At 39.8% G+C, this 122,527-nt stretch overlaps 2 protein-coding genes across 3 annotated transcripts; one reads left to right on the top strand and one right to left on the bottom strand.

Moving 5' to 3' along the window:
• Window positions 1-5,055: 5,055 nt before the first annotated feature.
• Window positions 5,056-46,381, top strand: st14 (ST14 transmembrane serine protease matriptase). The gene is made up of 20 exons (XM_057833698.1): window positions 5,056-5,280; window positions 13,485-13,632; window positions 14,208-14,365; window positions 16,964-17,034; window positions 20,919-21,091; window positions 23,892-23,927; window positions 27,996-28,224; window positions 32,271-32,410; window positions 32,494-32,597; window positions 32,921-33,030; window positions 36,521-36,651; window positions 36,971-37,075; window positions 41,096-41,203; window positions 41,286-41,399; window positions 41,847-41,966; window positions 43,903-44,083; window positions 44,709-44,977; window positions 45,526-45,662; window positions 45,741-45,906; window positions 45,989-46,381. The coding sequence occupies exons 1-19, from the start codon at window positions 5,260-5,262 to the stop codon at window positions 45,900-45,902; spliced, it is 2,517 nt and encodes an 838-aa protein (XP_057689681.1). The 5' UTR covers window positions 5,056-5,259; the 3' UTR covers window positions 45,903-45,906; window positions 45,989-46,381.
• A 4,618-nt stretch (window positions 46,382-50,999) lies between these two features.
• kirrel3l (kirre like nephrin family adhesion molecule 3, like) lies at window positions 51,000-109,964 on the bottom strand. Of its 2 annotated transcripts, none has more exons than XM_057834435.1 (15): window positions 109,498-109,964; window positions 75,771-75,926; window positions 73,492-73,641; window positions 65,808-65,965; window positions 64,487-64,637; window positions 64,292-64,397; window positions 63,893-64,041; window positions 63,656-63,783; window positions 58,452-58,578; window positions 58,248-58,348; window positions 57,391-57,589; window positions 53,503-53,622; window positions 53,264-53,373; window positions 53,074-53,163; window positions 51,000-52,979 (listed from the first exon to the last, which is right to left on the bottom strand). In XM_057834435.1, the coding sequence occupies exons 1-15, from the start codon at window positions 109,535-109,537 to the stop codon at window positions 52,485-52,487; spliced, it is 2,280 nt and encodes a 759-aa protein (XP_057690418.1). In that variant the 5' UTR covers window positions 109,538-109,964; the 3' UTR covers window positions 51,000-52,484. The 2 variants fall into 2 exon arrangements, with proteins under 2 accessions (XP_057690418.1, XP_057690419.1); XM_057834436.1 differs by having other exon boundaries at window positions 53,515-53,622.
• Window positions 109,965-122,527: the final 12,563 nt, after the last annotated feature.

Raw genomic sequence — 122,527 nt, 5'->3', positions numbered from 1 at the left:
AAAGTAAATAGTAAATTAATACCTTTATAGTACTTGGCTTGATTGCCTCTCTCCCGCCCACAACAACTTTTGCGCTCCATTAGCGCAATTTTGAACGTGTCAAAGCGGAGACAATGTGCCTCATTAATTTTTGCTTGGAGATCTAGACACTCATGAAAACCTATGAAAACTGCATGCTGGTTTGTGCACCGTGAAACTATTAGGTGTAACTACTACTAGTATTTTTGTGCGCTTTGTAAAAAGGCATAACACAATACCAGAGGTGGGTAGTAATGCATTACATGTACTCCGTTACATTTACTTGAGTATATATAAATATATATACTAGGGCTGTCAAAATTATTGCGTTAACGGGCGGTAATTAATTTTTTAAATTAATCACGTTAAAATATTTGACGCAATTAACGCACTTGCCCAGCTCAGACAGATTTAAATGACAGTAGAGTGAAAGGCCCACTTGTTAATTGTGTTTTGCGGAGTTTTGCTGCCCTCTGCTGGCGCTTGGGTACGACTGATTTTATAGGCTTCAGCACCCAGGAGCATTGTGTAAGTAATTATTGACATCAACAATGGCGGGCGACAAGTTTATTTTTTGATTGAAAATTTTACAAATTTTATAAAAAGGAAAACATTAAGAGGGGTTTTACTTTTAATATAAAATTTCTATACCTTGTACTAACATTTATCTTTTAAGAACTACAAGTCTTTCTATCCATGGATCGCTTTAACAGAATGTTAATAATGTTAATGCCATCTTGTTGATTTATTGTGATAATAAACAAATACAGTCCTTATGTGCCGCATGTTGAATATATATAACCATCTTGTGTCTTATCCTTCCATTCCAACAATAATTTACAGAAAAATATGGCACATTATATAGATGGTTTGAACTGCGATTAATTACAATTAATTTTGATTAATTAATTTTTAAGCTGTAATTAACTCGATTAAAAATTTTAATCGTTTGACAGCCCTAATATATACTTTTTACTTTCACTTGAGTAGATTTGTGAAGAAAAAACGCGACTCTTACTCCGCTACTGTGGGCTACACAAGAGTTGTTACATTCTTCCTCTTTATTCTACATATCAGATTTATTTATTTTTTTGGCCGGCGATGCCAAGAGCAGAGACGTGCCTGGTGTATTACTGGGGTAGCTCTACCGATTTCACCTGAGATGTCGCAACAATAATTACATGACTCCATCATACCAGTCAGGCGCAAGCTTGCCGTTCTATGTTCAAGCCAGCCTGTTCAATCATGTGGTGTGTTTGAAGCACTGCAAAAAAATGAAGTATTTAATATAAAGCGCTGCCCTCAACATGACTCAAAAGTGCAGATTTTAACCTCTCTCTCTGTTTTTATTTGACTTTGATTGACCACAGAAAACCGGAGATATGATGCTTTTAATTTCAAAATAGTAATTGTGAAGGAACTCTTCACTATTCAAACTCGGAACTATTTTCTCCACCAGAGGGCAGTCATGCTCTTTGGACGAATAATGCTTCTTTTATTGAATTTTTTTTCTCTTGTCGGAATAGCGTACCAAACTAATGCTATTTTTAGACTGTGACGTCGCCATCGTAACGCGTAAGTGGGACATTATAGACAGCCCTTGCTTACAAACCATCTTATTTCTGCTGGTTTTCTCCGGTAAGCTTTCAAAAAAAGAGCATGCTGATCAAACACTGCTGCTATGGAACTTGTAGAAATGACTCTAGACATTACGACATATGAAGAATGTTTTCTTCATACGTTTCCCGAAACCAAAAACTCAGAGGAAAAAATGTGAAGAATGGATCAACCTGCGCAGATGTCCAAAAGACCAGTTTAATGCCAGCAAGGTGAAGCCATTCACATTTCATATGCAGTAAACATTTTGTTGGGGGTCATGGTCCTTTGAAGGACAAAGAGGTAAGCCATTTTGATATTTTTACTTATTTTTTTAGCGTGGCGTTTTGCCGTGCTACTTCTGTCTGACAATGAATGACCTGAAAAAAATTCAAATGGTATCTGACTGTCACTGTTACCTTTTCTGGTGTAAAAAAAACAACTTTAGTAAGGGAAAGTGTAAATAAAATATAGAATTAAGATTTGTTATTAATAAAAAAAATTAAAAGTGCTCCTTGGCTGTCACTTTGTGACATCGTTGGCATTTGCGATCACTACACAAAAATAGCAATTTAAATAGCCCCCAAGAACGGTCAGTGACGTAAGACAATCAGAGGATTTAATATATAAGAAAGACAGGGCATATGGTGGTAAAGGATAAATTGTTGAAACAGGAGAATGTCAATTGTCAGTGGCGTAAAGCAATGCACACAAGAAAAACTCTGGATCAGGTCGGCTCGGCTCTTTTTCCCACCTTTTTCAGCCCTCGACACTCAAGCCATCTCTTTAACTGAACATTTGGATGTTCTTTATCAGTGAATTTGGCACCAGGGACATCATTTTTGGACAGAATTGGTGGATTTAGCTCAGTAAACATTTCGTTTGTACACTATTTCCATTCATTTTCATTGGGGACAAACAGGAGGTTGACCGGCCTAGCCATAATTACTAATGTCATGAATATTAATTAATTAATTAACGGCTGCACGGTGGCTGAGTGGTTACCACGTCCGCCTCACAGTTCTTAGATCAAGGGTTCAATCCCGGGCTTCGGCCTTCCTGTGTGGAGTTTGCATGTTCTCGTGCTTCCGTGGGTTTTTTCCGGGAACTCTGGTTTCCTCCCACATCCCAAAAACATGCATGGTAGGCTGAATGAACACTCTAAATTGTCCGTAGGTATGAGTGTGTGCGTGAATGGTTGTATGTCTCCTTATGCCCTGCGATTGGTTGGCAACCCAGTTCAGGGTGTACCCTGCCTACAGCCCGTAGTTAGCTGGTATAGGCTCCAGCACCTCCACGACCCTCATGAGGAAAAGTGGCATGGAAAATGAATGAATGAATATTAATGAGCAAAACTGATATGTTGCTTGCGGTACGCCATTCAATGATTTTTTTAAGAAAATCAAATCAAAACAATAAAGTGCTTTACAACAAAGACAAACGTGGCTCATTGTGAATAAAAGGCAGGAAAGTATTATATAATGACATTAAGAAAAAAAATAAACAAAACAATGCATCATGATAAAAGTCAGTCGGGCAAATAAAACAATAAAACAGATCAAATCCGAAAACATTAAAAACCCTCAAGAAATAAAACCAGCCTACACTAATCTGGGGGAAAGGCAAGTCTAAAAAGGTGTGTCTTTAACCGAGACTTAAAAAGGCCTATATTCGTAGTGGTGCGGATTTCAGGGGGAAGACTATTCCTCAACCTGGGGGCAGCAACCGCAAAAGATCGGTCTCCCGACTGTTTTAGTTTGGACCTCGGAACGTGCAAATGAAGTTGGCCGGTAGATCGAAGAGCCCTGCCAAAATTACGGATGGTTAAAATTTCGGATAAGTAAGAAGGAGCCTGGCTATTAATAGAATTAAAAACAAACAGTAAAAGTTTGAAATCAATTCTAAAATGGACTGGAAGCCAGTGGAGCGATGATAGCACGGGGTAATATGTTCATGTCTAGGTGTATCTGTTAAAAATCGAGCAGCAGCATTTTGAACAAGTTGGAGAGGAGAAATTGAGGACTTGGGAAGACCAACATAAAGTGCGTTACAGTAGTCCAGCCTTGAGCTTATAAAAGCGTGAACTGCTTTTTCAAGGTCGTGGCGACTAAGAAAAGGCTTCACTTTGGCCATGAGACGGAGCTGGAAAAAACTTGCTCTTACAATAGAACTAATCTGTTTTTCAAAGTTGAGCCTGCTATCAAATATCACTCTGAGATTGAGTCTTAAAAAAGGGAGCCAGAGCGCCAGAATTGGGCTCAAGGGCATTCAACAGAGAAGGTGTGCCAAAAGTAATATATTCAGCTTTGCTTTTGTTAAGATGTAAAAAGTTTTGTGCTAGCCACTGCTTCACATCGGATATGCAGTCCATTAATTTAGTGAGAGCAGTTTGTTCCTTGGGTCTCAGGGGCAGGTACAGAGGGCATCAGCATAAAAATGAAAAGAAATATTATGTTGTTGTTTTTTTTTATAATTGATCCTAAAGGTAGGAGATAAAATGCAAGAAAACAGGCCCTAAAATAGAGCCTTGTGGCACCCTGCAAGACAGAGAAGTTTGTGAGGAGGAAAATTCCTCAATCATTGAAGGTGCTATGTTCCAGGTATGATTTAAACCAATGGAGAGCATTACCACGGATACCTATAAAGTGTTCTAAACGAGATACAAAGACTGTGTGGTCGACTGTATCAAATGCTGCTGTGAGATCTAGTAAAACAAGGATAGCTGGGTTTCCATTGTTCACAGAAAGGGCATTGTCGTTGTGCACTTTAACAGTGCTGACTCAGTGCTATGTCTGGACCTGAAGCCTGATTGAAACTTGAGTTTCTCTCTAGAAATGTTTGCAATTGAATAAAAACAACTTTCTCTAAAACTTTGGAAAGGAAAGACAAGTGGGAGACGGGTCTAAAATTGGACAGGACAGAGGAGTAGATATGGGTTTTTTTTAAGAAGGGGTCTGACTACAGCCTGTTTGAAGGCAGCTGGGACAGCTGGAACCGGAACAAAACAAACATTTCATATGTCTTTGGCTTAACGTGGTTATGTAGTGGGTTAATCTACAGTATTTTATAACAACAGTCGATATAGAAAATTCTGTGCTCAGAAAAAATAGCATTGTTAAAAAAAAAAAAAATCCAACATAAATATAAGCAATTACTCACAATGTTACTCATTACTTGAGCATTCCATTCACCATATGTTTCACTTGTACTTGAGTACATTTTTTGGAAGACTACTTTTACTTTTAATTGAGTAATATTATTTTGAAGTAACGCTACTCTTACTTGATTTTTTTTTTTTTTTTGTCTAGTCTACCCACCTCTGCAAAATACTTACAGCAGCTGTGCCACATTCAACATGGCAACCACGCTGAGGCCTCGCAACAAGTGACTACGTATGTCTATCAGTGAACGGTTGCAGGTATTTGGAGGCGTGGACTGATAAAGGTGTGTAAGGAAGTCATTTTAAAGCGTTTTCAGCCCACCTCCACGAAGGAAGTTTCATTTGAAAGAGATTTTGCTGCTTTATTTTTAACGCTATAGACGTAGATTTGTTGATTTTATAACTTTGAAATTTATATTACAACCAAAGAGGGTGCCAGAGGATCACCTGGGTTTGTATTTTGCTGGTTTGGGTCGACGCAGAGGATGAATGCCGCCAGATATGAAGTGAGTGACTACATTGAAATTGATGTTTTTTTCTTATTACAGAAGAAAAGGGGTGCACAGTCACACTCGATGTCGCAAAGTTAAGGCGCCCCCCATCAAACGTACACCCATACTCGCGCAGGCCCCAAATCAGTTTGCGTTGAAAGGCTTGTTGTCTTGTGTTGTAATTCCAATGGGAGTAACTAAGGGGTAGTTTTACCTAAAATAGTTAGGAGTAGTTTAACCCAGAGATGAAAAAGTCTTAAATCTGGCAAATTATTAATCTGAAAGCAGGACATGACTGCTACTTTTAGACATTTTGCCAGGCACTAAACTTTACCCTCTGATTCTTATTCTATTGTTGATGAACTATATATGGTTAACTTTGCATATCACTTCTATATTTTTTGTTTTCTCAGTAGCATTGCTGTTTTTCACGCTCATTTTAAAGTCGTCGAGAACCCGCCTGATGCACCAATTTGATAAGATTACTAAATCAAATGCATGCATATAATGAATTTGCAATGCAATAATATTAAGCATGCATCTATGTTATTAGTTCATAACTTTATACTCTGACATTGTTTGCCCATATTTAATATTACCTGCAGATTTTTAATGCACTTTAATTCAGAAGAGGTAACATTAGGTAAATCAGAAGAGGTAACATTAGGCCAAAGGGGCAATTCTGTTTCCAAAGGCTCATTAATGCAGTTACTTACTAATCACTACGATTTATAGCTGCAACTAACGATTATTATGATTATTCGTCAACTAATTATCCAGTTAATCGATAGTATATTAGTATATTAGTTTTGCATATTAGTTTTGCCAATATTTCTCCCTAAGCGAGTTTTAAATAAAGGGCTTCCATCATGCATTTTGACTTTTGAGGTATTATCAATATCATCTTATATTCCTATCAAAAACATATCTGGTCTGGATTTGGTGTTTTGTTTTGGGGTGGCTAAAAATAAAAGCCTGACTAAAGCAGAGTACACGATCTTTGACAACATATCTCAATGAAGGAAAAAAAAAAGGCAGCGGGGTTGGTGGTTACCACAATTTATTTTTTTCTTCATGTCATTTTCCTCTGTAAACACAAGTCCTACCCGAGTGAACTCCTATAAGAGTTCACTCAGGCATGAGTGAAAATATATTAAAAACACTCTGCCCTACCAAAAACTTGTTCACCACAAATAGCCTGCTAAATGAAAAAGTGCAGTAAGCATTTAATTCTAAGTACAAATAAGCAATAACGTCTATCCACATCGCCAGTGCTGCACATCTTCTGAGTAATTTATGTTGGTTTTCAAGGTACTTTATGGATTTTGGTTGTGGTGAAACTTTTTAGCAGTCCAATAAAAAACCAAGACTGATGGAAAAAATATTTTATTTACAGTAACTGAAACCTAAAAGCATACCATTTAAAAAAAAAAAAAAAAAAAAAAAAAAAAAAAAAAAAAAAAACTTTTATGGAAATGAATACATTTTGAAATCTGCTGTTGACCACTGTTGAAAAAATAGGCATTTTTGAAGTGTGGACATTCCAATAATTCCAACTATAATAATTACAATTGTTATGAATATTTTTCTTCCATCACTCTTGGTTTTACTGGATTGTTAAAAAGTTCCCATTTTTCTCCACCAATGCCCTGATGAGTTCACAGAGCCCTGACATTTTAACAGTGACCGGCCCTTTTTCTGCTCTTCAATACAGTGTTCGGACTGAACACTCTGGGAGAACACACGTGTGTCCCCGCAGCAGTATAATGCTGTTTCACCGAGCATCCGCCTAGGTTCCACTTGTCAAAAACAATTTTCTAACCCTTTTATCATACCCACTTAAGACTTGCTACTAACAGTAAAAAAAAAAAATCACGTTTGCTGTTTTTATGTTTCTGGTGCTGATTTGATTGGCCAAACACTCACTGCTTTATGTTCGTGCTCGTACAAGCATGCGCGCCATGCATGAGTCTAACAAAGGCTGCAGTTACTCTTTAGGCCGAAGATGGTGATTGCGAGTAAAAAACTGACAAACTCCATTTAGCACCTTTTAAGCATTTGCTGGAACCCTGCTCCTACCACCATCGAGAGTGGTCTAATGTCAAACCAATCAAAATAATGTCCGTCAACATTACATTCCTGGGGCATAAGCATTTTCTTACTGGACTTGAATTAATCAATCCTAAAATAGACAAAAAATAAATAAAAGACTGAATAATCACATATTTAAAACCAAAGTAAATCAATGTGGTCATTTAGTAAGAAAACGGCACCCATACATTTTAATACCAATTACATTACATCAACAAAAAAAATAATCAATTGGTATTTTACATGTAGTAAAGTCACTGCGACAACTCTGGGTCATTTCCTTCGACACAGATATTTTATTTTGATGTTTTCTTCCAGGGACGTTGTGCTTCCACACAAATCGTATTTCATCAAAATCATTTGTCGTTTTTTCAGTTTAAAATTAAATTAACCCACACTTTGTACGACTTTGTTCCTGTAACTTTCTCTTCAGTTGTTAAACGTCATGGTAAAACAAGATGCATATGAACTGTATATCTTTATTCCTATGTTTTGGGTCCTAGCATTATCCCAGAAATGTAATGTATTTTTAACATGTGAACGTTGTTATGCATTTTGATTGGCTAGTGGATTCCTATCGCAACTGCAATTTCAAATGTGAATAGCGGCAAAAAAACAACAGCGGCCGAGCAATCGGTCACATAACAGCTTGTACAGATTTGGGTTTGTAACAGGCCTACTGAAATGTATTTAAATCAATTACTGTAATTTCCGGAATATGGAGTACATCTGACGATAAGGCGCGCCACCCAAGTTTCACAAAATTTAAGACAAAATACCTGTCCGTATATTCATATTCCTTATCCATATAATTGTACTCATGCCCCATGAATGTGCACTAATACGCCATACCTGCCAACAAGCCGCAGGTGTTCATGTTTTAATATGGGTAATTTACATAGAGATTAGATTAGGCATGTGCCGGTATGATATTCTGACGGTATGATATCCCCCAAGTCAAAATATCACGGTTTTACGGTATCACGTTATTGCAATTACAGCTCTAAAATGTGTTACTTTGAGATATCTGGGTTTTAAAAAAGAAATCCAACATTGAACAGTACTTTTATTTTTCAAATCATAAAGCCAATTGGAACATTAGTATAATTTTAAGTTAAAACAAATAAATTAAAAAAATTCTAAATAAAATAAATAAATGCAGTCCTTTAGGTGAGCCTAAACCCACAGCCACAGCTCAATATTACAAGCAAAACAAAAATAATTGTATTTTCCATAAAAAGCACTCCTATCATGTTTACATTATACACACACTCTCTTTCTCAACACAGACAGTTGCCAGAGAAAAAAACAACAACAACCAAATGTTGTACCACCGCTAGACGCACTAAACACACTGGAGTTAACTCTCGTACCTGGTGGGAAACTGTTAGGATTCGCTGAATGGAGGGGATCCCTGAGCAGACACAGGCACGGTGTAGCGATGAACAAAAGACTTTATTTGTTTCCAAAACAAACACAGTAGTAGAGCTTTCTCAATTGGGTAATCAAGTGGGCATGAGGCGATGAAGCTCGGTAAGGTGGCAGGCGTAGAATCCGACAAGGGGCGCGCAAAAACAGGACGTAGAAAACACACGTTGATTGGGCGACGAGGTGGCGGAGTCCTCTGCTTTTAAAAAGGGCTGATTGTCACTACTATCACCTGTGGCCGCTCCCCCCGTCTGACATCCAATCTGTAATCAGAATAAAAACACGCACACCTGCCCAAGGTGGGCCAGGGGCCAGGAGGGAGGGGCAGAGGGTCTAACAGGAAACATTCTTGACAGTGTTTACTAAGGTTGTAACGGTACATATATTTGTATTGAACCGTTTCAATACGTGGTGCACAGTTCGGAACGGAGGTGTACCGAATGAGTTTCTGACGTAATGTAACCCTTACTTTTCGAGGCTGTGAGTTGATCGGGTTACAGTTTCTTTGTATAGATTATATTTACTCCGTCTTCTCTACTATAATGAGGACCAACACGGTAGAACACTATAACCCAGAAACGTTAACGGCGCGACAACGTGGCCGCTGCGAGGACGCAGTGAAACGCGGGCGTTAAAGTCAATCAGCCAATGCACACCAGTTGCAGTGCGGCCGCGTGTTAGACGTGTCCCAGAAGCGTCCCAGAAGCGGCTCAACACGACGCACGCGAAAAGAATGGCAGAATTTATTATTTGATGCGAGACGCGACCCTCCTGCGTCAATACTACTACCGGTTGCTAGGATCGGGCACACCGGAAGTCACTCGTGTAAAAATACGGTGGATCCCGTCGATTTTCAAACTAATATGCAATCGTAACCCACTTTTTGAGTCCATCAGATCTCTTGAGTGGTAGATCGGGGCACAGTTGACTTGTCTTTGTTGATTTACTGCCGTCTTCTCTGCCATCATAATAACCAACACAGCCCCGTGTTCAATACAAAACCCTCCTACCACAACAAAACAAGTAGGAACTAATATTCACATTGGAACTAGTTATACAACATGAAATATACAATATAAATGAATACTGCATCACATTTGTAAAATATAAACTAGGGCTGCAGCTATCGAATATTTTAGTAATCGAGTAATCAACAGAAAATTCTATCGATTAATCGAGTAATCGGATAAACATTTTTTTTAGGTAAAGAGCAATTATAAATATACATGAAAAAAAAGACATTTAATCCAATATTGAACCATTTTTAGTCAATCAATGTCTTTATTTTCGATCTACATTGTTGAAAACAGCCAACAATTGCATCTAAGATGTGACTAGAAAAAAAAATCACTGCTTTCACTCAAAAAACTTCTAGATCTTATTAAAAAAAAAACCAACATATTTCTTACCTAAAAATGTAATTACGCTTGATAACACACATCACTTGAAAGCTATGCGTTTTTCCCCACGTGTTTCAATATAATTTCCATTTGTGTCAAGCTATTTTTAAGTTTTCGTTAAGTTTTAAGTTAGTCTAAACTGTAAGTACTGGTAGGATTTTGAGTTTTTGCAGTGTTCAAAATAAATGTATGATACCTGCTGTATTGGAGCACATTTATTCAGTAATGACTACTGAGGTAAAACTGACAGTTAGCTTTATTGTTTTAATTTTACACCCTCATCACTCTACAGCGCTGTGTTTTTACAGATTAAATAAAGCCTGTATGTAAGACACGTTAGCCACGCATCGACAGTGGTCATAATCAATAGAAACCTAGCCCTCCGAAGGGCTAACGTTACGTGAGCGAGTGACAGTAATGTTATATTTATTAGCAATGAGAAGTCTACTGCTTAAAGATGGCGGCTTTTTACTAACGCTGCCCAGACGCGCCCGAGTCTGTCATTTCACATCTAATCTTAAATGCATGCGATATCTATGAGACGCATCGGACACTACCTGCTACCAAACTAGCATCATGCGGGCGTATTTTTTAGCAACGTCGGCGTAGTTTGTAGCGGCTGTCGGCTGCGGTAATTTGTTTTTTTTTTTATTCTTCCTCTACGCACTTGACGTCAACGTGTTGTCCCGCATTAAAAGCAAAACATGATGCTTAGAGCTGGCAAAATTAAACGATTCCTCGAGGTGAATAAAATTACTTGGATCAGTTTTTAAACTCGAGTTACTCGAGTTGCTCGAGTATTCGTTTCAGCTCTAATATAAACACATAATAAAATAAATAATAGCCCATTTGAATAAAATAAATTGAAATGAGGTAAAACACCTGTAATTAAATAAAAAGAATAATGCACAGATCCTGCTTACACAATTAAATTTATTAATTTCTGTGTGGCGCTTTAACTTGAGAATATTCACCAATAAAGCTTTTGAAAACCGTTCATAAGAAAAAAAAAATGATTCATTGAGGCATTTCATTTGTAAAATACATGTTAAAATCTTTGTCATTGGATTTGCTTTTCTCTTTAGCACGCTTTCTTTCACAAAGAAAGCTGACCAATACGCGGGATCTGAAAGGCAAATTGTTGTTGGATTATCTTTAAATACCCGCTACTTTTTGAGCAGAATTCTAGCTTTGTATAGGCTAATGTTCCTATTGTTGAAAGCACAAAGGTGGGTACTAAACAACTAGCACATTTACATTTTGCATTTTGTTTTCTTACTGTACCGAAAATGAACCAAACCGTGACCTCAAAACCGAGGTACGTACCGAACCGAGATTTTTGTGTACCGTTACACCTCTAGTGTTTACTAACCTTTAATTTTGTATAAATGTGAAATCATATTGGAGGTATTGCCTCTTCGCAGACACCTTCCGCAAGCATGTTTTACATGTCGGTTGGCCCTTTTCCTTTAAGCCGCAGCCGTCTTTCATTTTTCTGTAACCGAATTTTTCCCGTACCAGCGGTTTCGTTTTCTACGATGGGGTTTTGATAAAGTTCAGGAGTTTCACCTCCTCCAGCCATCGTGTAGCACAGCTGACTCACTGACACTGAGCAACAACCGGAGGGGGAGGGTTGAGCCTTACAGCTGCAAGCGAGGGATTTCTCCATGCATTTTTGGGGACGTAAAAAATAGCTAATACCTGAGGGGCGGTATGACGGAAAATTTTTGCAGTTTTGAAACCTTGACGTTTTCATACCACGATATATCTTGAAAGCGGTGATCGGCACGTGTCTAATAGAGATGTGACACAGATACATTTGATTGATCAAAAATCTTTATTACACAAATAAAGTCATCAAGACACAAAGTTGCATCTTCATCATTTGTATGCAGAGACCTGTCTCTCAGGGGAGCCAGACACTACAAGTCGCACTCGTGTTCTCCCAGTCAAAACTTAAGCAAACACATAACTTTGAAAAAAGAGGCCACAACGTTTACAATGAGGAAAAAATACAATCCATTCACCTGGCCTTCTAAGCTTAAAGCAAACAAATTCCTCTCAAAGATCCCTGCAATAGCGCCTGATATAATTAGGACTAACGGCTAATGGCGCTAGCATTGCAGCTATGTTGTAGCACACTGTGGCTTTTTAAATCAAAAGAAAGTCCAAACACCACAGGTTAGCCTTAAACTGTGGGCACATTAATGTTACTTTCTAAAGAAATGACTGAAACGATTCTGCTCTATTTGCAGTATTTGGCAAAAGAAGAATGCTTCACATTGTGGGAAAAAAAGGGGACAATATCTTATCATCGGAGTGAAGAATGGGCCATGATGGAGTTTGCTTAATGGTTTTTATAAGCCATGATTAATTGACAGAAGGGAGGGCCAAAAGAGGGAAAGACCCTAGAGCACTAGCTGACCCCATCTCTAAGATTTCTCTCATTCTGGCCCATGATTGCTGTTTGAGATTCCACTTAGACAGCGTGTGTGGAAGGCAGCGCTGAGTAAGAATGGGGCTTAATTGCAGTGAGTTATCATCCAGACTCATGTAATTGAGCCCCCATCGTAAGGGGCAGCCCGTCTGACAAATTGATTTAATACCAATGCGCTTCTCCATCCTTAATGGCACTCAGGCTTCTTCGCTCATCTGCTTCAGGCACTGAATTCATTGTGTGTTGATTACACCGCCCACTTGAATGAGCACCCGATTGGGCAAACATCTAGTATCTGCACACACAGAATCAGTTTGTCATGCAGTGTCTGTAAGCATGTCCACGCCCGAGTGAATCTGCCCATCTTAAACAGGTTGGACTGGTCTAGCAAACCTATGCATGCTGCTTGTTACTGCAAGCTGCTTTTGCAAACGTATGCGGCACATTTTTAAACCGCATGTTGTTGCACTAAATTAAATAAGATTAAGTCTTTTATAAATAATTTGGGCCTGACTGTCCATCACCATCAATGGTAGATAACAAGTATAAAAAAGAAGTACTTTTATATATTTAATGAGATGGAAGCTAAGACATCATTTTAGCATGTTGACAAATTTCCACAGTAATCGTAAGGACTTTACTGTTGAGGGTTGTGTCGTTTATATTGATGCTCCGTTCAGTTCGTATTTTCGAACCACTTATACCTGTAATATTTCTTTGCATTGACTGAATATTCAAATATAAGTTTACCATTAATAGATGTAATTCTTCCATTCTCAAACAACAACAAAAAATACCTGTCCTAAAATTTTTTATTTTATTATTATTTTTAAACATGCTTAAATTTTGTTTCTGTTCCTTAGGGCCACAATGACCGCCATGAGCGGATCGAATTCTTAGGCAGCAAGGAGAAACCCCAATCCAAGCGGAAGCTCGGCGCTGTGATCGGCGTTCTATTGGCAGTCGTCATCCTTGCTGCTGTCGTCGCTTTCCTAATTTGGCTATTTGTCTGTGAGTGCTGTTGAAAGCTTCCCTCATTATATTCTCTGTTATAGATTTTTGAAGGACCCGGCTATGCTTTTATGAACATCATGAGGACTTTCATTTTGCATAAATCAAAGTTATATTCTGTAAGATTTAATAAGATGTTTGAAGTGTATACTTCACTGATGTCAGCTCCTGCAAAGACAAAACTAACATCACAATCAGTGTTTATACTTGCTGTGAAAGCTCTTTGACAGGAGACTGCAACAGTGGCTTGTTTGGATGTTTTTGATTTCCCATTAGCTTTAGCTCAAGCAACAGAACTGTCTTCCTTCTTTTGTACATTTCTAAGAGGGAAAAAAAGTCAGTCAATGACAAGAGTTTCCCTGTCATTTCCACACATGGGTGTTGACAAAAAGTCCTCTGAAGTCTTGATTAGCAGCCCCTCGACATATGGTAGGAGGCAGTTCATCTGTCCTTCAGACTTCAGATTAATCTGCTTGAAAATAGTGTGTGGGTTTAAAAAGCCTTCTGTCATCAAGGGCAACAAACCTGAAGTTATGTGCAGGTTGTAAAAACTCCTTTGTTTTCTTGCCTTAAAGTTAAAGATGCCGGAGAAGCCTCCATCAGTCAGCAGCGTAAACCTTCAGTTCTCGTCTTTAGCGGGCATATGGAGATGCCCGATCTCAAATACCAAGAGAAGCTGGAGGACACCAGCAGCCCAGAATTTCAAGAACTGGCAGAAAAACTGGAGTCAGTTGTGAGTTCGATGAAAATTTTAACATCCTGACATACAGTTTTTGGTCTGTTGTTGAAACACCGTTTTTAGGCACACTTACAAGGGAGTACAATAGTTCTCGATTTAAGATCAAGTTCAACTAGAGTGGCAACTTTATATGAAATTATGTAAAAACTAGGGCTGTCAAACGACTAAAATTTTTAATCGAGTTAATCACAGCTTAAAAATTAATTAATCGTAATTAATCGCAATTCAAACCATCTATAAAATATGCCATATTTTTATGTAAATTATTGTTGGAATGGAAAGATAACACACACGACTGATATATACATTCAACATACTGTACATAAGTACTGTATTTGTTTATTATAACCATAAATCAACAAGATGGCATTAACATTATGTTAAAGTGATCCATGGATAGAAAGACTTGTAGTTCTTAAAAGATAAATGTTAGTACAAGTTATTGTAATTTTATGTTAAAACCCCTCCTTATGTTTTCGTTTTAATAAAATTTGTAAAATTTTTAATCAAAAAAACTAGTAGCTCGCCATTGTTGATGTCAATAATTACACAATGCTCATGGTGCTTAAACCCATAAAATCAATCGCACCCAAACGCCAGCAGAGGGTGACAAAACTCCAAAAAACACGAGTAACAAGTGGCCATGACACTGTGCTGTCATTTTAATCTGTTTGTGCGGGGCATGTGCGTTAATTGCCTCAAATATTTTAACGTGATTAATTAAAAAAATTAATTACCGCCCGTTGGCGTTAATGCAATAATTTTGACAGCCCTAGTAAAAACATAATAGTCCTTTAGTAACTTATGCTACAGTGTATCACAAAAGTGAGTACACCCCTCGCATTTCTGCAGATATTTAAGTATATCTTTTCATGGGACAACACTGACAAAATGACACTTTGACACAATGAAAAGCAGTCTGTGTGCAGCTTATATAATAGTTAATTTATTTTCCCCTCAAAATAACTCAAAATGTAGCCATTAATATCTAAACCCCTGGCAACAAAAGTGAGGACAACCCTTTGAAAAAAATGTACATCCCTAAATGTCCAAATTGAGTACTGCTTGTCATTTTCCCTCCAAAATGTCACGTGACTTGTTAACAGAGTGCTGTCAGCATTGCTGCAGAGATTGAAGAGGTGGGGGGGTCGGCCCGTTAGTGCTCAGACCATACGCCGCACTCTACATCAATTTGGTGTGCATGGCTGTACCCCCAGGAGGAAGCCTCTTCTGAAGTCGGTACACAAGAAAGCCCGCAAACAGTTTGCTGAAGACATGTCAACAGAGCACATGGATTACTGGAACCATGTCCTATAGTCTGATGAAACCGTTTGCTGAAGACATGTCAACAAAGCACATGGATTACTGGAACCATGTCCTATGGTCTGATGAGACAGGCGGGCTTTCTTGTCTACAGTCTTTAGAAGAGGCTTCCTCCTGGGGTGACAGCCATGCACACCAATTTGATGTAGAGTGCGGCGTATGGTCTAAGCCAGGGGTCCCCAAAATTTTACCTGTGAGGGCCACATAACTTTACCCTTCTCTGATGAGGGGCCGGGGGTCAGTTTGTAACAGAAAAGGTGTGACGATTGCAGGAGTGCCTAAATGTAAAAATTTATTGTTTTTTTAGAAAGCCACAATCAAATAACCCTTTCTGGATTCTTCACGGAACAAAAGTAAATAAAATAAAAATAATAATAATATAATATAAGATAATAATACCACTATTAATTAAATCGATAATAACGAAATAACACTATCTGGGTTCTTCACAAAAAAAAAGCCAGGAAATAAATAACACTATTGGCGAAAAAAGTCGGGCCGTAGTTTGGGGACCCCTGGTCTAAGCACTAACAGGCTTACCCCTCACCTCTTCAATCTCTGCAGCAATGCTGACAGCACTCCTGTAACAAGTCACATGACATTTTGGAGAGAAAATGACAAGCAGTACTCAATTTGGACATTTAGGGATGTATTTTTTTTCAAAGGGGTGTACTCACTTTTGTTGCCAGGGGTTTAGATATTAATGGCTATATTTTGAGTTATTTTGAGGGGAAAATAAATTATTTCTTTTATATAAGCTGCACACAGAATACTTTTCATTGTGTCATTTTGTCAGTGTTGTCCCATGAAAAGATTTACTTAAATATCTGCACAAATGCGAGGGGTGTACTTACTTTTGTGATACACTGTATAACTAGTTGTTTCACAACTACACCCTTGGTCAAAGGTTTTGAGACTCATTCATTTGAATGGTGAAAAGTCTCAAAACGTATGACCGCAGGTGTATATACGTATACCATATCGCCGAGCCTGTGTATCCTTAACAGTATTCCCTCTGTCATTAATAGAGTTGTGCAGAGTTTATTATTTTCCAGCCCTTTCCATACAGTGTAATCTCCTTGAGGCTAGCTAACAGTAGAGATGACATGCCTTTAATATTCTAGAGATTGACATAGGCTGAAGGCAAGACATTTTAATTGAGTTTCACAATTGTTTTCATTCTTTGTGTTTTAATGTACTTCCATTCGAATGTAGGCACAAAACATTGTACATTATTTTCTTCGTAATAGACATACTTTCTTTACACAGCTAGAGGAAAATTTGAAGAAGGATCCATTGCTTGCTACTTACTACACCAAGTCTGTGGTCACAGCCTTCAGGTACGTTTTGTGATCGGATGGTAGCTTTTATCACGGAAAGAGTAAATACAAACGCATTCACACTGAAGCCGAGGAATTTCAAATGTTCTTCAACTTTTATTTCACATCTAATTTTTTCAATTGCATGTGCCAAACTTGATCTTGCCCTGTTGAGACGCATTCAAATCCAATAAACATATTAAAAAAAAAGAAAAAAAAAAAGTAAAATAAAATGAAATGAAAGACAACAGTGATTCATTATTCATACTTTTAGTGATATAAGTAAACATTGGAAACTAGTTAATCATCAATCAAGGCTGACTGATAATTTTGGATAATATTACTGGGCTTGTAATTCAGCTCAAAATTTCTAATATAATGACAAATATGATGACATTTTGAGCTGTATTCATTAGATGCCTTGGATTACCAACTAATTAGTAGCAATCACAATGAGAAAAGCTGTAAAAATGGATTCTCTTCGATGTGGGCTAGCATAGCTACCAAAAGATTCTGAGCCATTTGATTCTTTCAGTGCACAGTTGTGGCAGAAGAACATGTAGCTGCTTCACCTTGACAACACACTTGCTCACAGTGCACAGAGCATTTGAGAGTTCTACGTAAACGATATGGAGCAACCTCCCTACTCACCGAAGCAGGGCCATTTTTCTAATACACCATGTATGTCATAGCACACCTCTTATCCTCTTGCCATTTCCTGTGAGTCAGAGATGTTGCAGTGGTTTAATTGCCACTCAGTGATGGTGTGAACGTGTGTAAAAGATCGTCCTTAAATGTCAAGTGAATGATTAGGTCTAGACTTTGGTCTGCCTTCACCTGAAGAAATCTGGGACTCCAGCTCCTCAAAATCCTGAACAGAATGAATTGTGCAGAAAATGGTTAGATGTATATTAACCAGTCTTATGGTCCAAGATGAATTTATTCCCTCTTTCAAAGTCTCCTAGTTGTATGGCCTTGTTTTTTTGAGGGATTCATACTTTTTTCCCTATTATTAAAAGGACAGTAAAACTTTTTTGAAAATATTTCATCAAGATATTGGCGTGTTCGCTTTCACTCTATGTATTTGCCATAAGCGGATTTTAAGGGGGGGCAGGGGGGCCAGCCCCCCGGTGGCCGAAAAGTGTCATTGCATGAAATTGACTTCCCTATAGACCCTACCCACGTGACGTCACAGCTCCGCTCTCCTGAATGGTACCGCCCACTTGTCCGTCAAAACATAGTGTTAACCTGTTACGGCTACGTACATTTCTCCTATTTACGGCGTGTTTTTCTGCTCCTTAACATTAATAATCAAAATGGTGAAGGCGTGTGTGGCTGTTGGTTGCACTAACAGAGAAGATGGAAGGAGAGACTTGAAGTTTTACCGTATTCCGAGGGATCCAAAGAGGAGAGCGAAATGGACGGCTGCAATTCGACGTGAAAACTGGGCACCAAAAAATCACCACAGACTATGTAGTAGTCATTTTATATCCGGTACGATGCATTTAAGATGTACTTAGAGGGTTTTGGGCTGACAAATAACCACAATTAAGATCATTGCGAGGCTAATCGCCGACAACATACGACGTAGTACGACATAGTTTCAAATTCAAGATGTTTGTGACTTCCCTTTCTTCCACCATCGTTATTTTTTACCAAGTGAAAGAAACTGGCCTCGTCTACGGGGATGACAAATAACCACAATTAAGATCATTGCTAGGCTAATCGCCGACAACATACACGTATGTATGTAGTGAGAGTGCTATCGCTAAACCATATAAACATTAAAAGCCTTAACTCCATTGACAAACGACATGAAATACATTAGACTTGACAGTGGATGTTAGCAATAACAAAAGATTTTGAATTGAAAATCACCTTTCCAAGCACAAGATAGATTCCTGCCGAACGAGGACCTGTTTCACCCAACCAGCAACGAAGTATTTATAAGCCTCCAAGCTCTTGAAGTTTTTCAAATTTTCGTGGGAATAGGCTGATTTTGTGTGGACAAGATAATTGTAAATATCAGCGTAGCAGATGTCAGGCAGACAGGGCGAAGACAGTGGGTCGAAAAACATCGATTTGGGCATCAAATATGGATCTGGCGACTGTATAGAACGAAGCTTTTCTACATAACGCCTTTTATGCAACACATCCAGTGAGTTTACGGCATCAGAAAACACCGGGTCTTCCATGAAATGCATTTTAAATTCCTCGATCAATTGAAAACAATGCTAATACAGAGACAAAATGACGGACAAGTGGGCGGAACCACACAGCGAGCACGTGGTTTTGTGACGTCGGTGGGTAGGGTCTATATATATATATAAAAGTTGTAAAGCAATAAAACTGCAGCAAAACTGAATGAAATGAACGAAAAAATATATTTTTATAATGGGTCAAAATTATTTTTCGTACAGATCATGAGACTAGCACCTTAGATGGTCATTTGCTTTGCATATAATTTAAAAAAAAAAAAAAAAAAAAAAAAAAAAAAAAAAAATTAGGGGAGGACAATTTTATTTTTCCAAAGGATGTTTTTCTTTGATTGAAAATATTTTTTTGATTGACGTAACTTTTTTGGGGGGATTGAATGATTTAGAAATAGATGTCCTACCGATAATATGGCCCAAACACAAAAAGGATTGCTTCAATCAAACTTTTTCAATTAAAAGTTAAGTGTTCAAATGCAAATTTTTCAATCTCAAATATTTTTTCGCTTTCAAAAACATTTTCTATGATTGAAATTGTTCTTTTTTTGATTGAGGTGATTTTTCTTTTTGAAAATATATTTTTTTGAAGCAACTTACTTTTTGATTGAATAATACAGACAAAAACGTCCTAACCAAAATTGGGCCCAAACACATATCAGCATTACTTCAATCAAAAAAAAAAAAAAATCCCCCCCAAAATTCAAAGAAAAATCACATGCATTTTTTTGAGTTTCAAATTTATTTTTGCATTCATTTTTTTAATTGAAGCGACTTTTTTTTTATTTATTTATTTTTTTAAAATTGAAAATATATATTTTGATTGATGCAAAGACACAAATCTTCCTCCATATGGTTCCACCCAGGGGATACAGTTTTTGACTGGGGTAACCACATTGGCACGACACCGGCGGGCGTTCCATATTCAGTGGATGACGATCTTGCGAAAAGTATTGCCTCAGCAGCCTGATTTAGAATTTCCGTCAAGAATGATGGGAAACAATAAATGCTCATTATCAACTTATTATTATGAATATTCTTGTAAGTTAATTTTATTGCTGACACTGCGTTTCGGGGTCATCACGTGTTGTGCCCCCCCCTGCCCCTAAAGTCAAACTCCGCCTATGGTATTTGCTGGAATCTACAGGCAGCAGAGTAGATGATTTCATGAATGTGTGTTGTCATCTAATGATTTCCACAGAGCCTCATATTCTGGATGTGCACCGCCTTCCCTTCATCTCGTCACCCTCACTTCATGACAGCCTATTGTATTTTATGTTCATTCTTTTCTTTTGCTAAGATAGCTTTGATTGCAAACTCCGGTGGATTAGCGGTCTACACAAACAAATCAAAGTGAAATGGTTTGTGTTGTTGGTGTTGGTGTTACACTTATATAGCGCTTTTTCACCTTTCAAGGCGCTCAAAGCGCTTTGCACTATCTCGTTAGTACTAGAAAAATAATATCAATTCTGTAAAACTTCTGTTTTAGTTTTTTCGGTAGCATTACAAAACGTTAAGTGTTTAGCACTTATAGTCACTGCTACATGGCGGCATCAGCATAAGACCACATTTTCTTGATTTTCTTTGTTTTTTGTAATCAATTTTGCATTGGTTAATCCTCCGATTGTTAAGTGCTTTTTCTCAAAATTTTAAGGTTGATACTGACTGGCTTCACCTTTTCTGTCTTCGCCCCAGTGAGGGTGTGATAGGTTACTATTGGTCTCGGTTTGATGTCCCAGTGGCTGACCGGGAGGTTGTGCCTGAGCTCTCTGAAGAGCTAGTGTCCGAGACCTTGGAGAGTGGAATAATGGAGCAGCAAAGAACAAGGAGCGGAAGTAAAATCAAGATCAGTGAAATCACGGCGACATGTAAGCATGACTTGTTTTCTGATTGACATAATGCTTTTGAATAAGTCGGACGGCTATCATTCAATAGCACTATCACTGTGATAAAAGTTAGACACTCTGCATTACATTCTTACCTGGTTATCCTTAAATGGGGATCCTCCATCTGCGGTCCCTACTCTTAATTTTAAAATTTTCTTCCAGGTTTGAGTTTCCTTTTCCTTTTGGGAATTTGGCTTTGGGAATGTCATCATTTTGGTCAACTGTGGGCCTGTGGGGAGCTTTGAGGCGTTGTGATTAACGGCAAATAAATAAATTGTACTTGACTTAACAGATGGCACTGGCATGCTAGAGCATTAGTTTTTCTAAAATATCTCAACATTGTACAACTTTGTTGTTGGGCGGCATAGAACTTCAATTAATCAGACTGCATACATTTCTACTCTTTTTCAATCTGGGCCATTGTTGGTATAGTGGTTCATATCAACTAATGAGCAGATTGTGGTCCAGGAAGGAATTCTAAGTCACAGTCAAATAAACCCTTTTCAATAAATTACCATATTTCTTACCAGCATCTAATGTGGCTTATGAATGGGATATTTAAGGTGTAAAACGCTACAGTATATTCACTGCATCAATAAAGGTTAAAGAGAAAGACAACACCTTTATCATATCAATCCGAGTGGATTGATTTTTTTTATTTTTATTGAAAAGACACAAAAATTATTTTTCTTTAGTACTGTAGGTCAGGGGTGGGCAAACCATTCCCCAAAGGGCCGCAGTGGGTGCGGGTTTTTGTTCATACTCATCATGAGGACAACCTTTCACCAATCTGGTTTCTTACAAGTGCAATCAGTTGATTGCAGTCCGGTGCTTCTTGTTTCCACGGAAACCTCATTGGTTAAACTGTCTGTGCTGAATCAGTTGGAACAAAGACCAGGACCCACTGCGGCCCTCGAGGACCGGTTTGCCCACCCCTGCTGTAGGTTATAGTGGAGAACAGTATCATTTTTGGCAGCCCTTTTAATTTTCGTCTTAGTCTTTTGGACAATAATTCTTATTAGTCTTGGTCATTGTTTAGTCATCTCAAAATGTGTTTGTCTTCGTCAAGTTTTTGTTGACGAAAACTCAAGACTAATTTTGTCTAGTTTTAGTCGATGTTTACTAAAATGTTTTCGTCTCTAGAATTAAAACATTTTACTCCAAAAATAAATAAATAAATGAATAATGTGTGATGATCGCATATTCTCTCTGACCAAGATAAGAAAACAAATCTTGCCATGTATGCAAGCCTTGAGAGTGGAGATGACATTGCACTGGTGAGTGGTGTGGGGGGCTCAGCACGTCAAATGAGTGACACAACCAGACACTGCTACGATGCAGGCTAACTACAGATAAAATGTCACATATTGTGAACATGTGACGGAAATTGTCGTGCATTTTTGTCTCATTCTTGTCAGACGAAAACTGGCTTTAGACTTGTTATGTTTTGGTCTCCCAAAACATGCCATTAGCTTGTTTACGTCTCGTCATTATCATGAAAAAAGTGTTCGTTGACGAAATATTCTCGTTATTGTCATCGTTAATAAAAACAACACTGGTGGAGAAAAAAATAAATAAAAGCCAGTATTTCCAGGAAGTGGCCACTCGACATGGTGATAAACATTTTAACAACAGCGGCACTATTTTAGCCAATCAAATGCGAGGATGCAAAATTGCCTGCGCTTTTTCGTTACATTACACGCATTATTCCATTATCTCATGCACTTGTGCTATCAGTGGGTATGTGTATGGGTAGAACTGACATAAGGTAATGGCTGCACCCGTAAGTGGTCATTTTCTGTGGCTAAAGATTATTTTCTACGTGATCAGAGCTAAAAGAAATACCTAAATACTCTGAGCAACTGCCTTTTTATATGAATGACTTTTCCACTAGATGTTTTCTTTCCCTTTAATAAAGCTAAAGAATGTTAATCACTGCATTAATTATCTAATGAAATGATCCTATGTGCTTGCTTTCTTAGGTGCTGACTTTTTGGGCCCTGTACTGTTTACTCGTGCTGCGTTTAATGTAACAAAAAATTAGACCAGCCACCCAAAAATGATAACTTATTTCTATGGACCGTGTAGCAGCTTGCAGTTAGGCAAGAAGTGCTGCTGCACTTTGACAGCAGTGTCAGCCTGCATGCATGCCCACTGTATTTGAGCCTAATAGTCAGCCATATAAAAGAATGAGAATACAGACCTGAATAAGCTTACTGTCATCTCATATAAGTGTGACTATTCTGTGCAGTAAGCTTTGCATTAGATGAGCTCACTTGGAGTTCTGCTGATGAGATGATAAGGCATCTAGGAGACCTTTCTGCTTGTACTGCACCTGAGATTGTGCATTCATACAGTTTGGGCCCTCTAATGCTATTAGCTGAGTCGTGTTTGGTGAGGCACATAATTCTTCATTCTGTCTTCCTGCCATTCCAAATGCATTTGTCCACAACCTGGCCACGAGCCAAGAGCTGACCTTGTGACTCTGAGGGGTTTGGCTCTCTTAAAAATGATTTCTGTGGGTGTGATTTGATGTTGCTGCTGTCGATCCTTAAGCAGAGATGTATTGCTTGCTGCTTTAAGGCAAGGTAAGATGGATCAGAAAGGGCTACACACAGCATTGCCGGTCCCCTAAAGGCGGGGGAACGGAACAGAAAATGTGCTAACCTAAATATTTTAGGCTTCTACATCAAAATCTGGTTGCCTTCCAGCGTCAGTGGCACATTCTGTTTTTTTCCCCCCTAAGTTCTTACATTTTCCATTCTCTTCTGTCTGCCTCTAGTTACTGACCCTCGCATGGCCAGGGAACCCCGAGCCAGTGAGTACAATCTGTCCTATATCAATCACTCATTGCCTATAATTTTTGTGTCTTATTTAGTATGATGTTCACTCAGCATGTTTTCTTAAGCCAGTCTGTCACCATGCACCATTGTTTTTTGTTTTTTATTTGTATTTTTTTTAATGTATGACTTCTTTGACTTTCTACTCGCTCATTTCATTAGTCTTCTTTATGAATTACGCAATTGCACAGAGAATCTTTGTTCTTTGTATATTTGTCAGTATTTACTTGGAAAGGGATTTCTAAAGAAGTAAAGAGCTTCCTGTGGCTGTCTTATAGTGAGTGATCTGTAATGTATCCTATGCATAAATGTCATAGCCCTTTGATGGTGCCGTCAGCCAATAATGATCGTCAAAGGTTGTGAAGCCTTAGAGCGTTCATTAATTGAATTGAATTTTTCAATTATTTCAAAAATAAGGCATAAAGCGGACATTTGTGGTTACAGTAATCATTCCGCCACACAGGTACTAATTAACTCTTCTCCATGAAATCACATCGATGAAGGATTGATTGTCTCATTTCTACAAAAAAAATTTCCCTCCTCCCGCCATGCTCCTCTGTCAATATCCTTGCATCTTCGGAAGCCAGCATGTAAATAGATAAGTCAGGTCAAAACATTTTACCTCACAGGTAGTGACATTTCGAAATGCAAAATCCTGAATACTAAGGGCGTAACGGAACATGTATTGAACTGTTTCGGTACTTGGTGCTCGGTTCGGAACGGACGCGTACCGAACGAGTTTCTGACGTAATATAACCCTTATTTTTCGAGGCTGTGAGTCGATCGGGTTACAGTTTCTTTGTGGAAATTATATTTACTCCGTCTTCTCTACTATAATGAGGACCAACACGGTAGGGCTGTATAACACAAAAACGTCAACGGCGCGACAGCGTGGCCGCCGCGAGAACGCAGTAAAACGCGGGCGTTAGAGTCAGTCAGCCGATGCACACCAGTTGCAGTGCGGCTGCGTGTTAGATGCGTCCCAGAAGCGGCTCAACGCGACGCACGCGAAAAGAACGGCAGAGTTTATTATTTGACGCGAGACGCGGCCCTCCTGCGTCAATACTACTACCGGTAGCTAGGATCTGGCACACCAGAAGTCACTCGTGTAAAAATACGGTGGATCCGGTCGATTTTCAAACTAATATGCAATCGTAACCTACTTTTTGAGTCCATCAGATCTCTTGAGTGGTAGATCGGGGCACATTTGACTTGTCTTTGTTGATTTACTGCTGTCTTCTCTGCTATAATAATAACCAACACGGCCCCGTGTTCAATACAAAATCCTCCTACCACAACAAAACAAGTAGGAACTAATATTCACATAGGAACTAAAGTTATACAACATAAAATATACAATATAAATGAATACTACATCACATTTGTAAAATATAAACACATAATAAAATAAATAATAGCCCATTTAAATAAAATAAATTGAAATGAGCTAAAACACCTATAATTAAATAATAACAATAATGCACACATCCTGCTTACACAATTAAATTTATTAATTTCTGTGTGGCGCTTTAAATTGAGAAAATCCACCAATAAAGCTTTTGAAAACCGTTCATAAGAAAAAAAAATGTTTCATTGAGGCATTTCATTTGTAAAATACATGTTAAAATCTTTGTCATTGGGATTGCTTTTCTCTTTAGCACAGGACTTCTTTTTTCTTCTTTCTTTCAGAAAGAAAGCTGACCAATACACGGGGTCTGAAAGGCAAATTGTTGTTGGATTATCTTTAAATACCTGCTACTTTTTTAGCAGAATTCTAGCTTTGAATAGGCTAATGATCCTATTGTTGAAAGCACAAAAGTGTGTAATAAACAACTAGCACATTTATATTTTGCATTTTGTTTTCTTACTGTACCGAAAATTAACCGAACCGTGACCTCAATACCGAGGTACGAACCGAGATTTTTGTGTACAGTTACACCCCTACTGAATACTGATGCATGCAGATTCATTAAACGGAGAATTCACAAATCCTCACTTTGGTAGGAGGTTTTCAAAACAACCCATTTTTTGATAAGAAAATATTTTGGTTCAATGAAATACCCTGTTCTTTGTGCACAAGGCCAAAATTATTGAGATTTACAGTACTGATGTCCCGAATAATTTTTTCAACATTTTTTTTTTCGCCTGCCAGACTAATCCAGATTTCACATACCAAAAAACATCAATTTCATAGAAAGTAAAACCAGTTAAAAATCTTTTGCATGTGTCTTGCATAGACATGTGCATTATCGGTTTCAAAGTATACAGTGGTATGAAGACCTCAAGGTTTCAAAACAGCAATTTTTTCCGTCGTACCATCCCTAACGTATTAGGTATTTATTGTCCCAAAACTGCATGGAGAAATCCCTCGCTTGCAGCTGTAAGTCTCAAAGCTACCCCACCGGTTGTTGCTCAGTATCAGTGAGTCAGCTGTGCTATACGATGGCTGGAGAAGGTGAAACTCCTGAATTTTTTTCCCCCATTGAAGAAAACGAAATCGCTGGTATGGGAATACTTTGGTCACAGAATTGTTACAGGTGGCCGCGGCTTAGAGGAGGAGGGCCAGCCGATATGTAAAACATGGGTGTCGGCGGAGGAGGCAATACCTCCACTATGATTTTGCATTTATACAAAATTAAAAGGTTAGTTAACACTGTCATGAACGTTTCCCACGAGAGTTAACTCCAGGGTATTTAGTGTGTCTAGCAGTGGTAAAACATGTTTTTTTCTCTTTGGCAACAGTCTGTGTTGAGAAAGAGTGTGTGTATAATTTAAACATGATACAAGTCATACGGACATGCTTTTAACTCATTCACTCCTAGCCATTTTTACCGGAGCAAGGTCCTTTGCTCCCGGCCGTTTTACTGGATTTTGACTGATTTTGCAAGGCCCACAGAAAATTCTGTTCTATTGCTATATAAACATGGAACCCACCAAAAGAAAGATTAGACTCTCTTCTTTCAGCAGAAAAAAAAGTTAGTTATATCTTTTTCCATTCTTTAGAAATCGGCATTAGAAAATAGCTTAGTTTGAGCAATTTTCCAATTTCTGATGAAAAAATAATGAAATTGAGCTTTTTGTGAAAGCATACATTTCAAACATAACTATTACACGTCTATTTTTTGCTTTAGTTACATCCCAAACATATGTTTTCCTTTTACAAAATAACATAAACAACAAGACAAATAGAGCTTTTGATCGCAAATTAACAATTAATTTACACACAAAACACTCCTCCAGTGTCATTTGCCTTTTTTTTTCTCTGATTGTTCTCCACATTTTTCTCAAATTCTCACAAGATCACTCCAACTTCCGTTTCCTGACTATTTTTCTTCAGTTCCTTTCTTGGCCGGAGATGAGTTCTTACAAAATGTCCTACTGCCCTCCAGTGGCCAGCTTTATTGCTTTAAAATGAGTTTTGAGCGTTGTGCATTGCAGTTTAGGTGCAACAGAACCTAGAGATGCCTCTTGTAAAAAAAAAAAAAAAAAATGTAAAAGACGTATAAATATGTTTTTGGGACAATGAAACAGTTAAGAATAAAATAATATACGTTTTTGAGAACAAATGAGTTAATAGAAAATCATTTTTTTTGTTCTGATGGTAATGATGTTGACCTGTGGGTTTAGGCTTACCTAAAGGACTGCATTTATTTTAATGTTTTAAAATTTATTTTAACTTAACATTATACTTATGTTCCAATTTGCTCATATGTTTTTGAAATATAAAAGTTCTGTTCACTGGAAAAGTTTTTTACACCCAGATAAATAAACAAAGTAACACATTTTAGACCTGTAATTGCAATACCGTGAAACCGTGATATTTTGGCTTAAGGTTATCATACCATCAGAATATCATATCGGCACATGTCGAGTCTCACAATATCATAGCTTTACTGTTTGCACTTACAGGATCTTACATTTGTGTTGGTGATTCCATTTGAAAGAAGCCTCAAACTTTTATGTGTACTTAAATTGGATCTCATTAAATAGTGGAGGTATGAAGAGGTTTAAGTCTGAATGTCATGCAATCAATGTGTGATTCCCAGATGAATGTTTCTTCCGTCTGGAGGCTGGGGAAATGATGTCCTCGTTTTCATCTCCGGGATACCCCAGCGGCTACCCGCCAAAGTCCCGCTGTCAGTGGCAAATCAGAACCTCGGCCACAAATGTCATCTCTGTCACGTTCCCTTTCTTCCATGTGGAGGATGATTGCTCCGATGACTTTGTCTCCATTTATGATTCTTTGAGTCCTGATGATTCCCAGGCAATCACAGAGTAAGTGACAGGTTTTGGCAAATTAATAAAATGCATGACATGTGTGATTCAAAGCCTACATGTTATACTGATTAATGTTCGTTTCTATGTGGATTCTGCGCATGGTTGCCTCACTGCATTGGACTCAAATACAGAATCAGCAGATCACTTGACATAAATGATACTCTCGTTTGGACTTAAAACATCTCTGAGCAGGATTTGTTTAATATGGCTCAACCAGTGTTATTCTAATTTATTTATCCTTGAAGATCAGACAGAGAGGAAATGTACTCCTGCAGCATTCCCAAGGGACAACCATGAGGAATCACTTTGTATTTGACTGAAATGTTGCACAGGGATTTAGGGATGAAAGCTGTTTTGATGTGGGTGGAAAATATGTTCCACTTTATTCCTTTCACTGGATTTGTGAGTACAAGATCCCCCCCCCCCCTTAGACCCCCCCTTTTTGGCCCCTGCAGCCTTCAGCGCTGCATTTATTGTTAACTTTCTCGACCTCGGTGAGATTGAGTTGGCCCAAAAAGACCTTTACTTTCAAATCTATGAAGGGTGCCAACCTTAATCCTACCACACTGCTGTGTGTAATTGCACTTGGTCTGTGGGGGAAGCATTTCATTCTCAAAACGATGGGGCTTTGAATGCAACACTAGCTAAAACTGTAGGCAATCCTGCGTTCAGAATCCACTGTAGAATGAATACACCGAAAGTGATGCATAGCATTTTCCAAACACTATTGAGCGATCAAGTTCTATCCAAGGTGACAGGGAGTTTTATGAGAGCCGTAACATAATCGTCTTTAAAGATGTTATATGACTGGAATTGTGTGTGTGTGTGTGTGTGTGCGCGTGCGTGTGTGCGTGTGTGTGTGTGTATGGTTATGGTTGCTCTCATTCTTACACATGCAGACCCGCGCACAACATGGAAAACTTTTGATAGCACACCCCTTGTTTGACTTTGAGTCTCCTCCAAAGCAATCTCATCTCTCCTTATTTATCTTTCTCCATCTCGCCTTGCTTATGTATTGATTTATTTTCAAATTAAATCATTTCAATCTTGTTTGTGACATTGATGTTTAGAGTGAAATGACTGAAAGCTTAATGCAAAGCCCTCAATTTGTCTCCCAGCACACCTTTTCCCGTATATATAAAGACCAAAATGCCTGTATAAAAACTCAAAATACAAAAATTGCACGGCTCTTTTAAAATGAAAAAGTTGGCATGAAACAATATTCACATTTACAGTTCCTGTGAAAACCAAACAAACAAAGGGCAACACACTTCAAATGCCAGCCTTTGGTGACATAAATTACAAAATTTCCAAGAGGAAAACAGAGATAATGTGGTTGCACAAGTGTACACACCCTCATAATAACTGGGAAATTGTTCAGAATTAACCAGTCACTTTCAAACATATTTTAAAAGGAATCCTGCAAGCACATGCCTCAAATTTAAGTGTTTCTTATTCATCCAAACTTAAGTCCAGATGCTGATATAAATTTCTTAACCTTTTGTTGTTTTTTGGTAATGCTTTCTAACATGGGCCTAAATGGTTTAGCATGGACTTCACTATCAGTTGACGGGACACCGGGCTCGGGGCCGATCCCTAGGGGGCTTATTTTCCAAAAACTTTGGTTTCGAAAATTTTGAATTTTAAGCCGCTAGCGACGTAAAACCAAAACGGGCACCTTCCCTTAGTCATTTATGAGTCTCCATGAGCAGCGACATCAAAAAATTCAAAGTCGTTCCCTGATAAAATCCCGATTATTTTTTCATATAAGTATGTCAAAACTTAAAATGGCTATAAAATTCTCAAATTATACATTAGAGGCACAAAAAAAAAATCACCAAATGCAGAGATAATAACCTATATTTTCAGGATCAATAGCAATATTCATATAGTTTTTGCCCGAAATAGCAACTTGAATTTTTTTTTATTTAGTTCAAGTTTTCAACAGCTAATAAATCACTTAAATTTCACACAAGCAACTTAATACTTGAGGAAATCATGTGGAATCATCATAATTTTACTCAACAAAAGCAAAATTTGCATTTTCTATAGACAATCAAAACTTATTTAGGTTGAATTTCGATGTTACTATTGCCTCAGCGAGTCTTTCCGGCTAGCTGGCCCTCGTCGTTTTTAAATTTAAATGTTGCAATAAAATAAAACGCGTAAAAGGCGAATTTTCTTATTGTATGGACGCAGAAATGTCTACATTACAAATTTTTTGCCAATAATCGGGCAGTTGGCCAAAAATTACTTGATCATTTGAACGTAGTTACGCTATTGTGTATGGATAAAAAATACAACATGGCGGCCATGACAAAACGGAGCTTTTTAAGTTGAAAGTTCTTGTAAATAAATGTGTACATCCCGGAATTTCTGTAGATATGAACATAAAACAGTCTAGATTTTTGGTTTAAAGCAAAAAAAAACGGGGAGTTGTAATTAGTTATGCGTAAATATTTCAAGCGAAAGTTACGCTAATCTTTCCCATTCATTTTTTTCACAATGTTTCAAAGTGCATACATGGTGCTAATTTATGTAATAATTACCTTGTATCCTCAACCAAATCACTCTTGAGACACTCATGCCTGCTTGTATGCAGTAAAACCTTCATCCTTTTTCCACCTAAATCTGGTGTTTGAACGCAGTTTGTGCTTGAATTAATCACAATGAAAGCCAACTCAACACTCTGCCTGGGTCGGCTCCCTGCGCAGTGCAGTTTCTGTAGGAGCTGTTTAGTCACCAAATGGTGGTCTATGGCTTTATGCTAGAAAGAAAAACATTGACTTTCCCTTGTAGGAGTGGGAACCTCTTGGTACCTCACGATACGATACGATTTGTGATACAAAGCTCACGATAACGATGATCTGACGATATAGCGATACAAAGATTATCAATACATTGGTCAGGAAGTCATTCTAAGATATTCTACAAACAACTAATAAACAAAAAAAACAAGCTGTGAATTGGAATGAGTTTATCACTAGTAGACATCCAATCCATTTGAACTGGGAGGGTGGCAGTAAATGAACGAATTTGTTCATTCGCTGCCATCCCTCCCACTTCAAACGGCCGTCAGTGGCAGCCAATGCCAGGCAATGAGGTAATTTGGGGCCATTTAAGGTCATTTACCTGTTGATTTTCAGTCACCCCCTGTTGATTTTGGGGTATTTTATGCGTCACTTCCTGTTTATTTTGAGTTACAGAAAAAGAAGTGACCTGGGAATCACCCAAATGAATAGGCAGGGACTCAGAATTAAAAGGAAATGACCTGTAAATGCCCTAAGATGAACAACAAGTGGCCTGTAAATGCCCTGAAAATCAGACCGAACGACTGTGAATGCTCTGGTTTTGAATGAACAAACGTTTCCCAGTCTAAATGGATTGGGTGTCGAGCACCGTCAATGGCAGCCATAGAGTTAACAGAGACAATAATATGGTGGACGATTTTGGTAGCAACTTGATGGTTCCTTTTTTTTTTTGTTTTGTTTTGATTTTTTTTTTTTAATATTGACACCTTTTTAAAACGATATCTCGAATCTTGACAGGAGCATATCGATAACCTTTTGGGATTCAAAGTATCACGATATATCACCATTTCGATAAGTCTTTAGTTCTATTTGGAAAAAAATGCTGTTGTCACTGTGTATCATTGTTGGTTTAGTGTTTTTTTGTTATGTTCGTATGAAATATACCTTTTGGAATAGGGACAGAAATTATAACGCTTGCAAATCAGACACAAAAATGTCAGCAAATGCCTACTAAAACAGTTGAAATGAACTCATTCAGTGCCATTGACGTTGATAGGCATCCAAAAGGGAGGACAGGAAAGACAAGTGAATGATCGCAGTTTTACTAGCCCTCGCAAAAATGTATAGAAGTTTTAAAGTTCTCTTTTTCTTGTGCAAACATATACAAGGTGCATAGATGTTTAATAGCCACTATATACTGTACAGTATGTTATGTGGTCTTTCACTTTATCAGAAAATTCAAGTAAATCTACGTGCATTTTTTGCCAATTGTCTTTTTTTTGCATCCCCCAGAAAGTGCGGCCACAGGCCTCCCTCCAACCCTCTCGAGGTAGTGTCGTCTGGAAACATCATGCTAATCAACCTCATTACTGACACTATGACCCAGCGACCAGGCTTTCTGGCAAATTACAAAGCCCTCCGTAAATCCGAAGGTAAATAGGCACATAATTGTGCCACCTGTAGTACTTCTAGGTCTTTGTAGATGTGAGATTAAACATGGGACACATTGTTTCAGTGAAGACCTGTGGCGGCGTCCTCTCCGAGAGCTCAGGAGTCTTCACCTCCCCGCTCTACCCTAGCTTCTATCCTCCTGCTGTGGATTGCAAGTGGACTATTAAGGTTTGCAAGAATGAGCCTCCCACCCCCTTTATCTGAAACGCCCCCCCGCCGTTTCCTCCTCCTCCTCCATCAGCCTGCCATAAGAGGAATGCTGAGGCAGCACTTTCTAAGCCAAGCTGTTCAGTATCTCCTCTATCTTCATCTGTCAGGCTGCTGCAGTTAGAGCTCAGCTGCAGCCTGTATGCTTCCTTTTACAAATGCTACAGCTACATATTCTTGTGTTTTTTTTTTTTTTTTTTTTTTTTTTTTTTGTCTGTATAAGTGTGTGTAGGCACGTCTGTGCTAAATAAGCTTCTAACAACACAAATGCTTCTGTGCTGTAGGTCGAAGCTGGGAAAAAAGTGCGTGTGAAGTTCAACCTGTTCCGCATGAAAGAGCCTGGGGTGGACATCTTTGAGTGTCACAAAGATTATGTGCAGGTTATGGGCAAAAAGTACGTTCTAACAGTATGTGTTAAATTTGTTAATTTTTTCATATTATTTGCATCTGTTCCATTGTGATGTATGCAAATTTACACAGACACATGTATACATATACATCTTATACATACTGTATAATAAAAGGGTTGCCTTAAAAATATTAATATTAAAAATTCGTTGAAGTGTAAGAAAAAATCACATCTAACTCACATCTGGACACAAGCACAAGGAGTCCTTGTTTTAGTACAGGATATTTACATAGGAAGATGTGATTAACCCAACTAACATAATACGCAGCCAGTGTCACAGCCAGTCTGGATCCAATAAAGCATCATCATAATTGAGAAGCACATCAGTGCTTCTCAATTATTTTCTGTGACCCCCCCCCGGAACAAGTAAACATTTCGGCCCTCCCCAACTCTCTGCCGCCACTGTGAATATCATTTGCCGATAAAATATTATTATAAGTACACCTCTGCATAATATTGTCCTTTTTAATATTAAAGAAAAAATATATACTGTATCTCAAATTACAATAATACAATAATGTATAGAAAAGACAAAGTGCATCACTTTGCCTGAATTAAAAAAAAAAAAAAAAGGGTAAAAATACACTCAAGGTACATTTATTGACCATTTATTAGTGAAAAATTAAATTTAATTAAATCAATAAATAATAATAAATTCAAATAACCATTTGACCGAAAAAACAAAAATTAGAATTGAATAAAAACAACAGTGTCATTGGACAGAGGGACGGTTTTTATTTTTGCTATTTTGCACTGGGCAACTTGGTATGCCACCTTATTTAATGCTAACAGTGCTCGCTGGTTTACTGATGTCACAGTGTGAAACAAAGCGGGACGTCTTGGCTGAAAATTAAAAAAAAAAAAAAAAAAAAAATCAAGCGCCTTATCAATGTGAGTTGGGTCTAATGTTTTTAAGTGACATCTTATTTGAATTGGCTTCCTGCTGTCCGTTGCAAACATTTTTAGAAACAGACTGGTCTTTTCTCATCTCCCACTGTATTAAAAGTCAAAGCAAAATGCTACATACGCTTAGTCATATTTCGTCATTTTAGCTCTTCATATCTCCAGTGCTCTTTGCTGTGTGCTCTTGTTTTGTTCAGAAATACTGCGCACACTCTGGAAATGAGAGCGCCACTGCGACCCACTGAGTGGATGTGGATTTAGGGATGTACCATTTTAGGCACCCCATGATTCGATTCGATTACGATTCAGGGTGCTACGATTCGATTATTGAACGTTGATCACAGTATTGACGATGATCATGGTTATCACAGTTACCGATGCATTGTACATTACTAATTAATAAAGTACCCAAACAAATTTATGTCCATTACTGTATTGGCCCAAATATAAGACTGCCCTGATTAGAAGACGACCCCCTCTTTTCAAGACTCAAGTTTGAAAAAAGACTTTTTGAACACCAAAATAATTTTTATACAGAAAGTAATTACAGTACATCTAAAACACAATTTTAACAATATATTCGAGAGAAAAAGCATGTTATTTTGCCTCATTCAAATCTTAATATCTGAACATTTAAATATGTAAACTAAAGTGCAATCACATTCGTAAACGAATGGCTTCTGTTTTTTTGAAATGTAAATAAACCAATCTATTGTGATAAAACAACAAAATTGCAAGAACTACATTAACCATCAAAGTGAAGTCTAACTGTAATCTTGAAACAAATCTGAATAAGAAAAAACATTGCAATAAAATAATGCAAACTGGTTAAACTTGAGAGTAACTGAGATCTGTCATGATAGAACACCGCTTCAATGATATCTGGCGCCATCTAGCGTTGTGAATGGGTATAATGTCTAGACCACGAATATAAGACGACCCCCACTTTTTCAGTCTTATTTTAATGCAAAAAACACAGTCTTATATTCGGGCCAATACGGTATTTATTTAAAATATCCTAATGATTCAACAGGAATGATGGAAACATGCCCATACAACAAAAAAGCTGCCTTTAAGCTACTTTTTTTAATTTACTTATTTTTTTATTTTTTACAAGAAAGTGCAAAAACTTTAACCATTTTAAAGGCAGTACTCATTTCACTCAACAATACAATAAAATTTACACAGGTGGAATGAATTCCACATTTTCTGGAAACAAAATGTCTTTAGAGAGACTTTTAACCAATATACTTTGTTTTCACAGATTTCTGTACTATTTCGCGTGTTTGTAATGTTACCGCTGTACTTAATTATGGTTTTACACGTTCTGCATATGAAATACACGTTAGCGAAATTGCTAATTAGCTTAGTGCTCAGCGCTAACTGTAACATCTCAAAAGCAACAACAATGAAGTCTAAACAGTACAAGAGGGTTCGTGTACTTACTTACCTCTTATAGACACACACGAGTCTTAGCAACACACTCAGGACATTTTTCAACTGACATGACTTGAAACCACTGCTGAACATTTGAAAAACAAGGAGAAACGAACCATCTTCTCCTCTCACGCTAAAAAATAACTTGCGCTCAGAAGCGTGACCGCCAGGTGCCTACCTGTCTCATACACAAATTTATTTTCCAGTCTTTTGAAAAGGAGTAAATATCTCGCTCAGTAAACAGCAGCATCCATCATAACGTTGTGTGTGCGTCCGTTAAAGGTGTCCGGGCGGCAGACGTGTCTTGAATTTCGTTCCGCTGTCATAAAGTTATTAGGGAAAATCATTTTTGAACCCTTATGAATCGTAATCGAATCGTCACGTTTCGAATCGCGATGCATCTAATAATCGTTTTTTTGGAACTCCCTTATGTGCAATTACACATTATTCCAGTATGGCAGAAAAGTATGTTCCCCGAGGTCACATTCACCACTCCTGGCATCGCTCTGCGCCCCCCCCAAGAGGGGGCCTGCCCCACTATTTGAGAAGTACTGATTTATATTTACAGTTACTGTTACGGGTTAGAAGCAAAAAAATATATATATATATTATTCCAATGGCACATCTCCAGGACTCGGCTAAAGTAATCATCAAAGACGAACATCATCTTTGTAAAACCTATTCCTGCGTACTGAGCAACAATTTAGAGGTTTTGACGATGTACACATCCTCTTACTTACTTGGATATTAAAGTACAGTTTATTCTTCCAGGTGTTGTCCTTTTACTCGACATAGTTGTCAGTACTGTTACTAAGAATTTTTCCAGTTATTTAAGTACTATAACATATCAATGTTTAATATGTGTATTAAACTTCTGTAGTTTCACACTCATGCTAAACACAAGCACGCTTGTAGTAATATAAACCAACATCTCTGTGACTGACAATTTCTCAATGCAAATCATTATACAGTACCTTTTGGATGTCCTTTTAGTAAAGCTGACAAAATATTGTACCTGTAAATTGAATGGGAGTCAAACCTTTACGACCGCTCCTGCTCTCATGCTGTGATATCTTTTGCAAATTAATCTTCAAAAAGTTTTCTTTTAATAAATTGTTTTTGGCTTTTGCACTAGGTATTGTGGCGAACTCTCTTCTTTGGCCTTGACCAGCAACACTAATACCTTAGAAGTGACCTTCCACTCTGACGAGTCATACACAGACAAAGGCTTCAGCGCCGAATATGTTGCCTATGATCCTGGAAACCGTGAGTTAAATGTCTTTGGGCGTGAAAAGATTTGCTCAGTGCTTAGACGAGGCTATCAAATGAAACTGGAAAATGACAGGGGGTTAGACAGTGTCTCAGTGAAACGCTAGCAATAATACGTAATAAGAGAGGTTGTTTATTGGTTCCAGCTTTATTTGCTAGTATCACTCAAGAGTGCTCCGCTTGAACCCTTTGTGCCATCTTTACAAATGGATTTGTAATTGTACTAATCAACAGAGACGAGCAATGGCAACATGACAGTTCTAAACATACTGTGTCACACCACATTCTCTTCAATTTGTTTTCTCCTTGCTTTCAGCTTGCCCCAACATGTTTGCCTGCGCATCTGGCATTTGTATTGCCAGAGAGCTCAAGTGTGATGGCTGGAACGACTGCGGTGATATGAGCGACGAAATGAAGTGCAGTACGTTTCCTCTCCTAACACTCTTCTGTCATCATTTTTCTCGATGCTTATCTTTGCTTGACAGTAAAAGGGTAATAACATATGATTTTCTTACATTTTCTGATTTCTCACATTCATAAGTTAAAAGCACAGATCTTGTTTGTGTTCAGGTCTGATATATAACAAAATTTAGAGAGGCATGGGTATTCATCAGTCCATCAAGGTGGACTGTGACGATATCTAAATACTATGAGGTGCATGCTGTGAGGTTCAGTGGTAGTCGTCATAACCAAAAGGTTATGAATTTGAATCCCCACCCTAGTGACCATGTCAAAGTATCATTGCTCTTAACACTGTGTCATCAGTAGATGAATGAGGACATCATGTCAAGGAGCTTTGATTACCTTAAGCATAGAAAACAATTATACAGTGGTAACGCTACATACGAATTTAGTTTCTTCCAGGACTTGATTTGTAAGTCGACATAGTCATATGTTGAGGAAGGATTTTCCCATAAGAATACATGATAATTGGATTAATTAATTCCACAGCCCAAAAACCTATGCTAAATCCTTCATAAATACTGCAAGTACAATTACAAATAGCAACTACACATAGCAAAACAAATAAACTATAAATACAAATCGGGATAATTATGATGATAATAATGTAACGAGTTGTTTTAATGTGGACATTGTGTTTTGCATGCTGTTCCTGAACGAAGCGTGTAACTGGCAAGAGAGTGAGGGAGGAGTGGAAGACTGGGAAGTTTTTACTTTCTCTTTTCATGTTCTGTAGTTGGCATCAGCTACAGTGTACAGTAGCCGTGTTGTGTTAAGCAAGTTCGGAAATAAATGATTAAAAACCTGACAAAGCTGGCACTTCCTTGCCGATGTTCCAATTTTAATAATAATAAATAGGAAATAGAAAATCGTTTTTATTGTTACCTTAGCTTATAGAGACCGGCGAACACTGGTCGAAGGACAGCATGGGCAGAGGTAGAGGAGGAGGAGTGTCGAGATCATATACATATTCCATCCGTATTGTTGAGCCAGTTCACTGACGTGCACACCATGCGCATATTTTTCTATCATTTCCCTCTTGATTTCAATGGTAAGCATCACCTTTTTCAACACATGCACTAACCTTCTTGGGACTCATGTTGATTTCTCTCACAAGAAAATCTACCTTGCTGCCGTCTTGTGGGATAACAGTGAAATTGTGACACTGTTGTAAACTCGTATTTCGAGGATGTCGTCATATGTCAAGACAAATAACGAGTCAAATTTTATATCCGATGTCGAAAGGATCGTATTTTGTTGTGTTTGTATGTTGAGGTATCACTGTAAGTGAAAGCCCATTCATAATGTGAAAATAAAATAAAATATGGCGCCGTTTGCCTGCGTTGATCTTTAACAGCTTGCACTATATTTTTCTTCGGAACATCAAATCAAATCTCATCTTTTGTGAGCAGACATTATCAAGCCGATTATAAGGAAAGACAACTCCGTTTGACTCTTAATTTTCCTAACAGACGTCATCGCACGATGGCAAGTAAGATCGCTTCGACACACAATCTTTTCGACATCTGACCTAGAATTTGACTCGCCATATGTTTCTACATCTGACGACATGACAGGCGGCGGATTTTTTTGTGAGAAAAATCAACAGAGGTTTCAAAAAGGTTAGTCCAGGTGGTGAAACAAAGGAAAAACGTGACTCTTACCAATTAAATGATGATGCAAATTATACAAAAAAATGGGCGTGGGGGCGTATCATCGAACTGGCTCAACAATACATCTCCACGGTCCTCGTCCGACCACCGTTCGCCAGTCTTTAAAAGTTAAACTGACAATTATTACTGTGGTAACATCGCCAAAGAAATCACCAGCTTCGTCAGGTTTTTATTAGGGGTGTCAAACGATTAAAATTTTTAATCGAGTTAATTACAGCTTAAAAATTAATTAATCGTAATTAATAGCAATTAATCGCAATTCAAACCATCTATAAAATATGCCATATTTTTCTGTAAATTAATGTTGGAATGGAAAGATAAGACACAAGATGGATATATACATCCACATACGCTACATAAGTACTTGTACTTACATAAGTATTTGTTTATTATAACAATAAATCAACAAGGTGGCATTACCATTATTAACATTCTGTTAAAGCAATCCATGGATAGAAAGACTTGTAGTTCTTAAAAGATGAATGTTAGTACAAATTATAGAAATTTTAGATTAAAACCCCTCTTAATGTTTTCATTTTAATAAAATTTGTAAAATTTTCAATCAAAAAATAAACTAGTGGCCCGCCATTGTTGATGTCAATAATTACTTACACAATGCTCTTGGGTGCTGAAGCCTATAAAATCAGTCGCACCCAAGTGCCAGCAGAGGGCAACAAAACTCCGAAAAACACAACAAGTACATATTGCACTGTGCTGTCATTTTAATCTGTTTGAGCGGGGCATATGTGCGTTAATTGCGTCAAATGTTTTAACATGATTGATTAAAAAAATTAATTACCGCCCGTTAACGCGATAAAGTTGACAGCCCTAGTTTTTATCGTTTTATTTCAGAACTTATCCAACACAAAACGCTTACTGTCAGCCGCAGTTGACTGTGTTCTCAGGAAAACATTGAAAGTAAACTCTCGACCTCACCACTCCCTCTCTGTCACATCAGCCACGCGGTGCGTTCAGTTACAGCAAAAAAAACGTCCGCCACATTAGAGCCCGATTCGTTACATTATTACAGGTATTATTATTATTATTATTACGATTTTTATTTATAATTTATTTGTTTTGCTATGTGTAATTGCCATTTGTAATAGTAGCAGTAGTATTTATTAAGGATTTAGTGTAGGTTTTTGGGCTGTGGAAGGTCCTGGATGAATCAACTTTGTATGTCGAGGTACCACTGTATTCATAAAGTGAAACTCTAGGGCAGTGGTTCTTAACCTTGCCAAGGGTACCGAACCCCATGAGTTTCACAGGTGCATTCACCGAAACCTTCGGAATTTCATAATAAAGCCATTTTTTTACAAATTCCAAACTTAGCAAGCTAGTACCTTAATAATAGTAAATTTCAGTTTAAATTTCTTCCAGATTTCAAATTTCCTACAAATAATTTTGCCTTTTGCTGTTGATTTTAATGTTGAAAAATGAAATGAAACATTTAATTTCACACTGTTCTTTTTTGTTTTCCTGTCTACATTCTCATTTTATTGCCACATCGTTGCATCACATACTATTTTCATGACTTAAAATGACGGATTTTTAAAATGATCTATGCAGTTCACGGTGCCTGTAGGTCTGGTATACGTCCTCATACCAAGTGCCAGTCAATCTTCCACTGAGCTAACCGATTTCTCCTCCCATTAGATAGACGGCTAGCATTTCAAAAATGGAATAAAGCCCGTAAATTAAGGGCAAACCAGTCCAAATCCTGGTCTAAAAAGCAACTTTGCCTAGATTTAGTCAGCATACAAAATAGGGCTCTGCATTTCTTAACCTTCACCGAACCCCTGAGGTTTGATCGAACACCAGTTAAGAACCACTGCTCTAGGGTGAATCCATGATGAACTTTTATCAGTTTATAGCTATATATTTTCCATACAGGAATATGATTGACATATTTTTGTTTTATAATTGTTAATCTGCAAAAACGTAAAGGTGGGTTTTTTTGTCATCGATCACGAGTCATATTTTTGAAATTACAGATGCATGTCCCAATAAATTGTTCGTTTAGGAAAAAATAACAAAGATAAGAGTACATTGATGTTACAAATGTCAGCAGACATCAGATGGAGTCCATAACTGGTCATTGATGTCTGTAGGGCACGTTCTTCAAAGCGTGTACCAGTAGTTCTGTTTTTTGGCATTCAATGCAGTGCCATCTGCCAACCTGAGATAGCTTTCAAGTAATTGTGTTGATGTTAAAATGTGTGGAAATGTATATTCTGAGCTATTTCTGACCAAATAGTATGGTTTTCCTTTCTCACATGCTCAAAATGTGATTCATGTTCCCCCAGAGTGTGACAAGGAGCAGTTTAATTGCGGCAACGGTTTGTGCAAACCGAAACTGTGGGTTTGTGATCGCGTTAATGACTGTGGGGACGGCAGCGACGAGGAAAGTTGCAGTAAGTCAACCAAATTTGTATCGGCCTCCCGCCCCCCCAACCTTTTCATGCTATTTCTCACGTCTTTGTTATTCAACTGTAGGTTGTGAGGAGAATGAATGGCGCTGTGGGGATGGCACGTGTATGCCGCAGGATGTTGTGTGCGATACCAAGACTGACTGCGAGGATGGCAGTGACGAGGCCTCATGTAAAACCTGTAAGCTCCGACGCTTATTCTGTTGTAGCTCAGTCAGGCGTTCCTAAATCCACAGCAGAGTGATTTATAAGCATGTTACACGAGCCATTAAGTGCTTCATCCGTAGTGTAGCAGTAGTTCAGGGTTTTGAAAGCAGCTGCCTCAGCCTTCCTTCAATGCATTTTTCTCTCCAAGCAAATTGTTTATTCTTTTTTCCCTGTCATTTTCACTTACACAAAGGCCACTCTGGAAGTTTCCCTATTTTCACTCCTGTGAATAAAGCAGGATATTGGACCTCGGGCCCAATCGATTCAGCTAAGCAATGAAATCTCCTCAATCAATCACAATGCATGGAGTGTTCAAGGCACACTTTGAAGTCTCACTGATTGCACGCTGTTGTTGTGGTTGGAGTTAGCAGTCGATTTGAATAGTGAATGTGTTTTGATGTGGGCTGATGCGTGTCGGCAGCCCCGGGTATCTGCTCGGACTTCAGCTTCAAGTGCAAGAGTGGCGACTGCGTCAACAAGGTCAACGCCGAATGCGACCGCGTCAACGACTGTGCAGATGACTCGGATGAGGCCGGCTGTAGTAAGTAGACATCTTGATCTCCTTTTCCCTTTGCTATATTCAGTATTCAGCTGAAAATGGCTTTAATCTCCCCATTGTCATTCAAAGGAGATTATGAAAAAAGCGGTGTTGAGCTGTGCATTTATTTGACTGTTAGAGGAAAAAGCCTTAGGCATTGACTGCTTTGTTTTAATTCTTTGAAAGCAGCTTTTATCTGAATAATTTCTTTATTCAGATTTACCCATAGGGTATGATCGTTTATGTCTCAAATTTTTTATCAGCTATTGTGAATTCTTCCCGTTCATACGGAGATGCTCTGATAGAATTAACAGAAAACGCCCCATTACTGATTTGCGTGCAGCGAGCGCCACTCGAAATTCTTTCAAACGACGCCGTAAGTCAACATGAAAACGATGTAGTATTTATTCAATGCAGTGCACTATTACAACGCGGCAGCAAATACATGCACTTCCTTGACAACATTCTCTTCAGCTCAGGTTGTGGGTGCAGGCAACCGTCATTGTTTTTCAATACTTGTAACAGTGAAATGGTATTGACAGCCTGGTGGTTTTCTATTTGGACAGGTAGAAAATTAGAATTACTACTTCACGTTACACAAGAAACAAAAAAATCGATAGTAATGGAGCTGGTAATATGCTTAACTCTTGTATGGGAGTTTTTAATTTAAAAAAAAAAAAAAAAACTATATCAAATACTCTGCGAATACTTTACATATACCTAGATTGGCAGTGAATGAGTTCAATTATATAACCCTTAGGTTCTTGCTTTATATTTGAAAATAAAATGGTTCTGAAACATAAAATGTGAATCTTTTGTGGCTAAAGTTTAATACAACTGAACTGTACTTGCACTTTAGTAGGTTGAATGAAAGACTGAACATTTACCGTAATTTTCACACTATAACGCCGTCGCCCACCAAATTTGACACGAAAACTGCATTTGTTCATAGATAAGACTCACTGAACTATAAGCCTCAGCTGTCCTCACTCTATTATGGGATATTTTGAGAATGAGAATGCTTTATTTTGGACATGAGAAAATAAAAGTAATAAACAAAACAAACAAAACAAAACAAACAAACAAACAAAATTTACACCTAAAGATATCAACCAGTAACACTTTATTTGACAGCGTCACCATATGAGCAAATGAACCACCATGAAGCTTCATTGCTTCAAAAAGCTCATTTATCCATCACTGTTTTCTTGGGGACGACAGTCAACCTCTGCTGCCACCTGCTGTCAACACTGTTGTTGTCCAACATACCGCCGAGCATGCAATGCAGCGCTACAGATGTAAATAACAAATCAAAATTCATGTTCTGTGCTAATTTTTTCTTCGGTTACTGTTCTAGTTGTTTCATTAATTGCTAGTAATGGAATTTGGTAACACTTTATTTGACAGTGGCGCCACCAGACTGTCATAAGACCCTCATAATTATGACATGACACTGCTATGAGCATTGATAAATGCTTATGACCGATGTCATTTTGTGTCATCTGGCAAATTATCTCACTTTTGAATGGATGTAAAAGATCTGAGCTGGACATAAATGGAGTTAGCGACATAATTTGCTGGATGACACTTAATGACATCTGTCATATGCATTTATGATAATGTCATGTCTTAATTATGATGGTCTTATTGCAGTCTTATGAATCTGCTGTCAAATAAAGTGTTATCTATTAACGAAATAAACCATATAAATCACCAAATAAGCCGCACTGGAATATGAACAGCAGGATTCAAAATGAAAACAGTAGCGGCTTATAGTCTGAAAGTTACGGTACTTCAGTCAGTCTTTTGCGTGCCACTTGAGAGAACAATCGTACCACTCATGGTACTCATACTACACTTTGAGAAACACTGCTTCAGGCAACTCCATTTCATTCACTCATCATCATCATCTGCTCTGCCTTTCTCCTCACGTTCCCAGATTGTGGCACCCGGCCATTTAAACTAAATCGAATTGTTGGAGGCCAAAATGCTGAGCTGGGTGAATGGCCATGGCAGGTTAGCCTGCACTTCCTGACATCCGGGCACGTTTGTGGGGCTTCCATCATCTCCGAAAAGTGGCTCCTTTCAGCTTCCCACTGCTTTGTTACCCATGACGCAGCGTGAGTTTCAGTACAGACACGTTTTATATACGCTTTAATTTATAAACACAGAGGGGCTCTCTTGTGCACAGTCTTTCTCTGTTTTATTATTCATCACATATTTGACATTTTATCAGATTTCATTAAGCTCTATTCTTGGAAATATAAAACTATGCACAACAGAGGACAAATTATACAAATTTCAAAGTCTGAAAAGGAGCCCCTGATGATAGTTAATTCAGAAAAACCTTGGGGGGTGGGGTCTTACATTTACATCTCATTTTATGGAAGGGCTGCACTAATTATGGTGGCCTTTAGATGGAGCACTATCCTTGCTGAACCTCACGAGACACTTATACGTGCTCGAGTTGGAAGTTGATTGTTTCTGCAGATTTCCATTAAATAGATATTTGCAGAATAGAACATTGTTTAATCAAATAATTTACAAGACTACAAATGGCTTTTCCTTCCTAAAACATTATCATAAGGAGTGTTGACAATGCAGCTAAACAATGAATGCAAATGGCACCTTGTGAAGAGTATTGATGTTTACTTGAATTACATGATTTCAAAGTACAAAGACTTCCATCTCTTTTACAGCTTTCTTAGAGTTGCATAACCTTTTACGTCTTCTTTTCCGAAACAGAAACCACGTTGCATCCAACTGGCAAACGTACAGCGGCATGCAGGACCAGTTTAAGCATGAAGATGTTCAGCGCCGCCCTGTGAAGAGGATCATCAGCCACCCGGATTACAACCAAATGACCTTTGACTACGACATTGCCCTGCTGGAGCTCAGCGAGCCTCTGGAATTCAGTAATACCATCCAACCCATCTGCCTACCCGCTCCCTCCCACGTCTTCCCTGCAGGCATGTCCTGCTGGGTCACGGGTTGGGGCGCGCTCCGTGAAGGAGGTATTCAGCAGACATTGCTTCCTCTGCTTCCAATTTAGTTTTGATCTATTTTTAATGCAAGAAATTATTCTACACACTCTGTACATTTCGGCTTCCATTCCTCAATTATGGCTGACCTGCTCTGTAGTGCTGGGTGTGTATGTGCTTGCGTTTCCCCACTTTGCACATCTAACACTCATCAAAATTAAGACATTGCACTCCTCCTCCTTGCCTCTCACAATGAGCTATTCATCTTAGCCCTTCATCTTCCATCATTCTGGGCTTCCTCTGTTTATCTCTTCAATTTCATCCCATCTTCTTTCTTTCCTTTAATGTCCTCCTGGCTTCTTTCTTTCTCTCACATCATGACGTGCTTCTTTTCCCTCTCATCTTTTTCTAATCTGCTCTATTCCATTAAGCCTTTCCCCATATCCATACATCAAGACGGGCGCGGCTCCTCTGGGAAGCCTCTTAAACCTTCATTAGCTAACACTAATCCAGCCCATTAACACCTTTGATTCAAGGGGCGGACATTGTGGAGTGCTGACCCCTTTGTCCTGATTTCTCAGGTCAAAAGGCACAGCTCCTACAAAAGGCGTCGGTAAAAATCATCAATGACTCTGTGTGCAATGTCGTCACGGAAGGCCAGGTCACCTCACGGATGCTCTGCAGCGGATTCTTATCTGGAGGAGTTGATGCATGCCAGGTGAGACAAAGCAAGAAGATAGATGATATTCACACCTCCTGGCACTCATAGTACTTCTTATATGACCTTGCTCACTAGGGAGACTCTGGAGGCCCCCTAGTCTGTTTTGAAGAGAGCGGGAAGTGGTTCCAGTCCGGAATTGTGAGCTGGGGTGAGGGCTGCGCTCGCCGCAACAAGCCCGGTGTCTACACTCGCGTCACCAAGCTGAGAGAATGGATCAAAAAGGAAACTGGTGTATGATTAGGTGAGGAAGGAAGCAGGGTGGAAAGATGCAGTGATAGAACATTGCCATCTCTACTTTTTCTTTTTTTATTTTTTTGCTACAGACTGAGACGACGTTGAATGGACCCCCAGACCCTTACATGAATGACTCCAAGCACTTTATTTTGGTTTTATTTCGACTCCTGCTTCAAAGATGTCACACGCATTGGCCTCAATGACTCACCTTTTCAACTGAAATCAAATTCAACGTCTCAGTGTTTACTGATAGAAATATCCACACACAAAGATGCAAATACAAGTCCGAAAAATGAGTATTATCTGCATTTTCCCAACTCTTTTTACATGTTTTTGAAAATCATTGTTGATAACATAATTTGGGGTTTTATCCTGAAAATCACAATTATAATTCTTGTTAATAGTCTTCATTTAACTGTAGATATCTGAAGTGATGTTTTTCTGTTATTTTTAACCATTTTAAATAAAAAGTCTAACTTACAGTTAGCTTTTTTTTTTCTTGGAGGGTAGAACAGTATCCAAAGTTTGAAAAAGTTGAAATAGCTTCATATCATAGTTTAATAAATCTAAATTTGGCTTGGAAGATAAAGGGGCTCCAATCCATCTAAAAGCCCACGATTGCAGCTCTGGAAAGTCACCAACTATGATATTCAGTACCATTTTGCTAAAAACCTATAAAATTATTTTACTGGACATTGTGGGTTCTGTGGATCAGTTCCATAGTGGATGATTGAGCTCGGTGTTGCACAAATGACTGACTTCAATTTATATCCCTCACCTATGAGTGTCCTTAACATAACATCTTAATGTAAATTTGACTCATGATTTATTTTACAATCTACTTACCTAACTTTAATTTGATGAAAATAGACACAGTTTTAGGTAGTGTTATTAATCGGGGCACTGTTCATCATATATTTATACTGTATATGGCGGAAAACACAGACAAGACTGAAAAAGCAGTTTCTGCTCTTGCACTCCTCTTTAAAAGAAATTGCTGTATTTTAAGACAAAACAACTGTTTGATAGAACAATATGTCCATATGATGCCATAGCAGATTCATGGCGCCTTAAGCCCCCGAACTATTTTTAAATTGCCCGTTTTACCCTGGAAACCCCCGTTTACAGACATCGCGCAACCATTTTTGTTTCAACCCAGCCATGAAAACAAGGTAAGTAATGATATTTATTATTCAAAATGTCTGTCATTTTTAGCTTAGAATCATTAATTGATGTCTAATATTTTGTTAAAAAAAAAAAAAAAAAAAGACTTTAAAAATTTATTCACTTGCATATTTTAAACCTTTAAACAAATTACGTCACAATGAAAAATATGGCGTCTGTAAAAAAGTCACAACGTCAAGTAACTTCAAGTCACCTGAGTGTTTTCCGCCATAGTTCCGCTCTGAGACCCCCAATTTCGCCAACTTTCAAAATTGTCCCATATGCATGTGTTATACATCATTGTAAAGCTTAAAATGTCAATTATCTGGGGGAAGAAAAATTTTGGACAGGAGAGCATTTTTAAGAAAAAAATGTTTTTTTTTAAACAGCAAAACCCTGTCCGGAGGTGACAGCATGCGAGCACAGAATTACAGACACCATGACTTTAACGAGATATTATCGCGTACTTACCTTGTTTCGATCCAAAAACTCCATGTCGCATGTATCACTGAGTGTCAAGACACAGCTGTGAATGGCCTCAGCTGGATTTTGGGGGAATTTTATGAGTGAAACATGATAATATAACGAGGGTCGCGATGCACAAATTGCAGACATCAAGGAGTGGTAGAGAGTTTGTTTTTCATATATTTACCCTTTTAAACTTTTTTTTTTTTCAATTTTGTTTAGATCCATTATTTATCATCTAACATATCGTAGAAAATGCGACAGTAACAAAAAAAAAATACAATTAAGCGATAGTTATGAGGTAGAGATTCGTGACTTTTTTACAGACACCATATTTTTCATTGTGCTGTAATTTGTTTTAAACGTTTAGTATGCGAGAATAATTTTTAAAGCGTTTTTTTTTTTAAACGAAATATCAGACATCAAGTAATGATTCTATGCTAAAAATGAGACATTTTGAAAAATATAATGAATTACCTTCATTCTATGGCTGGGTTGAAACAAAAGTGGTTGCGCGACGTCTGAAAACGGGGGTTTCCGGGGTTAAACCGATAAATTAAAAATAGTTTGGGGGCTTAATGCGCCATGAATCTGCTATGGCGCATTGATCTATGATCAATATAGAAAAAAACAAAAACAACTGATTGCTACATAAAATACAGTGAGGAAAAAAGGTATTTGAAAAACCTGCGATTTTGCAAGTTCTCCCATTTAGAAATGATGGGCGGGTTTGAAATTTTCATGGTAGGTGCTTGCCCACTGTGAGAGACAATCTTTCAAAAAAAAAAAAAAAAAATCAGTGTAGGATTTTTTAACTACAGTAATTTTCACACTATAAGGCGCACCTGACTATAAGCCGCCACCCACCAAATTTGACACAAAAACGGCATTTGTTCATAGATAAGCCGCGCTGGACTATAAGCCTCAGTCGTCCTCACTGTATTATGAGTGTCTACCACCATGAAACTTTGAACCAATTTGCTCCAAAACTTCATTGCTTCAAGATGTTTCATTTGGCCATAACTGCTCCCTTGGGGGAGACAGTCAACCTCTGCTGCCACCTACTGTCAATACTGTTGTTGTCCAACATGCCTCCTAGCATGCATTGCAGCGCTACATATGTAAATAACAATCAAAATTTATGTTCTGTCCTAATTATTGCTTCAGTTACTGTTCCAGTTGTTTCATTAATTGCTAGTTATGGTATTTGGTTACACATTATTTGACAGTAGTGCCAAAAGACTGCCATTAGACAATCATAATTATGACATGACACTGTTATGAGCATTAATGAATGCTTATAACATATGTCATTTAGTGATATCCCACAAATTATCTCACTTTTGAATGGATGTAAAAGATCCGGACTGGACATAAACGTTAGTGACATAGTGTTAGTTAGTGACATACTTTGTAAGATTACACTTAATGACATTTGTCATAAGCAATCAGTAATGCCCATGATAGTGTCATTTCATAATTATGACAGTCTTATTACAGTTTTATGACGCAACTTTTAAGTGTTACTCATTAACCCAAATAAATCAACAAATAAGCCGCACTGGACTATAAGCCGCAGGGTTCAAAGTGAAGGAAAAAAGTAGCGGCTTATATTCCGAAAATTACGGTATATTTGTATTATACCACTGAAAATAAGTTTTTGAACATCTAAGAAAATCAATGTTAATATTTGGTACAGTAGACTTAGATTACAATTACAGAGGTCAAACATTTCCTGTAGCTTTTCAAAAGGTTTGCACAGGCTGCAGCAGGGATTTTGCACAACTGCTCCACACAGATCTTCTCTAGAGCAGTCAGGTTTCTGGGCTGTCACTGAGAAATGCAGAGTTTCAGCTTCCTCCAAAGATTTTCTATTGGGTTTGGGTCTGGAGACTGCCTAGGCCTTTACTGAACCTTGATATGCTTTTTACGAAGCCACTCCTTGGTTATTCTGCCTGTCTGCTTCAGGCCATTTTCGTATTGGAAGACCTACTCACGACCCATTTTCAATGCTATAACTGAGGGAAGGAGGTTATTCCCCCAAATCTCACAAAACATGGCCCAAGTCATCCTCTCCTTAATACGGTGCACTCGTCCAGTTCCATGTGCAGAAAAACACCCCTAAAGCATTATACAATCGGCCCCATGCTTCACAGTAGGGATGGTGTTCGTGGGATGGTACTCATCATTCTTCTTCCTCCAAAGACTGGAACTAGGGCAATTCAATTTAAATCTCATATGACCACATGCCTTTCTCCCATGACTCCTCTGGATCATCCAAATGGTTATCGGCAAACATAAAACGGGCCAGGTCATGTGCTGGTTTAAGCAGGGGAACCTTCCGTTCCATGCGTTACCTACAGTAACCTAGGAAATGGTGGTCCCAGTTCCTTTCAGGTCAAGCTCCTCCTGTGTAGTTCTTAGCTGATTTCTCACCATTCATAGGATCATTGAGACCCTAAGAGGTAGATCATGCATGGAGCCCTAGTCCGAGGAAGATTGACAGTCATGTTTGGCTTCTTCCGTTTTCTAATAATTTCTCCAAAGGCGGATCTTATATCACCAAGCTACTTGGCAATTGCCCCTAACCCTTTCCAGCCTTGTAGGGGCCTACAATTCTGTCTCTGGTGTCTTTGGACAGCTCTTTTGTCTTGACAATGTTAGTAATTGGAGTCTTCCTGATTGTATGGGGTGGACAGATGTTTATATGCAGCTAACTGCCTCAAGCAGGTCAAAAACTCACTCAAAAAGTCTCTCCGCTCCACTTATTCGTTGGAGTCTTTAAGGCTCACAATTCCAGCTAATAGGTGTTCAAATACTTATTTTCAGCAGTATAATACAATGAAAAAGACAAAAAACAAAATCATACACTGTGATTTCTGGATTTTTTTTTTTCCATCTTTACATTCTCTTACAGTGGACAAGCACCTACCATGAAAATGTAAAAACCCGCCTTTCATTTCTATGTGGGCGAACTTGCAAAATTGGAGTGTTTTCAAATGCTTATTTTCCTCACTCTATGTATCGATTCCTAATTGTGGGTTCCTCTGGATCTGCTTTTGTCTTTTATCATAGCCGCTGCATCTCAATGCATACCTTGTGAGACATTGTATTGAGGTAATGAGCTTGTTCCTCACGTCTCCATGGCGAGCGGTGTGCCTACCTGGGGAACACAGGTGACAAGACAAACTCATATTGTCAATAATACCTGCTTTTGTCACAGCTCTGTCCTATTAGCCTGCGAGATGGGCAAGCAGTGTTCTGGGAGGAGCGTACACGTGCGGCGTGGGTTGTACGATCACATCTGTCTTCATTAAAAGCAGAGCACCGCTGGGGGAATAGGAAAATCAACATAGACAGCGCTGCTAATTTACGTATTCATCATTGTTGCTACGTGGGATGCTTTTGTTTGTCGCCGCTCTGCAGCAGGGCTGCTCAGAATTCCACACTGAAGACTGACTTTATCGGAAATGGTTTTATTTAAATATAAATATGTGTACAAAGATACAAGCAATGGTAGCTTATTTTTAGCAAATAAAATTCTTAATACATTATTAAAAGAATGAACAAGGAAATGGCAATTAGTTGTGATAAAATAGAAACAACAAAAAAAGCATTCAATGATTGGTAAAGTAAGCAAGAAATTCTGTGGATCCAAATAAATCGTGAGATACATACCGTTATATAAAGATATTTTACAATAGAGCAGCTTACAAGCTGTACATTAAGGCTTATATAAAATATAAAAATAAAGACAAGCGATGATTTTAGCCTCCTCACTATCAAGTTTTACTTGTTCTTATCAGGCTGCCTGGTAACAAGCATTCAATGGCAGTACAGGCATCACATACTGAAACATCCACAAAGTAGAATGCATCTGAGCCAAGTGCAGAAACAAATGTCTCAAACATGAAATGGACATGACTCTAAATGCAGAAGCTTTTCACTAGACACTTCATTTGCATGCAACAGAGAGAAAACATGGGCTTAGGCCATTTGTACAGATATTTCCAGGGTAGTACTGTTTCTTGTAAACATTTTGAGACCATTTGATTAAGATGTAAAACGTCCATGTGACGACTGCCTGGCATGTTGCCTCCACCTGATGCGGCATTCAAGTTTAGTTCAAGTTCAAGATTGCCACCATGTTACAAACCACCACATTTGATTGTTCTGGTAATACCCTACTGCCCCCTGCTCCACAATCACAAAACACTGTAAAAAATAAAACCATACTAGGGTAAGGAATGCAGTACTCAGACCCCAACCCTGTAAAGTGGTCACCTTCTTTGGGTTTTTATGGCCTTTTCATTTTCCTCCTTGTTAAAACGCATCTTTACCATATAGTTCTCGATGAAGATCAAGGCTAAAATTCAACTTCTTTTCACATTGTGTATTGAGCTGTCTTGCGTCCAAGTATTCCACCACTGCGCAGGTGAGACTGTTTCTGTGGCAAGCTCAGTCTTTTCTTGGTACTGGACACACAAATGTGCTTAGTATTCCTTTCGCATGCCAACCAAAAACGGCAAAAGACAGATGAAGGTACATTGTTCATGTCCATCTTATGCTGCGCTATTTTATAGACGTTTCACATGTAGTGGTGATGCAGAACCAACGTAGATGCAGTTCCATCATGTTGATCTGTTTTTCTGGTCCACTGTGAAAGTATCTCCACATGCTTGGGTCATATTTGATCAAGCATGCAGAGATATACTGGTGCGGTATCACTCTTGAATTAAGAGATTTACTTGAACACACAATCTTCTAAAATCGCCATCTTTGTTAAGCCTCATTGATCAACCATTTTCTACACCGATAGGTTGTAGTGACCTCCTCTCAATGCTTGTCCAAAGTTAAGAAAGTCTCTGTTAATGTTAGTTGTCCCACATATGTGGCGATGACATAATTAACCATTCAATGCTTCAGTTCTTTTGATTCCCAACACTTCTAGTTTAATCAAACATGCGTCTGCATACGCTGTGTTTGTCGGCCGTAGTCCGACTGTTGTGAGGACACTTGTGATGAGGCGTAAGAGAAGCGGGACGAGCCAGACACCTTACTGGCATCATCCGATTGGTCGTACACATCCACTTTCTCATAAGAGGCTGGCTTTACATAGCTGGTGAAGGCACGGCCATAGGTTGCCGGCAGGTATGCGGAGCCGCTGTAGACTGGATCAGTGGGATAAATGGTGGCTGGCTGAGTTTGCTGCTGCTGCTGGGTGGCTTGTTGCTGCTCGTACGCAGATTGGGTCACGGTGTTGGTCGCGTACCGGTGGGCAAAGTCGTAGACCCGTGGTTGTGTGCCGTGTTGGCCGTACATGGGGCTCGGGGAGGGCAGCTGCGATGGTGTGTAGACAGGCCGAGGGTTGGGAACGTACTCTGAGAAACCTCCACCGCGGATGTGTCGGTCTTCGTGGCCACGTACATTGTAGTAGCCATTGGTGGGATCCTTAAGTGTAGAGAGATAACGGTCTCTTCAGTACTTGACATACTGAAAATATGGATTCCTGCTTTTAAGCAGTCTATTTCAAGTGAGTGTTTACCTTGATGTCCGATCGCTCATCCTCTTCCTCTTCCAAGAGATCACTGTGTTCTGTGCGAGATGTCCCAGGAGACTCGCTACTATTTGGAGCCTGAGGGAAGACCACACATATTTTTGATAAATTATTACAGCGAGCAACACCTAATTTGGCTAAGAACAAGAAGTCTTTTGTTCCATGATGTGAATCTTACCATTGGCTCTTTGACATCCTCCTCATCATCATTGCCACGTGTAGCATTGTGATCACTGTGAACAATTTGAACTCTGATGTCACTCTTGGAGAGGCGGGTACATCTTTTGCCTGCGGGAAATAAAGAATGAAGACATTTGCATTTATCATGACATGAAGAATAAATGCTGTGCTGTAATATTGCAAATTATTTGATTTAGGAAAAAAAAATTGGCTAGTAACCCGTCTGTCCATACTGACCGTTGAGCTCACCTTTGCCTGTGTGCCTACAGCAGATAGAGACGAGTGTGATGACGCAAATGAGCAGTACAATGCCTCCGCCTACTGATCCACCAACAATTAACAACATAGGTGGGGCCTCTGTAACGAGAACAAAGAGTGTGGGGTTAGATGATTTTATAAGACAAGAAGGATCACACTAGTGGAATGTACCAAAAGTGTCCAAAACATTTGTTTCCTAGAACAACATCCATCTATCTAATCCAGTGCCTATAGGCTGCAATCACTGTTAACCACCGATGTAGGCTTGTGCAAGTATGCTGGCAACACACACTGTGGCCATTGTCTCTAATCTCTCTGAAGTAAAAGTAACAAGGCTTGAGATGCAATGAAGCAATAGACAGCAATCTAATTAGAGAGTCCAGGAGATACCGATTCCTCTGCAGACGTCATTCTTCCACAGGGATGTAAATTACTGGAGTGGACCTTATTTTTTGGTGTCTACTTCAACAAAGTATTCCACTGGCTACTTGCATCCCCATGTAATTTTAAGATCACTTCAGTGGAATGCAGCCAGAGATGCCAGGCTAGCGTCTGAGACAGTGATAGAGAATATCAGTTCAACCTAAAACGCATGACTCCATCTCATTGACTTTTGTCCCTGATCAATATCTATGTTATAGGGCAAACATATTCATTAAAGCTAACCATCTGCTGATTAAATCATATCGATTAGGAGAGTATAATTAAGATAAGGAGAAGCATGAGCTCTGCTTTTACCTAATCTGGCCTCCTTTGCGAAAGACTGAGCGTTTCATTACTATATTGTCTACAAAGGCCTTCAGTGGGAGATTTTTATATTTGATTTACCTGGTTAGTTAGCTATCAGAATTAAACTACATGCTGTAAGTGATTCTGAGTAAAATTTGCTAAATTTTGTGGAACACATGATTTATCATTTTGCTGTGTGACCAGTCAGGATAAATCAAAAGATCCAGCAAGACTGGGATGCATTGATACAACGTACGAATACTAAGCTATTTGTAAAATTTTTGTGGAAAACATGATTTATCATTTTGCTGCATGACCAGTGATGATAAATCAAAAAATCCAGCAAGACTGGGATGCATTGATACAACGTACAGACTCACTGCTACAATTAACCTAAGAAACATTTTTGGAATGTAGACTGGAAATCAAGATTGCTACAGAAAACCCACATAAGAGCAAGGCAAACATGCAGATTGCACACAATTCAGTGCCAGAGAAATGCAAAACATCAAACTCTGTGCACATACTAATGTGTTGGAAAATATTTTACTGTATCATAAATATTATTACGGTAATTAATAACTAGTGTAGTTTGCAATCTATAAACTGCTAGTTTGTCCCCCCACTTTGAATTGTACATCTTATAGTACTGTGCGGCTAATTTATGAATTTTTACAGGTGGATGTGCTGCATGCCTTTTGGTGTAAATATCCAATAATACAATGTGGAGACCTGCATCTTATATTCCAAAGTAGCTTTTACTGTACAGTTTTTGGCATAAGCGGATTTTAAGGGGAGGCCAGGCCCCTTCTGGTGGCCAAAAAGTGTCATTGCATGAAATTGACTTTCCTATATATATAAAAGTTGTAAAGCAATACAACTACAACACAAATGAATGAAATGAACAAAAAAAATTTTTTATAATGGGTCAAAATTATTTTTCGAACGGATCATGTGACTAGCACCTTAGACGGTCATTTGCTTTGCATATAATTTTCAACAACAACAAAAAAATAATAATTAGGGGAGGGCAATTTGATTTTTCAAATGATTTTTTTCTTTGATTGAAAATATTTTTTTTGATTGAAGCAACCTTGTTTGGGATTGAATTTTTTAGACCCAAATGTCCTACCCATAATATGCCCCAAACACAAAAAGGACTGCTTCAATCAATGAAAAATTAAGTGTTGAAATGCAAATTTTTCAATCTCAAATATTTTTTTGCATTCAAAAACGTTTTCTATGATTGAAATGTTTCTTTTTTTGATTGAATTGATTTTCTTTTGAAAATATATATTTTTTGAAGCAACTTATTTTTTGATTGAATAACAAAGACAAAAACGTCCTAGCCAAAATGTGGCCCAAACACAAATCAACATTACTTTAATCAAAAAAGTTGCTTCAATCAAAAAAAATAAAAAATAAAAAATAAAAAAAATAAAAAATATCTTTCACATGCTTTTTTTTGAGTTTGATATTCATTTTTGCATTCAAACTAGGGCTGTCAAAATTATCGCGTTAACGCGCGGTAATTTATTTTTTTAATTAATCACGTTAAAATATTTGACGCAATTAACGCACATGTCCCGCTCAGAAAGTATTCTGCCTTTTGCTAAGTTTTACAGCAAGGCTTTTTGTGCTGTCCAGCAGCGAACTCTTGTGGTCGCTTTGCGACATGGTTTATTGTTTTCTTGCCAGTTCATTATGGCTGCACGACGTCTTGGGCTGATAATGTTGTGCTTATATGATCCTTGGACAAGATTTGTCCGTAAGTATGGTTGTTGTAAAGAATGTACATATTATGTTAGTAAGCGAAATGTTATATTTTTTGTATGAGACGCTTTTTGTTTATATTTAGTGAACCTGTATCGCGTGCTAAGCTAACGTTGTTGCTAATGCAATGCTTGTGTACTTTTTTTTTGTAGTTTTACGACTGTCTAAAGAGGACAATGGTTTGAGGCCATTTTAATAATAAATCAGATGAAAAAGGAAGAAGTGTAATTATTAAGGCGTCGTTAACCAGCTGTCTAGCTTTGGAAAAAGTAGACGCTTCGGAGTGAGGACAGCATAGACAGATTTAAATGACAGTAGAGTGAAATGCCCACTACAGTCCTTATGTACCGTATGTTGAATGTATATATATCCATCTTGTGTCTTATCTTTCCATTCCAACAATTTATTTTACACAATATACTGGACTGTCTCAGGAAATTAGAATATTGTGTATTCTAATTTCCTGAGACAGTCCTGTATATATACACAGGACTGTCTCAAAAAATTAGAATATTGTGTATTCTAATTTTCTGAGACAGTCCAGTATATATAATTTACAGAAAAATATGGCATATTTTATAGATGGTTTGAATTGCGATTAATTACGATTAATTACGATTAATTAATTTTTAAGCTGTAATTAACTCGATTAAAAATTTTAATCGTTTGACAGCCCTAATTCAAACATTTTTTTTTTGATTGAAGCGACTTTTTTTGATTGAAGCAACTTTTTTTAGATTTGTGTCTTTATTATTCAATCACTCTCCATATGGCTCCGCCCAGGGGATACAATTTTTGACTGGGGTAACTACATTGGTACGACATCGGCAGGTGTACCATTTTCAATGGTTGACGATCTTGGCGAAAAGTATTGCCTAAGCACCCTGATTTAGAATTCCCCTCAAGAATGGTGGGGAAAAAAATGCTCATTGTCATGTTATTATTATAAATATTCTTGTAAATGAATTTAATTGCTGACGCTGCGTTTCGGGGTCATCAACATTTTGTGCCCCCGCTGCCCCAAAAGTTAAACTCCGCCTATGGTTTTTGGTGGGTGTTGCGTATAATCCAAATTTTATGGTAGTTCTTTACTTTGGTGCATTGGGGTCAAAAAACACATTATTGGGGCTTTCAGTGTTGTTTCTTCCTGGGTGAGGTTACACAGGTAGCTTTTAAAACTTCGTGTAAGCTAATGTCTTGTCACATGCATTTTGGCAGAGAGAAACTTCTGACCTGTGTGTATGTCATTGGTGCTCAGGATTGGGCAATTCTTTGTTAATGAAAATCCCCAAAACACTAACAATTGTTCTTCCCACCTATTCATCGATACGACCAATTGTATAGCCATTCTTGCTGTGCCTTTACCTTGTTCCTTAAGGGTGACCAAGGCGGTGCCAGTACCAAAATTGTTCCAAGCAGTACAGTTGTAGCGCAGCTCAAAATCAGGTGCCAGAGTCTCAGAGAGCACCAGAGAGGACACAACTCCTTGGTCGCTGGTTACGGTCTGCACAGAATAGCGACCAGAGGAACCCGAAGAGAGACTGATGTCACCAAAGGACCATACCTGTGGGAAGAAGCAGGATTGTACTTAAGTTTGCGGGTGAGTTATTTTTCTCTACAACTAATATACACTCTAACGATCAAGTCATTCTGTTACTACCATCACCCTCTCTACTACTTTCTTTCTACTGACCTCAAAAGCATTATGAGGCTGACCCAGCTCCAGAGCTTATGTTTAAACACCCTCCCACATATGCCCTGCAGGTGAGGCCTGAGGAGGATGAGGTATCCACACTGTGAAGTGGGTCTCCTCTTTGCTGTCTGTAGCACAGGGCAAGCCAAGCACCTGTCTTTCTCTGTCCTCGCCTCTCACACCCTAATTATCCTCTCTCAGCCCAGCATACATTCAGTGGTTCAACAAGGTCAGCTGAGTGATGTCTCTTGGGCTGCTAATTGAATGCAGTTTTGCTGAAACCCGTAGGAAGTCCGTCTCCCACAGCTCCCCCGACTCCAGTCGCTTCATTTAATGCCAGTGCAATTACACTGCTGAATATATATCTATGTCTTTATTAGTGGGCTGGAAATATCCCGGTGCAAAGGTGTGAAGGTGAGGTCAGGGATAGCGCTCTACCAAGTAATAGCTCACCTGTGGGTGTGGCCGAGGGGTGTTGAAGAACAAACATGGGTGTATGACAAAGAGCAATAATAAGAGGTTCACTTACAATCTTATAAGGTGGCGGGCTGCTTCCCACTTTGCATTCAAGCTTGCCCTTGGAGTGCTTCACTGCATGCTGCGTGGCCTCCACTGTGATGATAGGAGGGCCTAGTGTGAAGAAAAAAGGCAAGAGCAAGCAAAGAAATGAGAAAACATTCTGACACGCCAAACATTCAATTACCAAAGAAATGCAACGAGGAAGTATGCGCACCATTTACAGTCAGAGTGGCATCTCTTTCTGCAACTCCTATACGGGGAACAATGGCCTTGCAGGTGTAAGTCCCAGCCTCTGTCTGGGTAACAGACTTGAGCTGTAAGGTGTTGCTGTTACTCAGAACCTGTTGAGAAATAACATAGACCAATGAAACGAAAGATTCTGCATTCAAAAGCTTGATTACAGCCTTATTTCTATCAAGAAGTGCAGATGTTGCTTTGGGTCATAAGTTTGACGATGAGAAAGTCGACATTTTTCCTCTTTTACATCACTATCAAGCAAGATATCCGTAAATGGGAGAGAACATTTTTCCCTTGACAGTCTATCTTAAAGTAAGCTAAAGCGTAAGCTAAAGGATGACTCATAGACTTCACTATCAGTTGACGGAAAACAGGGCGTGGGGCCTCTCCGTAGGGGGGCTATTTTCAAAAACTTAAAATTCAAATATTTTCAAAACCAAAGCCGCTTGCGACCTAAAACCAAAACAGGCACCTCCCTAAGGCATATATGAGTCTCCAGGAGTAGCAGCATCAAAAAATTAAGTTATTCCCTTATAAAATCCCAATTAGTTATTTTTTATATAAGTATAACAGCTTAAAATGGCTATAAAATTCTCAGATTTTACACTAGATGCACAAAAATCACCAAATGCAGAGATAACCACCAATATTTACAGAATCAATAGCAATATTTATATCATAAGTTTTTGCCTGAAATAGCGACTTCAATTTTTTTATTTAGTACACTTTTGACTTAAATTTTCAACAGCCAATAAATCACTCAAATTTCACACCAGAAACGTAATACTTGAGTATGGCATGCAGAATCATCTTAATTTTACTCAACAGAAGCAAATTTAGCATCGTTCTACATACAATCACAACTTATTTAGGTTGAATTCTGATGTCGCTATCGTCTCAGCACATCTTGCCGGCTATCTGGCCCTCCTCATTTTTAGATTGATGTGTTACATAAAATAAAACGCGCAAAAGCTGAATTTTTCTTGTATGGGCGCAGAAATGTCTAAATTACTATTTTCTTGCCAAAAAATGGGTACCGTATTTTTCGGACAATAAGTCGCAGTTTTTTTTCATAGTTTGGCTGGGGGTGCGACTTATACTCAGGAGCGACTTAAGTGTGAAATTATTACCACATTAAGATATCATTTTACATGTTATTTTAGTGTTTTGGAGTGTCACTGATGGTTTGGTAAACTTGTTAGCATGTTTTTTATGCTATAGTTATCTGAAAAGCTCTTAGTACCTATTGCCACGTTCGCATTCTGCCTTTGGCAATGTGTGTTCAATTACTCCTAATTTTCGCACTATAAGACGCACCTGACTTATAAGCTGCCGCCCACCAAATTTGGCACGAAAACAGAATTTGTTCATAGATAGGCCGCACCGGACTATAAGCCGCAGCAGTTTTCACTGTATTGTGGGATATTTACACCAAAAGATATGAACCGGTAACACTTTATTTGACAGCGGCATCATACGACTGTCATAAGACAAAATTAACCACCTTGAAACTTTGAACCAATTGGCTGCAAAGCTTCGATGCTTCAAGAAACTTTATTTGGCCATCACTGCTGCCTTGGGGGAGACAGGCAACCTCTGCTGCCACCTACTGTCAACACTGTTGTTGTCCAACATGCCTCCTAGCATACACTGCAGTGCTACGGATGTAAATAATCAAAAAAAAAAAAAAAAAAAACAGTAAAAAAAAATCCTCTTTATCAGTAAAAAAAAAGTAAAAAATCATATTCTGTGCTAAACATTTCTTTAGCTACTGTTCCAGTTTTTTTCATTAATTGCTAGTTATGGTATTTGGTAACACTTTATTTGACAGTGGTGACATAAGACTGTCATTAGACAATCATAATTTTGACATGGCACTGTTCAAAGCATTAATGAATGCTTATAACAGATGTCATTTAGTGTTAACCGGCCAATTATTTCACTTTTGAATGGATGTCAAAGATCCAAGCTGGACTTAAATGGAGTTAGTGACATAATTTGCCAGATGATACTAAATGACATCTGTCACAAGCATTTATTAATGTCCATGATAGTGACATGACACAATTATAACGATCTTATGACAGTCTTATGACACCACTGTCAAATAAAGTGTTACATATTAACCTAAATAAATCAACAAATAAGCCGCACTTGACTATAAGCCACAGGTATCAAAATAAAGGAAAAAAGTATCGGCTTATAGTCAGAAAATTACGGTACTGTATATAATTGACTTTTTTTTATATTGAAATGCATAATTTTAGTATGTGGCGCTTTCACGCCCACGTGGCGCACTCGCACTTTTTTACGCGAAGAAGAGCGCTCACACGTCAGAGGAAGACGGACTGCTACGCAACGTCTCTGGGCGAGAGACGTTGCGTTGCGACGTCTTTTCTGTTGTTGGTGTGCATCTTCCACCCGCGATCGGACACTTAGTGCCAGTTGTGTGGTTGTTTAAACGATGTGCTAATGCTAGCGAATGCATGCTAACCGTTTGTGTCATTGCTGTAATAGCTTCTAATTATAATTTATTTACTTTGATGCGAACCTGTTTGGTATCGAGGACGAAATTGATTCAGCAAATTATACGGACATCCAGCATCGTCATTGGGGAGTTTAGCTCGCTGTATAGCCAGGACCGAGCCATAGCGTCCTGGTGAGGACAGTATATTCGCATTTCGTTGTTCATGCACTGTACACTGTAAACTTATTCAGCATGTTGTTCTCTAATGTATTTTTATATTAAATTGCCTTTCAAGATGGCATATCTGTTCTATGTGTTGGATTTTATTAAATAAATTTCCCCCCAAAATACGACTTATACTCCGGTACGACTTATACATGTTTTTTTTTCTCTTCGTTGGGCATTTTATGGCTGGTGCGACTTATGCTCAGGTGCGACTTGTAGTCCGAAAAATACAGTAGTTGGTTGAATAATACCTGATTATTTCAATTTAAAGTTAGACTATTGTGCATGGATACAAAATCTAACATGGCGGCCATCACAAAACCCCCCAAAAATCATGTTGAAAACTCTTGTAAATATATGCGTAAATCCTGGAATTTCTACAGATATGAATGTAAAACAGTCTGGATTCTTGGTTAAAGCAAAAACCCGGGTGGTTATCATTCATTTTACATAAATATTTCAAGCTAAAGTTATGCTATTTTTTTCCATTCATTTAATTGTTTTCACAACGTTTCAAAGTGCATGCATGGTGCTATTTTATGTAATAATTACCTTGAATCTTCGACCAAATAACTCTTCCTTAATCCTGCCTGTTTGTATGCACTACAAGTCTACGTCCTGTTCCCCTTTCCACCTAAATCCGGCGTTAGAACGCAGCGGGTGTTTGAGTTTATCGCAGTGAAAGCTGCAATGACGCTCTGCCTGGCCCGGCCCCTTAGGGGAAGCCGTCGTGCAATGTCTTTAGGAGCCGTCTAGTCAACTGATAGTGAATTCTATGGATGGCCCAAGAATCATGTTAGCCTATTAATTGATTGAGAATGTTTACCTTTTTAATCATACTATGGTTCATTATGGTAATACACAATGATCTACGGCAGGTGTTTCAAACTCGACTTATTCGGGAATAGCTGGAATTCGTCTATGGGAGGGTTTCCAGTACTCCCCCCAAAAATCCAAACTAGTCATATGTTCTTCTCAATCTTTATGAATAACAGTTCAGAACGAGAACAATTATTCAGAACATGAAGAGGTTTGATGACCTGCTCCATTCTTTAATCTCTCTGCAATTTTAAAAGTTTGAGTTATGATGTTAATTCTTAAGCAATGCAACTTTCTCTTTACATATGCAGTAATACCAATTGACGTCGGGTGCTCATTATGGAATTATATTCCAATCAACTGCCGGTAGCTATTTCACTTTGACTAATTTTTTGACACACCTGACAATTTTCAAGAGCCTGAGCTATGTTAGTTTGTACTCCAAGTGGTTAAATCATTTTAAATTAAAATATTTTTTTTAAAAAGTCCAGGGTAATGACTTGGGGGCTACACTAACACTAAACTTGGATGTCAAGGAGGGAGCTGGAAATGCTGTCTTGCAGGCCACATTTGACCCCTGGCCCACAAGTTTAACACCCTTGCTCAACAGTCACCTGTCTGGTTAACTTTTTTCCCTTTGGTGTTAGCACACCATTTACTTAACTGGAAGGTGGTTAAATACCAATCAGATAAGTGTTTCATATCCTTGTGGTCTAGACTGTACTTGATGGGCTTTGCAACATTTCTTATGAGTGCCCAGAAGCTGTAGGTACTATTGACTCTGGTGAAATGTTGTTGTATTTTATCTCACTTGACAGTCAAATACTGTCTTGATTAACACCATTGCTTGGCGAAATTGTTGTCATTAAACGGTTGGGACACAAACCGTGCAAAAGTGTGGGTTTCTGAAGCGGCTTCACAAACTCACTCCTTAGCTCATTGATCCTGTCATTCTATCAAGCTGTGCTTAATCCATTTATCTCCACTCAGGCCTCCCTCCCATTTCCACACAACCCCGTCTTGCACTCTCCACTTTTCTTTTTCAACACACTTGCGAACTAACTCAATTAATCTATTACTCTTGGCTATGAGGGTGTTTTGGTGGGTGGATTAGAAAAATGTCTTCGTTCTCCCTTAGAGGGGCCGAAAGTGTTTGCTCTCAGATGGCATGGCTCATGGTATCTAAAAAAAAAAAAAAAAAAGTTTCTCGGGGTGTTTTCACCTACTAGCCTACAGAAGAAGTATCTGTAGCAAGGAAAGACGCTCCCTTGGGACCATGCTGATGTGTTGCTGTGAAAGTCTTTTTACTGCGATAGTAGTGTTCTTTCAGGAAAGTGTTATTTAAATGCAGCTGGAGCTGCCTGATGCCTGATAAGCTGCGGATGTTTTAACGGTAGTGGTTGACTGACTGCTTCTCGGACTGATTGAGTTAGTGCGATGACAGCCAGTCTGAACGCACCAACGCTGTGTATATCTGTCAGTGGACAGACAGTTCTCTGCCAGAGGCGTTATCCCTCAGGGAGCATGGTGAGAGCTGCTTTTTGAAAAATGTGTAGAGAGAAAAGTATGGGGGAGTCATGCCTGAAGGCCATGTGCGAATGTTTCACTCTGAGGGGATGGTGATCACTCGTGAAGTGTAGAATTTCCAAGATGGTTGTGTACGGCCTTACCTCGCTAGAGCCTTGTTTGGTCCAAGCCAGCGTCAGAGGAGGGTTTCCAGTCCATGTGCAAGTGAATGCAGCATCCATCCCGATATCGACTGTCATGGGTTTTGGCCCCGACAGCAATCTGGGGCCAACTGTAGAGAAACAGACGGTAAGAATCAATATGTTTATCGCTTACAATGTGCGGTACACCTCAGGGCTACAGTCTAACAGCTTTGTTTACAGTCCTTCAGTTCAACTTACACTGAACATCAACCAGAGTGCTAACATTGGTGCTGCCCACAGAATTGGACACCTCACAGGAGACCGGATCCGTGAAGTAGGAATAGTCCACAGTCACCTCCAAGCTGTCACCATTTGCCTCAGAGATGGGGACACCTCCTTTAGACCACCTGGGAAGGATGAATAATCACATTATGCAGTCAGATTATTAGTTCTGGGAAGGTACTTAGCCATGCATATCAAAGTGGCTATTAGCTCATTTATAGTATGTGCCAATCATAATCAAATGCTGCCAATCAAGTGGCTTATTCAAGCAAATTATTCAAGCATTTGCACTTTCTTCCCGTTCTCAGATTGATGTACTTTTCAGCATTGTTTTACCACATTCTCACCAAATGATAAAAAAAAAAAAGCCTGTACCTGTAGCCAATGATTTCTGGACTGGCTGAGGCAGTGCATATAAAGAGAACCTTGGCGCCTTCGGTCACTGTCTGAGGTTGGACTGACAAAACCACAGACGGAGGGTCTGCAAGAAAATATTCAAAGCACAATATTGACGTGAAAACGTCTAGTCTTAGGATGACAATGTAGATGAGTGCAATGTTTGTAACTTACGCTGGACATTGATAGTGACAGATGTCTGTCTTCCAGCGGGGGCAGCTGGGTTGAGAACCCTGCAGGTGTAGGTGCGGCCCGAGTCACTATCCTCTGGGATGATTGGAAGCATACTGACAGCTGCCTCCCTCTTCCCATCTTCCATCAGTGTCTGTGACAATACACTGTAGCTGTTAGATTCAGCTAGAAGCCAAAAGTAAGGCATCTATATGTCATCTTATTTTAGTTTTATACATACGCCAGTAACGCTATTTTAATTTAAAATTCTTTGGCAATAGTGATGAAATATATTAGTATATTTTACGATGGAGCATGGGGATTTTTTGCTGTTTCCACATTTCTGAGAGCGTTTGCCGTCAGCGCCTTGTTTGTCATCGTCTTTTAAATCTATTTACTGCTCACAGAAATCAATACGCCTAAGTGAGGCGAGGTGTAGATTCTGAGGGTAATGCGCACTGCATGCTCGCTCTTTCATATGCAAACCCTCACACACAGTGGGGGGAATAATGTAATGGCCGATGTGCCATTGAGTCTGGTTTTTTTTTTTTTTTTTTTTTTGGTGGTTGACATTGAAGCAGAAGTGTCAGATCTTCTGGAGAAAAAAGAAAAGGCAGGCTAGGCATTTTTTCTCTGGACACCAAAATCAATGGAGCGACTCTATCCCTTCCTCAGCATGAAACACTTTTTTTTTTCGCCCCCATCTTCAAATCAGGCCACTTTTTTGTTTTTCACATGATCAAATCAGACCAGACCCCTTCCCTATCTTAAGGGTGGATATTTTGCTTTGTGTTTTTCTCATGCGTCCTCCCTCTCCCCCCGTCTGACTGCAAGCGCTCGCCTCCTTAAATGTGGTGTTTAGCGTCGTTTAGCGTGGTCAGAGAGCATGAAAAATGTGACACTTTCCCAGCCTTGGCTGACTCACGCTCCGCCGCACCCCCATTGTGTTTCTGCATTGTTGTGTTGGTGACTCGCTCTCAGCAGAAACTACTGTATGAAACCCTCATGCCTGTCTGAGCTTTGGCATGCTCCAGTTATGCTGTAGTGTCACTGCATTAACGGAAGGGAGGGGGAGTAAGGGGGTTAGTGGGAGTATATGGGGGAGTGGGCAGAGTGGGGAGCTGTGAGAGAAAACGGGAGGGGGACTGCAGAGAGAGGGTGAACAAACCTTATGAAAATGGGGTGGTGATTGAAAACTATTAAGAAGATGAAAGAGGGAAAATGTATTTGAATAATTTTGGGTCCTGATTCTGTTATTATAATGTCACGAGTGAGTGCTACAAATTAAATGACGGTGAGATCTTGCCACTTGCGTGCACTGCACCTTAGAGTAAATGGCTGTCTCCATGACTTCTCCGTCTCTGTACCAGGTGATCTCTGCAGCAGGCTTGGCTCCGTACGATCTGCAGGTGAGGTTGTGCGGTGTGCGGGCTTTAAGACGCACAACGGGGCCTCCCTCCACCAAGGGGTCTGATGGAGGTACTGTAAAGCAATGACAAATCGCTCAGTATGAATATAATGCAGCTCCAAGCTTGCAAAAAAGCCACAAAGACATCCACTAGGTGTATGCAATATGTTGCATGACCCTATTGGAGGTGTAAAATATACACTACTGTTCCAAAGTTTAGGGTCACTTTGAAGTGTACTTACAGTGGGGAGAACAAGTATTTGATACACTGCCGATTTTGCTGGTTTTCCCACTTGCAAGCCATGTAGAGGTCTGTAATTTCTATCATAAGTTCTCTTCAACTGTGAGGGACGGAATCTAATACAAAAATCCCGAAAATCACATTGTATCATTTTTAAATAATAAATTTGTATTTAACTTCATGAAATAAGTATTTGATACATTACCAACTAGTAAATATTTCGGCTCTTAGTTCTTTTTTAAGAACCCCTCCTGTTCTCCACTCATTACCGGAAGTAACTGCACCTGTTTGAACTTGTTGCCTGTATAAAAGACACCTGTTCACATGCTCAAAAAAACAAACTCCAACCTCTCCACAATGGCCAAGACCAAAGAGCTGTGTAAGGACATCAGGGATAAAATAATAGACCTGCACAAGGCTGGGATGGGCTACAGGAGAATGGGCAAGCAGTTTGGTGAGAAGGTAACAACTGTTGGAGCGATTATTAGAAAATGGAAGAAGTTCAAGTTGACGGTCAATCTGCCTCGTTCTGGGGCTCCATGCAAGATCTCACCTCGTGGGGCATCACTGATCATGAGGAGGGTGAGGGATCAGCCCAGAACTACACGGCAGGACCTGGTCAATGACCTGAAGATAGTTCGAACCAGTCTCGAAGAAAACCATCGGAAAGACATTACGCCGTCATGGATTAAAATCCTACAGCGCACGCAAGGTCCCGCTGCTGAAGCCAGTGCATGTCCAGACACGTTTGAAGTTTGCCACTGACCATCTGGATGATCCAGAAGAGCAATGAGAGAAGGTCATGTGGTCGGATGAGACCAAAATTGAACTTTTTGGTCTAAACTCGGCTCGTCGTGTTTGGAGGAAAAAGAAGGATGAGTACAACCCCAAGAACACCATCCCAAACGTGAAACATGGAGGAAGAAACATCATTTTTTGGGGCTGCTTCTCTGCCAAGGGGACAGGACGACTGCACCGTATTGAGGGGAGGATGGATGGGGCTATGTATCGCCAGATCTTGGCTGACAACCTCCTTCCTTCAGTGAGAGCCCTGAAGATGGGTCGTGGCTGGGTCTTCCAGCATGACAACGACCCAAAGCACACAGCCAAGGCAACTAAAGAGTGGCTCCGTAAGAAGCATCTTAAGGTCCTGGAGTGGCCTAGCCAGTCACCAGATCTGAACCCGATAGAAAATCTATGGAGGGAGCTGAAAGTCTGTGTTGCCCGGCAGCAGCCCCGAAACCTGAAGGCTCTGGAGAAGATCTGCATGGAGGAGTGGGTCAAAATCCCTGCTGCAGTGTGTGCAAACCTTGTCAAGGACTACAGGAAACGTTTGGTATCTGTAATAGCAAACAAAGGTTTCTGTACCAAATATTAAGTTCGATTTTTGTGATGTATCAAATACTTATTTCATGCAATTAAATGCAAATGTATTATTTAAAAATCATACAACGTGATTTTCTGTTTTTTTGTATTAGATTCCGTCCCTCACAGTTGAAGAGAAATTATGATACAAATTACAGACCTCTACATGCTTTGTAAGTGAGAAAACTAGCAAAATCGGCAGTGTATCAAATACTTGTTCTCCCCACTGTATGTATTCATTTATTTGTTTGTTTAAAGCAGTGCTTCTCAATTATTTTCTGTTACGCCCCCCCAAGGAAGACGTAAATGTTTCGCGCCCCCCCCCCCCCGCCGCCACTGTAAATAGTATCATTCGTCTATATTACTATTATAAGTACGCCTCAGCCTAACATTGTGTCCTTTTTTTTCTATTAAAGAAAAAAAGTAACATAGATCAACTTATAATGAAGTATAACTTTTTTAACATTGTGTTGCTTGTAACAGAAAAGACTTAACGCGCATCAATTTGCCTGAAGTTAAAAAAAAAAAAAAAAAAAAAAAAGTCACATCCAAACTGTAAAAATACACTCAAGGTACATTTTTGACCATTTGATACTGAAAAATAAAATTTAATAAAATCAGTAAATAATAACAAATTCAAATTGATTAGAAACATTTACTCTTCAGGACAACATGCCAAAAAATTTGACCGAAAAAAAACAAAACTGAATAGAAGGGGGGGGGGGGAGTCTTTGGACAGAAGGAAAGTTTTTATTTTCGCTGATTCACCACAGTGCTCACTGGTTTACTGACAAAGCGGGACGATTGTGACAGTTGGCAATATTCGGCACATTTTCGCTGAAAAACAATCAAGCGGCTTATCAATGAGATTGAGGTCTAATGTCTTTATGTGGCGTCTTAACTGATTTGGCTTCTCCGCTATAATCATTTTTAGACTCAGTAAACAGTGGTCTTTCCTCATTTCCCACTATATTAAAAGTCAAAGGCAAACGGCCCGAAAAAAGCGCATTCTCGGCGGCCGAGGGAGAACCGTAGGTGAGGGCGGTGGTCGTGACGATCCCAAGCCGAAAATGGCACTTCTCGGCCGGACACGTGAGAACCGAAGAAGACAGTGGGTCGCTGCGTGAGTCCAGCTCTGCATGAGTCTCTTCCGTGTGCTCTTGCTTACTTCAAAAATACTGCACGCACTTTGAAAATGAGAGCGCCACTGCCACCCACGGAGTGGATGTGCAAGTACACTTTATTCTAGTACGGCAAAAAAAAAAAAAAAAAAAGCATGTTCCCCGAGGTCACTCGCGCCCCCCCTGGCATCGCTCTGCGCCCCCCTGGGGGGGCGCGCCCCACCATTTGAGAAGTACTGGTTTAAAGCAACACTTGGTAGCTTTTCAGTTTTGGTCGATTTTAGCAAAGCCGGTGGACAAACGGGGTAGTGTTTTGTCTTGAAGAAGACTGTGTGTTTCCAATGAGGACCAGCACACAACTCGCAATGTGGTAAACCAGTATTCCCCAACCAGAGGGCCGCGGACCAATACTGGTCCGTGGCACACTTGCTACCGGGCCGCAGACAAATAAATAATTTATTAATGACTGCATCTGGCCTGTGCCTCTTGACACATCAATACACCTATCTACTCTATAGGTAGACTAATCAGAGTAAAGGTTTGTATAGGTCACCATCTAGTGGTTGGCCGCAATTACTAGAGTGTTTGCACACCTATAGCAGCCCAGCGCCAGTCAATGCAAGCAATAACTTTAACTTAACTGCTGTTGGATGTGTGCTGTGGGCGGCGACGTCTTTGGACAGCTTTTTTTACGGGGAAAAGGCCACCTGCTAAGCCAGAGAAGGAGCCTACAACCAAGTCCATTCTGCATAATATGTGGCTAAAAGCTAGCATACAAGGCAACAAAAAGTGAGTGCACTGATAGCATCATACCTCATGGCGAACCGTATTGCTAAAGCTGAGAAACCTTTCACGATTAGAGAACTCATTATGCTTGCGACCAAACATATTTGCCGACAAGTGTTAAAAGAGGCCTCTGTTAAAAAAAGGTTGATTTAGTGTATGGTGAGTGACATTTTCCCTGCACTTACTCGACATGTTACTTTATATTTACTGTCATTTTGTGCCACACATTGCCGGTTCGTGAAAAAAAGGCCCACATTACACCGGTCCGTGGCGCAAAAAAGGTTGGGGACCACTGCCATAAAATCATCAATCAGTCAAAAATCAATATCTCGGTCGTCTGCAGATGGATTAAACAACATTTCTGTTTCCAGCGGCTCTGTGAAGGATGAATAGTAATAAGGTAATGAATCCAGTTGTGGCTAAACAATAGCATATGACTGTTAGCAACCATGCGGCTTAGTGTGGCTAACCCAGTGCTTCTCAATTATTTTCTGTTACGCCCCCCCAAGCAAGACGTAAATGTTTCGCGCCCCCCCAAACTATCTGCCGCCAATGTAAATAGAATCATTTTTTGTCTATAAAACTACTATCATAAATAAGCATCTGCCTAACACTGTGTCCTTTTTTTCCTAATAAAGAAAAAAAGTAACATAGATCAACTTGTAATAAAGTATAACTTTATTAACGTTGTTTTGTTTGTAACAAAGACTTGACGAGCATCAATTTGCCTGAATTAAAAAAAAAAAAAAAAGTCAACGTTCAAACTGTAAAAATACACTCAAGGTACATTTTTGACCATTTGATACAGAAAAATGTAATAAAATCAGTAAATAATAACAAATTCGAATTGATTAGAAACATTCACTCATGAGGACAATATGCCAAAAAATTTGACCGAAAAAAAACAAAAGTGAATAAAAGGAAAAAAGAGTGTCCTTGGACAGAAGGACAGTTTTTATTTTTGTTGCTCACACTCAGTATTACCTCCTTTGCAATGGTGTGGAGTTATTTTGCAATGAGCATGCGATCAATGCTCACTGGTTTACTGATATAACACTGACAAAGCAGGACGACTGTTGGCAATATTCGGCACGTTTTCGCTGAAAAACAATCAAGCGGCTTATCAATGAGATTGGGGTCGAATGTCTTTAAGTGGCGTCTTAATTGATTTGGCTTCTGGCTGTCCGCTATAAATATTTTTGGACACAGTAAACAGTGGTCTTTCCTCATCACACACTGTATTAAAAGTCAAAGCTAAAAGGAAACGGCACGAAAAAGGCGCATTCTCGGCGGCCGAGGTAGAACCGTAGGTGAGGGCGGTCGACGTGACGATCCCAAGCCGAAAATGGCACTTCTCGGGCGGCGACGTGAGAACCCGACAAGACCGTGGGTCGCTGCGTGAGTGAGTCCGGTCGGAAAACGGCTTTCGAAAATGGCGGCGGCGCACTGCTCTTCATATCTGTTTTCTGTGTGCTGAGTGCTCTTCCTTAGTTCAAAAATACTGAACGCACTCTGTAAATGAGAGCGCCACTGCCACCCACTGAGTGGATGTGCAAGTACACGTTATTCCAGTACGGCCAAAAAAAAAAAAAAAAAAAAAAGCATGTTCCCCGAGGACACATGCGCCCCCCCTGGCATCGCTCTGCGCCCCCCCAGGGGGGCGCGCCCCACTATTTGAGAAGTACTGGGCTAACCCCACCTCAACTCTGACGAGTTCGGTTGAGGGTGGGCGGGCTAGCGGGGCATCACGCCAGCGAGTCAAAGCCAGACCAATGTCTATTATGTACATCCTGGTAGCCTTTTCTTTTTTTCCCCTCTTAACACAAACCTTTCTCTCTCTTTTGTTGCACTGCCGTCTTTGCAGAATTCCCGTGAATGCTTCCGCATCGACTTCCGTCTTTTTAATGAATGGGGAAAGGGCAAAGTAACGTATGCAATACAGAAGTCAGCACATTTGTAGTTTTTTCTGTGTGGCAGGCTTCCTGCCACCCTCCTCAAAGTTAATTAGTGCCAATCAAACCGATACAGACCCTCTCAAGATATAAAAAGAGGTATCATTCAACTAGTTGACAGTTGACGTATTATCACAAATGTTATGAAAATATTTAATAAAGGTTAAAAATTTACCTAGTGTTGCTTTAAGTCGTGTTTTAAAAGAAAATTAAAATAAATTAATGCGGTAGTAACATACTCTGAATATGGCAATTTTACGTGAAGTTTTGAACGGTTGGTGTATAATATACAATACCATATTAAATATGCAACATTATTATTTTCAAAAGGGAATAACTTCTTATCTAACACTGCAACGAGACCCATTAAGTGTATCTGAAATTATTGTTGTGACATTAAAAGAAGCAAACAAGTACTCTTTCATGATGATGTCTGTTTAGCACAATATCACTGATGAAAAGCCCTCAAATGATAATCATCAGAGGAGAAAATGACACACTTCATTCGTCTTTTCCTTTGCAAAGACTCGCATTAATGTTGTTACCTTGGCTCTCTCAGCGATGTTTAGACTGAATTGCTTATTTGTTCATTTATTTGCATGGTTTCTCACATAGCACTGGCAGTCCAGGCATGCCACCCCTGATGAGGGCGCTCATTTCCTGGACCAATAAAGTGCGACGTGAACGTGGGGTTAGTGTTGGCCTTTCTCGCCCCCTCCACCGAACCAATTTCACTGTGTGTGTCTGAATTGTCAGAGGTCCTTCCGTTGCTGCCGCACGGACACTAATGGAATCCGAGTGCTAGGTGATTTTAATTTCCATGCCGATTCCCCTGACTGCACTCCAGACGTTGGCTCCGGATTGCTTTGGCTTGCAGGCAACTGCACGCAAATCCACATACACAGGGGAAATGTTGCCCCCTTCTTTCTTTAGCTCTTGTTTTGTCTATATAGATACACACACTGAGAAGATTTTCATTTATGCCTTTGAAATACACAATAGCCCATCAACAAAGTACTGTTTTTACTTGTATTTAGCATATTTAAAAGGAGCCTGTGTCATTTGCTATGGTTAGTGTGTGAGTTGTGACACCGCAACCTGTGGCTACTTCTCATTGAAAAGTTGACAACACACCATCCAATTGTTTGTCACGAGGACGAACGCTTCAATTTAGAGAAGAGAGATCCCCCCCACATTTACTTATGAAGAAAGCCATGACTACATGGTTAAGCATTTGTGGCTTCGCTTTCAGTTAACATCACAATAACAGTACATGACAATTTATTAACAGACATTAATCGATTAGCAATGGCAAAAGCAGTTTTGCTATCAGACAGTACAAATCTGGGTTAAGTCAATAAATGGAAATAGGCTTGGTGAAGTTTTTCCCCACCATCATGTCAGATTGTTGCCTCTGATTCTCCACCTTTATGAGCAAGCATGCTGGGCTCTAGTAAATATGCACTTATGAGAAGTGACATTCCTTCAAATGCCACCAGATGCCAGCAGTGGTTTGCTCATTCCCACAAGACCCATAAGCACACCCCCTCACACCCACTCACCCAACACACAGACATACAATCATGTATCCCCCCACTGCTCACCCCTCAATGTCCGCGTGAAGAAGTGGATCACTCACATCGCGTTAATGTAAAAACTGCCTTGCAGTTGACAAATGTTGTGGCTCACCGTAAAATGTGCTAACTATGCAGACCCTGACTTTCAAGTGACTACTCCAGTCATTTCTGATTCCTGCAATCACATTAGCCAAGACGTCCACAGTCTTGAGAGTGTTTGCTTGTTGCCCCCCCCCCCCCCCCCCCCATCTGACTCTCATGGCTGAGCTATGGTAGAATTATGCCCCCAGCATTTCATTTCCATCAAGAAATTAGATTTATCACTGAGGGGTTATTGTTAAGTGGTGATAAGAAATCATTTTATTAATTGTAAAGCCTTTAAAGAGGGCACGATATTGAATACAATACAATATAGTTTTCATTTGTCTGCCTGCTGTTGTGTGGGATAATTACCCATTGTGCATGACTACTGTTTTAATGATCACTGACTTTATACTTGTGTCTTATGATGTATTGGGACTGTTCCCAAGATTTGGCAGCCTTTGCTGCATATCTTACCTTGTACAGTAAGCTTGGCACGGTGGGAGCGCAGGCCCGCCTGTGTCGCCTGACACTCGTACACGGCATCATCCACCAGCTCTGCCGAATCGATCAGCAAGCTGTGCTCGCCTGATAGTGGGTCGCCCATTAAGGAGTAGCGTGTCCAGCCTGCGTGAAGCCAGCGCACAGAACAGTCAGCCACAAGCAACAATAAACACATAATGACACAACTACAGAGCCCATTTGGACAAAGCACTAAGAAATGTGGCAAAGCTCTGTAAGTCACAAATGAACGCAGGCGGCAGCTCGGTAGGATTGAGCCTTTGTGTGTGTGTAGAGCAGCATGAGGTGAGAAATGAAACGCATGAGGAAGCTGTCCTTGAAACACAGACACAATAAAGATGGTGGCAGAGCCCCTGGGGCCAGGAGGCATTCTTTCCACCATCAAATGTCAGTGTGAAAAGCTGATTGATTATCTGCCTTCCTACAAAAACCTTAAAAAGCTAAACAGCAAATCACGTTACGTGTGTGCAGCAGTCGCTGACCTTTCGCCATTCAATCTTGTAAAAACTAAATGGTTAAGAAAGAGAGGCTTGGTTTCTAATGGGACCTGGCATTGATCTAAGTAAAACAAACACGAGTAAACTCAAAGAAAATGTACTTCCACTGTTTAGACAAAGGATCGCTTTAGCATGTAGATGTTAAATCCAAATTAATTTCAATTTAAATGAGCATAAGATGAGTATTAAGGTTTTATTGATCCAATTATTTTTAATTCTGCTATCATAGGTTATGCCTTTCAGATTGAGCATTGCTCAAGCCAGGCTTTCCTGTTTGGTTCATACCCATATATTTGTGTGGTCTCAATTATGTGTAGAGTCACACTTCTTCTAAACTACCATATATTGTCTAAGACATTAATTTTGGCATCTTATTTTGCCAGTAATTTGAACGGCTAGTATTTGCATTTTTAGTGAAGATGCACCGATACCAGTATCGGCAAAGGGGGCCGATCCGGCCCGAAATGGTGGTATCGGTATCGGCGAGTACCAACAATGAGGGCGCCGATACCATTTACCGGTCCGGTATTATAACACTTGACCGCAGCCTTTTTTTCCTCCTGACGCTCACTACACTCTCTGTTGTGTGATGACACATGATAACTTTGCATGCCAAACAGCTATCGCTATTGGCCTGCTCCAGACCAATGAGAGTGGGCGAATAGCCGCTCTTAACCAATGCCGGGGCAGCTTTTTGATATGTAGGAAAAAGAAAGTACGAGAGAAAAAAATGTCGGCGGTCTGGAAATATTTCAGTTTATAATCTCCGTCGCGTAAAATGGCTGCATGCATGATTTGCTGCCTGAAAGTTTGGAGAGGTGGAGTTAAATCGGCCAGTTTCAATACCTCAAACTTAAAGAGGCTGCAACAGCAGGACTGCTATCTAGAGGAAGGGGGCTGGACCAGAGCAACAATCTCTGGTCTGTTCAGTTAGTCTACTTTACTTTTATTGTCTTTTACTGAATGAAATGCCGCAGTAATTTGAAATGTTTCCAAAAAATGCTGTAGAAGTAAGCAAAATAAGCCAAGCTAAATGGCTAAGTGTGTGTTGCTGCTGGTGCGCAGAGAGGGATGCTGTAGTCAATCATTATTACTTATAATTTCATGAAAGTTGCACAGTTTGCCTTTTTAGAGCCAAAACTCAGAGTTTAAAAAGTTGATTAATTATTAATTTATTTACTTACTTACTTTACTTACTTTTATTAATTTTCTTACTGTTGTGCTAGTATTATACATATTTTAATATCACGAATTTGGCACTATTTTGGCCTTTGAGAGCCAAAGGTTTATTTCACTATTGTCGCCCATACCAGGTATGCAATAACAAGTTCTTCTGGATTCACTGTGTGTATTTCATATATTTCCAAACAAAGTGGTATCTGTATGGTATCGGTATCAGCTGATATTGCACAGCCAGGTATCTGTATCGGGTCCAAAAAATGGTATCGGTGCAACACTAATTATTAGCATTTCATACAGTCCTTCATGGATAAAGTACCAAAAAGTGTCATTCCTAAATAGATAAACATTAGAAGAGTAGAAAAGGCAGTGAAATGGGCATCCTCAAACATAACCCTAACTTTTTGTGAGTAGTATGTGAAATAATTGTACTTGAAATACTTGTCAAATTTTGATCCAGATTTCTGTTAGACTTGCCCGTTTAAAGCTGTACCTTAAAAGTTTGATTTCAGTCATGTACTCTAAACATCTTGAATTACAAGCAGTAAAGAATCATACCCGGTAGGTCTCTCTCTCCACCCAAAGCAAGTCCATCTTTGGTCCACTGTACCATCCCCCGGTAGCCCACAATGACACATGGTAGAGTCACGGACTGCCCAGACACCACTACCTGGTCCTGAGGCTGCTGGGAAAAGTAGGCTGCTCGGGTAGCGGCTGCAAGGACAGAAGGAGAAACATGAATATGACAAGAATCGACATTTTCAGGGCAAATCATGTACAAATGCCCCACATCAAATGAATGGCAGCAGGTGTGTAGGGTTAGAAAAGAGAAAGTAGCCCTGCAGAGAGTAAGGGTGATGGTTCAATAAACTGACATTTTATAGAGAAGGATGATCCTTACTTTTGTGAACATTTAATACCCCCCCCCCCCCCCTTAAATATCCTTTCCAAGAAGAAGAGTCAGCTCTCCTCATAACTTATTTAACTCTTTCCCAAGTCCATATGCTTGTATGCTTACTGGCACGAAGTATTTTTGGAGGACAGGGAGAGTAGGATCTGCCACTTTTTCAGTGTACTTCTAGTGAAAATGGATGTTAAACAATTAAAATAGCACTGCAGTCTCATGGGACCCGTTTTGTTTGAGGCGCTTCAAATTCAGCAGAGACACCTGCCGTCGTTGTGCTGCTGTGTTTAAGTGTAGTACACACTCTCAATGGATTGGTTGGCTGCTCTTCACACACACATGCACATAGAGACACACAGCAAAGACTGGTTTCCGAATGTTTGTGGCCCTATGATAAAGATTGAGTATTGTATTGCAAACCTTATACGGGTAAGGGGGAGATGGCAGCACTCCAGAGGTAACTAATCCGTAGGCGAGGAAAGAGACAGTTGGTTGGTTATCTAAGTGGGCTCTCTGTGTGAGTCGGGAGACTTTAAAAAAAGGAAAAACTCATTCTCCTTCTCTCTTTCATTGTTGCTCAATGGAGAATGGAAGGGAAGGGGGACTCGGGGAGATAAAGAGGGCTCTATTCAGGCTAGGCTAAGTCTCCCCTCAACCCCCCACCCTTTCTGAACTGCCTCTCTTGCTTGGACCGCTTAAACAGACAGGGTTACCCCCCCCCCCCGACACACCATCACCAGTAAAGAAAGCTGCTGAAAGGAGGGCAACATACGGCAACCAGAGACACGCTATTGTCCTCTTCTCCCTCTCTTTTAATAGGCCTCTTCATTCTCAATCAATCCTGCTAAATGCAAGTTTAATAGCTTTTCAATAGCAGCCCCCCTCCCATATCCCCAAATGAGGGTGGTGGGATTTTTGCTTACGCTCTCACCCTCTTTTTTTTTTCTCCAGCTTTCCTCCTCTTCCGTGCGCCATTCTCCATTTGAGTTTGAATGGGGGTTCTTGTTGGCAGTGTTTATTCCGCACTCAATTATCCACTTCATCTCAGGGAGGGCATGAAGACTAAACCCTGTACCTCGCCCTCTCCCTCCCACCACTACTGCCACCCAGCAGCATAATTAAAATAAACGCAATTCCAACCAAGCATATGCAGTTCTTGCATTCCTGTGAACAAAAGTTTCAAAAGCAACTATGATACCCAATCCATACCGTATCAGTTTTATTTTGTTCCGTGCTTTCAATGTACCGAGGTATTCCTTAATGGTATTACACTGTGTATTGTATGTGATTATGTCATGGTGGAGATGGATTTATCCTAACCTGGCACGCCAGATTGATTGTTGCATATATCCACTACAGATATATTCCACTTATCAATCTAGGAAATATTCAATCAAGACTTGTTTTATACGAGAAACCTTAAAAAAAGACACTGCTGTTGATTGGACAATGGTTCTTCTCATCCCACTCGCGACGTTGCACATCGTTTCCAGTCAAAAACAGCTTTTAGTAAAATTCTTTGCTCCTCTTTTAATGAGGAAATTAAGTGTACACTACTTCGCACTTCAAACTTCGTGCTGTCAATCAATAAAAAAAAAACAGTATTTTGTATTATATGCATGTATACATGTCCAAATCATTGTTTTATTTTATATATACCTCATTTATATTATAATTGTTACATTTGCAGTGCTTAAAAACCATTTATTAGAATAGTCCGAAAAATACAGTATATGAATATACGTTTTTTTCATAGTTTGGCGTGGGGTGCGACTTACTGTATACTCTGGGGCGACTTATGTGTGAAATTATTAACACATTATTATATCATTTCACATGTTATCTTGATGTTTTGGAGTGACTCTGATGGTTTGGTCAACTTGTTAGCAAGTTCTTCATGCTATAGTTATCTGAAAAACTCTTAATAGCTATGTTACGTAAACATAATGACCACGTTCGCATTTCGTTGTTCATGCATCATGTAACATTATCATACTGTACACTTATTCAGCATGTTGTTCTCTATTGTATTTTTATTTTAAATTGCCTTTCAAGATGACATATCTGTTCTATGTGTTGGATTTTATAAAGTAAATGTCCCCCAAAAATGCAACTTATACTCCGGTGCGACTTATACTCCGAAAAATACGGTACATAAAAAGGGAAAAACATGTCATACATGTATCTCTACATTGAACACACCCAAAAAAAAAATGTATCTCTTTCCAATGCAGTTAAATCTGAATAAATACATTGAACACACCAAAAAACAAACAAACAAACAAAAATATATATACATATTTACTATATTTTTAAATGTAAATAAGCCCTGCCTCTACTTTGTGGGGTCGGTGCTCCCCATGAACCACGAAAAACGAGGGTTTACTGTATTTCAGAACTCACTTCAAAATTTGGGAAATTTACCTATTGACAAAAAATGCTTTGCAGATAGTTGCTTCCTGGTCAAATCTGCAGCTCCCGCCTCTTTTCCCTGATTGGCTCGCCATCAGAAAGCGACCAATCCACATTAAGTATGACGTATTGGTTTGTGGAAGAGCAAAATCATTGTTTCCCTTCAAGAAAAGCTTATTGTGAGGTTCTTTCCCCTTCTTCTAATGAGGAAATGAAGTACATTTCTTACAAAACTTCAAAAATTGAACTGCCTACAAGAACTGCTTTTAACTCTGACATTGCATTCAACCAGATAGTTGCTATATGCAGCCGGCGCCTCTTTCTCCAGATTGGTTCGACCATCAGAAGACCAGGGAAGTGGTTAGACAGTTGAGGTTTGCAAGACGTTACTGAATTATAAATCTATGAATCAGGAAGTAGTCTTACTTGCAAGGCTAACCGGTCGAATTGTTGTTCTGTGTCCATGCTGTGTTCACTATTTAAAATTTATTCGCTTCAAGCTGCACAAATGAGCCATACCAGGAAACTTCTTGATTTGCAGTAGAGCATGATATTCCACCAAATTATACGTTCCGAGCTAAACTTGAATTACTAGGTTATTAAGCAGTGTTCTTCATCTAACTCACAAGATGTTAACAAGTATTTCACCCAAGATGGAAAAATATGTAATTGACACACTTGCATCGTGTGTCTGTGTTGGAATAGCGAAGTGAATCAAAAGAGTCCAATTTAAGTGTAGCATTGAGTCTCACAGCTCAGGCTATTAGATTTCAAGCAAGGATAGACATTTTTCTTCAAAAATAGAACTTTACACTCTCGCTTGTCTGACATTCTGCATTCATGAAGTAATGAGCGGTTTCGTAATCCTTCCTTGGCAAAAGCAGAGTGAGAATTTTCTTTTTGTACTGGCAAAGAGAGGGGGCAAAAAAAAAAGAAATTGCATTTGGGTATCTTGCCCAGCGTATCTAACGATTTACAATGGATAATAATTTACTTCATTGGCTGATTGTTTAAATGGATTACATGCTGGGAACAGTTAGTCTATACTACACCCACACACGATTTTGTATGCTCATATTTAGCAATTAACTCTTCATATGGAGCCATACAAAAATAGTGACTGTGTGCTGTAGCGAGTGATTCACAGCTCTCAAGATCCCTTATTGAAAAGGCTCTACAGAACATCTCGACTGGCTAATGACTCATGCCAGATTCCTTTAATTCCTTGTTGCCGAATTAGACAATTCTTTGACGGTGTATTAGCAGCTTAATTACATGAATACGTTCCTGATGGGGAGCGAGGGAGGAACAGAGGCACACAAAGAGAACGGTGGAGGCAGTCTGAACACACAGTCCACAAACACACTTTTCACCAGTCTTACCATGATGAGCTTTGCTAAATGCTGAAATAAAATCAAACCGAAATGAAAACGGTGATAACCTGAATTGGAATCTTAAATACCTATATCTCTGCACTTGTTTTGCTCCTTTATCTTAAATCTATACATTAACTCATTCATGTATTCCCTACAGTACCACTTTAAGGAGTAGCTGTAATGCATGTGTTGGAATGATGTCACCTTTCAAGCTTTTCACATTTACAGTCATGTGAAAAAATTATGACACCCCATTAAATATTCAGTTCTTTATATGTTCGTGTATCGATGCCTGATCTTGTTTTTCTTTATCACTGGTAAAGAAAATGATTTAATTGCAGGTAAACAACATTAACATTGTTTTACCCATTAAACTTTTTAAATTGGCTTTTAATTTATAATTCTTTTCTCTATTGTTTTGTACTGCAAACGCTGTGTGAGCCTCTTCATTGTTACGACTGTAAAGTGTCTTTTAGCACTGGTAAAAGCGCTCTATAAATAAAATGTACAATTAAACCAAATATATAAACAAAAATGCATATTCTAACAAAGGAAAAAGTTAGGACACTCTACCACCTAATACCTAGTATTATCCCCTTTGGCTGAAATGACTTCAGTGAGACACTTTTTGTAGCCATCCACCAGTCTTTGACATCGGTCTGAAGAAAGTTTACCCCACTCCTCACCGAAGAATACTTTCAACAGTGAGATGTTTGAGGCGTTTCTTGCATTTACAGCCCGTTTCAAGTCATCCTACAGTATCTCAGTGGGATTAAGATCTGGGCTTTGACTCGACCATTCCAGAACTCTCCATTTCTTGTGAGCCAGTCCTTGTTGATTGACTGGTGTTTTGGGTCATTGCTATGTTGCAGGGTCCAGTTCCGCTTCAGCTTTAATTTTTTCACAGATGATTTCACATGTTCCTAAAGCACCCTCTGATACACGATATGATTCATGGTGGATTCTATGATCGTGAGCTGGCAGGTCCTGCTGCAGCAAAGCATACCCAAACCATGACACTTCCACCTCCATGCTTCACAGTTGGTAGGAGGTTCTTTTCCATATATGAGGGTAGATGAACGCGTTCTTATTGCTACAAAATTAAATTTTACTTATTTTTCTTTTTTAACTGTCTGCCTGTCTGAATGTGCATTATGAAGGTCAAAAAACCTGAGCTCAAACAAATTAATGTGGATTTTTTTCCCCCAAACTGTAAGATCATTTCATGCTACTAGATGTCAAGGTGCTAAATTCGTGTGATTTTCTTGCTGACGCTTTGTGATAAATTGTGACGCTGTACACAAGTGTGGTTATAGGAAGGAGGACACATTCAGTAGTATGCTTTGAGGTTGCCACTTTGCTAGTTGTGTTACATGGTAAAATTCAAAATAGCCTTTCACGATTGGACACGACCTGTTAAAGAGCTTTTCCACTGCTGTCGCTCGCCCTCCTTCATGTGAACTGATAGGGGTACATTCACATCAGGCCGGATCAGGATGAGACGGACAGATGTCAGCAGTGATCCGTTCACCACTGGACATCTGCCCTGAGAGAATTAGACCGAATCTGCCTGCGTGTGCCTGTGTGTTTGTGTATGTGACGGATATGAAGCTAAAGACTGAGTGTGATAATGGCACTGAGGATGACCTTTTAGCTATATTAAGAATCCACCATACAGAGCACAATACATGTACTACCTCACCCTGAAGATTCATTATCTGTTACAGCATTGCAATATAAAGAAAATAACAAATCCACTACTTCAAATAAAATTCTCAGCGCATAGACTTCACAATGATATTGACTGGTCACATCCGTCATACACTGCACCTCGCCTTCAAGTAGGGGGCCTGCCCACATCAAGAGGAGTTATTCTCAAACACATACACGAAGTGTTCTAACGCTGGATTTAGGTTGAGAATGTATGAAAGCTGTACCACATACAAACAGAAAGGATCGTCTCAGGAGCGATTTGTTCAAGTATTCAAGGTAATTATTATATTTTTCGTACCATGCATGCATTTTTAAACATTGTGGGAAAAAAAAGCAATGGGAGAAATTAGCTGCTGCGGCATTGGCGTCATAGTTCGCAATATTTCCGTAAAATAAATGCTAACTGCACGTTTTTTTGCTTTTAACCAAGAATCAAGACTGTTTTATATGCATTTCCGTCCATATCTGTAAAGAATTCAGGGATTTAAGCATATATTCAATAGAATTTTCAACGCAAAAAGCTCTTTGTTTTAATAAGGCGGCCGCAGCACATTCAACACATTTACGTAAAATAAATGCTAACTGCCCGGTTCATTGCTCTCTCAGCAAATAATCGAAATTGTTTTACGTCCATATCTATAAAGAATTGAGGGTTTTACACATTTTTTCCACAAGAATTTTCAACGTAAAAAGCTCTTTGTCTGTGTTTCCACTCGGTCAGCTTTGACGGAGACTGGCCCCCTATTAATCGGCCCCATGCCCCGCTATGAAATCTATCCTCAGTGTTTTTTATATTTCATCCACCGTAACCAATAGAACACTAACACCTTCACCGCCATTGACTGTGATTGATCAGCCCATTTGAACTGAGTGGTTGGCAGTGATCATCACGGTCAGCGCCAATGGCAACAAATGAGTTAAATTTAATCTTCTAAATTTCTAAGGAGACTAAGCTTGCCTGGACGATTTGCTCCATGCAGAAACAATTCATATAAACTGTATAGATATGTGTTAAAAATTTTTTTTTTTTTCCCCCCTCCAAACGATAGAAACAAAGTCCTCCACCCAGCTTCTGTGAGGTTCCCATAATAGACTCCTGAGAGAAGGGAAATGGTGAAAAACACAAACGCACACATGCACACACACAACTCCCCACAAAACTAGGCAATTGGCAAAAAAAAGAAAAAAAAAGTGTCAAGCTTGGAATAAACAACCCCTCTCCCCAAATGCCATCCGTTGTGCCTTGTCGAGATAAGGCTTCTAAATCGGGCTGGAAATGCAAGCTCCATTTCTCTCTGTATAGAATTATTATCCCTTTGTTTTGACTCTTTTGTCTCCCTCGTTTTGTGTATGTGTGCGTATGTGTGTATACAAACTAAAGAAATGTAGTGCTGAGGTAGTTTATTCAAACCGAATGCCCCCGTGGGGACCCGGCACCCATCTGATGTTTGGAGTGTACTAAGCTCATTAGCATGACTTGTACAGAACTTGAGGGCTTCAAAGAAGCCAACAAGAGATACCACCCACCAACTGGCCACACCGTGGTGCCCAGCATGTATGTTTTCTTTGAGTGTTGCAGGCATCTCTCTGCAGATGTTTTTTTCACTCGCACCTCTGTTAAAAAATATATCACTCCCTTATGCATTCCGGATGCGCTTCCACTCACCCGCTCCCTTTCCCCCTAGTCTGCATTTTTCTGCCCAAATTGCAATCTAACTGCTTTTTAAGAGCTGTTTTTCCCGAGTTTAATCCTACTCTCATAACCTCCCAGCCTTTATTCCATTGTGAAAATCTTGGCTCAGGCCGAGACCCCTTTTAAGCGAGTGGACCCGTTCATCTAAACCAGCGCCAGCCTACCCTCACCTCCTCCTCTTCCTCCCCTCTTGGCTGCAACCCTGAATCTCTAACCTAGTGCATTCTGCCCAAATCAAAGTCCCCTCTTCTCATCTGCCTTTTTATCACTCGCGTCTACACTCATGAGAACGCCACGTCTCGTAGGGCTCTACGTGAGAAGGCAAATTAATCACCAACATCATTCTGACACTGCTCTGTTTTGCCACTCGTGTCAGCTGTCATCACATTCTCCTCCTGTCCTTTCCCTTGCATCTTCTGTCCCTTCGCTCGTGCTCTGCATCCCTGGTGCGAGAATCACACAACTCTGTGTCGGCTTGTCAGCGCGACAGCAGGAGAAGAGAGACAGCAGACAGAGATTTTGATAAACAAAAGAGAAAAAAAGTGAGGTTTGAACTATTTTAAAGAAGTCTGCTACGGAAAGTATTGATGTAATACAGCAATCAATGTGGACAAAATCAATATTTCTTTATCAATCAACCCAGAGAGGGAAAGTCATGCATTATATTGAATCATTACACATAGATTGAAATAGTTCAAGCCTTTGTGGGTGGTGTGGCTCTCGTTCAACCGATTCCAGCCTCAGTCCACCCCTTGTGAAGCTTGACATTCTTGTCAAGGCTGTGTTTAGGCTGCTGTTGGTGCACCTTTTCATACCACACCTTATCATTTCCTTCCACTCATTCTGTCAGTATGTGTGGACATAGCACTCTGCTTACCCTTTGTAAAGTGTGTTGTGGGCGTTTCAAAATCTTTATAATTGTGCATCTTTTGACTCTGAGTGAGAGATGGTTTAAAGGCTCAGGGAAACTTTGCAGGTGTTTTGAGTTTGTTTACCTCATTAGAGGTTGACACCATGAGTTCTAATGTTGGACGTTTCCACAATTTTATATTGTTTTCAAAAAATGAGTTTTGGGGTTTCATGAACTGTTGGCTATGATCATCTGATTTACCAGAAACAAAGGTCTCAAAGATTTCAATCCACATGTAATGATTTGAGTTTGTTTCTGAAATGACTGACAAAAACTATTGAACTTACTCTTTTATTTATGTATCTTTTTAAAAAATTATATTCCAATTCTATGATCTGTACCTGTATAATTTATATTGCAGGAGAATCTACCAAATTTCTTTGGTACTGTTTGTGTGCCTCCATTGCCATATGTGGCTTTTTGCCTCCATATTCTATGAATGACTATTTTAAATGGAGCACTTTGTGAGAAGCGTTACATTGATGAATTAATTTAGTGAGTGACTAACTGACTGACTAACTTTTACTTACTTTTTGAAGTATAAAGCGCACCAGACTATAAGCCGCAACCACCAGATTCTACAAGAAAAACATATTAGTTCATAAATAGGTGTCCACATTGTACTATGGGATATTTACACTAAAAGGCATGTAGCTCATTAGCCTGTAAAAACTCATATATATAATCTGCACTGTACTATAAACCACAGGGGAAAAAAGTAGCGGCTCACGGCTTACGAACGAGTTCTGTTCCTGAGCCGGTGATGTAACTCGGATTTCCGTGTAAGTCGGAGTTAACCCTATAAATACCTCAAAACACCCTCTAAATTAAATAAACTATCCAAAAACATGTATTACACTTAAGTGTATTGTCCTCGCCAAGACATTGGAGCTAAGTCATAGCTACACATTGAGCTAAGCTCCGAAATGGTGATGTCAGAAGTCTGTGTGGTATGCTGACTATACTCAGCTGCTCGTGACATCAACACTTGCAGATTGAAACTAAAATAAGATGAAATTGAATCAGTCTCATCTTCAATCACAGCAATTCAAATTGGCGTTAAGAGTAATCTAGCTGGTAACACAGCAATAACAAAAGACTAGCATGTAGTTAGCGTCTGCACATCATCAAAAACAATCACATAAACTTGCCCCAAGTATTTGACCACAATTCGATCACGGCTGCTATGTCTGTGTGTGTGTGTGTGTGTGGGGGGGGGGGGGGGGGGGTAGGCAGGCACATCTGTACATGCGCTTGCTTCCTGCTCTATGTTTCCTGCGTTTCCTGAGTTAATAAAGAAAAACGAAAAACGACGAGACGCAGGCATCGAACAGTTGAAATCGTGTAAGTCAAGTCCGTCGTGACCCGGGGACTACCTGTACTTACTTACTTATATGACTTTAGGAAAACATAAGGACACAGCATAATGGGCAAGTTTTCAACCCACCAGAGAAGAGTGTCAAAATATTTATCTGGAAAAAGAAGACAAGCATTGGGACTATTATTACTGGCCAAACATACATATAACAACATTTTTCTATCCTGTTTGTTTGTGAATGGGGGATCATATCCCCACTGTTGTCATCCTGGAACCCCAAAGAACAAGTTTCTCATATTTACTACATTCTTGTCATGTAACAGTATCCTCACTCTATTGAGCCGGCAAGCAGAGGTGATGTGACTTGCATCAGTGACTCCCAGAGTACCTGCTATAATAGAGTGGTATGCATTCAGTAGAGGAAGAAGGATGTAAAAAAGAAAAAAAAAATAGAAGGAGGAGGCCAAGGGGGGTGAGACCAAGACTGCTGATGTGACACAGTCAGCGCTGGAGCGAATATGAATGGTTCAGCTCACAGTTGCTGTGCTGCAGTGCCGACAGTGTGCTTCTGTAAATACACTCCTTCCACTGTCTTCTCACACTTGCTGCACACTAACTGTCACAGTCCTATATCTTTAGGCTCGCTGGTGGGCAGGGCCGAGGCATCTGGCGGAGTATAATTCTCGCATTGCTTCTGAACGCCAACACAAACACAAGCACACACACTTAGCCTCTACACACCAGTGCCATGAGCTAGAGAGCTGCCGACTCCATGCAGATGGGATAGCAAGTGACTGTCTTGGCTGGCAGGAGGACAGAAAATAAAAAGGCATATGAAGAGGAGGGAAAAAGCGGAGGGAGTCGGCGGTGGTATGAAATTGTCTGTACACATCAGCTAGCGGTGTTGACAAGATGTTGATTGAGCCGGTCTTGTCGTTTGGCTCCTGCTTACCTCCCCTTTGGTGTTTTTACTGCGAGACAGCTGCAGGCTGGATCTGTGTCATCGTCCCAACCCTTCTCTGTCCCTCTAATTCGCTCCATCACTTTGCTCCCTCTATCTCACAGCTCTGATTTCCCCTCCTAGTTCTACTGTTTGGATGAATATTTATCCTAAATCAAACTTATTAGTAAGATGTGGTAGAAACCAGAAGTGTGCAACATGTGACAGAATAGCTCAGTGACAAATGAAGCGAGCAAATAAATGTTTCATTCAAATTGATTAAAAATCCATAAAGATGAGGAGATAATAATACAATTGCCTCCATCTCTTGCTTTTTTTAAAAGGCGGTGAAATGAAAACAAAAGGATGTCTTCGTAGTTTCTGTACTGGGTCTGGACCGAATGCCCAAGGGTGTCAATTAATTTAGTCTGGGGATTTGTGGCCTACTCTCCCTAATTGAGCCCAATGGAGACCCCCTTGGCTCTTCACGATAGGACAGGAAGTAGTGCGTTTCATAATTAATACCCCCCCTTTTTATTATTATTATTTTTTAATGAGGGTTGTAGTGTTATAAGTGTATGCATGTCATTACGTTAAAAGGCCATTGACGCAATTGTTCATATCGGTAACATTAGCTGGTGTGATAAATAAGGGTGACAACCTAATTCAAAATAAATGTCGTGCTTTTGTGTGTTTTTGAACATAGAACAAGGCTTGTTCAATGAGAGCCTCATTAGCGTTGTTTAATGTGTGTGCTTTTTTTAAAGCTTAGAGGTTAATGCCCGACTTGCTGTCATCTCACCGGTGCTCTCTTTTAATTTGATGCATAATTTCTTTTTTCTGTGTGTGTGTGTCAGCAGCCAACAAGAGTCTCTTCACAGAAAGCAGATGTGTCCTATTTTGGCCTCGGCTTGCAACGGATACATAGAAGCACAGAGACCACTTCTAATTAAACCTGTTTTAATATTCCTCTTCACTTTTTCCTTTTCATGCGCTCCTCACATTAAAAATGTTTTCGCTCTATCCATAGAAAATACCTCCTAGCGATTAAACAAATTACTTTCTCCCCCCCTTGAGAGCCACGCAACAACTGGAAACAATACCATGGAAGATTCCCAATCTCGCTGCCTCAACATTCTTACAAAACCACCTTTACAAAAAAGAAAAAAAAAAAAAATCAAGTTTTGCTGCGTCTCCACTGCACAGTACATCCAAAAACACTGGATAATTAGTAGTATTTTTTCCCCTGACAATAATACTACATTGTTTACAGCTAAAGCACATATAGAGAGGAAATTAATGCTATTTAAAAAAAAAAAATTCTCACCATCAAATGTCATAGTGATGACCAGAGGTGGGTAGAGTAGCCAAAGATTTTCCTCAAGTAAGAGTAACGTTACTTAAAAAGCGTTACTTAAAAAGTAAAAGTAGTCATCCAAAAATATGTACTCAAGTACAAGTAAAAAAGTATCCAGTGAAAAGAATATTCAAGCAATGACTAACATTGTGAGTAACAGTTCTTTTTTTTTTATTTTTTTTTAAGGGGGGGTATTTTTTTTCTCAGCACAAACTTATCTATATGAACTGTTGTTTTATTGATACTGTACAATAACCCATTACATAACCACACTGAGTCAAAGAAATTAAAAAAAAAAAAAAAAAAAAAAATCATTGAATTCTGGCAAGAGAAAAAAAAAAAGACAAAAATGAAGCATTATTCATCCGAAGAGCATGAGTGCCCTTCTCTCTAGTGGAGAAAAGAGTTCCTAGTTTGAATAGTGAAAACTGTAGTTCCTTCATAGTTAGTATTATGAAAATAAAAGGATCATATGTCGTCATATTGTCGGGGTGATGTGGCTCAGTGGAGAGTAGTTGTCCCCCAACCCAGCAAGATGCACCAGGAGCAAGATGCTGAACCCCACATTGCTCCTGGTGCTGCGTCGCCTGCAGTGTTGTTAATCTTACCTTAAAAAAGTAATCAATTACAGTTACAAATTACTTTTCCCAAAAAGTAATTTCGTTAGTAACTCAGTTACCTGAAAGTAAGAGTAATTAGTTACTTGGCAAAGTAACTGGTAATAATTTTTTTTTTTTTTTTTCACCCAAAAAAAAAACAAAAAACAGGTCACACAATGTGAAGTTTAAAGGGTTTTTGGTAACAATTGGCCCTAGCCCCATTCTTTACCCTAAACTTAACTAGACGCAGGGGTATTGCAGATATTGTGATAACTAGATAGTAACCTTTGCTATGTGTGGAAGTCATTTAATGTTGTGAATCAACCGTTAAAGTTGTTAAAATTGCTCCCGTTATTGCATTAGTTCCCTTCTGTCTATTTTCGACATGTGTAAGTTTTAAAACTGTTTCATAATTTAAAGATAGATTCAACTCAAGATTTTGCCGATTTAGGAGAATTTTAGATAAAAAGTTACTCAGGTTCACTCGGAAGGTTCTCTACAAAAGAGCCTTCCTGAGAAATCTACTGCTTTAAGATGGTGGCTGTTTACTATCGCATTCAGTTCTTTATTAAAAGTGTTGCTAATGCCGCCGTGTCTGTCATTTGCATTTAGTTCTGTATATATGTAATATCTACCGAAGCATCATGTGGGCATAGTTTGTAGGCTATCGGCTACAGTCTGGTATTATTGGAGCCACCTAGCATTGTAGCATCGTGTTTGCAACAGCGTCACACTCCCTTAACTCCTCCCCACTCCTGCTCTGCTCTCTCGTCTCCGTGAGTCCATCTTTTTCAGACTTTTCTCGCGTCAGTCAACCAACATCGTAAAGCATAGTAACGCACGGCTTTCCCGCCTCAGTAACGGTAACAGCGTTGCCAAGATGAGAAAAGTAATTAATTAGATTACTCACTACTGAAGAAAATAACGCCTTTAGTAACGCCGTTATATTCTAATGCCGTTATTAACAACACTGGTCGCCAGTAGGTGGATTGGGATATAGTGTATAGCGCTTTGAGGGCCTTGAAGGTGGAAAAGTGCTGTACAAGTGTAACTCCATTTACCAACCATCTACCATATCTCCGGTTTTCTGTGTTTAATCAGTGAACTGGGAGAGTGGTTTAAATCCTCGCTTTCGAGTCATGTTTAGGGCTGTGCGCTATGTCAGATACTTCTTTTTTTTTTTTTTAAGTGCTTTAAAGACGCCACATGATTGATCAGGCTGGCGTGATCATAGAATGGCAAGCTTGCGTCTGATTGGTGTAATGGAGTCATGTGATTATTGTTGCGACGTCTCATTGGTGAAATTAGTAGCGCACTCTCGGCAATAGCATCGCTAGTAAAAAAAAAAAAAAAAAATTCTGTATGTACAATAAAGACGAAAAATGTAATGACCTTTGTGTACCCCAAAGTAGCGGAGTAAGTGTAGTGTTTTTTTCTTTACAAATCTACCCTAGTCAAAGTAAAAAGTATGGCTTAGTAAAACTACTCTTAGAAGTACATTTTTCTTAAAAAGTTACTCAAGTAAATGTAACGAAGTACATGTAACGCGTTACTACCTGCCTCTGGTGATGACAAATTGTCAAACACGAGTACGCTAAAGCTGTATTGAGTTCGTTGCAAATGAAAAGGTGGCATGTGACCTAATTTCCCTGTTCCCCCTGCGTGTCGACTTTGCCGGAAAGAAAAGTTTTTAATTTAACATCAAATGCTCATTTTGTTCATTTGATTTCTTGTAAGTGGAAACATCCTTTTAACCCACAGATGCGCTGCCAGAAGACGAGAGAGGGAGGAGGCAGGGCGGTCTGTTACCTGCTGGCCTCAATACCTCTGCTTTGTATTGAGTAAAAGAAAGGAAGGAGAAAAACTAATTTCCTGAAATTCCATCTCTTAAGCGTTGATTAGTGAAGGAGTGTAATTAGAATGAAATGTGAAGTCAGGCTTTTTCCAATTGCACCGCTTCCCTAAGAAAAATCAGGCCATGATTAATGAATAAATGATTAATGAGTGAGCTAATTAATCAATATATTATTAAAGCGGCAAGCATAGTGAACCAGGAGTGTGCACCATGCCACTGCATAAAAGAAATGTGTCGTAACAAAAAAGGATGTCCGCTTATCTGGCGCTATGTCTTATGTGGACGGATGGATGGAGAGTTGTGACGGATGGGAGGAGATGCATGCTGAAGCTTCTGCATCTGCCTTTGGTGCGAAAGCCCTGACCTCAGAATACTGCATTTGCAAGTTCCACTGCTTATCTTGAGGTCGGGTCGAGAGGTTGTGTGGGAGGGAGGGCAGCGTTGCAGAGCAAGAGGTTGCTGCGCTAATGATGTTTGCGCTGCTAAGACGACAACGTGTGATGCACAGTCAACATCTCTGACTATGCAAAAGTTCCTGAGCAAAGCCCCCACGTCCTCATCCACTCCCCCCTGTCGTTAACTAGGACAGCCCATCAATCTTTGATAATGTGCAGTGTAGGTCTCTCCTGTGTGACCGAGCTGATGAGACATCACAGCAGGGTTTGATGTATAAATGTAACTGTGATATACTGGACGGCTTCGAGTCAGGTTTGACCTTTTTTTTGCACTGGATATTAATGACTACAGTGAAAGAATGAACTATCTGTGTGATGCATCACTCCCAGTGGAGCTCGGCACACTTTATCTTTTGGCACGGGCTTCCTCCGCTACCTTTTGCTCAGCTTTCATGTCTGCCAAAAGTCCCCTGAGCTGGCACACAACGGGATGTGGAACGCAAAAAATATTATTTCATAAGCGGATGGGTTTATTGTTTCGTTTAAAATGTAGCACTGCTCTTTAAAGCTGCATTTTTACCCTCCCCCACGACACCACAAACTAGTCCTCAAAGCTGGAGTGTGAGAAAAAGATCTTTCATCCCGGCATATCTTGCCTGGCATTTACTGGTGGCCTTATTAAGAGCCTTGTGAGTGACTGAGGCACAGTGTATGGGGGACTCTCGGGGGGAGCAGGAACATGCTGAGGGCAAAATCGTGATATTGTTTTCAGCCTGCTTTACTTATAAAAAACTAATTACTATTGATGCATTTCTCTCTCTTGCAACAATAAATTTCATTTGTTTTTAACAAAGAAAAAGTGTTGTTGTTTTGACACTAAAACAAGGATCTAAACTTCCAAAAAATCCCAACATCAACATTTTCAATTAAATTAATGTTACTTTCTCTAATATAAAAATAAAAACATCTACCAATACATTGTGTGCCCACAAAATAACTTACAGTGGTCCAATTAAAAAACGACCAGAATAGGCATTAAACTTTTGAGAATGTTTCTCAAAGATGAATATTAAGTGTTTAGCGGTGGCAAGAGTGCATGCATTACAATGAAAACATGCAGCATTATTTGCATAGATCAGATTTGAAACTCATATAGTTGCAGCAAGGGCAGTAAGGTGCTAATCTGACAGTCAGTTTGAAAGTGCGTTTCTGTGTTGGAAACTTCAAATCTCTCATGTAAATCTTAAATGCTTATGAATTCTTCTTTGTGCTCTGCCATACAATTACACATTAAATTCATGCAAATAGAGGGAAATCTTGCCATAGCGTCAGCATTTATGTGCTTTTTTTATATTTTCTTATTGTGTCGTGCACTGCTCTGTACTCAAAAAGCCAATAAGACTGATCATTTGTCACCAATATAGTCCGTGGTCTAAATATAGTTAGACACGTGAGGGCGAGCAGATAATGTGATTACAACTTTTCAATATTTTTAATTATTTTGCAGTTTGTTTTGTGGGATACTATGGTATTGCTTCTCAAGACATGCTAATTCTTCTATCTTTTTTGTAGTAGAGGGTGGTGCCACATTCTGTCCCTAAACATACCATAGCATTGCACAGTTCGTCAGCGTCAAGCAGATGTGAATGGGTCTTTGTCACATTGGCTGGTTGCCTCATTGATTACGGAACGTTGGACATATGGTGGCTGTGTGTCGGGATGTGTGACGACAGAGAATGCCAAGGGTTGGTCTGTCGACCTCAGCTTGGCCTCTTTCGCACCTCACCACCCGCAGTGCTTAAGTCTGTCGGTTTGATTGACTTAAACACTTCATTGTGCACTCTGTCTTTGCGCTCGGGTTTAAACTTGTGTTTGGCCCAGAGTCGGGACAGATGTGTGGCACCAAACACCAAGCAAGCATCTTTACTCAGGCTACACCCAAACAACAGGCAAATCCCCCTTTTTGTACATTTTGCTGAGCTTGTTTTCACCAGAAGTTTGGAGTGCTTATCTGAATTGTATTCACATGTATATACTGTTTGTCTGTCTAATAAGAGTTTTTTTTTTTTTTTTTTTTACATGATACCGAACTTTGTCATTCTGCAAAGCCCTTCTTTGTCCTGTCTAGCCCTGGTCACTAATTGTGCAGGTTGCGTCAGTTCGGTTCTCACTTGCTGATTGTGAAACGTTTAAGCCTTTAACCCTAAAGTCATTTTGGACATGCTCTAGCTCCCTGCAACTCTGACCGGAAGAAGCAGTGTAGAAAATGGATGAATATCTGCAGAGGCGTTGCAAGGGTCCCCGGGGGCCCCAGGCAACAAGCAACATGGGGCCCTTCTGAGTCACGTGACACACATACATACTCGCGCAGTATAATGAACACAAAGGTGGGGGGGTGCGAGTACACGCTGCATGCACGTGCGGTCATCTTGGCCATAAAAGTGGCGAAACTAAGCACTTTACACTGACTCATATGCATGTACTTACATTCGTTCATGGACGCACACATTTTAACAGGTGGCCGTCCTCTGCTCAAAATGCGCACCATACGCCTCGCTTTCCAGAATACGCAGCGCTTGTGACGTAGGACAATAACAGGACTGGTTGCTATGGGAACGTACGCATACCCAAGGAACCTTGCTAAAAGGAGTATTAAAAATTGCTAGTAAAATCGTTTAAGATTATTTTAGATACATATATGTTATGTTATTCTCATAGAGTATTAGACGAGGAATAGGATAGACCCATTAATAGACTTTTTGGGGAAAAAATTCACATGATTTCACATGAATAATGAGGTGGCCTGAGAAAATCAACGTAAAACAACTCTGCAAGGACTTTCCAGAGAGTACTTGGGTGAGTCACTCGTTAAACAATCATGTGGTATTAATAGCTGATTGGACTTACTTAAACATTTATGATCTACGTGACATGGTTAGTGCTGATTGGGCTTGATAACAGAATCATTAGATAACCTGCCAAATGATACCATGGTATTGAAACACTCCCTACACTTGTCGCTGTGACAGTGCAGTAAAGCTGCGTGTGCTAAATCTGTTGGCCCTCTGGGGGCCCCTGCTGGCTGAGGGCCCTAGGCAATTGCCTGGTTTGCCTAATGGGACGTGACGTGAATATCTGGCCTTATTCAAAGGCATTTAGAATATAATGCAAGTCATTTTCTCCACTGTCTTTCCAAAATTCAAGTTTAAGCGAGAGCCCTCCAGTGGGGCCTCTACATCATGACACATCGCCGGCTTCTTAGCCCATCTTGTGTGATGATCGATCATTAGATCGAGAGCGTAAAGATAACTCACTTTGCCTGCTGGCTAACACTGATCCAATTTACCCTCGTGGGATTCGGTATGAATCACAGGAAGTTGAGATCAATCCATAGAGATTGTGCCGCTTGATTACAGATGAAGAAAAAAAATCCAATTTGGCTTAGCCCCTTGGACGCCTTGGCACCTGCCTGTTTGTGTGAGTAAATTGTATGCCTTTGTGTCCATCAACAACTTTTTTTTTATGTTTCTGTTTCCTATTTACTGATTTGAGCTTTTTACTCTTCACCTTCACTTGTTCACTTAGCTCTGTCCGTCCCGCACTAAAAGCACCCTTCTTAAGGGAGTCCTTGCCTAAATCTTAATTAAAACAGTCTCCAACTGCCCACCCTAGCATCCCAGGGGCTGCCTGAAAGCAGCTTAGAACAATCAAGAGGACGGATTAGAAGTGAGGAAGAAAAAATAGCCGAGGTAGAGGAGAAGCTGGGATGGCGGGGATAAACAACAACAATAATGTGTTAGTGGTGAAAAATATAGCAAGGAGAATAGAAACGACCCCTCTCCTCCATCCCTGATCCTTTCTCCTTCCCCCTTTGCTCACTGGCTCCCTCCCGCCCTCTCTGTGCTCTGGAGTCTCGGCCTGACCTATTGACATTCAGCTTCTCGGCAGATTAAGCAGCGAATGGAGCCTCTGGAAAGGGTAAACACACTGGAGGAACAATGACCAACAGGAGGCAACCTTATTGGATTCTAATTAACCGCCAGGAGAGATGGCTCGGGGAGTGTTAAGTGCTGTGGGACACAAGTTAGAGCCCAAAACATCAAGTAAGCAGCACAACTCCCATCACTTTGTTGAACGGCTTCATTTAGCTTCCTTTTCTCTCCCTACTACCTCTCTCTCCATCTATTTGCCAGCTGTTTCCACATCTGACCTGAGAAAATGGCAAACTGATTCTCATTAAGGCACTCCTCAGTGATCCATTTGCATTCCTTCTTCTAAGCCTTTTATTTCTTCTTTCCACTACCGGCCAGTCCAAGATCTCTGTTTGAGCGATGATGTTGAAATAAGATGGAAATACTGGAAGAGATTGAATTATGCCAGGCAGAGGAAAGGTATCTGTGTATGTGTGAGTGTCTGTGTTTCTGCATTGCTCTGAAGAGTTGACCTCCAACATCCTTGTAAGACGGACCCCTTTTTGGTATTTCCCTCTCTTCCAATTAAACAGCGGTCTCATTGGCTTCCTTTTAAATGTGAACTTTATCATTGGCGCAGAGAGGCCCTCAGCCTTTGAGCTGTCCCCTGATTAGGTGCTCTCACAATGGTCCAGAGTCCTCTTGCATATACAACTGCAAGCACTAATGAGACTGCTTTCATTAATTGTGTGAGTGGGCCTAGGGCCGGGGACGCAAATGTGTGTTTGTGTATGTGCTGGGTGGCGGAGACAGAACCCGCCAGAGACAGGCTACTGTCACCTCAGCAAGCATACAAAGCAATTCATTAATTAGTGTGAAAACACACACACACACGCAAATAGTCTCCTTCAATTCTTTGTGAATACACAGGCAAGTGCTGTGGGTATTCCATGAACCCACTGCTTGTTAACATATTACCTGGGATCAAAGAGGCAAAGGCTGCAAAAGGGAATCATTATTTGCAATGGAAAACTTCAGATCAGTGTCACAAAATGTCTGTCCTTTGGCAAAATGGCAGTTCCATCCGTTTTTTTTTTACAAAACTTACAAAACACGACGTGTTCTCTAGTCATCATCATGTGAGTCTTTTCAAAGCTCTTGAGAACACTTTTTTCTGCCTCGATTCAAGTGGGAATGAATTGAACTTCACTTGTGATCCGAGCCTGGAGGTATAAAAGATCCACATGACCGCTACCCATTTCCACACCATTACCACAACAGTCATGGCTGTAATAGGTTGAAACGAGCCATTGATTTCTCTCGCCCTCCGTACACACACACAAAAAACGAGTCCAGGCTAGTTATAAGAAGCACCCTGTTTATTCTTCTTTTAAACAAAACATCAGATGCCTGATGACTGCTACATAAACCTTTTAAACCCAATTGAAGAGCACAATAGATACATTGTGCCCCAGCTTTGGGGAGTTAAACAAAGGCACCCGGTCAAAATTGCCTTTTAAAGAACTGCCCGACACAATCAGAGAGCTGGATGGAGTTACTGTTGTGTATCAAAAGAGGTCTTTAGAGAAAGAAAGGGTGAGGTCTGCACCGCAGTGAATGGTTCATGTAAAGTGTGACGCATCAAGAGCCTCCTTCCAGCCCTTTGAATGAGCCAACAATCAGGATTCGCTGCCCCTCAATCTCTTGGTCAGCTGTTTAACTGCTTGCTGATTGAGAGCCTTCATTAGGGGTTTATTTATCTTTCCATGTATCACCGCCCAAAAAGACCACTGACAAGTTCAGTACGCTTCCATTCACACACACACCCACACACAGATAAGATGGAAATGCCCTCTACGTGTTCATTAGCCCGCAGGCAGACAATACAGAGTTCTTCAGTGGAACCTCTCAAGTGAAATTCCTCTGCGGTGGTAAAATGCAGAATTTGGTAAACATTTCCAAAAATCGCATTGCATGGCTACTCAGTACAACATGGCACAAGTCGACATTAACTCATCCAGTGTCATTGATGGCAGTACAGTAGACAAATATATTACAACAAACTTGAAAATGGTTTAACTATCGTAGGGGGTCTAAGATTAAGCCCTGTGGAATGCCTTTCACTTGCTTAAAGGGACAGACACGACATTTATCATGTGCATCCCAGTGGAAAAAAATCGTGTTTAACTCATTCACTCCCAGCCATTTTCCCCGGAGCAAGACCCTTCGCTCCCGTCCATTTTACTGGATTTTGACTGATTTTGCAAGGCCCACAGAAAATTCTGTTCTATTTCTATATAAACATGGAACCCACCAAAAGAAAGATTAGACTCTCGTCTTTCAGCAGAAAAAAAGTTAATTCATATCTTTTTCCATTCTTTAGAAATCAGCATTAGAAAATAGCTTAGTTTGAGCAATTTTCCAATTTCTGATGAAAAAATTGAGAAATTGAGCTTTTGTGAAAGCATACATTTCAAACATAACTTTGACTTATACACAGCTAATTTTTGCTTTAGTTACATCCTAAACATCTGAATAATGTTTTCCTTTTACAAAATAAGATAAACAACAAGACAAATAGAGCTTTTTATCGCAAAGTAACAATTTATTTACACATAGCTAAACTGTTGAACTGTTGAACCATTTGTGCATATAACAACGGGGAAGGCTCTCGGCTGCTCCCGTGGCTAATCTGATGAGTCCGGATCAAGATCGGTCTCACATTTTTCATCATCTTCATCGTTGGTTACAACCTCGGGCTAAGGAGTAACGCAACGTGAGCTCCGCAGAACGCGTGTGGAACCTGACGCTGTTGTGGACGTCACTGTCCGTCTCATCAAGATAGATTTTTTTCAATCCTTCTTTGACGATGGTTTTGTTTTCTTTTCAAAACACCCCTCCAGTGTCGTTTGCCTTTTTTTTCTTGATCGTTCGCCACATTTTTCTCAAATTCTCACGTGTCTTCACAAGATCCCTCCAACTTCCGTTTCCTGCCTATTTTTCTTCACTTCCTTTCTTGGCCCAATATGAGTTCTTACGAAATGTGCTACTGACCTCCAGTGGACAGTTTTATTGCTTTAAAATGGGTTTTGAGCTTTGTGCATTATATTTTAGAAAGATCGGAACCTATAGATGCCTCTTGGAAAACAAAAAAAAAAACAAAAAAACGCAAAACACGAATAAATACGTTTTTGGGACACTGAAGCAATTAAAAATAGAACGTCTTTATATGTTTTTGGGAGCAAATGAGTTAATAATGAATTGACAATAAAACCACAGAATTTTATTTTTATTATGTTAGAAGGGCCTCCCAACATGGGGGAAGTCATTTGATCAATGCTGGTATGATTTTAGCCAATCAAAGTCAAGTATCCCAGATTGCCCGCCGTTTCATGTGATGTCACAATACTCATTATCACATGCACCTGCATTTTATTTATTTTTTGCGCATGGGTAATATTGATATCACAAAATGGCTGCGTTCATTTAAAAAATTGTCATTTACATACTGAAATATCTTTGAGCAACTGTCTTTCACATGAAGGTCATTATACTAGGTGTTTTTCTGTCCCTCTAAGACACATATGTCAAACCGATCCTCAAAGGGCCGCAGTGGGTGCAGCTTTTTGTTGAAGGTTGAAACCCCTCAGGAGGACAGCCTTTCACCAGTCTGGTGTCTTACAATTGATTGCAGTCAGTTGGTGTTTGTTTTAGCAGAAAACTCATTGATTGAACATTTGTGCTGGATCTGTTGGAACAAAGACCAGGACACACTGTGGCCCTATGTGGAATCGGTTTGACGCCCCTTCTCTAAGACCAGATGTGGCTCTAAGATTGAGCCCTGTGAAACACCTATGACATTTTTAACCTATTTGCGCCTTTTGACGGCGATAGACGACCCAGCCATTTTTACTGCGAGGACTGGCAGTTATCATTCGGCAGCCAATGAGTTAATTACAAAAGAACACAATTGTATGAGAGTTAGGACTCCTTAGTTAGTTTTCCATGAAATGGTTTTGCCAAATATGGGGCTGGGTGGACCTTGTGACAATACGAGGAGACCCTTCCGTACAAACCATGATAAACATTTGTTTAAGTCACACCACTTTGATATGACGAAGCAGTGTGGAGATCTCCATGTCCTTTTTTCATTCTTTAAAATATCAACCTTTCTTCCCATGTCTGCCTGGTGTATTAAGCACAATTCCACCTGCACTTGGGCAGTATGCACCTCAAAGAGCAATGTGAGAAGAGAGCTTTTCTATCTTATCTTTCTCATTGCCCGCTACCCTCTTTTCACCTTCGATACTTTCCCCATCCTTTTTAGGCTTCTTTTAACATGATCACTTGAATATATAAAATACAGAAGTTTGTGTCTATCACAGCAAGTTCTTCCTAAATATCCCTGTGTGAATTTCCTTTGCTGCCTATTGTTTTATTTAGCAGTGTGCCTAATTATGCTGTCTTGCTTTTGTAATTAGTGCAAAAAATAAATGGCTGCCGTAGCCCGGTCTCTCCCCTTTGCCCCTCCCTTTGCAGCTTCTGAGAAAACAAATTATGGAGAACAATAGGTACAAATGGCTCCTGCAGCAAAGCCCATGATAGATGCAGCCCTGTATCTCATCTTTTCCTCACTTACTCTCCCTCCCTTCATCATTATGTTCCATTTTATAAGGCTCTGCTTGGAAATAGTAGCAGGCTTGACCACTCCAGTCCAACTATCTTTTGCTTGTATGCATTGTCTTCTATCGGGCACTGTATTCGTACTGTCATCATAGTCCTAAACAGCTTGGTCCAGCTATTTCTTCCCTGTGCTGTTGTCTCCACTGGCATTCGTTTCTCTTCTATCCTCCAGTGCATTCATCGAACACGCCTGGGACTTTCTAAAGCAAACATCATGTGCCATAGCCCCATCTGTGGATAGTCTGAGCAGGGAACAATCAGTCCCTCTCCTTCTCTGCTTCGTTCCTCCTTCCAGCCCCCTGGGATCCACGCAGAAGTAGGATGCCTCATTCAGACGGGTGCAATGTGCTGGAACAATGGTTTGGGTTGCTTCATTCCACCAGGGGTGTTAAGTTCACCTCAGCCAGCTTGGCAAGCACTTATCCGACTGTTACTGGCCTCCTTGCTGTAGCTTCCCGTGAATGTGGCAGAAGAAACCTCCCACGACATGAATACGCATCTCCCACACATATATATGTACACGCAAGGCCGCTTCGCACATGTCGAACTAGACACATGAGAGCTAATGTTTGGCCCACAGGTGCTGGAATATCAACTTTCCATAAATCCTCTTCTGAGCATGTGGTAAGTTACACCCTTGTTGTTTTCTTTCACCTCTGCCATGCCGAAAAGAAAGAAAAGCAGCAGGTTTGCTTTTCACAAATTCAAGCATATCTATTACCTGAAATTTTCAGCTCCTGGCAGTAAATCCCTTTTGACCCCTTCCCATTCTTTCTGTCTGCCTCCCTCCCCCTTGCACACTGAGCCCATGGCGTTTTTTTTTTTTTTTTACATTGCTCTTTGCGGCCAAACAGCAGGGGAGAGAAGGAGAGACGCACCTTTCTCTCCTCCAGCTTCACCCACCACCCACATGCGCCAATTCTCGTGTTTCTACACAGCTCAATAGCATTAACATGTTTTGCCATTGGGGGAGTCGCAGTTAAAAGCCAAATCAATACACTTTGATTGACATCCCTCAGTTGATAGCAAATTGGCTGCCATCTTTCTCGGACCTCCTGAGGCGAGAAAAAAATCAGCAGAGCTGGAAAGAAATATAAGCATATGAGCCTTCATCCAGTTTTTTTTTTTTTAACAAACACAAGACAGACAATCCAAAATCTTTATACAACAAGATTAGATTACCATGACTGAACCTTACAATCCGACTTTAAAGTAGCTTGCTCCAATAAATACCAGAGTCCAACTTTATTTGCAAAGGGATAGCTTTTGTTGTCCACTGATGAGTTTCAAAGCAATCTCATGTGCTTACTTCAGTTTCAAACATCTCCCTAAATTTCATGTACAGTGGGGCAAATAAGTATTTAGTCAACCACCAATTGTGCAAGTTCTCCTACTTGAAAAGATTAGTGAGGCCTGTAATTGTCAACATGGGTAAACTTCAACCATGAGAGACAGAATGTGGAAAAAAACAGGAAATCACATTGTTTGATTTTTTTAAAGAATTTATTTCCTAATTAGAGTGGAAAATAAGTATTTGGTCAACTACAAACAAGCAAGATTTCTGGCTGTCAAAGAAGTCTAACTTCTTCTAACTAGGTCTAACAAGGCTAGATTGGTATAAAAGACAGCTGTCCACAACTCAGTCAGTCACACTCCAAACTCCACTATGGCCAAGACCAAAGAGCTGTCGAAGGACACCAGAGACAAAATTGTAGACCTGCACCAGGCTGGGAAGACTGAATCTGCAATAGGTAAAACGCTTGGCGTAAAGAAATCAACTGTGGGAGCAATTATTAGAAAATGGAAGACATACAAGACCACTGATAATCTCCCTCGAGCTGGGGCTCCATGCAAGATCTCACCTCGTGGCGTCAAAATGATAACAAGAACGGTGAGCAAAAATCCCAGAACCACACGGGGGGACCTAGTGAATGACCTACAGAGAGCTGGGAACACAGTAACAAATGCTACTATCAGTAACACAATGCGCCGCCAGGGACTCAAATCCTGCACTGCCAGACGTGTGTCCCATCTGAAGCCAGTACATGTCCAGGCCCACCTACGGTTCGCTAGAGAGCATTTGGATGATCCAGAAGAGGACTGTGAGAAAGTGTTATGGTCAGATGAAACCAAAATAGAACTTTTTGGTAGAAACACAGGTTCTCGTGTTTGGAGGAAAAAGAATACTGAATTGCATCCGAAAAACACCATACCCACTGCGAAGCATGGGGGTGGAAACGTCATGCTTTGGGGCTGTTTTTCTGCAAAGGGACCAGGACGACTGATCTGTATAAAGGAAAGAATGAATGGGGCCATGTATCAAGAGATTTTGAGTGAAAATCTCCTTCCATCAGCAAGGGCATTGAAGATGAGACGTGGCTGGGTCTTTCAGCATGACAATGATCCCAAACACACAGCCAGGGCAACAAAGGAGTGGCTTCGGAAGAAGCATTTCAAGGTCCTGAAGTGGCCTAGCCAGTCTCCAGATCTCAACCCCATAGAAAATCTGTGGAGGGAATTGAAAGTCCGTGTTGCCCAACGACAGCCCCAAAACATCACTGCTCTAGAGGAGATCTGCAATGACGAATGGGCCAAAATACCAACAACAGTGTGTGAAAAGCTTGTGAAGAGTTGCAGAAAACGTTTGGCCTCCGTTATTGCCAACAAAGGGTACATAACAAAGTATTGAGATGGACTTTTGGTATTGACCAAATACTTGTTTTCCACCATGATTTGGAAATAAAATTCTTTAAAAATCAAACAATGTGATTTTCTGTTTTTTTTTTCACATTCTGTCTCTCATGATTGAGGTTTACCCATGTTGACAATTTCATGCCTGTCTCATATTTTCAAGAGGGAGAACTTGCACAATTAGTGGTTGACTAAATACTTATTTGCCCCACTGTATCACACTCAACCTATTTTATAACACTGCCAACCAAAACATTTTTTTAGGAGCGAAAACAAGTTATGTTACTGTGACAAACTATACAAATGGCATCAGAAAGATTTTTCCTCATACAGTATGTGTAGTTTGTAAAGATGACATCTCTTGGTCTTGGAGCATCATTAATTAGACAATTGGACTTTGACTAATCATTCCAGAAAGGGCACAAAGCCCTGAAGATGCCTCACACTCATGTCAACTTACCATCACATTGTGTATCCTTGACCCTAGTGACTACATGCGGCCATGCGTCGGTGAGTTCATAGTGAGTCATTTGTGAAGAATGAGCGTATGTAATCAGCCCAGAGCATCCTATAGAACATTTCAGATCATTTCTTGTTTGGAGATGGCGACTAAATGTATTCCTTTCTTTGCCGGACAAAAAATGGCAAATGTATTTCTACCTGAGATTAGTTTCCCCCATACAGTAATCCTCCTACAGCAGAGCTATGTTTGATACAAGGTGAAGGAACACCAGATAAAATATATTGCAGCGCTGAACTAGACACAGTTCGATGTTCTGGTTGGCTCCAGTTATGAAATTCTTGTCTTCTCTGATCGAAGGATAAAAATGAATCTTTTACTTTATTATCATTCAATTGTATATTGAAGTATACCTCTTAAATTAGGAAGCAACTGTGTGCGTGTGTTTCAGAAGGGGAGGTAAAAGCAAGGAACTTCTCAAAATATCTTCTACTGTATAAACGTGACTTCATCCCTCGAGGTGCTGTTTTAATGACGTGCGCAGAAAATTAATTCTCAGTCCTCCCCCTCTCTTCTTTCCATTACGGTGTTTGTGAAGGAGAATGAAAGAGTAAACAAGTTTGTGTCGCACGCTGACGAGCCAGCCTGAGGTGGAGTCACCGGGGAAGATGTCTCCAGGCAAAGGCAGGAAGCTGACACGGCTCCCTTCCATTGTCCCGTTTCTTTGTCATTTCCTCCCCGGATGTGCTGACTGGCCCAGAGGGAGACAAGGTGAGGATGTGCACAAGGAGAAAATAAAGACAAAAGAGGACAGGTGGGGCGGAGAGGACAAGTGCCAGCAACAGTTAGCTACCTGGCTTCCTGTGTCGGGTCAGAGCAGCCAAAACGACCAGCTAATTTGCTAACAGCTGATAACAATGCACAGGGACATACTGCCAAGTTCTTTATCTATGTTTACCCGCATGGCAAAGCTGATTAGAGGCAGGCGACATTATGAAGTGCCATTGTTTCCTTTCTCCTTTGCACACGTGTAGGAGCTGTTTATGAAGGATCACAATGCAATGTGTGCACCGTGTCTACAGGATGAGGAGAAAGCAAGTCGGCCATTGTTTAACAGCTTGGTCATTCATTACTGTTTGTTTGTGTGTTCCGCCTGCTTAAAATGAGTGTTTAGCGGAAATATGAGTAAATTAGAGTGCTTTGAAGAAGCCCTGGTTTCTCAAAAAGTATTCTCTGCTGAAATGGACATTTGAAATAGGGCGTGAAGTCAGCTTTGCATTCCTTTTAAATATGGTGCACTAGTGACTTGAAGAGGTCTTCCACTGTCCAGCTTTGTGGGTTTATGCTGTGTGCATCCTTTTCTGGGCTTGGTTTTAAGTGTGGTTTAATTTGGATTAAATTTCACTTTTTAAAAGATATCTGGCCTATAAATGACCTATGGCTGTAGGTAGGTACAGTTGTGGTCAAAAGTTTACATACACTTGTGAAGAACATAATGTCATGGCTCTCTTGAGTTTCCAGTTATTAGTACAACTCTGATTTTTCTCCGATAGAGTGATTGGAACAGATACTTCTTTGTCACAAAAAACATTCATGAAGTTTGGCTCTTTTATGACTTTATTATGGGTTAACAGAAAAAGTGATCAAATCTGCTGGGTCAAAAATAAACATACATGGATCTGAAAAAGCGAATCATTGACTTGTACAAGTCAGGAAAGTCACTTGGAGCCATTTCAAAGCAGCTGCAGGTCCCAAGAGCAACAGTGCAAACAATTGTTTGTAAGTATAAAGTGCATGGCACTGTTTTGTCACTGCCATGGACTGAGAGGCTGCCGTGCAAGAAGGAAGCCCTTGCTCCAAAAGCGGCACCTTAAGGCTCGACTGAAGTTTGCTGCTGATCACATGGACAAAGATAAGACCTTCTGGAGGAAAGTTCTGTGGTCAGACGAAACAAAAATCGAGCTGTTTGGCCACAATGCCCAGCAATATGTTTGGAGGAGAAAAGGTGAGGCCTTTAACCCCAAGTACACCATGCCTACCGTCAAGCACGTTGGTGGTAGTATTATGCTGTGGGGCTTTTTCTTCAAGATAACCTAACATCATCAGCCCGAAGATTGGGTCTTGGGCGCAGTTGGGTGTTCCAACAGGACAATGACCCCAAATACACATCAAAAGTAGTAATGGAATGACTAAATCAAGCTAGAATTAAGGTTTTCGAATGGCCTTCCCAAAGTCCTGACTTAAACCCCATTGAGAACTTGTGGACAATGCTGAAGAAACAAGTCCATTTCAGAAAGCTATCAAATTTAACTGAACTGCACCAATTCTGTCAAGAGGAGTGGTCAAAGACCACGGTCAACCAGAAGCTTGCCAGAAGCTTGTGGATGGCTACCAAAAGCGCCTAATTGAAGTGAAAATGGCCAAGGGACATGTTACCAAATATTAGCGCTGCTGTATGTATATTTTAGACCCAGCAGATTTGATCACTTTTTTTCTGTTCACCCATAATAAAGTCATAAAAGAACCAAACTTCATGAATGTTTTTTGTGACACAGAAGTATCAGTTCTAATCACTCTATCAGAGAAAAATCAGAGTTGTAGAAATAACTGGAAACTCAAGAGAGCCATGACATTATGTTCTTCACAAGTGGTGTATGTAAACTTTTGACCACAACTGTAGGTAGGTAGGTAGTGTTGGAGGCAGTCTTTCAGGTCCTCCGCGTGTTCATTTTCAATTCAGGTGAGACGGCTGGACTGGATTGCAAAGTAAAAGACTGGAGGCAAGAGATCATTACTGCACAGTTTTAATTTCAGACATTTCTGGGTGCATTCAATGACAGAACAAAGCTGTGTAGAGAAATGCACACCGAACAGAGAGCTCGGCATTGCTTATATTGTACTTAAGAGGAGGTGTGTCTGTTTGGTGATTAACTCATCTTACAAAATAGGTCATGAGCCTTGCTGGTTGGCGGTTAAAAGTCCATGATAATCTGAGGCAAAACTAACTATCAGCAGTTTCTATGAAAACAACTCCATTTGATTACATTAGACAAGACGTATACTGACTTCAATAGGTAGGTAGGTAACTAACTATAGCTAGGTTCATACTGCCGGTCGTAATGCACGAATCCAATTTTTTCATATTTTTCCGACTCAGGTGAGTCATTAACAGAACTGACGGTCTGAATGGGACAAGTCGCATAGAAGTGGACCATTTCAAATCCAATCTGAGTCACTTTCGTTTGTGGTTTAAATCCAATCTGGGCCACATTTTTTCAGGATGTGGCGGCGGTCTGAACTGTCACGTCTCCCAAATCGGAATTCACGCAGCAATTATGTCAGTAAAGAGCAAGAGCAGCACGCAAGACAGCAGCGATGTAGCTGTTCATTAGCGTTAGCGCCTCGCATGAACTCGGCTTTTACTACGCAGGAGGCGGGCTTGACCGAAGTCATTAAAAACTATAATGAAGAAAAGGATAAGCCTGATAATGCTCGGTTTCTCACTGTGCGCCAAATGAGCAATATTTCAGTATTGCTTACTTGGCCAAGTAAACTGACGCATACACATAAATGAGGCTTATGTGTGTGCGTCATGCACACAGTGCGTAGCTATTTGTTTTGATGCTTCTACGCATGCGGATCAGTTTGCTCAGCGCATGTCAGACTGCGAATTAGTGCGCATGGTAATACTTAAACAGGCTCAATGGACAAAGGCAGTCTGAACGGAGACGCTAAAAAATCAGATATGACAATAAATCGGAATTGTGCATTTAGACCTGTAGTATGAGCCTAGCCTATAAGATAGATACAGATATGTAGACAGACAGAAAGATTTATTCAACTGATTTTTTACACCTTCAAGTGAATGTGAATAATCAAAATATACTGTTAAATACAACTTTGCAAGAGTAAAAACCAATACGCAGATAGACAGGAAGTCAAAGTAAGCTAAAATGCATCTTAGCCATGACTCTGTCTCTTAAATAATGCAAGACACTCCTCTCCAAGAGTCAGCTGGATCCAGATTCTGCTGGATCGGCACTATGCAACTCGTGTCCAAAGCCGGCTGGCTGAAATTCCAGCCAGCAAACTTTATACTACTAAAAGCTATAGAAATAAAATGAGTATGAGTAGCGGGTGGCGATAGCGTGGGATGTTTAGAGGAACGATGAGTGAGTGTGTTCGACATGAGGCAGAAAAGGTTAACGATGCTCCGCCGCTTGTCCCCAATGCTTTTCCGCCGTGTGCAATCATTAGGACACTGGTGACACATCTAAGCCTTATGCCTGCAACAAGACTCTCTTCCTTCTCTTCTCTACCCACCATGACCCCCAACCCCCTCTACAATAATTCAAAGAAGCATAGCTCATGAAATATGCACTTTCTTAAAACCACCCTGTTGGGGGCCAGGCTGTCACAGGGCCCACAAACATGTCTGTGCTGCACAGAGATGAGACAAATCTCTAGTAATGGGCAAGGAGGGAGCTGAGCCTGCTAAAGTCTTCTACCATAGGTGCGTGTGGGCTCATTAAGCGGATGCACTTGCACGTCCCTAAGACCTGTTGTCACACGTTCACCAATCAGGTGGAGTGAGGAAATAAATACTTCAGGGAAAGAATAAGGTGATTTTATCCCCCTTGGTGTTGCACCATGGAGTGGTGACACAACTTAAAGAGGAAGCAGGAGGAACTTGTAATCTCAGCACTCAGCCTTTGAACTCAGCCCGATGAGACACTAGCTTCCTAATGCAAAAAAAAAAAAAAAAAGGTTCGAAAGAAGCACACGCAGATTACTCAGAATACTGATGCGGTGTGCAATGTTATTCCTCAGAGGACCAAACGGGGACTTTCGGGCCAAGTAAATTGCAATTGGGGAACAAGACTGTATACATGCTGTGAGAAATCATGCGCTGTGGACACATTGTGATGCAACAAAAATGGTGAAGAAAATGAACAACTGAAATTCCAACAGCACCAAATCACACCTTCTCTGTTACTTTTCCATTGTTTAAAATTGGGGTAATCTTTTTTTTTTTTTTTTTTTCTTCAATTGTACTCTACTTCAAATTTATTTTAAGGAAGACAGAGGGCAGCAACTAAACAGCAACAAATGGAGACCTATATTATGGCATTCAGAGTCAAAGATTGTAAATCCATTTCCTTTAACGCTCGTCATCATTTGGCGGGCTACACTATGGAATGGTTGACAGCCAATTGCAGAGGCTTATAAACAGAGTAAGGTCACGCTTATGATAACCGCTTGGCGGCCAGCAGAGGACTCGCCCACAAATAAATTGTAATAATGTCACGTTCTACCATATCTCCCTTTTTTCTTTAGAAAAGCCTTAGTAGTTTTTATGTTGAGGATCTTCTGGAAAAAAAAATTAAAAGATTATTGTTTATCGATTATTGGTTTTCAGATGCATCAAAGATCTGAGGTTGGGGGTTCAAATCTTTGCTCTGGCCTCTCTGTAGAGTTCGTATGTTTTCACACATGAGTTTTCTTTTTTCGTTTCACTTTCAAAAAACATTTCTTAGGCTAATTAAACACTAAATTGTCCAGAAGTGTGAATGTTACTATGAATGGTTCTTTGTATGCGCCATATGTGTTGGCTGCTCATGATGACCAGCCCAGGGAGTTCCTCACTTCGTGTCCAAAGTCATAGGGCACAGCAGAGAAAACAGAAAAAATATTAAAAACACAACCAAGAAAAATGTCAAATTAACAGAAGTGATTACAAATTCTGGCTTATTTCTTATTATTTTTATGTCCATACAAATCTTCGTGTGTGCATGTGTTATCCTGCAAACAAATACTGTGTGTCCTTAGTGGAGGTATTCCTACAAGAGAGAGTTGGAGTGACTTTGCGTGAAAGCTTTAACCAAAAGAATAACAGCTCCAAGGTGTCTTACACTCTAATTAGGGCAGCTGCTACCATTTTCATGATTGGGGAGTGCGTGTGCGTGAGTGTGTGTGCTGGATTTGGAAGGTGTGTGTGTGTGTGGGGGGGGGTATGCCACTGTCTGACTACCGCTTTTCCCTCCTTCTCATCCAGCTGTTGCTCATCTGTCAAAGAGCAAAGGTCTGCTGGCATCCGATCAACCCCTCCCACTCCCCCTACCTCCCTCATCCCCCTAATGACGAAACCATGTGGACTGAAGGGGGGGCTAGTGCTGCAGAGGTGGTCTCAACAAACGGCTTTAAAGCAAACAAAACCATTTGTTAAATAACCTGTAACTGAGGCATGTGATTCCTTTTTATTTTTTTTTAATCTCAAAATGTCACATTTATACAATTCCATAGTAGGCTATATGGGTGTGTACGTGTGCGTGTACTGTATGTGTGGGTTATCCTTCGTTAACAGCTCTGGCAGTATTCTGATAAGTCACAGTCTCAGTGTTAATTACCGCAAGCTATTTTTTGCATCAGGACATATGCGAGTTATTAAAGTTGTCCGTCAACAGCCAAATCATGCATGGAAGTCGAGAAAGTTCAGGGTGAAGCAGGTTTGCTTTGAAAATGTGAAATGCTTCTTTAACTTCATCAACCTGCCTGACACACACAAAAACGTATTTTTTAAAATCAATATTTTAAGTGACACAAACAGTAAACCTCAATGCACACTCGCTTCCCAGCATCCATCCAGTGAATTTAATTACACCAGTGACTCAAAAATGCAGGTCAATTTATATCCGCATTTATGTTTTATCTTATTGATTAGTGTATTACATTTTTAGTAATTAGTTGGGGCATACACGTGATTTCTGCTCAACTTTTCCTCGCATGTCCCCGCATCCAAGCGCGAGCCCCCCAAGTCTTGCCAAGAATCCCAAGCAAAAAGCGTGTAATCCACTCACTGCCACGCCACTCGCCACAGTGAGGGACCCACTGATGCAATCACGCGTCCCTCAACTCATTGCATGTGTAATTCTACGGATAACATGAAACTGCCTACAGTGGATGCTGAGTTGCCTGCGTGGAGCGGAGCGCCGCACCGGCTGCGAGTTTGGCGCGACGCGCGTTAAGACGCACTATAACATGCAGGGAACAGATCAAGAGGGGGCTTACCTGAAGCCATAAGGCAAAAGATGAGGTAAAGCACGGTCATTGTAATTGTCCTCCCGTGGCAGCGTGGAAAAACGCCTGCTCCGTCTGTTACAAGCGGGGCAGCTTGTGGTCCACTCACTGACTCGCACGCACCCTCGTGATATTATCCGCTGACTGTGAATATGTCCCAACTCTTGGTGGATATCTAGTCAGAGATGCATGTTTTCCACTCTGGATAACTTTCCTCCCGTCACAATCAAAAGGCTGGAAGCAAGGTTCCACTTGTTCACTGCTGCGCTCTCTCCTCCTGGACTGTGGGCGTTCGTGATGATGGAGCCGGCTGAAGTTGCATGCCTCTCTCCTCCTCCACCTCCTCTTCCTCCGCGCGAGTGACTCTCTCACTGTGGTGTATGGATGGACTCGCGCACTCCTCTCTGCTTCTTGCCAACGGGAGACGCGCACTGATACTCCTCTATTGGGGGCTTACACCACATTTGGCACCAAGCTGACTGTGTGGAGCCCCCTGCCTCACGCATGCCGTAGGGGCGGGTGGGCTACCCCCCCTCACCACCTCCACTGCTTTTTGGGGTCCCTTATTGGTTGAGCTGCCGTCAAGGGGAGGGCTTCATTTCAAACAGTTATTCTGAGTTAAATGTGTGTTTAACAAACATTTTACTGTGCAGACGCTGAGACCTTAACGGTTCCATCATAATCAAAGGGCAAATACTCTCTGCTCTTCTCATTTGCTAATCTAATATCTATCTAATAGATTTAAAAGCAACACGAGATAACTTTTCAACCTTTATGAAATATCTTCATAACATCTGTGATAATATGTTGACCGGAGGAGTGTAAAGTAGCCAAAATTTGTACTCAAATAAGAGTAGCGTTACATCAAAAAAATTACTCAAGTAAAAGTGGTCATCCAAAAAATGTACTCAAGTACAAGTAAAAAAGATTACTCAAGTAATGAGTAACATTGTGAGTAACTGCTTATATTATTGTTAGATGATTTTTTTTTTTAAAAACAATGGTATTTTTTTCCGAGCACTAAGTTATCTATATAGAATATTGTACATTAAGACCAAGAAATACCCGCCCCCCCCCAAAAAAAAATCACTGAATTCCGACGACAGAAATAATATTACAAAAATGAAGCATTATTCGTCAAAAGAGCACGACTGTCCTCTGGTGGAGAAAATAGTTCCGAGTTTAAATAGTGAAAAGCTCCTTCATAATTACTCATTTGAAATTAAAAGGGTCATATCTCCATTTTTCCGTGGTCAATCAGTCCCAAATAAAAACTGGGAGAGAGGTTAAAATCCACGCTTTCGAGTCATGTTGAGGGCAGCTCTTATATCAAATACTTAATTTTTTACGTTGCTTTAAAGACATCACATGATTGAACAGGTTGGTGTGAAGATAGAGCTTGCATCTGATTGGTATAATAGAGTAATGTGTTTAATGTTATGACATCTCATTGGTGAAATCGGTAGAGCTACCCAGGTAATACACCAGGCACGTCTCTACTCTTTGCATCGCTGGAAAAAAAAAATCTAAAATTTAGAATAAAGAGGAAAAATGTGACGACTCTTGTGTAGCCCAAAGTAGCGGAGTAAGAGTAGTGTTTTTTTCTTGACAAATCTACTTAAGTAAAAGTTAAAAGTATAGCTTTGTAAAAATACTCTTAGAAGTAAATTTTTCTCAAAATGTTACTCAAGTAAATGTAAAAGAGTACATGTAACCCGTTCCTATATATACCCACCTCTGATGTTGAGTGACACTTAGTTGGATGACAACTCTTTTATATCTTGAAGGATATCTACAATATATATTAGGGTCACTTTCACCGACACTAATTAAAACTTGTGGTAGGAACCCTAAAGCAGAAAAAAAACCCTCCAAACATGCTGCCTGCTTTATGGCATATGTCACTTCCCCCATTCATTATAAAGACGGAAGTCAGTGCGAACGCTTTCCTGCAAATTATGTAAAGTTGGCAGACCAACAAAAAAGACAAAAAGTTTTGTCTGAGGAGGAAAAAAAGGAAGGCCACCGGGATAGAATAAACATTCGCCCGGCTTTCACTCGCTAGCGTGAACACCCCCCTCCCGCCCCAACCGAACTCGTTTGCTTTGACAAGTTCGGGAGAGGGTGGGGAGGTTTAGCCACACTAAGCCACGGGGTTGCTAACCGTCATAGGATATTGTTTCGCCACAACTGGATTTATTACCCTATTTCTTTTCATCCTTCACATAGTCACTGGAAATAGAAATGTTGTTTAATCCATATGAAGGCAACCGAGAGATTGATTTTTGATCGACTGATGATTTTACAACACTACGGTTATGCGCTGGTCCTCATGGGAAATGCAGCGCTGGTCCTCATGGAAAACACAGTCTTCCTTAAGGCAAAACACTACCGCTTTTGTCCACCGGCATCGCTAAAATCGACCAAAAATGAAACCTACCAAGTGTTGCTTTAACTGGCAGAACTGCAGTGAATTATGTTTCGGTGATATCAGTTAATCAAACAATCAATAGAAATAAGATCTATCTCAGATCCAAACCCTCAACTTCAGAACTGTGAAGCAAATTTGCCAACCCCCTTTATTTCCATCAAAGGAAAATGAAGTGTTTCTATCCTTCTAGATCGAAATCTGTATCTCCTCAGATCATAACATCCCTAATGAGATCAGCCTGAATGCCGCTTTAACAAAGATAATAGTGCTCTTTAATTGAAAATAAAAATCTGTTGTACTGATCCTTCAAGTGGGAAATGTCTCTCAGCATGACTAAGTTACAAACTACAGTAAAAAACATATAGCACATTGGCAACTTTGCAAGGTCAAACAAAATATGTCCAGAAATGCTGGTCGATGTTGGATCAGTTCAAATTTCAAACTATGTTTTTCCTCACTTACGTTAACCCAAGTTTTATTTTAAGTTTTGTTCATTACGTTTTTGTGTTTGTCTACATGTTACAAGCAGAGACTCCGTAAAACTCTGTACCGTATTAGAAAAACAAATTGCAACAGGGGTGCTCATTATGCCGATCGCGATCCACCAGTCGATCACAAATCTATTTTGGGTAGATTTCAGCATTTAAGAAAAAAAAAAAAAAAAAAAGTATAGGACAAAAAAAAAGCTCCGGACCTTAAGGGTTTGTAGGCGCTATACGACGCTATATCTCAAATGAAGTGGAACTGTATTGAATAAAACAAATAGACATAAGCTTGTGCTTTCGAGCCCCCCCCCCCCCTCCCAAAAAAAGGTAGATCACAGGAGGTTGTTTCCTTAAAAAGTAGATCTTAGAGCAAAATATTTTGAGCACCCCTCATTTACAACATGCATTTTTGTCTTAGTGTAGCCAACAAGCCATACGAGACAAAAAACAAAACAAAACAACAACAACAACAGAAACATAAAGACAAGCATTTGCGGAGTAGTAGTAGATTCTTACTCCAACATACCTGTATCCCTTGACACTCTAAAACCAGAGGGTCTTCAGATCTGTAGACAGAGCAGTTGTGGCCACAAACGCTTATGCAGGAACAATTCTGGTCCGGACAATAGAAAATTAGGTCGCAGTAATTGCGTTTATCCGAATTCTCAATAGTTACATGCGTGCCAAAAGAAGCAAGAAAACCTACTGTCTTGAGTTGGAGTGTTGCGGAAAACAACTTGCAGGATGGTATTGGAACTTTAGAAGAATATTAAGAGTGTTTACTATGGTGTTATATACTGAGGTAGGTAGAAACACATTACATGTACTCTGTTACATTTACAGTGTATCATAAAAGTGAGTACACCCCTCGCATTTCTGCATATATTTAGGTATATCTTTTCGTGGGACAACACTGACAAAATGACAATTTGGCACAGTGAAAAGTAGTCTGTGTGGAGCTTATATAATAGAGTTAATTTAATTTTACCCTCGAAATAACTCAAAATATAGCCATTAATATCTAAACCCCTGGCAACAAAAGTGAGTACACCCTTTTGAAAAAACTTACATCCCTAAATGTCCAAATTGAGTACTGCTTGTCATTTTCCCTCCAAAATGTCATGTGACTCGTTACAGGAGTGCTGTCAGCATTGCTGCAGAGATTAAAGAGGTGTGTGTGTGTGGAGGGGGGGGGGGGGGTCAGCCTGTTAGTGCTCAGATCATACGCCATACTCTACATCAAATTGGTGTGCATGGCTGTCATCCCAGGGGGAAGCCTCTTCTGGAGACGGTACACAAGAAAGCCTGCCCATCTCATCAGACCATAGGACATTGTTCCAGTAATCCATGTGCTTGACATGTCTTCAGCAAACTGTTTGCTGGCTTTTTTCATGTTGTCCCATGAAAAAAGATATACTTAAATATCTGCAGAAATGCGAAGGGTGTACTCACTTTTGTGATACACTGTAAATGTAAAAGAGTACATGTAATAAGTTTCTACCTACCTCAGTATATAACACCATAGTAAACACTCTTAATATTCTTCTAAAGTTCCAATACCATCCTGCAAGGTGTTTTCTTGAGTAACTTTTGGGGAAAATTGTACTTCTGAGAGTAGTTTTACAAAGCCATACTTTTTACTTTTACTTGAGTAGATTTGTGAAGAAAAAATGCTACTCTTACTTCGCTACTTTGGGCTACACAAGAGTCGTTACATTTTTCCTCTTTATTCTACATATAAAGAGTTATTATTTTTTTGCCAGTGATGCCAAGAGTAGCTCTACCAATTTCACCAATGAGACGTCGCAACAATTATTACATGACTCCATTACACCAATCAGACTCAAGCTTGCCGTTCTATGATAATGCCAGCCTGTTCAACCACGTGGCGTGTTTAAAGCACCATAAAAAATGAAGTATTTGACATAGAGCGCTGCCCTCAACGTGACTCGAAAGTGCAAATTTAAACCCCTCTCTCATTTTTTATTTGGCACCGGTTGACCGGCGAAAACCGGAGATATAATCCTTTTAAATTTCATAATAGTAACCATGAAGTAAGTATTCACTATTCAAACTAGGAACTGTTTTCTCCGCTAGAGGGCACTGGTGCTCTTTGGAAGAATAATACTTTATTTCTTTTCTCTCTCTTTTTTATTTTTGTATTTCTTTGGCTTAATGCGGTTATGTAATGGGTTATTGTACAGTATCATTATAACAACAGTTCATATAAATAAGTGTGTTGAGTGAACAAAATACTATTGTTTAAAACTTTCACTTGAGTAATTTTATTTTGAAGTAATGTTCCTCTTACTTGAGTAAAAGTTTTGACTACTCTACCCACCTCTGGTTATATAAGATGTGATTTTAACTCATTGGTTTCCATTAAAATGCAGTTTTACTTTACAGTATCTTTTAATTGAGATACAGCCTCGACACTTTCATCTAAATTCAACATTTAAATTTACTGAAAGAAACAGAAGGTTGTTTTTACTTTATAGACATAAGATAACAGCTGTGCTCAGAATTTTCACTTTGTCTGTCAAAGTAAATGGCTTCAGTAAAAGAGTGTCTTTTTTGTGTGTGCAATATTTCTTTGCAAGTGGAAGGAAAATGGACCGTATTCCAGGAGCAGTTTGATCTCAAGTGAGCCCATTGTCATGTGGTGAGCTCACACAAAGAGAAGAGAATCGTTATCATATTTCAACAAAAGCAAAGACCTTTTATTGAGATGAAAACAATGCAGTCTATCACTCGCCTGTGGCTGTTAATAGACGCACCCTTTCATCTCCTTCATTAGTTATTCAAGGATCTATTGATTAAGCAAAAATAATAGGCTTGGCAATCATCCTGCTTAAGTAATCAACACGTGTGTGTATTGTACCCGGCCAGCAACCTTTATTTAGCTTCGACACATACCCCCCATTTACACACAGGCAGCACACATGCACCTAGTTAACACTACCAGGTGGTGAGAACGCTAAAGGTTTGTGAAAAATTAATCAAAGTGGACACACTCACGATTTGTATAAGATGTGTGGATTAAATTTTCTGCTTTTGGACAGTCCACATCCCCATTAGCATTTTTTGCCCGAGCCTCCCAAAAACCACAGTAGTCTTTCAACTCCAGGGCAGCCCTTTTCTGTTTATCTTCTCTCACTAATGCAAACATAAGGGTCCCCTGCTAGTAAACACATGTTGATGGGAGAAACAGCTTGCACAGCCGGGAAGCCAACTGAGGTTATTGCAAGGGAGCACATGGATGAGCCTGCGTGTGTATCAATGTGTGTTTGTGCAGGATTCCACACAATTGTGCTATTTTTACAAACATCACAAAGCCATCCAGCTCGCATGTTGGTGCTCGCAGGTAGGAGATTAACACAAATCGCGTGTGTGTGTGGGACCTAGTGTTTGCGTGTGAATCTATCAATGATTGACTAGAGGTAAGACGGCGAGGGTGGGGTGTTGGGTGAGCAGTAAAAAACAGTGGGGTGTCTTCACCAGTTGTGCTGGCCTAATAAAATCAACATCCTTTGTGTGGAGTCTGTCAGCAGGCTTGATGCATTCTATTGACATGTATGATGTCACACAGATGGACCGGTGGATGAGGGCAGATGATATACACCAATGTGAGTCTTAATTACACTGGCCACCGCAGCATCAAATGGAGGGCGCCCATACTCCCCAAGCTTTTGACTGCGTGAATAATTGATGAAGAAAAGGGGGAATTTCAGCAGTGGGTTTATTAATAATAGATAGGGTTTGATATTTACTAAACTGTTCAGTGGAGAAAGGGGTGACAGTTTGGATGTCGTCTGCATGGTAATCGTAAGGAAGTCATAAATAAGGCATGAAGTGGCAATATATGGAAATTGGATTCATAAGGACATGAGAATAATTTAAGAAAATATTATGATGACCCCAGGTCAATTAAAAAAGATGATGTCCGTCATGCTGGGCTTTAAATTCACACTTCTTGCTCCCTCTTTTAGCGTTATTAGGTGGCGAGTAGCCTTGTGTTTAGTTTAAACGAATATGAAACTGAATAAATCAACCTTGTTATCTCGGCGAGCTAAAGAAGATATTTTTCTTTTAGAAGGAAAGCGAATGAGCCTCAAGTCAAGGAATGTGCTTTTGTTTAGATTGAAAACCTTGAGCTGGGTGGGAACATTCAGCATGACTTTCAATCATAATGCGCATATCTAGACACATTCTTTACATTCTGAATTTATTTTGAAGTTATTTTGAAAAAAGATGTGATTGAATACTGATTTCTAAATTGTGTTCTCTAGCACGTCCTCAAGTGGTCTGTAAATGAATGGCTGCCTTTGGTTGAACTTAAGTTTTCCATGTAAATTATGCTTTATTTCTTGTTTTTCACGAGCAGTGTTAGTTTGCTCACTGTGCTAGATTATGCAGTAGCTTCCAGCATAAGCAGAGTTTAAAAGGGGGCCAGGTGGCCCAGGCCCCCTTGGTGGCTGAAAAGTGTCATTGCATGTAATTGACTTTAAGTATATACTGTATATAAAAATAGGAGAGGGCAATTATATTTTTCAAATGATTGAAGCAACTTTTTGGGGGATTGAATGATTTTAGACACAAATGTCCTACCCATAATATGGCCCAAACACAAAAAGGATTGCTAAAATCAAACTTTTTAAATGAAAAAGTAGGTGTTCAAATGGTACTTTTTCGCATTCAAAGACTTTTTTTTTTTTTTTTTTTTTTTTTTTTTTAATGATGGAAATGTTTTCTTTTTTTTTTTTGATTGAAGTGACTTTTCTTTTGAAAATATTTCATTTTGTATTAAGCAACTTAATTTTTTGATTGAATAATAAAGACACAAATGTCCTAGCCAAAATGTGGCTATGTGACACAAAACAACATTACTTCAATCAAAAAAGTTGCTTCAATCAAAAATATATATTTTGATTGAAGCAACTTTTTGTTTTGATTGAAGCATTTTTGTGATCGAATAATGATACAAGACAGAAATATACCTCTATATGGCTCCGTCCAGGGGATACAATTTTTGACTGAGGTAACTACATTGGCACGACACCGGTGGGCGTACCATATTCAATGGATGATAATCTTGGTGAAAAGTATAGCTGTCCTGCCAGCACCCTGATTTAGAATTCCCAAGAATAATGGGGGACAAAACAAACGCTCATTTTCAACTTGTTATTATAAAAATTCTTATAAGTTAATTTTGTTGCTGACACTGCGTTTCGGGGTCATCAACACCTTGTGCCACCCCTGCCCCAAAAGCCAAACTCTGCCTATGGCTTCCAGTATTATTTAATATGTTATTCTCTTTTGTCTTGTTTTTGTGGAATACTCAGTTCTACGCTGATCCTGTGTTAGCCATAATGGTGAAGAGCTAGATATAAATTTTAGGTTGCCTAGGTGTTAAATGTCTGAAAACCACTGTCTGAGAACATACTCGACATTAAGGCACTTTCACATTAGACCAAGAGGACCAGGGTCCGGTTGGAGAGCTACCTCACAACAACACTTGCAAATGACTTGTTGAAAAGGTTCAGTATTTACACTGCGCCAACCGACCTTTCTGAGTAGCACGTAAGGTAGCATAAAGCCTGAGTTATGCTTCTGCGTTGCGGTGACGGCGTAGCGACAATAGTGTCAATGAGCATTCGATAGTTCTGCGGCAAGGGAACGCGTTGCTCCGTAATTCACCACCAAGCCACTAGAGGGTTGTGGAGTCGTGTTTGTACGGTTTTGGGGGACTCTTTTCAACTCCCTCTAGTTTTCTTCCGGTTACACAACAATGCCAACGGAGATAAAACGGCAATCTTTATAATACCTTGACGAAACATTGTGCAGGTGGTCATACTTGCGGACGTCTTCGACGATCCTCTTGTCGGCTTGGTCCATTTTTGAGTCTAGCGCAAGAATGTTTGTAAATGGCAGGGATTTCTTGCTGAACAGGAAACAACAGTCTGAGCGGACCAATCACAGTCCATTTGCGTCATATCACCATGTGTTGACGCGACGCTCAGTCAAAATTTCGTGGGGCTACATGTCAGGCTACGGCTGACGGTCGTAAATCCGGTCTGCCTTGATGCTGTAGGTCTGCCGCGGCAGCATAACTCAGACTTAAGCGCACCTTGCTCCGCTTGCATTCACAAGTGAAGCATGATGCGCTTAAAGCGGACCGAGACCCACGATTTTTGAATGGACTAGAGTTCATTTGTTTGGTCCGAACTAGATATTAGATGCGCGCTCACATTTACAAAAGGAGCAGACCATCTGAGAAAAACAACTCTGGTCCATTTCAAAAGGACCAAACAGTGCTAGTCTGAAAGAGCCAATAGTGGAACCTGGACTTGGTTTTCGTCACTCATCCACTTCAAAATGTCCGTGCAAAATTATATTATAAAAAAATATATATATAGCAATATTTCCATACGAAAACTACCTGAATCAGATCTGTCTCAGATAAAAAAACAAACAAACAAATAAACAATAAAGAAAGGAAAAGAAAGACAGCAAAAGTGGGTAGAGTTTATCATTTGGAAGAAACATCCCTTTTTTTGTACTCCACTATTAGTTTTTTTTTTTCAATTCTATTATGTTTCTTGTGATCAAAGTGGCACTCAGTAACAAAACCCGACTGAAAACATTGACTATGCACACAGGGTGACGTTCACTCAGGAGAAAACACTTCAGAGATTTGCAAATGGGATGCTTTGTGTGAGCACTTGATTCCAGGAAATGAGTGTCTGCGTCAGGCGGTTAACTGCGCAAAAATTGAGGTGAATGTGTGAAAACTTTGACAAAATTTGGACAAGGAAGTCAAAAATGGACAAATGGATGGATCAATCTCCTGAAATAGACCAACATCTCAACAACAACAATACAAATGTACTTGATGTATGCCTACGTTTGAACTTTGGCCTGCTGGACTGATGAGCATGGGAACCCTGAATGTCCATTTATGGTCCCTGTAGGGTTTATTCTACTCCTCATATGAGAAACATTACACCAGCTTTTACTGTAATTGTGATATTGAATGTTGAGCGGATCTGTGTCAGCCATAACTCTTATTGCTGCTACGAGCTCGTAACTCACACAGACGTATACACCTTTTTCCAAGAGGTGCTATCCCCTCGCAATCCAAAACCACTTGCGCTTTTTCTCCGTTCCACTAATATGACGTCAACCAACTGCCCTGCCATGAAATCTGCAATTGTGCATTTTTCCACGTGTGATTGACGAGGAGAGGAAGGCCATTAAAGCTCAACCTGGACCTGTGGTTCATTCTGCAGTCTATAGGAATATTTTCAGCCTCATATCAAATCCATGTCCTCTGCCCTAATAACAGCATATGACTCTGCCCACCCATGGATTCTGTTTTCGTCCGTAATGAAAGTCTCTCAGGGGATTGAGTTGAAGGATTCTTTTCCTTGGGGGTCAAGGAGAGGTTGAGGCTTTTGGTTCAAAAGGCACTCGGAACACCGTGTGGATTACACGACTGTAGCTGCTAAATTCCTCTGGAGATGGGGAGCAGACCTGGAGGCTGACTTCACAGTAGACCCTACTGTGTCAATTGTGTGTGTTTATACTATAGGCAGACTGAAGAGATATAGTTTGATATTATTGTAGCACTTCGACAGCCCTGGGTATTTACATGACATTTGAGAAAATAGAATTATAGGGATGGGAATCGAAATCCGATTCCAATTCGGAACCGGTTCCGAGTGTTTCGAGGCCCCGACATCACAATGAAAAAGCCTTTACGATCCCTTTAACGATTCCTAAAGACGCGTACTGCGTCGTGACATGTCTTGTTGTCCAGACGCATCAAACTAGCATGGCGCCAAGAACCACTCGCTCCAAAGTTTGACTACGATTCACCAGGAAAGAGTGTGAAAATGAAAGGTTACGACGGGTAAGCGCGAGCATTGCAGCCATAAACATAACAATGACAGCACGTAGGTTCAAACGCTCGAAAGTGTGTCTTCACTTCACGAGGAAAAATGACAACAAAACGACTTGCAGTCATTGCAAGGTGGAGATAACTGCATTGGGAGGGAATACGACTGCGCTGTCCTCACAGAGAGGCTAAGGCTCAGTCCTGGCTATACAGCTAGCTAAATTCCCAAATGACGATGCAGAAGACGTTGGTATAATTTGCTGACTTTATTCAACCATCACTTTAACAGTGAAACTAAGAATAGAAATGAAACAAATAAATTTTGTCCCCAATAACAAACAGGTTTGCATCAACGTAAATCAGCGATGATTAGCTGCTAATAACAGTAATAACAAATGGTTAGCATGCGTTCGCTAGCATTAGCACATCGTTCAAACCACTACACAACTGGATTTAAGTGTCCGATCGCGAGTGGAAACACAACAACACAAAAGATTATACATACAGGCGTTGCCTCTGTAGATATTAACATTAACAAAGAACTTAGGCTCGTAGAAGTGTTTCCCTCTCTCACTAACTCGCTTGGATGCGGCATTTCTTCTTCGGGTGTAAGCGCGCTCTTCTTCAGTGAGCGTGTTCTTCTTCGCATGAGGAAGCGCAAGGGCGCCCCCACTTGAGGGTGTAAGTGCCACAAAAACTAAAAGGCATGCATTTCAATGTAATGGTAAACAATACACGTTAACCCAGGGGTCCACAAACTGCGGCCCGCGGCCCAAATATGGCCCGCCTCCACATTTGGTCCGGCCATTTTGAATTTTTTTTTTTTCCTCAATCGTGTTATCTATTTCCTGGCCTTTTCCTTGAAGAATTCAGAGAGGGCTATTTGGTTATTATCTATTTAATTAATAGTGTTTTTATTATTAATTATTATTATTATTATTACTATATTGTATTGTATTTATTTTTATTGTATTTACTTTCATTCCGTGAAGAATCCAGAAAGGGTTATTTGATTGTGGCTTTCTGAAAAACAATATTTTTTTACATTTATGCACTTCTGCAATCATCACACTTTTTCTGTTACAACCTGACCCCGGCACCTCATCAGAGAAGGGAAAAGTTATGTGGCCCTCACAGGAAAAAGTTTGGGGACCCCTGCTTTAACACATATTGCCAAAGGCAGAAAAACAACCTATCTGCCAACATATACCAATATTTTTTATTTCTATTAGATAAATGTTTCAGTAAAATGTTACACATTCTTGTGTATTTGCCACTTATTGCCACAGTTAACATTGAGGCTTTGGGCCTCTTTTGATCTCGTTGTGAGTTTGTAAGGTTGTGACTTCTGATTAAACAAACTCGATGCTATTCAAAACGTTTGTTTTTCTTTTTCCCCAAATTAGAATCGATAAGAGAATCGATAAAGAATCGAATTGTTAAGCAATATCGATAATGGAATCGGAATCGTAAAAATCCTATCAATTCCCATCCCTAGGTTACGCCAAGTGAATTTGGACTTTCAAAATATTTATCTACACATTCCCTGAAGTCTTTAAAACATGTAAACTAGTTAGCATATTTGAGAGCACTCATATGTAGATGAACAGTATTCAGCACATATTTTATAATGCATTGTAATATAATGTTTCTGACGTTTTAAAAATTGCCATTATCACTGTTTATCATGAGCCAGATTGTTTACCTATTCTGGGGTGTGTGGGATCTAATAGGTCAACCGGAAAAAGTCCAGTATGCAGATAAAAGCTCAATACTAAGGTTGAAAGCACCATCTATAGCAGAAGAGGCACAAACTTCAGTCCATAAATTGATTCTCCGCCCATGCATGCATACTGCGGATATTGAGGTGATGCAAATAAAGAAATGCTTTAAAGGTCGAACACCCCTCAAGTCGTATAATATGGGTTCTGAGTCCATCTGTTCATTTTCTATAATGCATGTCCTCATTAGTGTCATGGATTATTGGAGCCTATCCCAGCTGACTTTTGGTGGAAGGCGGAGTACACTATGATTACCAAACAATCACAAGATATGGACAAACAACCACTAATGCTCACCTTGCCTATAATACATTGCATTGTAGGCCACAGGTTCCTGTGGTAAATACAATATAAGCAATGCTGATTGCATAGCATACAATTCAGCACATTGTTCGGAAATGCAAGAGACTAAAGGCAATTGTAAGGG

The sequence above is a fragment of the Corythoichthys intestinalis genome, chromosome 4, assembly GCF_030265065.1.
Source record: "Corythoichthys intestinalis isolate RoL2023-P3 chromosome 4, ASM3026506v1, whole genome shotgun sequence".
Taxonomy (NCBI): Eukaryota; Metazoa; Chordata; class Actinopteri; order Syngnathiformes; family Syngnathidae; genus Corythoichthys; species Corythoichthys intestinalis.
This window is presented reverse-complemented; position numbering and strand designations above follow the sequence as displayed.

Bases quoted from the DNA above. Each gene is read 5' to 3' on its own strand.
- st14 (XM_057833698.1), top strand. From the start codon at position 5,260: ATGAATGCCGCCAGATATGAA. The intron at 5,281-13,484 runs GTGAGTGACTAC...TCTGTTCCTTAG, and splicing joins TGAATGCCGCCAGATATGAA to GGCCACAATGACCGCCATGA. The intron at 21,092-23,891 runs GTAAGCATGACT...GTCTGCCTCTAG, and splicing joins CAGTGAAATCACGGCGACAT to TTACTGACCCTCGCATGGCC.
- kirrel3l (XM_057834435.1), bottom strand. From the start codon at position 109,537: ATGACCGTGCTTTACCTCATCTTTTGCCTTATGGCTTCAG. The intron at 58,349-58,451 runs GTGCGCATACTT...TCTTCACACTAG, and splicing joins TGCCACTCTGACTGTAAATG to GCCCTCCTATCATCACAGTG. The intron at 53,623-57,390 runs GTAAAGGCACAG...TTCTCGTTACAG, and splicing joins GGTCACCCTTAAGGAACAAG to AGGCCCCACCTATGTTGTTA.